Genomic DNA, 144179 nt, shown 5'->3' with positions numbered 1-144179 from the left:
GATGTTTACGTTTTGACATTGGTGCAAACGGGAAGTGGCCGTGTGACATTTATTCCAGTCCATCATAAGACGACCGAGCTTTTTATCGCTATCGGTGTTCTTTTTGGCATTTTCAGCAAACTTCCTCGGGGGCCCTCGCAGCTGTTTATTAATGGCAAAGTGGAAGAGGGGGGCGCCCAAACGGCATTTAATTCAACTGCATATGCGTTTTACGCCGGCGTGGTAAAATATGGAGATTTACACGGGCGGTTGAGTCACTTCAACCGCCGCTTTAAATCTCGACGTGGCGAAAATAGTAGTTCCTCGGAGTGCGCCGTAAAAGTCAGAGTGCGGCTAAAATGCAAGCCCGACGCTACGGGAGGCCATGCTGCGCCGCTATTACTCGAGGGGGTGTCCTGACACACCATTACCACACAGCGCTTGGTGTTTATGATTGGAAATCCTTTGGATAGTACAACTGTAAGCTCATGGAATTGTTCAGTGTTGTGCTACCATTGTGCCACAGGCTGTGTAGTAGTGCGGGTTGCTCAGAAACCGGAAGATGGATCTCTGTCCGAGTTATGTGTTCTTGAGCAAGATACTCTACACCTCTGGTACATCCACGGAAATTTTTATGTACACTGTCAAATAAAATGAAAAAAATATTGGACTTCTGTGTTCCAGCCCAACTGTTCATTTTGGTATAGTTGCTCGATGCTGCAAAAGTCGAGTAGCTGAGACGATAAGAGCTAAATTTCCTTGTGTCTTATGAAGATGATTGTAAATGTACTTTTTTCTTTACGTATTTTCATGTTTGAAGTTTGACCTCAAAAATCATGCACAATTTTCAGTTTAGCATGTATTATTTATTTATTTATTTATTTATTTATTTATTTATTTATTTATTTATTTATTTATTTATTTATTTATTTATTTATTTATTTATTTATTTATTTATTTATTTATTTATTTATTTATTTATTTATTTATTTATTTATTTATTTATTTATTTATGTGTATGATGTTTCAGAAAAAAGTTCCCCCTGCAGCTTAGTTCATAAATATTACTAATTACAAAAAATGTCCTACGTTATGAAAACCTAAAAACATTTTCATAAGCGCATCGAAAAAGAACAGACATGTTGATCTCATGTGACTGATATCAACATGATATCACATGTGACTGATATCAACATGCAACTTTACAACTAGTTAGTCATTGTTGTCTTCAGAGACAGAAAGTATCACTGATATCACCGATATTACTGATATCACTGATATATTATTTGAACTCCAATTAGCTGTCAGCGTAGTTGTTTAATGTTGATGACACAGATAGCCCTTTTTTTATTTAAGTAAGCTCAGTTAAGCTCATTGTGTGGATACTGTAAATGTTCTCGTATGCTGTCAAAATATTAACAATATGAAGAAAATGACAATTTACACATATGACTTGTCGTAAGTGACACGGCCGGAGTTTGCCAAACATTGCAATGTTTGGATGTCTTCTTTCTTCCTTGACGCTGACTTAGAATGACACGCGGTAGCCTTTTTGGCTTCCACGCTAAAGTGACGAATGGTGCCGCCTGTCAGCCAGCATCTGTTATCGTTGTTCGAGCTCAGCGACCCGGGCGGGCGCACGGCGCTGCGTTGGATATCCAACCTTTGTGGCTGAACATATTCATCTTCTTCAAGAATCTTATCATTCCTTTTTCATCCTGACTTTTATCTGATTTGAAAAATGAGAAAAATGACGTAAAAACACATTGATTCTAAGATGGGACATTTTTGACCCACTTATGGAAGAGTGTAGGGTCCAGTCACTAAGGGTCAATTCTCTGCTAGCCTTAGCTTTGCCGAACAGTCTTGACTGACGCTTGCCTAGTGCGTATTGTTTTTTTTCCCTCAGGTGATCAAAGTGATATCATTTTGTTTTGTTTTGCTGCTGCAGGTTTGTTGGCGTGTGACAAGCGCAGCCGAGCAGAAGTAAGCTGCAGCTGTCCGATTGAATCAGTGCGTCCTATATTCGATTTTTTTTTTATAGGGCAGGAAAGACTTCATGGCCGCAAGACTGAAACCTATGCTTAGTCACCGCGTTACCTAGCAAGTTTACACAGAGGACATCATGATAAAAAAAAAAAATCTGTTTTCTGAAATGACTATGATAAAATGTTTGTATTAATAGTGTTCGAAGGGAAAGGTCAGTTTTTTTGCTTTATGAATAGTATTCATCAACACGTTCAGGAAAATGTTTTGCTAGTACTAGCAAAAAATGCTTCCTGTATTTTTCAAGCATTTGCTTTTCTTTACTGTGTCCGTAATGATCTTCCTTGCCATGTTTTACAGGCCTCATTGTAACAACAACAATAACAACATCAACAAAAGTTAAAAGCAACATTTAGCATCGCCGACAAGTGCGGCAGCGCGACAAATGAAGGTCTCATAATTAGGCCAGGCTCATTCAGGGCGAGCGGGCCATCCGTCTGCGTTTCCTTCTTGGACAAATTAGCGACAGAGTCAAAGTGTTTGGAGTAATGAATCCTGGGTGTGAGTTGAAAAGATGCTGAGCTGGAGCGCTCTATTAGTAATAACAAGAAACACTCTTTCTGCCCCGCTGATCATAAGCAAGGAGCATCATTATATGATGCTCACTGAAGCTGCCTTACGACGGCCAAATCGTGACTATTCATTTAATTATGCCAGGAAAAAAATTAAAGAGTGCATACTACTAGCACCCGGGTACTTGTGTTAGCATTATAGGGCTCAGCCTAAATCAAGTTCCACAGGCCAATTAAAAAAAAAAAAGACAAATGACAGCATATTGTTAGGAAGGGTTCATGGGGCACAAGTACAAGTGCCCTACAGTCCAAATAAAACCAGCAGTTTGGTACTTATTTCAAAGCCGAGAGCTAAGAAGCTAAACCCCTAACTGCCCAGCTAGCCATTAAACATAGCTAGCAATTGGCTACATGTTGTGAAGGACGACTCATTTGGACCTGGGCCAGAAGCCAAATAAGAAATCAATGATTTGATTGGTGTTTCCGGGCAGAAAGCGCAATTTGACCATTAGCCAGAAAAAATGCACAGCTGCCCTTTTGATGCTAGGCAGACCTCGTGGGCTTAAGCATAACTGCCCTTTGGATAATTAAGAAGGCAACTGACTGCCTCGCTGAAGGGGAAATATAACTGCCCTATTGACAGATAGAAAACTGATTTGCTTCTTGTTGCTATGCAGAGTTCATCAGACCTATAAGCCAATTAAAATAGAACTATTTAGCATTTGTTGTTGGGCAGGACTCAAAGGGCTAAAGCGTAGAGAATTAAAAACAACCACCTGTCCAAAATTTAGATGGAATATGTCTCGATCTATTTTGAGCAGCGGGTCATGCTCAACCCTTCATGCGAGTCCTCAAAAAAGAAAAGAATCAGAGAGGAGTGACATGAAACAAGGTGTGAACAGCTGCTGCGTGTCTGCTGGGCCACAGGTGATCCGTCATGTTTTTGTATGCTGCTCAGGGACCCTGAGAGCAGCTTCGCCTCGCCAACAAACCAACCTCATTCCAGATCTTCATGAGCTGGAATAAATAATCCTCGGTGTCATTCCCTCTTCAGACGGGACACGAGTCAGGGATTCCATTAGGTTTGAGTCAAACACAGGCGTTAAGGTTTAGGGTTATGTTATAGGGTTAGGGCTAGGGTTCGGGTTATGTTAGGGCGAGGATTAGAGCTAGGACTGGGGTAAGGGTTGAGCGTTGAGGGCAAGGGTTAGGCTTTACCTTCTTGTAAAATGAAACAAAACCTTTTCTTGCCTTTTCTCCTCGTAAAAAAATTAAATATTGGTGGGTTTTTTTCCTCTTACCATTTCATAGTTTTAATGATAATTTTTTTTTCTCAAACCCATGCAGTAAGCCTTGACCTTGAATAAAGTCGAAAAAAAAATTGGAGCAAACACTGAAGTATGTTAGCAGGCTGGAGACTTTGAAAAACACAACAACAGGCCAAATAAAGCTGGACCACTTTTAAATCTGGACACAGCCCTGGCTACTTAAAATTCAGTGTTTCTGGGTAAATAGGCCAAACCTTTGGGGTCTTCATTAGCCATTGTGGGAGGGCACAACCAGGTGCATGTTTGCATGATAAACTTTGCAACTATAACTAAGAAGGATTTCAGGAACTTTACTGGAGACTTTCAGGATTTATGGAAATCTACCGTATTGTATATCATTGAGGAATAGGCGTCAAAAAGACAATTTCCGACAATTGTCTTTTTTCTCGGTCCAGGTATAGGACTGAGTTGTCGCTTTTTTGTGTGTGTTGCCAACATCCTACGCGAGTGTTTCCCCAAAGGATCTTCAGATGTGGAGACTTGAAGAAACTTACTGGATTTGTTTTAAAGTCTTTATCCTCTAGGAAAGTTTTCAAGGCGCAAACTTTTGAGAACATAGTTAAGATTTTAATGTAAATTTCAGCTTGGCCTATATGCAACTTCCCAAATGGAACACCATTTATTTTGACTGATTAACTTCTCAGTTGGTCGATTTTCTTACTTCAACTGTGTCATCACAACACTAGTTATAATGGCCAAGTGAGTTTTGACTTACTGGACCTTTCTTTCAACTACCGTTTATTTCCATGTATAATGCGCCCCCATGTATAATACGCACCCTAAAAATGGCATGTTGATGCTGGAAAAAAGCCTGTACCCATCTATAATACGCACCCAAATTTTGACTCCTACTTAAGTCCGTGAACGTAAAATTATTTCAGAAAAAAAAATAATCTTTGGGAACAACCGGTTGTTATTCTGCCGGTCAGTATCACTGCGCATGCGCTAGCATACTCAATAGCGAAGAAATGTTTCGGATTTGTGTAGGGTACATTGTGACAGACAGCAAACGAGCAGGTGATCTAGCAAGCGTCTGATACGAGAGCATTGTGTTCGTATGGAGCGTGTTTGAAGTGAACAGCAGAGAAGAAAGCGCATCTATAATGGCGGCCTCCGTATCATATCCGGATTTTTTTTTTGCACCCATGTATAATGCGCACCCCAGATTTTAGGACAATAAATTAGTTAAATTTTGCGCATTATACATGGAAAAAAACGGTATTCTCACGGTTCAGCCCATTCAATAAATAAAGCCCTAACCCTAACCCTAACCAACGTTATTACGGGCAAATTTCAACTCTCGTAATCGTGCGACCTGATTCTGGTAGTATTCTTTGTAGAACCAAGACTACTTTGAAGTTCTCTAACCGATCTCCGACTCAATTGGCACTCTTCCTCTCTTTGTGGGTGGTAAGCGTGGCTCGCCAAGTGAAGAGTTTGAAGTGAATAAATGCGACTTTTGAAATCAAAGGCTAACACCAATGTCACCAACATCTGGAAGGAGCAGCTGCTCCTGCCGCTAATTCACTGAGCCCTCTTAATGCTTTTTGCTGGCTGCAAACATCTGGCAGCATTTTGGAACATCTCACCTGTCGTAACCTTGCCAATTAAAACTCTTTCCTCCCTGACTTGCCGTCCAACCGACTTTACGATTGTACTCTTAAAGTTAAACCATTGTATTATTATGACTCCATATAAAATAATTTTAAAAATTATTTAGTGCTCTTAACCAAATTGACTCGGTTAACGTTTCCAAAATGAAAAATGCTGCCTTTGTTTTGACTTTTGCCGGCTCATTTTCTTCTGTGAAGTTGACATATTGTTATCATATTTGATTGGCCCTCGTAACACCCATCAACCTTGTACACGCAATCACCTCAGCCAAGGATGGACATCTTTGGGAATAAATGATACTTGCGGCTTTGGTAAGGGGATTATAACCACAGAGGAGGAGGCTAACGTCGTTAGCGAGTGTGCGGGCCTTTAATGCATCTTGATTACACGTTGAAGACTGATGAGTGTAAACAATACGGTCTTCGATAGTCTTTGTCGGTGTCCAAGGACGCACAAACTAAACGGCGATGTCGAGGGATTCAGGATAGCCCGCCAGGGGAGGGGCTGTTGTCTAAACCAGCGACCCACCAAGCACTTTGATCATTTTAGCAATTAGCGGCCAAAAATGAGAACAACTGCAGCCCACGCTCGGCGGATGTGGGAAATGGAAGTTGTTCTGACTTTGTGCTTGTCGAGTTAAGGCTTTCGTTGTCATGAAATTGAAACATCATGTCGCATATTCCATTTATTATATTTTTTTAATTTGGATTTTTCTCGTAATTTTTTTTTTTTATATATATAATATATTCCTGCAAAATTTTGATTGTTTTTTGTGCGACATTACGGCTTTATTCTTGAGGAACTGCGGTATCAGAGTTTGATTTTAAGAAGACTTTTTAAAGAACGGAATTCAAATTTGTTTGGGGTTGGAGCCATAAAGTGTAAGACAATAAACTACACGCTGTCCTCCATGTAAAAACGTCTAGCACGGCAATCAATCCGTGTTCTGTAGAAATTGTCCGGCGCAATCATTTTAAGCACTGGAGTGCAGGTTATTACGACCTCAGCCATGACTAATCCAACAAAAAGGCCCCCGTTAGCGTCCTTGCACAGATAATAATAGCAGATAGCCGGCGATAAATCTTGATTGTTGGCAATTTGCTTTGGAGAGATTTGGTGGGGGGGTGGTGAACGTAGAGGAGGTGGTGTAATCAATAACGCAAGTGGCCTGATTGCTTGGAAGGGTCCGTGTAATAGCGCTACATTGAACCGCAGAAGTCACACAGCTTCATCCAGTGCACGGCTCTTTGCCAGATACACAGTTTGAACAAACACAAATTATAGGCTGGAGATATTCCACTCAGGTTTAGAAAAAAAAAAAGAACAACCAAGGAGTCTTATTTGGGTTTTTATTCTAGCCAATCTATGTTGGACACATTTCTTAGTCCAGTCTTCATTGACTTACCTTTTTTTTTAACCTTCCACTTTTTGTTTAACGGCAAACTTGGAACACATCAAAATATGTTCCCAAAACTAAGTTGAAAGTCAAAACTCTGACTCAGGCTGGCATGGAGACAAGTCTCAGTAAGCAGGTGCTGACCCAAACAAAACAACACAACAACACCTTGTTTGCTGCCAGCACGGCACGGCGGGAGAGGAGCTCATACGCAGTCAATGAATTGATCCACTGTGCTAAGTGCAGTGCGAAAAAGTCTTTGCCTTCTCGGCGCTGTCAATGTAGAGGTGCTTTAAGCCATTGCTAAAAAAGCTGAATTGTAAAGTGACAATATATTTTGCACCTGTTGTGAGTGTGGGGAAAAAAAATTACATGAATTTTGGAATAGTTACTTTTTTTTTTTCTTTTCAAAGATAACACCAATGTTCTGGTTCAAGTGGGCCACCATCGTCTTATCATCATCCTCTTGTGAGACACTTTGCTGGAAAAGCGAACAACGCTCAAGTTGTCTTTGTTCCCGTCGACATATATATTTGACATCTTCTATTTTTGGACAAGTCTTTCATTTTCTTTGATGAATATTACATGAAACCTTCCTGGAGAGAGACTGACCTTCAACAGGCGCCTCGCATTTGAAGCGTCGTCGTATCAGTCCCGTGGGCGCCATTGAATATGAACACGTGGGGGGAAAAAAAGAAGTACAAAAGATGGTGCTGATTTGAAAAAGACGAGGGCTGTGAGGTTCAACGCGGTGGTATTTCGTACGCGGCTCGGCTTGTTGCCTATTGGGGAGCTGTCCGATTTTTGACCATTGCGCTGGACGCGTGATAAAGGTTAATCTCCGTTCGTCTGTCCGTGTTGTTGCTTACTTGCATTTATAGATGTAGGGATGACCTGATAATTGTTTTCTGAAATGTTCCTGATGGTTTTAGCAGTATAAAGGAGAAACATTTGGGATTCAACAAGAAAAATATATTGTTACCATAATAAACCCATTTTCACGTTAATGTCGCTTTTAACTGAAGTTGACATATTCTCCCTTCGCTCAAAGAGTCAGACTTTAGTATCAGATTACAAGTCAACACCTTTCATGGCACTGTGCGACATTATCTTTTTGTCTTCTTTCTACGGGAAAATGTCAGACGATCGCAGGACAAGACTTTTGAAAGTCTTGAAAAGCTGAACACAGCAAGTATCAAACAATATAGAAAGCACAAATGATCAAAAATATGCTTCATCGTTCCAAAAATTAAATGTTCATTATTCTTTTCTTTCCCCCTAATCAAACAATAAAAAGTTTGCTGCGAGCGGTTACCTTCTGGCATATTGGCATTTTCTCATTTTTGTTCATTGAAAACGTTCAGGTACAACGCTGGCCACGATGTTCGACTGGCGGCTTGTAGAATCCATTTAAAGCTTAACTGTGGCCAATTGTCAAGGGAGCGACTAATTAGCATTGCGGGCAACGTTGTCTTGGACGTTTTGTGATTGCGTCACGTTGGCAGAGCGCGTGACCTGGCCTACAGATGAGAGTCATCAACATCCTCACTGACAAAAGTAATAGAGCTGCTCTTTGGATTCTAATGAAACGAGACAAACACTCTCTTTGCTGCTGGTCTGTGTGCGTGTGCACGAGATGATTGGTCTGTTTGTCTGTCTGGCTACAGCACTTAGTGGTCCCCAACCACTGGGGGTCACTCGGTACCGGGCCGCCAAGCTTTACTTTTAATATTATTATTTTTTAAAAATAAACATTTATGTTCAAACTTGTCTGGTGTTTTATTCCTTTTTTTTATATTCGCCAATTAAAACATAAATATCAGACAATATATCTACTGCAATTTTACATTAGATTGCTGGTTTGAAATTGACTTTTAACATGATTATTATTTTTAAATAAACATTTATGTTAAAACTTGTCTGGTGTTTTATTCCTTGTTTTTATATTCGCCAATTAAAACATAAAAGTCAGACATTTGGTTAACTGCTATATATGACAATGTGTTTTATGTTGTTATATGAGTACACTGAAAATGCCTGTGTACCTAATAGAGTGTCTGAATGACGTCACTGATCAAACAGCCAATCAGAAAGTGGGGGTGAGGGCGGGTGTGGCACTTTTCACTTTCAATTATGAATTTTCCCTAATGAACTGGCCTGTTATTAGGTGCACCTGAAAATGGCGGTGTACCTAATGGAGTGTCCGAGTGACGTCACAAATCAACCAGCCAATCAGAAAGTGGGGGTGAGGGCGGGTGTGGCACTTTTCACTTTCAATTAAGCTTTGACCATGATTTTTCCCTAATGAAGTGGCCTGTGATTAGGTACACCTACAAATGGCGGTGTACCTAATGAAGTGTCCGAGTGACGTCACAGATCAACCAGCCAATCAGAAAGTGGGGGTGAGGGCGGGTGTGGCACTTTTCACTTTCAATTAAGCTTTGACCATGATTTTTCCCTAATGAAGTGGCCTGTGATTAGGAACACCTATGTTACGTAGTGACGGCTTCTTCAATGATGACGGAGGCTCTAAAATCTTTTATGTACGTTTTCTGTTCTTTTTATTGTATAGAACGAAAAGGAAGACACGCTGTTCTCAGATAACAATAGACAAGTTGGAATGCAAACTATTTCCGCAAAAACACCTTCGAAATAAAACACTTCCGGTGTGTCAAAATAAAATCACATAAATTCCAATCCTGCAAATCAATAAATGTATGATGAGCAACTTAAAGTTACAACATCCTCCCGCCCGATGAACAAATGTTCATAAATTTGGGCTAATCTTTAACACACCTCTAAGGGATACAATAACTGAACAGGTCTTCTTAATAAACTGCCTGTTGAAGTGCGAACATTGCATGAACGTACAAGACCATCTCTGCCTGGAAAAACATCAACAATTCTTCCCATTTTCCAAATCTGTCTGGGTATCTTATCCTCTCCAATCAAAACCACATCTCCTACTTTAAGGGTTGTTGGGGTAGGAGTGTCCACCTTGTGAGCTGATCTTAAGTTCATCAAATAGTCTCTGCGCCAGCTGTTCCAAAAGCTGGTCAAAAGTCTCTGCCGATATTTCCACCTTTTACCGAGCTCCTCTCGATTGGCAGTACTCACATGGGCTGGTACAGAAACAGTCTTTGGTGGCAAGGAAGTCAGGCGTTTACCAACCAGGAAGTGTGAAGGAGTAAGTGGCTGGGGTTCGAAAGCATCACTATGTACATAGGACAGAGGCCTAGAATTCAACACTGCTTCAACCTCAGAAAGTACAGTTGTGAGCTCTTCAAAGTTCAGGGATGCTTTCCCTAGTACCCTCTTCAAGCAAGTTTTCGTAGATCTCACCAGCCTTTCCCAAAAGCCCCCCCACCAAGCAGCTCGCTCAGCTATGAACTTCCAAGTGATTCCTTTGTTTGCAAAGAAATCTCTGAGCTCTGACTCCTTCATAGTGTTCCATAACTCTTTCAAATCTTTGTCCGCTCTTTTGAATGTTTTAGCATTATCAGAATAAATGATCCTGCATAGCCCTCGTCTTGCTATGAATCGTTTTAAAGCTAATAGGAAATTTTCTGTGGTCTGATCCGAAACTAACTCTAAATGTACTGCTCTTGTTACTGCACATGTAAATAGTGCAGTGTATGCCTTTGCAGGCTGATGCCCTTTAATTTTTACATACAAAGGTCCTGCAAAATCTACACCAGTGACTTCAAAAGGAGGTGACTCAGTAACTCTGTCTCGCGGCAAAGGAGCAGTGATCTGTTGTGCTGCTGTAACCTTTAGTTTTCGGCAAATGCAACAGCCTGAAATGAGACGTTTAACCAGCTGCCTTCCTCTCAAAATCCAGTAATGTTCTCTTAGTTGAATCAATGTGTCTCGGACACCAGAATGCATCACTCTTTCATGGCATGATAGAACCAACAACTCTGAAAACTTGTGATTTGTTGGGAGTATCCAGGGATGCTGCTCTCTGAAACTAATATCCGAGTTCTGTAGTCTACCTCCAACACTAAGTAGACCGTTTTCATCTAGGAATGGTCTCAAGTCTCGGAGTTTAGATTCTCCCTTCACATTCTGTTTTAACCTTAGCTGGGATATTTCAGAGCTAAAACATCTCTCTTGTGTAACTTTTACCCAGTGGGTTTCAGCTGCAATTAGCTCTTCTGCAGTTAATGCTCCCTGAACCTTCTGACTGGACCTTAGGTTGGTAACAAATCGTTTTACCCATGCAGTGATTCTTAACACAGTTTTGAGCCTGCTGTACTTCTCTAAGTTTAACAAAGTTTCAGTCTGTACAGCACTGGTGAGTTGGACAACAGCTTGATGCTTAGATTTCAGTTCAGTGTTCACCTCATTTACCACGTGGTCATTGTCAATGTCCTGGGCTGTGTCAGCTGCATGCAGTGAAGTGGGTCCACTCCACCACAGCTGGCTCTCAATGAGGCTCTTTGCATGCTGACCTCGTGTTGGCAAGTCAGCTGGATTCATTTTGCCAGCACAGTGGGACCACGACTCCGGGTTAGTGAGCTCTTGTATTTCAGTCACTCTGTTGGCGACAAACGGCTTCCATCGCTGAGCTGGGCTGCGGATCCAGTGAAGAGCGATCATTGAGTCAGTCTTCATGTTGAGCTGGTTCTTCTCCATGTTCAGCGGATTGAGAAGACTGTGTCCCAGTCTTGCTCCAATAAGTGCACCCATCAGCTCCAAACGAGGCAGTGTCATTTTCTTCAGTGGTGCAACTCGTGACTTAGAAGCCACAAAACTGGTAACAGTTTCTCCTTGTTTGTTTCGTCCATGTAGATATGCCACGGCACTGTAAGCCTTTTCACTTGCATCACAATAAACGTACAGCTTTACAGTGTGTGACTCTTGGTGTTTCTCAATATGGTACCACCTGGGAACAGCCAACAGGTGGAGAAGTGGTAGCTCTGAACACCACTGTTCCCATTTCTCAGTAAGATCATCCGGCAATGGTTCATCCCAACTGAGCCCTCTCTCCCACATTTCTTGAAAAAGGCACTTAACTCTGACAGTAAATGGAGTGAGAAACCCGATGGGGTCAAATATACGGGCTGATGTCTGTAGGACGCCTCTCTTTGTGTCTTGCTTGTTTTTCAAAATGTCCATTAGTCCTCTTTGATCAAAAACAAAATCATCCTTCTCAGGTCTCCAAACAAGACCTAGCACTTTGAGCACATTTCCACAGGACTCTGCATCTCCAGTGAACTCTGCTCCAGTCTCCTTCCACATAGCACTCAAATCAGGTGAGTTGGTGACCCATTTGCAAAGATTCATGCCTGCCTGAGAAAGAATGTCCTTTGCTGCAGTTGTCACATATAGAGCTTCCTGTACAGTGGGTGCGCTTGAAATAAAATCATCCACATACAGACAGTCACTGATTGTTTGTACTGCCTTTGATTGCTCTGCTTCAAACGCTTGGAGATGTTTTCTAATGGTGGCAGCAAGCAGGAATGGGCTGGGAGACACGCCAAAAACAACTCTGTTCATTCTCAGGATGCGAACTTCGTCTTTGCAGTCCTTGGTTGGAGGTCCGTGCATCCACAGGAACCTAACAGCATCCTTATCCTTTTCCGCAAGAGAAATCTGAAGAAAAGCCTTGGTTATGTCTGCAGTGAAGGCTATCTCATATAATCTGAACTTGATGAGCACATCCAGCAGGTTTGGGTTTAGGTTAGGCCCAGTGTGCAAACAGTCATTAAGAGAAGGGCTGTCTTTGTCATGTGAGGAAGCATCAAATACCACTCTAAGTTTTGTCGTGGACTTGTCCTCTCGCAAAACAGCGTGATGTGGCATGTAATATTTTACAGTCTCTTTGTTATCTACCTTCTCCTTGTCAACCTCTTCACAGATCCCTTGCTCTAGATAGTCTTGTATTACATTGTTGTACCTAGAATACAAGGTTGCATCCATTTTCAGTTTTCTCTTAAGACTCTCAAAGCGTCTCGTAGCTACCCTGAAGTTATCTGGAAGTCGGTCTTTGTCAGATCGCCACGGTAACTCAACCTGGTAGCGTCCATTGTCAAATGTTGTTGTCTGTTCAAAGTTTTGTCGGACATCTGTGTCCTCTGGGCTTTCTGCAGGTTTGTCTATAATGCCCAAGGACTCCACTTCCCAGAATGCATGCAACTGCTTTGAGATCTGGGTGTCTTCAGACAAACTAATGTGCATGCAAGTGGCATCTGTAACACTGGAGGTAGTCACTGGTCCCTGTAAAGCCCATCCAAAAATGCTTTCAACCGCCACCAGTTTATTTGTGACTCTTTGGACCTTACCAGTAACTGCTTGCCAGTAGTAGTCTGCTCCTATTAACACTTGCAACTCTTGGTCGTTTGCGCCCTCTAAAAGGAAGTCTGCAAGTTGCAATCCTCTTTTCTTTATTTCTTCTTGAATGGGCTCACTCGGAACCTTTATCACCGCAGTACACACCTGAGCAGTCTCTACAGCTTCAATCTCAAGTCTCCGTTCAGTGTTCCACATATTCTCTAGCTCAACCTTTACAACATTACGTTTCTCCGTTACTGGAGTAGTGGAACCGAAGACATGGAGGGTTAGTGTCTCTTGTCTTATAACTGGCAGTCCCAGAGCTCTGACGACACTTCTGTGAATGAAACTACGCTGACTGCCTCCATCTAACAGACAACGAGTTATCTTTCTCTCTTTTGGCCCTACAGTCCATGTTTTAACAGTCTGAAGCAGTACAGTATTTTGAGTATTTGTCTTGACCTTTACAGGACTTGCCACTGAAGACAACACAGCTTCTGTATTTTCATTACCTTTGGTAGTATCAATATCGGTCTTGGATTCAGTCTGCTCACACACTGACAAGTGGTGTTTACGGTTGCATAGGCTACACAAAACTTTCACTCTGCAGTATTTTGCGATGTGTTTTGGGCCTAAACAGACATAACACCGTCCAAGTTTTTTCAGCTTATCCTTACGTGCACTTACAGTATATTCAGGACAGTTCTCTGGCTTGTGTTCGCTACTGTCACAATACATGCAGGTCCGGGGCACGGTGTTGGCTGTATGCAAAGCGGTTGCTGACGGAATGCTCCACTTTCTGGGTTTGTCGGCGTAGGATGACTTGCCCACATGTTTGTGTTGTGGGCTAGAGTCTTTGGAGCTTTGGCCAGGTCTTGTCAGCTGAAGCGCCCGTTCTCTGCTTTGCACCTCATTTTGCAGAAACTGAATCAACTCTTGTACCTTCCAGTCGTTGGTGGAGTTTGGTTGGCGAGTGTAGGCAAGTGCAATGTCCTCTGGTACAAGCTGTAAAAGCACTGGACAAAGCAAGCAGCCGTAGGTGTCACTCTGCACTCCCAGAGACTCCAAGCTGCGTATCTGGATCTCACATTCATCATATAAATGTCTCAGAGCAGCAACATCAGAGGATTTTCTAACAGGTGTCAAGTTCAGTAATTTGGACATGTGGGCACTTATAACAATGTCCTTTCTCCCAAAACGGCTTTGGAGTAGCTCTATTGCAGCATCATAGTTAGCTTCTGTTATTGTGAGCCCTGCAATAGTTCTTGCAGCTGCTCCAGTCAGGTAGGATCTGAGATAGGTAAATTTCTCTGTCTTGCATAGTGCATCATTCTTGTGAATAGCTGTTTCATACTGTGACCAAAATTCCTGCCATTGGCTTATTTCACCATCGTACTTGTCTATCATGAGCTTCGGAAGTTTAACAGTCTGTCTGGAGCGTGACGCAAATGAGCCCGTGCTTACATCGCTAACACGCATCCTCGGGACATCTCTGATGTTCTCCTGCGACCCGATGAAGGAGGTGCCGCGGACTTTCCACGTGAGAACCCGGTCCATGTAATCCATCGTGTTTGCAATCTCAGTGTCCAGATCGTCTGTGGGCGTTTCATTTTCTATGCCCTTGTCCAAGTCCAGTAAACATTCCTCTTTCGATGATAAAACTGCCATTAGCTCACGCAGCTTGTTAGTATCTGGTATTTCCTTTCCCATCTCCTCTTCGAGACGGGTAAACAGCTTCGTTGTAGCGGCGCGGATAGTCGCTCGCTTCCTCTTCAATCGCTCCATTCCCTCCGTCATCACGGCTACTACTCTACAGAGCCGTTAGCTGTTCACTTCGTTCGACGCACAGGTTAATTCCTTACTTCCCGGGTTTCGGCACCAAAATGTTACGTAGTGACGGCTTCTTCAATGATGACGGAGGCTCTAAAATCTTTTATGTACGTTTTCTGTTCTTTTTATTGTATAGAACGAAAAGGAAGACACGCTGTTCTCAGATAACAATAGACAAGTTGGAATGCAAACTATTTCCGCAAAAACACCTTCGAAATAAAACACTTCCGGTGTGTCAAAATAAAATCACATAAATTCCAATCCTGCAAATCAATAAATGTATGATGAGCAACTTAAAGTTACAACAACCTACAAATGGCGGTGTACCTAATGAAGTGTCCGAGTGACGTCACAGATCAACCAGCCAATCAGAAAGTGGGGGTGAGGGCGGGTGTGGCACTTTTCACTTAAACCAGGGGTGTCGACCTCCAGTCCTCGAGGGGCCGCGTTCCAATATGTTTTCCAAGTGACCCTCGTTAAGCGCACCTGCGTGAAAAGTTTTAGCCACTTTCACGTTCTGCAGGAGCTAAAAGTTTTCACGCAGGTGCACTTAACGAGGGCATCACACGGACACTCCATTAGGTACACCGCCATTTTCAAGTGTACCGGATAACAGGCCACTTTATTAGGGAAATATCATGGTCAAAGGTCACAGGTGTCAAGCTCTAGTCCTCGGGGCCGCGTTCCAACATGTTTTCCAAGTGACCCTCGTTAAGCGCACCTGCGTGAAAAGATTTAGCTCCTTTCACGTTCTGCAGGAGCTAAAACTTTTCACGCAGGTGCACTTAACGAGGGAATCACACGGACACTCCATTAGGTACACCGCCATTTTCAAGTGTACCTAATAACAGGCCACTTTATTAGGGAAATATCATGGTCAAAGGTCACAGGTGTCAAGCTCTAGTCTTCGGGGCCGCGTTCCAACATGTTTTCCAAGTGACCCTCGTTAAGTGCACCTGCGTGAAAAGTTTTAGCCACTTTCACGTTCTGCAGGAGCTAAAACTTTTCACGCAGGTGCACTTAACGAGGGAATCACACGGACACTCCATTAGGTACACTGCCATATTTCAAGTGTGCCTAATAACAGGCCACTTTATTAGGGAAATAAGTCATGTGAAGCTCTAGTCCACGTTCCAACATGATTTCCAAGATTCCCTTGTTAAGTGCACCTGCGTGAAAAGTTTTTGTTCATTTTCACGTTGAGCCATTAGTTTGATCTGCCAACTTCAGGGTGGGGCCACCTTATGTATTTACACATAAATACTTGCATTTGTTTGCATGCAAAGCGAGGTTCCAATTCTAAAACCACACTTAGGTTTATGCCCAGACCTGGGATTGAACCAGGTACCTACTGACCAGTAGCCTGAGTCACTAACCAGTCGGCTATTTCGACCTGTCAGCTACTGGGCGTCTGGACTCTTTTGTACTAGTGATGTGCGTTCCATTTCAGTGGACAACCATTAGAATCGGTTCACTCAAAAGATTTGTTCTTATTTATCCATTCTTTTTTTTTACCTATTGAAGTGTCCATGAGGTGTACCAAATCACAGGCCACTACATTAAGGAAAAATCATGGTCCAAGCTTCACGGAAAGTGAAAAGGAATAAAACACCAGACAAGTTTGAACATAAATGTTTATTTAAAAAAAAATAATAATAATCATGTTAAAAGTAAATTTCAAACCAGTAATTTAACGAGAAATTGCAGTAGATATATTGGATAACGACATTTAGGCGTATATATGCATACACGTTATTTAAAAACTACTATAAGTGTTATAAAATCAAGATTACCCAAAGAGAAGCATAAAAGAAGTGGTGTTTCAGTGAGTTGTTCTTCCTTGCCTTAGCAAATCGTAAATCGACATTCTGGTTTACATACTAGTTCACGCCAGGAGATGCCACACCTTCACTGACTGATCCGTTGATGCACGGGAAGGCAGTTCACCCATTGACTCGTTTGCGAACGAGAAAGTCAGGATTCATTCCATCACTGATTTGTTCTCGCGATAAACTGCAAATAACTCACTCACTGACTCGTTCACTCACAAATCTGTTCAGTTGGTTAACGGGAAATGCAATTCACGACTCGTCCGTGGATGGGAAGTGACGTCATTTTCTTCTTCGTTTTGTTTTACGGCGAGGTGGCACCAGCTTCAATACGCATTACCGAAATCTACTGGTTGAAGTCGAATCGTTCACCCACGAGCCAACACTAGTCACGTGATATGATCTCAGTCGATTCCGCGAAGCAAGCAAATATGAGCAAGAAACAGATGTTTGGAAAGCTTATTAGGAAAGGGAACAAAGCCCAATGAGGAGACGGAAGAAAAAGAGGCTACGACTTCTAAGAAAGACCAAGCATCCTGTATTAAAAGACAAACCTTAACCACTTCAGGTGTCATTATCTCCGATTACGCCTAGATGGGACCGGCTCGTTTCTAAGAAACAAGCTCAGTGCTCCCACTAATTTAACGTAATGGGGAGTTTTATTTTTATGTCGTTTCTACTTGTTTTTATGCAAAGGTTAGTGTTAGAGCTAGGGTTGGGGTTATGGTTAGGGTTAGGGCTGGGGTTAGGGTTAGGTTTATGGGTTAGGGGTAAAGCTAGGTTTAGGGGTAGGGTTAGGGCTGGAGTTAGGGCTAGGGTTAGGGTCGGGGCTAGGGTTAGGGCTAGAGTTAGGGCGTTTCCGAGACATTTGTCACGACCCCAATGTTCCTCCATCTTATTGTATGAGAAATGTCAGGACTCGCAAACGTCATACGACAAGAAAAAAAAAGAGACAGGCGAAGAAATAAGCCATGAAATGAAGCAATTAAAACAATCGAAAACACTCGTGAAGGGCGAAGGTGGAGCCGTCCCGCCGTCCCATTAGCGAACGATGGCAAATACATTGTGTAAACATGGCCTCATCATAATGGGCCAGTGCGAGATGAATCAAAGTGAAGCAGAGAGGCATTAAACGGAGACGAGGCAAGGTGGCGGTGAATCAATGTGCTTGTCACATGGTCGGCCTCAGGGGTCCGCTGGCTTTTTTAATCTAATTAGCCGGATGCCGCCGCTTTGGCGTCGCCTGTCGGTCAAGAGCTCCCCAAGGTTACTCTCACCTTCAAAGGTCTGAGTACTGTTTATTGACTGCGCCGTTACTCCTCCATCTTACTCCATGCTTGTCTTTCACCTGCAAATGCGAACATTACAATTCAATTCAGACGCAAACTGTAATTCATCACCGGCATTAAATAGAATAGTAAATCAAAAGATGGATGTTAGTTCAGCAAAACAAAACGGATACAAGACGGAAAATAATTGAGGATTTGCCCAAAAAAATCAAATCAAATGTATAATGGCCAAAATCAAAGCATGCCCTAATCTCAAATATATTTTAACGCTGATATAATTAATCAGTGGTAAGATAAATAAATAAATAAATAAATAAATAAATAAATAAATAAATAAATAAGATTAAAAAAAGTCAACAAATCGTTGCAAAATGAAAAACGGTCCTTTTGCGGGGCCTGAATTGAGCGATTTGTAAATGGATGCTCAAGGACAGAGAGAAGTCAAAGCTGATGTTTGGCATCTCAGCTTGGAGATCAATAGGACCGTGATGTTTGATTTTCCTCAAAGGTGCCTCTTAACGTGTCATCATCACTCACTCGGGGTGAGTGAAAGGTTACCATTTTCAAAGCCGCTCCAAAACTTTATTTGCAAACGACTATGACAACCATTAATGACAATTAATAATTCACACGCGTAACAGTGGCTTGAAGTTCAAAGCCGAAGCCTTTTTCAAAATAACTAGAACCAGATAGAGTCCAAAGGAATGCTATTTGGTATCCTCATAAAATTGTCATGTCACCAAATGGATGTCTCAATGTTCCCATTTTCTGTCCTTTTCCATATGCGGAACACTCCGCTTTTGCCTCCATCTCGCATCAGTGCCATGCCCCCCTCGTAATAGCCGTGTGAAATATATATATTTTATAACGTTTGTGAAATATTTAAAGGCTTTTTAGACTGTCCGCCGGCCTCACCTAGAAGCTTTATTGGCCTTCGTTGATCTTAACAGAACTTTGAAACTGCTTGTTTTTGGTGGGTTACTCTCTTGACATAAACACTAATCACTTAAAAAAAAAACATTTAAAAAAATTGCATTCAACTTAGCTTCACCAAATAATATATACATCATCATAAATAATAATATTTATCTTATTTTAGAAACAATCCCATGACTTTAGCTATTGTAAACATTGATATTTCTTCTCCCTCCTGCCCCTCCCGCTGCCACGGTTGCACCCGGCGCTAAATCTCCGGCGGTCTGTCAAACAGACGTCGGTGGCAGTGTTAACAGGGATATAAACAAACATGACATTTTAATCACATTGTCATATGGCTGATTGCTAATGCGAAACCAGGCCACGGATTTAATACCGTCACGTTCTACTCTAGCAACTGTAGCACAATGGCTCCCGTGTTAATCCCGCTGGGTTAATAATATACATGTGAAGAAAATGTATCTCTCTCTTGAACTTTGCCGTAGATATAAAACACATCTGTAATACTTAAATCGAAGTAAGTTCCCGTGTAAAACTGCAGGGGGGAGCCCAAGAGGTCTGCTTTCATGCATTAAGGCACGAGAGCAAAACGGCTCTTCAAAAATGGCTGCTAATGATAGACAAGCAAAAGACTGCAGGGAAAACAGATAAAAGACGTTTATCTAAGTCCATTCTTTCTTTTTGAGTTCATTTTCCCTCCAATAAACGACGCCCTAATTGATTGCGTGGCCGAACTAGTAATCGTCGTCGCCCCTGAAAAACGTTTGATGCTCTATCAAGATGGAGGGTGGGGACGGGTGTTCCGAAGCTGAAAAGAATTCATTGTGTTCTCATGAAAGGGCGTCTAAATCTAGAGGAACCAAATAAATGGTGAGAACGTCATATAAAGAAAAGAAAACGGCGAGCCTATAATTGAGGGATTTTATAGAAAAGCTCCATTTGACTTTGTGTTGGTATGGGAATATTCCTTTTGTCTCAAACACTCCTTAGAATATATCTTTTTTAAATGACATTTTTACCCCAAATCCAAACCTTCCCACCATTTCAACCCTTATCCCCAAAGATCTAACCCCACCTGACCCCAACCCCAAAATGAAAAGACTAAACCTGCAGGTCCACCCAGTCATTTTCTCCTCTGGGCTCTCTAGACATCAATCTTCTCAATGGTTATCTTTCTTTCATTCCTAATACACTCTTATCTCCACGGCATGGCTTCACTTCCTCGTTGACACCCCCTCCTCCCCCTCCCCACATGATCACTCGGAGGCCAGTGAGTCTGAGCCTTATGCGGCTAAGTATCTTATGATTACACAATTTCTGATGTGGACATGAAGCCTACTCGGGCTCTTTGGCTTAGCCACTTAAGATAAGAGAGACACGTGTAAAGAACATTCACGCCTTACCTTTTCTTTCATTTTCAAAATGAATCACCGCAATTTTTAAACTCTCACGTCTCCCTGGAACGTTTTACATAGATAAAAGAATGTTGGAATAAACGGCAATTAAACTGTGGCTAGTCGGCTAACGCACCAATGACTCTTGAAAAAAAAAAAAGACTTAAATCTCCCAAGTCCTTATGGTGACATAAATAGTAAATCCTAAACCGTGCCGCCAAAAAGCGAAACTATCTAGCACCATCCTTAATTTTCGAACCCTAACTCCTACTAGCCAAAACGGAGCAGGTCAAAAAAATCTTAGCGCAAGAGAGAAGGGCCTTAACCCCTAATCCCCAAATCCTCCTTCAAATCTTTCTTCTCACCTCAACTTCACTCCACTTTCTTATCGTAGCCAGTCTATGTAACAAAGGTGAGGATGCGAGTGTTACAATCAACCAAGTGCTTCTTTTCTTGTGATGGAATCTTCCAAAGGCAAGAAAATTGAGTCAAGCGTTTGAAAGAAATTAAAAAAAAAAAAAAAAAAAAAAGATGCGAGGACAGCGAGGCGTGTCGATGCGATTTCAGCTCTCGGCACGGAAGAGCTGTTTTTTTTTTTCTTTTCCGAAGGGGTCGTTCTGTTCTTCCCCTGCCGGTTTGGGTTTGCCTTTAAGCACTCTGACAGTGAGAAATCCACGGCGAGAGGATTGCCGGCCGTAAAGCCGGCATTAAACAGATCCATCACCTGGGCCGCATCATCATCTGCGAGCGGCACCGCTGTCCAATCATACAGTCTGCTTTCTCCAATTTCACATGACACACAGCCACATGGCGACCATAAACGCCACACACACACCACACAAAAACAATGTCTCAGTCTTGATTGATCGTCTCCTCTTGCGACAAATATTTCCGACTGTTCTTTTCCCGTTTAGCAGAGTGATCGTAATGTTTTCTCTCAGAGGAAAGAGAAGACAAAGAGAGAGAGCTGTTTTGTTTTTGGAGTTTCAACAATTAGGACACGATTTGCCTATCCCCAAAATACCAATCAAATCTCAATCTGTCATACTGCTCAGACTCACAAAAGCTGCAGCAACTGCTGGGAACTAGTTGAAGAAGCTTTTTTTATTTTATTTTATTTTATTTTATTTTATTTCATTTGCTTTCTTGGAATTCTCACCTTCTTTACATCCACCCACTCACACGTGAGAATTAAAGTCAACAAATCTCTTCCATTGACTTTTGTTTCTTCTTTAAAACGTGTCCTGGTTTTTCCCTCATCGCTTGCCTGTTTCTCGTACACCCACTCGCTCAACTCGCAAAGCTTCTCTGAATAAAGAACCGAGCTCGGAAAAGAACTTGCGGGATGGTCTTGTGCTGTTTCATGTCGAACGTTATCGCAGACAGGCAGACCGATGCGGGCCATCGGCGTCGATGCATCAGCATGCCGAGCAAGGTCAAGTGCTAACTCTCTCTCGCTCTCTCTCTCTCTCCTCTGCAGATTTGTCTGCAAAAAGTGAGATGAAATGTCAAGAGCGGAGTGACGGCCCCGGAACGCCACATTCTAATTAACTTCCTCTAGTGGAGATTTTCCCACTTCCTCTCTCTCTCTCCCGCTCGCTCTCTCACATATGAATCTTTCATCTGCACCTCAGAGGAGCGAGTGCGGGTTCGTAGCAAAGGACAGAGGCATGCCTGGCAAGAGAAAGGAAAAGGTCAAAAAATAAACAGTCGGGCTGCAATTGACGGAGCTCCTCATGGGGACCGAGAAAGAGCATAAAAGCAGATAGAAGCACTCAGGACTATTTGAATACTTCATGCACGAAGCCTGTTTTTTTTTCAATGATGGATAAATAAATGACATCCGTGGTACCTATAGTCCGTCCCTTATCTTACATCAGTAGGGTTGCGGGTGAGCTGGAGCCAGGGGAGGCGGGGCATATGCAGGATGACTCACTCACCAACCAGACAGAGATTCATCCTCACATTGACACCTAGACACTTCACTGAAGCCAAATATGCAGCTTTTAAAATATGCGAGGAAGCCAGAAAACCAAAGCAACCCAGGGGGAGAAGATGAAAAGTCCACACAGGAAGACCAGCACCAGAATTCAAACCCTGAACCTCAGAACGTTGTTTGACTTTCTTCTTCATACCTATATGGTTTAAAAAAATACATTTGACCTTTTTTTGCAAAAGCCAGGCAAGACAAGAAATGATTTTTGGGAACTTTTTGAATTGTGGGGGAAAAAAAAAATCTTTAAACTTCCTCGTCAGGAAGTCCTGGAGAGTGAAAGCTGTATGAAATATAACCTGAGAGCTTAATAAAAAGCAAAAGAATGCGAGTGATGTTCAAACATCAATGAAGCGGTTTCATCATCGGTAGCTATGGGAGCCAGGAAGGAACGCCGCTCCCGTCTCGCAGGTGGGGTGCCTTCACATCAAAGCCGACCAATCAGGAGGCTGCTCTGCTGTGGCTACATGAATGAGCAGCTTCGTATGCGAGTAAATGACGTAGTGAGTCATCTATTATGAGCCTGTGAGTGAATTAATTCGAACCCAAACTCTTCAGTATGTGTGTCAGTCCCTGGGTTGACCTCCCGCCGCGCCCTCACATCAAAGGCAAACAATTTCCGTACACGCGGCTGTAGCGTATGGGCTAGCAGGTGGCATTATTAGCACACTTAGCCACGCGGAGGCAATTAAAAGAGGCACATTAGCCTGGTGTGCTAATTAAGCACATGCGGCTTAACATCATTGGCCTGCATTTAGCGCGGGCGTGAATGTTAATCGCATCTTCATTATCCTATTCATCTTATATGAACATGGCATTTCTCCACTTTTTAGCAACATGCTTGCATAAATGCGTTGGGCAACGCTAGGGGCCTCCGACAGAGCCAATCGCGTGTTAAATTGATGGAACCCCTCGTCGCTTTCTATATTGATGGAGCCCTTCATCGCTTGCCGCATTGAAGGGGGAGCGCTATATCGGTAAAGGTCAAATGCATCCGTGAACGGAGCTTGAGTGCTGCATTTTTTTTTCAAAAAAAAAAAAAAAAGTCGTGAGCCGCATGGCTAACGAAGGCGAGACTCCACTCGATGTCTGACACGGACGATTATGTCAGAATATGCTCAGAATACAAGACAAACACACCAGATAGTTCAGATCAAAGTTTTTGAGTAAACTTTGCTTCAAATTTGCCATGCACAAATGTAAATTATAATTACGTAAGCCCCTCTGTGTAATTAAGCGCAAAGTCTGACTGACCTTCTGCCTCAGACGAGATAGTGACGACGTGGATTTATTTTTTTTGCCGCTCGCCTACGTTGAACGCATTTGGGTAGCTGTGGTTGAACGTTAGCTGCAGGTGAGGAAGGTGCTTATGCTTGTTGCCGACAAAAGAGAGAGCTCAGCGTGTCCTTATCAGCCACATAGGAAATGTTCACAGGATTTGAGCTGGGAAGAGGATTGGCTTAATCGCAGAAAAGCCAAAAGCAACTTCATGCCTACAAATTGAATAGAACAGAAGAAGGAGCTGAGCCACAAGCCCGAGATGCTGGCCGGCCAATCGTAGCACGGCGCAGAGGTACAAAGGTCTGTCTAATTAACACCAAGCGGACGCCTGTCACAAATTGGCTTTCGGCAAACCATAACTCGAGTATGACAAAGTGTGAGTTTGCGAGTTTATCTGCGCTGGGTCAACTGATGCTCAGGCGTAGCGAGCCTCGGAGACGTCCACTTGATTAAAAGTCACTCCAATAGCCAGCAGAGCAGAAAGTCTCCATTTCGTAACAGGATCTTCACACACTGTGTCAAATCCAAGCTGGACTCTGCAGGTTCTATTTTCCTGCCCAGCGCCAGAAGTGGCCGAGTCTAAAATCTGACTCGAGGCGGGTTAGACCTTGTATTTTCAAAGATGGGCAACCCTGACTCTAAATACTTTTTACCTACATTTTTTTTATGCTGCCTCCATTCTGTTTTTACATTTACATATAACTGTTTTGTTCTGCAGTCTTTTTGTTATTCAGTGTGACACCATTGTGCAACCTTCCAGAATCATCTGCTTTCCTCGAGTTCCCGCTGACTTCACATAAAAAGAAACTTTGAATGCTAAACTATGGTGGTTTCCTGTCAAAATAAGCATGAACATGACAGAAAAGGCTCTTATTTTGAATGATGTAATGAGGCGTGGAAGACAAAGCCAGGCCACGGTTCTGTGACTTTGCCCTCATTGCTTATTCAATGCAGCTAACGCCTAGCGCTGTTGCAATTAGCATGAGGGAAGAGTCTTCTTTCAGCTCCTCTTCTTCAAACATTGACAAACTAAAGATCACGGGACCACCACCACCAGTATCTTTTTGAAATCTTTACCCTTTTCTTTGAAAGCCAAAGCCCTGTTTTAACTATTTAATATTTTTCTCAAGCCTAGCTTGTAAGTCCAACTTTGTCTTCAAACTCTAAGCTAATTCGAAATTCAAACCTTGAAATCTTTTGGGTCGACCTTACCCAATCTTCAACTCTGAAATCTCTCACCTCATTTGAAACCCTAATTTCAAATGAATCATCATATTGGCTACAAATCCTGATTTGAAATATTAATTTTAAGACATTCAACCTGGAAGTGGACAAACAAGTCAACAAATGTTGAGGAACCTCCGCAATACGTTGGGTCCATCACTTCACACCAGCGGCAACAAAGTGGACACTTGAGACAAAAACCACACAAATTCATGCGCACACACACATGCAGAGCACAGTAAGTAATTGTGAATCGATAAACAATTCCAGGAGTGTATCATAACACACTGCTAAGTGACCTCAAGTCCCTGGCCAGCAAAGCTCGTCTCCATTTCCACGCTAATGGAGACCCCGGTCACACGAACCCCGGACTGATATCCTCGGGAGACTCTACGGCTTCCATGCTGGAATTTATCATCAGCGGCAACATGTGAAGTCATCTGCTTTCATACTTTGAAGTTTAATAGCGCTGAACAGAAAGTAGCGACCCTGTTCGAAGAATAAAAGTCACGTGGGTAAATTGTAACATGCTAGTTTTACAATCATCTGAAAGAAAACTCCTAATTGGCCAGAAAATTCAATATGACAGTCTTTGTACCATAATTGTCATTTATCAAGGCTAATTCGGAAATCCTGATTTGGAACCCGCACTCGAAACCCTCACCGTGACTCAAAATTTGAAACGCTAAACCAGATTTCCAAAGCCTAACATTAGCCTTAGCTTGAAATCATCAATTCAAAACTTTAACCCCTAATTTGAAACCCCAACACCTGCGTGAAACTCTAATTTAAACACAAAAGCTAATCTGAAGAAGTGACAATTTAAAATGTACGTGATAAAATCCACTTTGGAGGTGAGAGAAGGGAAGCGTATTGGAATTTTGGAAGGAGGCTATTTCAAACCAGGAAATGATGAGACCAAAAAAAGCAAAGTCATTCATCAGTCATGCAACACACACAGACACACACACACACGTACACAAATTGGCATGTTAATTTTAGCCGGAAATTAGTCATATATCAACTTGCCTTTATGTTGATTGGACCCAATTAGCTAACTGCCAACATGCTTTCATCCCATTATATTTGTTAAATATGCTTCATACGTTTGCCCGTATGATTTTTTCATGTTTTCCGCCACTTGTTATTTTCAGGCCTATTCATCTTCAAATTCCCTTTTTTGAACTCATCCGCTAATGCGTGTGGAAAACATTAGGATGCAGACATTGTTTTTTTTTTTTGTCAAATTCACACAGCTTTATAAGACAGGACAAATGAGGGGAAATAAAGGAGCTCATCTGATTGTTTTTAAGACATTTTCTTAAAGAGAGTCACATTAATACAAAGAGCTATCATGGAGTACCAGTACCTTAATATACCGCAGCTGTTAAACCACATTTTTATATTCTGTAACATGAGTACATGGTCAGAAGAAGCCAACGTTTGCTTTGCTCAAGAAGGGGAAACCAAAAAAATATATTTATAAAGTGTTGTTAGTTCATCCGTGAAAAGAAAGAACTCACCATGAAAGCCTGCAAATGATCACAACTTGTGTCAGAATGTCTTTGATGGTCACCACAAGAGAAGACATAAAAAGTTTCTAGGGCTTGTCGTCCCGCCTTCACGGCGTACTCGAGAGATCGCACAACAAAAGTCGCTAAAAGTCCACGAGGAAACATCCATGGCAGCACATTTCAACACTCGGGTCACTCAATATGTTTACATGACGTTTTGGGAGGTTAGTCCAACTGAAACCGGATTCAGAGATGTATGTAACGATTTAAAATTGGTATTTATTGGGCCGCGGAAGAAAGAAAATGATCATTTGAGTCCTGGATTTAAAACTTTTACAAGAATCGATCTGAATTTTACAATACTGGTTAAGTCTAAAATGATAAAAGATGCTATTTTTTTTTTCTTACAAAAATATGATGGAAATAAAGTTGTTACACTTGCAGAAATCAAAGTCTTTATGACAAAGTATAAAATTAGAAAAAGAAGAAACTATTTCAAACAGAAAAACAGTAGTACAGTTCCCAAATACTCCTCCGATTATATGCCGGACTAAAGCGAGCATGTAAACGTACTGAGTGGAAAAAAACATCGGAATTTGCTGATCACTGCAAGATCGATAAAGTACCTGCTTGAGGCTGAAGTGGCTATTTTTTTTTTTTATCAGCTTGTCTCCGCTCAAAAGGCCACGGGAGCGACGATGTGTAACTCGCTGACAAAAGAACAAAACGAAGAAATGTGAAGGATAAGCGACATTTTTCTTGATGGTGAGATTCTCGAGATAAAACACTCTGCAGTTGACATTTAGGTGGAGGTGCAGCATGGGGAAAATAAAATACACGGTCAGTTTGCACAGCGTCACGTTTTCCCTCGTCGGAAACAGGCTGAAGCAGTGGCCTTGAAATGAAGAAAAAAAAAGATTTTCCGGTTCATCTGATGTTGGCTAATTAAGCGCTAATCTGGTTTGTTGAGTCCCGGCGGAGCTAGCTGGCTAGCAGTCTCATGGGGGTGACTCAAGTTTGTAACTTCCTCTACAAGTTTGGGCGACAAACTTACACTACTCTCAAAAACCTACATTTTGGACTCTCACACGAATTTCACAATGAACTTAAAATGTAATATACAAGTGAATTTATTTATACTTTCTGTAATCTTTTTGTAATCTCAGGCTAAATCTGTTTTCCAAAACCGCTAGTGTGTGCTAGCATGTTGATTAGCATCTAATTGCCATGGCAGGTCAAAAACATTTCCTGTTTCTTCACCAAATCCGTTCGTTAGTATCAAGCTCCACCAGATTTTTTTGAAAATACAGCCATCAAAACATTGCGAAAAATGAGATTTAGTAGCCATGTCAAATTTCAACTTCACATACTAGACAAATGGGCGACGCTAAATTGTGAATTTTGTTTGTTTGACGATTCACACACAAACATGAAATTCTAATAACAGCACCACAAGGTTAAAAAACAAAACAAAAAAAAAACTGGTTCATTGCGAACATTAGATTTGGTGGACATGTATGACACGAGCAGACCCACAAAATAACGTCCCAAAAGGCACAGGAAGCCAGTCTGGTTCCGGCGGGGTCTGCCCACCAAGCTTGATAACTCGTTATCTCCACATTTTGACAAAAGACCACAACCTTAAGCGCCTCCTACTGGCAGAAATGTGTAACTCTATAGATCTTAATTCCACCTGACACTGCGATCACTTAAATACTCTTATGTTTTTGCTTTAGCCTGTTTCCGAGTTATATTGAGCCTCTCTCTTGACGGCGGTGGCTTTCCTCTTGAACATGAGAGCGAGTGCCTCGACTAACTCCCGGCAAGAAAGCAGATAAGCAAAGAAAGAAAACGTTGAATTATTAAAGTCTAAAGTTTCTTCTGTGAGTTTCTTTGCAAGAGGGGAAAACACCTGCAACCAAAAATAGCTAACTTCTTACTCTGGTTTTCAAAAAAAAGAAAAAAGATTTTCCCCTCAATCTAAAAATGACAGCGCATATGTGTGCGTGAGCGCATGGGCCGCAGGAACGCAATGTCCCGAGCGAGTGTAGCAGTGAGGTGGCGTGACGCCAAAGTCTTTCTTTGTGGCTTTTACCACCGGCGGTCGGTCGGCTCACTGTCAGCCACCCAGATCACAGTCAGAAAAAGGAATGGGAAATAAAAGTTGGCAAAAAATAAGTTAACATAACTTTTGACACGTAGAACTTTACAATATGTACATTCTCTTTTTGTTTTTCCTTTTTAAATTAAAATAGATTTGTCTGTTTGTCGGATTGGTCCTTTCCGTTTCCTCCCGCCGCCGCCGCATCGCATTGCAGCCAATCAGAGTGCAAAGTAAGGCTTCCATCCTTTTTGAAAAGTCTCAACAGTTTTGCTCGGCGGCGTCTCGGGCAGGGCGGGCGGCGCCCTGCCGGGACCTCGACAAAAACGAAAAAAAACAACAAATAAATATAAAATATATGTCACATTTCTATATATTCATAAAACCAAACGCCAAGGTGGGTTCTAACTCTTCCTATCAAACTGTGGCCCTTTTTCGTCGTCAATCTCAATATCTGTTGTTTTTTTTTGTGGGGAGGGGAAAAAGAAACGTCTTCAAACCTGTACAGCAAGTAAACAAAATGTAAAAGTGCGTATTTTTTGTTGTTTTTGTTGTTTGTTGTTTTATCCACTATATCCAAAAGTGTTGCAGGCACTTAAGTCCTTCCCAAACATTGTAGGTGGTTTTCCTCGACAGTGACGCAGGCGGGAGGGGGGGGGGGGGTGATCGGTTTGGCTATTCCCGTACTGGATGAGTCTCTAGCCCAGGATGTCAAGGTAGACGGGCGTGGCCTTCCCCATGGCGAACAGGACCTTCTGGATGTCCTTGATGTTGAGCCGCTGTTGCGGCTCACGCTGCCAGCAGCCTAGCATGATATCGTACACCTCCTTGGGGCAAACGCGGGGTCGGTCCAGCACGCGACCCTGCGTGATGCAGTCGATGACCTGCGGGCGGATTGAAAAACATTACCCGTGTGGATTTGAGTGAATCTTATTTGATTGGAATTGGAGCCTTTTATATGATACGAGCGTGGTCCTAAATCTTGTCTTGACAAAATTGTTTGCCAAAAAAGCGTGATCATTACTCAAGGTTGTGGAAAATCGGTTCATTAGAACAAAGGCATGGTTATTTGTCTCCTGTTTTGATCTACACAAAGTGGATCTTTATTAAGAATTGGAAAAGAGCAGCGCTAACTGAGTGGGCGGCTACGCTAGGACCTCGCTAACGGGATGACTGATTGTTACCTTTGTTGGGCCTGTGTTCTAATTAGCCGCGTGAATAATTGTTGTTTTGACAGACACACTTGGCGATAGTCTCCCTTTTAATCTTTGAGTTTGTCTTCAAGGTAGCCACTTATAATCGACCAATGAGAAAGTAAATGAATCGAGATGGCTTACCTCGTTGTTACCTAGCTGAAACCAAGGCTGCTTGCCGTATGTGAAGATCTCCCACAAAATAACACCAAAGCTCCACACGTCGCTCTCTGTGGAGAACTTCCTGTACATGATGCTCTCGGGAGGCATCCAGCGGATGGGTAGCATGGTGTGTCCTCCGACCTGATTGGAGAAGAAGGAGATTAGGCAATAAACAACACACGAATACACTCAGGAGAATATTCAGTCATCAACGTAACTCCCGGGCGTCGGGGGGATTAAGTGTCCTTGCATGTAAGTGATACCGTGGGCTTAACATCTCATGAATTTTTGCCGCCATCGCCGCTGGATGGCTAAGAATCATCCGCCACCTGTTCCATCACACAGCGGTGAAATCCTTTAGGCTTTTTAAACAACACCTTTGTCGACGGAAGCGGAAACCTTCATAAGCGCTCCGAGGAAGTCACTTTGTAGATAGTAACGTATGGTAGTAACAAATGTCTGTTTACATTCATACGCTATAGGCTACGTATGTATTCATATCGCCGGCAAAGCCACCTGGAATCTCTTTGAATGAATTCAAAGGCAGCCCAATATGAAATGAAGTCAGGTTAAATCCTCCGAGGCACGGTATTAATCCAGGAAACAATCATCCATACATCCATTTGGCCATGAACCCATTCATCCACGAGTCCAATCATCTTTCCACTCATACCCAATGTCAGTTTGTTCATTTACACATCTGTCCGTCAATGCCTTCATCCATTCCTCCGTTCTATTAATCTATATATCCTGATCCTCCGCTCATCTATCCACTCAACCGTCATCGCTCTGATACAGCCAGCTCTTCATCAGTTCATTTATTTATCTGTACGTCCTTTGTCTCCATATCCATTTCTCCATCCGTCCGTCAGTCCAATCATCCATCCAAGCATCTGTCCGTCTGTCCACACTTCCTTTTTATTCATCTTTCAAGTGGTCTGACCATCCACCCTTCTTCTGCCTATCCATCAATAAATCTGTCCATTTGTCACTCCATCTGGGCATCCATGACTTAATCCATTCGTCCAACCAACCGTGGATCTCCCTGGCTGTACAATCACTCATCATTTGACACAACTTTACCTCCATTTTTTCTTCTGTCCTTTCATTCATGAATCAACCCACTGCGCCATGAATGTGTGGTGCGTTTTCCATCCATTCTTCAGACAGTTCTACCACCCATCCATATCTGTTTTTTCATTTTTCTATCCACGTCTTTTAATCATCCATCTTTCTGACCGTCCATCCCCACACCTGTCTGAGTACCTTGTTGTTGCAAGAATCATTCCAAAACCTCCTCCCACCAATTTGTACTTGTGTCGAAATAAACCAGCAAATTGACTTTTGATCTAGAAAGGTTCGCTATGAACACGTCAACCTGAGTACTGGAAGCAGGCAAAGCAAAAGTGGGAAGGCTGAGGAAAAGATACGCACACGCTGTGATCTCTTTAATGGCTTCAAAGGCATCCGAACATGAAATGAAGTCACCGTCGCTGTAAATCCTCCAAGGCTCGGATATTAATCGATCAAACAATCATCCATTCATCATCTCGGCCCTCAGCTTCCATTTGCAGGGACGGCTTTTAAAAATCTATTTCCTTCTTTCTGGTGCCCGCGTGCGGCTGCTTTAATCACAACGGCGATGAGCTGGACAAGACGAATGTGGCGAAGAGCGGCGCGGTACTGCGCGTTTCTGCTCCACGCGTTAAGACAATATTAATCACACAGATCACGGAGATTACGACGGGGTCTCGGACCAGGGGGGTCAAATTACACTATTGACAGATCATATAAATAACACGGTCGCTGCGTCCAAGCCAACGCGGCTTTAGCTCAGTGTTTCGGTTCCACCCTTAAGAGAATCGTACAAAAGATTTCAATCAATGGAGGTCTTGACTTCAGTATTTTGTTGCGTCTGCCGCCTTGCTCATTTTGCAATCCGAGCTGGCGGAATTCACGAGAAATGACCGTAACCCCTTTGCAAAGTTATTTGGCTCTACTACAAAGTGTTTTTGAAAATGATAGCCCGATAGTGTGGAAGCAAAGTCGGGGTAGTCAATCTGTTGTTGTCTGGGAAATGATGCGACACACAATTCTACGGCAACACAAAGCTGCGGTGCGTGAAAATTCCAGACAGAAATCTATCGCTTGATATATTTGCTAAGAATTAGTACCACTACTAACTAAAGAACTGAGCTGGACCTTTAAGAATCATCCCTAACCGTACTTATTGATCGTTAGCTTGTCCTTGCGTCCATCCTATCAAGTATCTCGCCACGCTTGCATTCATTGGTCCATGTGTCCATGTCCATCCAACATCTACTCGTTAAATCAATGACTTTGATTCATCCGTCTGTCCAAACGAGCAGCCATGCAGCTTGTAGCTGTCCTTCCATTCGACCATCTAGCCATTCATCCGTGCATGGTCAGTGGAGTCAAGTCCATTGACTATCTATCCATCACCTTCTGTCCATCCATGCATCTAACCATTCGTTTATCATCATTTCTAGATTCTTCCCATTCAGCTGGTCCTCCATCTGTCCAACAATCTCTCGAACATTTTCCATGCTCCATCCCGTTTGTTCTTTCATGCTTTGACAGTACATAAAGTTGTCCATCTGTCCATCCATTTGTTGGTCAATCATCTATTGTTTCCAATCGTCTGTCAGTCTGTCCTTCCAACCATCACCAAATGTGTCCTTTTGTCTATTCGTCCAACCCTGGCTTCAGGTTGACTCATCTCTTTTTTTTTATTCATCCATTCATCTCTCCATCCATCCATGTCATCGGCCCATCTATTCTTTTTATCAAACCCTTCCTCTGTTCAACTTTTCGATTCTTAATTTGTTTTTCTGTCCGCCCATCCACCCCAATGTAGCTCAGATGCTCTTTCATCAACTCCTCCACTAATCTGTCCGACCATGTCTACGTTCATCCTCACTTCGAATACAATACAAAGGAAAAACATCGTCGTCGGATACGCTGAGTGACATTTTCTGCACAAAGCAATCAACGGAAAATGCTGTCTTCTTTACTAATTGCCTTCTTTGCTTTGAAATGCAAACACGTTCTCGTCGCGTCAGCTTGACACGGCGTCTGGATCTCCGCGATGCTCGTAAAAGAAGCGGCAGATTTGACAAGCTGCCAAACAGGCAGCTTCTTCTCCGGGCGTTTATGCGCAACGTCCTCCGGCTCGAGCACTTTGTCAACTTTAACTTGCTGACTTGACGTCTCTCATTTGCCTTTTCGCTCGTCCTTCACGCTTGCCTTTGAAGCAGCTGTGCGTCAATGGGGAGCACATCTGGAGAAGACGTTCCTAAACAAATCAAGCGATCGTACCGAACCGTCCTCACGTTTTACATAAGAGGGTATTGACACACCTCGCCTAGAGGTCCACTTAAAAAAAAAAATGCTGACTACTGGTCGAAAGCACAGTCCAATGAATTTCAGACTTTTCTGACGTTTCAGCAAAACAAATGAAGTGTATCATTTTCCAATTTTTTTCCTTGCCGGGTGAAATCTAAACACATTTGGTAGCTCTGTCAAGGAGATCAAATGGCTGATAGTTTGTTGAATTTGTAAGCGTCTCACGCGTTTATCTGCAGGTCCAGCCGAGGATTTACTAAGCTTTATTTTTCAGACCCAATTTGTTGACAGTAACACATTTGCACCTGTGCGTCGCCCCGCTAAAAAATGCCTGCCGCTAATCCTGCCAGGGGTTAAGTGTCGCATTTAGCTGCATCCCAGTCAAGCAAATATTTTTCGTCTGCCTGTCTCTCACCGATTCTGCAGTCACGCGAGGATATAGCCAGAGGGTATCTGAGGTATTAGTTGCATGTCAAAGACTGTGTGAGGAGGGGACACATGCTTACTGCTAAGAACTGCCAGCTTACTCTCGAGATAATTCCAAAACCAAAAACCACAATCAGCCCCCGCTGAGACAGTTGAAACTGTTAATTCGTAAGTCGTTCAACGGCAATTAGCCTGACGCCTGCCACAGTTCGATTAGCCACATCTTGTTCAATAACGCGACGCATCAGTTACCAGGAAGGAAATCGTTTGCCCCGCCCCAGTTACAAAATGTGAGGTCTTTGAGTTGTAGTGCACAATATCTTTCAGGACAGGTTTTAAAAATAATTTGGGAGCTCTCTGCCTTGAGGGATTTATTAGCGTTGATCTGAATTAATAGTTTACAGACCAATATTGGGCATTCTTGGTTTTATCTCGGACTCAGACATATTGACTTGTTTTTTTATTGCACTGGTCTTAGTTTTCTTGATTTCATCTCCACTCAAACTTTTGACTTCATCTATAATTTAAGAGGTCCTGGCATGAGAGACACTAGCGTCGGAATTTCTTTTAAGCCTCTGATTGGCTTAAAACGTTCTTATGCTAAGTGGTAACTCATCAGCTCGTGCTTATACCAATAAAAATGACCTTGAGATAACCTTTTAAACAAATATGTACGCACGCTGCGTGCATCTGCTAACTGCTGAACACACACCGGTGTGATAGGAGTAGCACACAGTGCTTTTGATCTTTCCGCCGCCCACAAGTATGCAAGTCGCCCGAGCCAATACTTGCTTTATCTGCACTCAGCAGCACTGCAGTCCAAGAAGCCTAATGGACATCCGAGTGTCCAAAAATGAACTGCTGGAGCTGTGGGAGAAGATATAGCAGCACAGGGAGAGTCGGCAGACGGTACACGTCGAGATGGTTATCAGTAGGGCCCCCTTCAAGACGTCGAAGGCCTTCTCGGGCTCGCTGCGGGGGCACCGCCGAGCGCCCATCGACAAACCCCGACCGGAGCCGGTAATCTATCCTCCCGCCGCGCCGCTGCGCTCTCTATGCCGTTAATCCAATCACTCCCCTGCCACGGTGGGACAGGCAGACCACTAATCCGGTTTACACAGGCCAAAAAAAAAGAATTCCCTCACTCCTCTCGCTAGATTCTCAACGCAATGTTGACGGAGAATGATGAGAATAATTATAATAATTCTTTTATTTTTACTACACGCTCCTTGACTTTCAATGTGACGGCATCTCCAATCCTGTGTTTTACTAAAATTAAGTTTTGGAGAAAATGTATAAATATATATACATATTTATTATATATGTATATATATATATATATATATATGAATATATATATATATATACACACACATAGTCAATTATTTGCATGCCTCCCTGTGATAGCAAAATTCCTGAAATTTTAATTACACGCCGATCTGCACATTTGGAATATCCTGCCACCGGATTCCAATGAGGCGTCAGGTTGGACCTCACATACTCGCACTGAAATGTGGGGGAGAAAAAAAAATCCATAAAGGAGGGGCAATATATGTTGTGAAGGAAGAAATCTTGGGATGGAATGACTGAAATGCATGTCATTCATCAGCCAGGGAACAACTGTCTGGCAGTACCTCCATCAAGTATGTTTTATGTTTTGACATCATAGCAGGTCAAAAACAACAATACTAATAAAGAATCAGATTGTAAAGGGGCAGCGTGAGGATGAAAAAATTTGTGTTTTCCTTTGCATGGTGCAGCGGTAGGTAATAAATATAACCTGCGCACTCATTAGCGCAAACCCGCTGCCGCTCGATAAATAATGCAGAGGAAGAAGAGCATGTTTGATCCTTGAGAGAGGGGGAAAAACCCGGGGACCGTTTGTCTTCAAAGCAAAGCAGGTAGAAGCAACAAGGCTCGGTCTAACTACATAGACGTCCTTGAAAGAGGCACAAAAGCACATTTACCTACTGTAATGACCCCCCCCCCCCCCCTCCCCCCTCCCAGATTCTGGCCTTAAATCTGTTTATAGATTTTACACTATCATTTAATTTTGGGATAGAAAAAGGGAAGTCCAATTACGATTTCCTGTTTAAAAGATTCAACGAAAAATGGAATGACTTTGCGTCACTCCATGTTCTCTTAATGAAAAAGCCATTTAATATTATTGTCTGTGGCTCACGTTCCTCGAGTCCGCTTTTTCTGTTTCGACCAAAACAAACAAAAAGCACTCCTGCTGCAAGTAAGCCCTTAAGGGGGGTGTTGTTTTTATTCCATCCTCCTGTGGGCAACACACAACGTAAGCCCCTACATCTTTTTTTACCTGACAGGCACCCCGGTGTTTAATTTTATTCTAACCAGCAGTTTGTAGTCATTTCTCTTCTACCTGTTAACCTTTGTTTAATTCTAACATGGAGATAATTAATTGTTGCATGAAACAAAAGAGAGGCAAGCCCACCTTGATTCTGTTTTGACAACCCAGCGATAGTAACACCTCACTGCGTGTGAAAAAAGACATGAGGGTGTACATGCTCGACAAATACCAACGATTACATGTGAAAATTGCTTTTTATCCTCTGAGAAAACACTTGATGCGATACTATGAAAACCGCTGTAGCTGGTTAGCTCGGACATGAATAAATATGGAAATTTAGGATGCAAATTAGGTGGTTGAAATCAAACATTAACATGCAAATTTCTTAAAAAAAAAATTGTAGCTCACACAGGCTAGTTAGCTATGAGCTAATGTTAGCTAACTTACTAGCTAGTGTAAGTGACCAATTTCCCCAGAGTCAAAAACTACATTTGTACGACTACTGGGAACAATTTTGTTTTGTATGCGCAACAAGCACCAAATCACATTCTCGCTTTTGTTCGACGTTGTCATGCAACATACATTTTAACGAATGTCCTCATTCAACATACATGATGATCGTCTTTCTCCGGTTCCCGACTGCAGTGTGCACGTACGTGCGCCGAATCAGCAAATGACTCGATAAATTATTCAAGCTTGGTAAAAAGATTTCCTCATAAATTCCCCTATGAGTGAGCTAAAGAAAACTGGAAAAAAATGAAAAACGGTAGCTGGAAGAACTTGAATCCATTTAATTTATGTTTATTTGTCGCCTTTCCTTACGTCATAAAATTGATTGATTCATTCTCTTCACGTCTTCAGAACCGGTTACCGTAGTAACAACTTTAAATGTGTACACACTCTGAGATAGCATGTAGCATGTTAGTTATCAATTAACCTTGACCTTGACTTGACCTGGAAGTTTGAAGATACCTGCAATAAACGCGTAGGCTCTTCCTATTTATTTCTTGAACCTCAAAAACACATTTCTACAGAATTTGGCATATTTTGAATGTGTTCGAATATACATTTTTCCATTGTAGTACTGTTAGCATTAGCCACTCTCCCGGCGGAAATACACCTCCCCTTCTGTTATTGTGAATGAATTAAACTAGGTCAAATCAGTAATAAAGCTCCCTCTAGGTCGTTGTAATGAGCACAAATAAGCCCAAGAGGCTACTAGAGGAATGCTAACCGTGTTGGGCGACACGCTCGGAATTGCAATGACACTAAATTCTCGCGCACGGCACGTCCCTGCAGAGTGGCGGGAGGAGACTGGACGGGGAAATATTTGCACAGTCGACATTGAAGATGCCAAACAAGACGCCTCGGTTACCAGGCTGCGCCTTCATGCTGGCCATGCAGAAAGTGGCTCAGCTTTGATGGCTATTCTGGACACTTCTCTGGTGTTGACATACGCTTCGCTTTCTTTTGGGTCGGAGTGGTGGGAGGAAGACAAACGTGATGCTATTACAGTCTACCGAACTCCCTCGGTGCACAGTCGCAGGTTTAGTATGAGACTCCTTCCTGCTGATTTATTTATACGACAGTTGAACAGAAAAAAAAGAATAGTGGTAAGACGATGAATATGATGGCTGTCCAATTAAAAGTATTTTTCTTATTGACTTATTGAAGTAATTTTCCTGATCAGTTCTAAATTCATTGCCGATCAAAAAAATGACGTAAATAAATAAATGAATTAATAATTATTAAAAAAAAAAAATACTGTCTCTCCCTCTCACCTTTTCTAACACCCAATAATTTCCAGTTACCAGAATCAAAGCAAACAAAGAATACCCTTGGACATCGAACCACATGCTGCTTCACCACTTGTCCCCAATATTCGATTCTAATTTTCCACACGTGAACTCTGTCAACACCTAAATATCCCACAATTACACATCTTGACATGCCATAACCTGAACATACCACACATGGCCTTGACATGGCATATACTATAAAAATGCCACCCATCATTTTAATATACCACATAATAGCATCACCTACATAATCGTAATATGCCACATATAACTTTAATATACCACATAAGGCCTTGACATAGCATGCATAAACCCGTCAACATAACCTGAATATCTCACTCGTAACCTGAATACACCACACAGCTACATGGCACACATAAACTTTAAATGCCAACATAACCTTTATTTAAACCTCAAAAGATCATCATTTTAACATGCGGCACATAACCTTAATATGCCACGCCTAAGTTTAATATGGCCCACATAACCTTAATATAGTCGAGCTCAGTTATCCTAAATATGGTAGACTTACTGAATGTCACATGTCCGTCTTACCCTGTAGTAGTCACTGCTGTAGATGTCCCTCGACATGCCGAAGTCGCCGATCTTGACGAGCAAGCCGTTGCCCACCAGGCAGTTGCGGGTGGCCAGGTCTCGGTGGACAAAGTGCTGCGAGGCCAGGTAGACCATGCCCGCCGCGATTTGGGAGGCGATGTGCAGCATCTGGGAGAGGCCTAGCTCGCCGTTGGACTGTAGCGGCTGGCCGTCCACCAGGATCATGGCGTCGGGGCCGTGAGCTCTGCGTTGAGGACAATGATAAATTACGTACATTTGGATGACTCAAATTTGTTTGACCAAAAGAAGTACTGAGAGGAAAGATGAAGACCGCTAGGTTAGGTTTTAGCTAGCCGGCAACTGGCTAGTAATACTGCGAAAGATTTGGAATACCCATCATGCCTTGAGGTGTTCTTTTTGTAAATCGTGATGGGTTTGTTGTGAATTGTTACGCGTATTCCCTCACCGTGTTATTTATGAATTTCCATTAACAGATTAAATTAGGCAAAATTTGCCTGGTTTGTTGTGCGGTCTGCCATCTAGTGGCAGCTCTGTGGAACAACCAAAGTAAGTGAACGCTTTAGTCCACGGGTGTCAAATTCATTTTTTTCGCGGGTCGCATTGTAGTCATAGCTTCTTTCGGAGGGCCATTATGACTGTCAACCCAAATAAATAATTCTTATTATTTGACGTTTAGTAAACATTGTAAAAGTATCGTCATAGGTCTAATTTTGAGTTTCATCGGCTTTAATTCCGATTCACCATTGTTGTCATTTTGAGGTCGAGAGGTGTTATCTAATCATGCCATTCGCCCCATGAGGAGTTGTTTTGAGGTGCCACGAGCGCAGATTAAGAGCTCATTTCCATAAATATATATATTTTTTGAAATTGATGGGTGACGAAGACGACTCGCACCCCTCAACATCCCGGCGTGAAGATCCCGCTGTCCTCATCACCTTCTCGCCGCTGTGATTACGAGACGGCGGCAGTGCACAGGCGCACACAAACACACACACGGGCTGTCATTCTGTTTCCATCTGTCACATTTAGGCCAATTAAAGGTTTTGTGCTCGGAGAGCGAGGCTAATAATGAATCTCTAATGCGAGAAGACGAGCCGAGGCTTCACCGTCTTGCCATGTGCTTGACGCACGCAGAGTGATTTTCATGTCATTAAATTAAATATAAAACATATTTTTAGACAACCGTCTTGTCTTCTTAAAAGTGTTTTGCCCTCATTTGAAATGACTGACAATTCGACGAACTAAAAAAAGACACGGATCCAGTTTTCTGCCCATCCATCAGCATTATACGTCAGTAAACCTGCATTACTTCTAATTGCCACTAGGAGGCAATGTTAACGATTGGACAAAATCCATGCTTTTATTTTGGTAGGATTGGAGCTGCTTTGGAAATGTTTCCTTTGAGCACACAAATCAAACTGTGTGTGTGTTTGCAGTTTTGCTCACATTTGAAGTTATAGTCAATAGTCGACAAAAAAAGTTACGAGCCGGTGCCTGAATTTGTGATGATTTTCTGCGGGGGGAAATCCTTCAATGCGCTGAATGATGACACTCTTTCACGCTAGGTGCAAGATGTGAATGATTGCCTTAGCCGTTGTCACATTGAATGAACACGCATGATGCGGGACAGAGAATCAATGGGAACATACAGTCCGCAAGATTTAGACTCATTGTGGATCTTTAATGAAGCTAATGACCCTGCGTGCCATATCGTGCTGATGATGTAAACCACCCTCGGTCACTGAATTGGTCACTGCAAAGTTTATAAATGACCAGTCGCCGGCTAGCGTGACAAGCTAATGGTCGTAGCCGACAGCTTCATTCGTTCTTATCAAACAGTACAAACAGAAGGACGACTGCGATCGTGGTAGTCGTTCCTTGGACGTCTTTGACAGTGGATTATTTCTAGTTCTGCTTATTTCTATAGTTTAGGGTCAACATGAATAAGTGGGGGGAGTCGTAGAGCAATTATTGTAGGACGTTCTGAATGGGCTGCAGCTGTTTGATGCTCTTTTGAGGGATTCCAATCAGAAGATCGTTACAATGATTAAGTTAGATAGATAAGCTTCTGTCAGCATCAGCGAAACATGCAAACCAATGTTTGCGTTCTGAAGGATTCGATCCAAGGGTAGCATATACCGGTGGAAGAAAAGGGGTCCAAGAATCAACCCCTGAGGGATCCCATATGTCATGGCCATTCGGTTAAATTCAAAAACTGACCTGAGGAACTTGTTGAGGTCTCCGTGCTTCATGTACTCAAAGACCATGATGAGGGGGTCACCATCCACGCACACGCCATAGAACTTGACGATGTGGTCGTGCTGCAGGTTGGTTAGCAGCTCAGCCTCCCTCTGGAAGTCCTTCCTCGCCGACAGGTTAGGATCCTTCAGCGTCTAGAGGGAGTACGAAAAAAACGTTGAGGGAAGAGAGGCAGGATGAGGACATGCAGGCAGGCAGTCTTTGGGGAAAACATTCGCCTGGCGTTCACCTTGCAAGCCTTTCTGCCGACAGGTAAGAAACAAGATAAGACACTGCCACTTTTGTGAAGTGTTGTTTCAGGGAAGTAATTAGTGACTTGCTGTAGTAAAAGTTTGGCAGGGATATAAGAGCTTAAAAAGGCATAATGAGCTGCAAACACAGGCAAAGACAGTCCAGAAGATTGCATTTTTTATATATTTTATATATGGACAGAATCATTGCATTATTCATATGACACATACTTTGTTTCCTTTGCATGACTGAGTACGCCATGGAATTTTATTTGACTTTATTTAATTCTTTTCGACTCCTTTTTATTTATGTTGTGTAAGGTGGAGGTTATCATTAATAACTTAAAAGATATGTTTTTTTTGGGGGGGGGGGGGATTTGAACCAGCCAACTCGACAAGTGAGAGGAAAAGGAGAGAAGAAAAATAAAAATCAATAAATCAGCCGGCACAAAATTCACCCCATTGTTTCTTGTTTGTTTTGCCTCTGCAAAAAATTCAGTTTTTCCGCAACGACCTGAATAAAAAGCTCTCTCTCCCTCTGTCTCTCTCTCTCTCTGTCTCTCTCTCTGTCTCTGTCTCTCTCTCTGTCTCTCTCTCTCTCTCTCAGATAGATAGATATACATCCATCCATCCATTTTTTTTTTTTAGTGGCTCTTTGCTTTTTAAGACTTTCAGTAATAGAACTGATCGAGAGTAGAGACCCTCATATGGCTTATTATGGCCCCGGCTCACGCAAGTCGAAAGACCTTGGGATGGAAATACGTTGTGAAGACGGTGGGGAAATGTACGGGCCGAGTAGGTAAAATGGCAATAAAATTCTATTACCAAATCAAAGTGCACTCTTAAGGAAATGTGTCTGAACTGGGCAGCCCTCCAAAACAATACCGCCAAGTGCTCAAGTGGCACAATAAATTGAAGCAAAAGCGCCACTGTGATTTCTTCCCTTTCATTGTTGACCTTAAAAATGCTTCCAAAAATAACCTTACATGCACAAACCACATATTACAGACAACGGCGGACGCACTTCATCTTCGGTCGTCAAGGTCAACGTGTTTTTGCCGTCTTTAATCGGATTTGCTGAGTCGGCACGCTTTAATGCGGTGTCACCCTGATTCACATTCGGCCGCGGGGAGGTGCCAAGGACAATTTAGCGACGAGTAGCATGAAGTCATTGAGAAAAGGTAGCCGACCAGGACAAACGGCTCTAAAAGCTTCTCAAATGAGTGATCACTTGTGTCAATGTGTCGTCTTTGTCAGGAGAGGGAAGAGAAGGGAGGAACATGACATAGACAATAAACAGTGACGTGGCAGAAAATGACCAATTCTGCTGACTACGACAGATACCGTAGTTCCTCATATTATTGTTTTGAGGCGAAGTGGATACTGTATTTTCCGAGTATTTTTTTGCTCCCTACATTTATTTGGCGTACAGTGGCTAGCATCTGTTCACAAGGTGTCTTTCTAAGGTGTAAAAAAAAAATGGTTGTTGAAAACTGTATATATATACCGTTTTTTTCCATGTATAATGCGCCCCCATGTATAATACGCACCCTAAAAATGGCATGTTGATGCTGGAAAAAAGCCTGTACCCATGTATAATACGCACCCAAATTTTGACTCCTACTTAAGTCCCTAAACGTAAAATTATTCCAGAAAAAAGATCATCTTTGGGAACAACCGGATGTTACTCTGCCGGTCAGTATCACTGCGGATGCGCTAGCAAACTCGATAGCGAAGAAATGTTTCGGATTTGTGTAGGGTACATTGTGACAGCAAACGAGCAGGTGATCGAGCAAGCGTCTGATACGAGAGCATTGTGTTCGTATGGAGCGTGTTTGAAGTGAACAGCAGAGAGGAAAGTGCATCTGTAATGGCGGCCTCCGTATCATATCCGGATTTAAAAATAAATAAATAAATAAATAATATATATATATATATTTTTTTGTACCCATGTATAATGCGCACCCCAGATTTTAGGACAATCAATTAGTTAAATTTTGCGCATTATACATGGAAAAAACGGTACATAAACTAGCCGCTAAAGCTAGCTCAGTTAATGCTAGTTTATAATTTCTGCTGGCATTATGCGACACACACACAAACAAAGTGTAAGCCATACCTTGACAGCCACCAGCATCTTGTCCTTGGTGGGACTTAGGTTGTAACACTCGGCCAGGAAGACTTTTCCGAAGGCTCCCTCGCCGAGCTCCCGCTTCAGGATGATGTCTCTGCGTTTAATATGCTGCACCACTAGCATGTCGGGATATAGGGGGAGAACACAGAGTGACCTTTTTATACAAATAAACAGCAATGCAACATCCCACTCAATAGAACACACTGTCAAACAAAAGATGTTTGGAAAGACAGGCACCAAGCAAAAAGGCCAGAAATAATGAGAAGCAACAGCAAGAGTAAACAGAACGCAATCAGGAAGCAGTTTTATTTTAATTGCACGTTACGCTGAGAGTAATTTAACTAACTGTTTAGCTGATTGGATCATGATCGCTAAATACTAACGAGGACTAAGAAAAAGAAAATGCAAAAGTACATTCGGTTGTTTTGAATTATGCTCCCTTTATAATCGAAAAGACGGGCTTAGATTCAGGCCCACGTCTGTGAAATTCTTATTGAACAACACTGCCATCTACTGGTATTTGTTTGTAAGTTATGTCATAACTGAGCATGACCTTCTTCCCATTGAAACATGTACTTGACGGTTATTTTCGTTATTGGCAGTTTGGATCAGTTTGAACATCCATGGCAGTGAACGAGTAAAGTGAAAGCATTAAAAAGCACAATGAACGAGCCATCTATTAACATATTTTCAACAATACCTCCAGTTAAAAGCTCACAAAGCCGACATTCAATGAGTATAAACTATGTTGTTGCTGCGAAAGACTCGCTTTAATCCTGCTTTGATTCCCCGACAATTGGAATGTGGAAATAAAGCAGCAAATCTCCTCCTGTCGCTTTTATTGGTGGCATTGGAACGCCACAAGGGGAAATTTTATAATGAGAGCCAGAGTGTAGAAATTAGTTCATTTTTGGAAAAAAGAAAAAGAAAAAAGACTGAGGAGAACAGAAGGAGAAAGACATCTTGTGTTAGGATTCGTAAAAATAGCATTTTCTTCTTTTCAATCTTTTGCTAATTGAAGACTATAGTCAAAATAGTCGAGTCTAGATAATGGATGGTGAATTTTTGACCTAGCATGTCGTTTAATTATGTGTAGCTACGTTAGCAGATGTGTACCGTCACCGATTTTGATCTCGCTACAAAATTTTATTATCCACGAGGAAAGCAATATCTCAGAGGACTACTTTTAATCTCGTAGTGGATTTCTGAGTCAACTTCCACAATCCCTGCTTTCTCCTCCATCTGTGCGTTGTGTTTGTGCCCGCTGACGCTATGACTCATGTTCATGTTTGTTCGTTGAAACGATACCAGCAGTGAGAGACGGATTTGCCCGAGGTGAAATCTTGTCACTTGCCACCGGTGTCAATCCGCATTTATTTACATCTACCTTCTGGTCTCGATGGAGGGCTTTAATGTGCAAGACATAAAACAGGAAGTAGGTAGTGAGTCAAAACTCGACTCAAAAAGAATCTACGAACCGGTGTGTTAAAAATGCGCTGTGAATCTTCCCGACTCGGATTGTCGAGAAGCGAAGGTGTCGGGGTGCTCGGGGGATGAGAATTATTCATGATTATCGAGCGTGGTAACTAGCGAGCCGCTCATGTTTGAGCAGCTAAATGGGCTTTCCGTCAGGCTAGTGTCACTTGGCTTCCTTGCGGCGAAGCCATTTTGGCCACTGGATGTGGCTCCCCTTCTAAGCTAATTGCGACGGCATCCCGAGCAGAGCGGTTTGGACTGACAAATGGAAGAACATTGAGTAACGCGGCGGCGACGACATTGTGTAGCATTGCATCCAACATAAAAATCATTTCCTCCTCAAAAATGGAGTGTTCCAAATCATCACTTGATTTAGCCAATCACGTGCCGGCTGCGAGATTAAAATATTGAAACGTGCTTTGTGAGTGTTACATTGTCTTCTTGGCACACAGTGAAATCACAGAGACAAATGAAGCAGAGCCACAGCGGCCATGTGGGAGGATTGAGGAGAGATTAGAAGACTGTCCGAGGTTGGCCTGCTTTGGTTTTGTGTGAGCAGATGAGGCCAAGAAGAGAAGAGAAAATTGGCTGCTCTTACTTGAGTCCCGAATATGGTGATCTGCTCAGGTCAGGGGCGGAACTACTCTCGTTTGTTATCGGGCCGCAGACCACCCTCAAGTTCAAAATGATTTACCTTCTCTTTAAGAAAAAGCTGTGATGTGGCCGAAAATAATGAATTGCAAAAAAAAGTTGACGAACGTCATTGTGTCCCTTGCATCCTACTGTAGGAAAAAGTTTGGACAGTCATCAATATTTTATAAGGTCCACTAAATCATCTTTGCTGTTTACAAAAACACTTTTGATTTACGAAATACTCCAATTTTTCAAGAGACTCGCATTTGATGTAAATAGCAAACGAAAACTGAACAACTTGTGCTTGTTATTTGTCAAATTTCCGTGCAGCTTCCTTCCATTTGGCCACAAAGTGTCCTCCTGCCCGGGCGGCCGTGACGTACGTTAACCTTCACTTTGCTCTGCTGGCAGAGTGGCACGCTGAAAAGTGGCGAGCAGATTAAATCTCTATCCTAGCGTCGCTATTGGCGCACATGAATCCATTTGTCCCAGCTTGACCTGAGGCCCCCGACGACGGGGTAACATTTTCCTCTCGGGAGATTTACTCAGTTGGGTCAGGCAGCCAGAGCTTTTGTTGTGTCGCTGCGACGGTGCGTGTCTTTGTTCTGGAGCCACCCATCCTTTTTCCCAAGAATGTCTTGTGTTGTACTTCTCTCGGTCACACAAGGTTTTCTCCCGCCTGTCAATCATGAGCTGTCCGTTTTTATGTAGGGAAGTTAGACGGAATAAACGACGACACTTGACCTGATAATGCTGCCCCTTTTTATAGAAGATAAAATTGACACGTAAAACGTCTGACGTCGATAAAAACCCTTTCGTTAAGTTGAGTGAAGATTCCTTAAATTGAGTGAAGATTCTTAAAGGGATTGCGCACTTATTTCACCGATTTCAACATTAAAGTCATTTTTTTTTAAATATTATATTTATATGAATTATATTGCAATTATATTTCATATATAATGTATTTTGCTATTTGCCATGGACTGCAAATGACATCACTTGTGCTAACAGGTCAGGTGACAACCAATCACGGCTCAGCTTGTAAACATCACATGACCAAACCCCAAAACAAGGTAGATTATTATATACATTTTATTCTATACTTCTTTTTTCCTCCTTTAGTGTCTTTTTTTGAAATAATTATATTTAAAAAAAAATGAAATGATAACTACAGGACACAAAAATTAATACAAAACCTTTACTGTCAATCACACAGTTAGTCGGCCATTTTGGTTGGATAGTTGCAATTTTCACCGCTTGTTCCTGAACGAATAGCGACGGTAACGGTGTAATCTATTTCCAACGCCTGGGTCACTACGCCCCCCCAAAGAGCAGGAGTAAATTATTACTGTGGGTACAGGAAGTACAGAGCGAGATTGTCTTCGCTGTGTCGCTAATAACCCCGTGAGGATGCAACAATGCTAGCTAAAGTAACTCACGCTCCTCCTCTCTTCTGAAGCCATTGCTCATCTCGGGCCGGCGGGACGTAACAAATCCGTAATTAAAAAAGCAATCCGAGCGATTAAACAAAGCCACTTGCTGCGAGACAGCGGATCCCAGCGAGATAGCAATCTGTCATTAGGCTAAAGAATTGTCCTTTGCCTTTCCGCCTTTATCTTGCTAATGCTGCCAACAGAATTGGCCTTTTTTTTTGCCTAATGCCCGACGGATTAAAAATAAAACAGAAAAAGCTCTCAACAAAACTCGGAAAAAAACTCAATGAAACATCCTAATCAGTCATATCTCTAGTGTTTACTCTCCTTCGCTCGTACGACCAATCCAATTGTCCCTTTTTTTTGTAACAACTTTGTTCCGCTTGAGTGGCCTTCCACGCGTTCATCTGGAGTTCGAGGACAATCTGACCGCGTTAGCGTCATTTATTTCGCTAGCATGACGGACGGCTGTTTTGGGAGTGAGCCATGATATAAAAAAATACATCACTAGGATGCCTGTTGACGGTGGCTAATTAGCATTAGGAGTTGAAATAGAAAATCAATATCTCTTATAGTACAATATGACTATTTTGGTCTTTTAAAGTGACTAGATAAACATAAGTCTCTATAAGTGACGTCTGTGGCAGAATTTCTGGTAGCTACAAAATGTGCTAGCAATACACTTCATTTTATTGTTTGTTTGGGAAAGGCACAGATAGCTTCTTCCCCCAAACTGTCATATGCACAGAATAGTTGGTGTAAAATACACAAGCCATGTTGGGGGAGGAAATTTTCCGCCCTACATAACTCGTTCCGAATCAGATTTTCAGCCGACAAGTTCAACTGGAGTTCAAACCAGTTTGTGTCCAACTTTTGTGGACTTTTCCCCTGAAGATGTATTGTAGGGATGCCCAGATTCTCCTTAGATCCATCTTTCTCCGTGGCCATATTTAACAAGACTAAAATATAAATACACTTTCCTGGGCGGCGGGTGGAGTGGTGACTGGAAGATAAAATTCTCATGAATAAACCATTTACGGGGGGGTGGGGAACCAAAACACGGGTGTCAGCAATGTTGAAGGCAGGTGCAGATCGTTTTCTGGTTGAGATGGGCCGACTGGACTTGACCATCACATTACTGATGGACATGTGTGTGTGCTTGTGTTAGGGAGGAACTGGCAGCAACATATTCCCTTGAATACGAGGCTTTCAACAAAATGAATGAATACATTACAGATCGATGGCCAGCCATCAATAATGCTGCTCTACTGTATCTGAGCTGAGTAAAGCGATTTGCTGGACAATGGGGGTAAGGGGGGGACCCCTGATACCCACCCCAACACAATGCCCCCCCCCTCCTCCTCAAGGCTACTGCAGTCACACGGCCCTGCGGAGACGATGCAGGAAAACAGTGGCCGCGAGCTGCACTAGCAGTCCGCCCACATCCGCACTCTCATTCACAGGTTGACACTGCCTGGCAAACACCTACACACACACTCGCACACACGAGTAAACACACACTGATAAGCACATGCATTTCCTTTCCCAAGGCGTGCGTCCTCAGGGTAGGGAACGCATTCATATTCAGCGCAGGCAGAAACAGTCGGGAGCCATTTTGTTTTCCGGCCAATGACTGAAAAAGCCGAGGCCATTATGACCTTGTGATTAGGTCTGGGCTTTTAATATATGATGTAATATAATGTGTGTTGGGACAAAAAGGAATATAGTTTCTAGGAAATGGTCATAAAGTAATGCACCTATGATGTCATATTTTTTCCAGGTAAAACAGTTGCATAGTGTAGAGAAAAAATACAGAGAGGTAGAGAGAGAAAAACGGAATCTCATGAGAATATTTTTGAAGGTTTAAAGATAAAAGTGCTGGCTGATTATTTCTACAATTTTCTTTGGTTTTTAGAGAGTTGCAATTTTACAAGAACAAAGAAGTCCAAAGTATAAAGTCGTAATTTTTCCACAGTGTTTTTAAGACGTTTGAGAAAAAGTCATAATGAAAAAACTAGTCATATCTCAGAGTGAGCGTCCCGAGGGTAAAACAATCGAGAGCCAATTTGTTTTCCGAGCCAAGCACTGGGAAATCGGAGAGCATTATGACCTTGCGATGAGAGTTAGATTCATATTATGCTGCACAAAAAGAAGCTACATATTGTTGCTCCTGCTTTATCATAGTTCATTATTAAGAAGTAATTTATTTAAGAGATAAAGTTGCATTACAAAAAATAAACTTGATTTTAAAAATATATTTACAATTTCTAAAATTTTAAGAAAAAAATAAATCAATCTTTTGAGAATAAAGTATGAAACGCTGTTACATAATACAAGATCAAAGTTCCTTTTTTTTCCCCCAAATAAAAAGTTGCAAAAAAATTGTAATGTATTCTTTTTTTTCTCACCCCCCAAAAATCACAGGGAATATCAATCGGGTAAGAAACGCTTTCATGTTCAGTGCAGGTTGGCAGCCATTTTGTTATCCCAACCACCGGCGGAAAAGCAGCGGACACAAAGACCTCGTGACGGCTTTTTTTTTTCCGAGCTCCGCGGTCCTTCCGCGTGTACCTCGCGTCCTGCGAACGACTTCCGCATGCAGGTAGAAGTTTCATCCGAATGTCATTTATTCATTAGCTAGCAATCAGACGCTACGTGCGCGGCATGAGATGTCATAAATCAGCCGACGACCGGCTATTAACAATTCATGCCATTCATAATACATAAGAGCCTTCATTTATTTATCACCCCTAAATGGGATTTCCTTCCTTCGCCTTCCGTCCCCGCTCGAGAACGCGTTTCGCCGCGTGACCCACGGCCATTTTGGGAGCGAGCCAAAAACAAACACAGCAGACAACACGCCCGTGCTTTGTCGGACGGTTTTCTTAGCCATAGCGGCTAATTAGGCCTTAAAGTGATCTCGTGGCTGCCGCATTTGCGTCGGAGTTGATTTTGTATGAAGAACGCTGCCAGATGCTCGCACCGCATGGCTCCGCACAATATATGACAGCGCATTACGGCGAAGGCCTCAGGGGTCTCAGCGTGTCTCGTTGGAAAGATAAACAGCAAATTGCAGCAGAGGTGCACCTTGGGACTTGACGCTAGTCTGTATCGCTACATGGACATTTTTAAAAACAGCTATGAGGTCGAAAAGTGCTGAAGAGATTTCAGGGTCAGCCTGAAAGTTTTTTTTACGATGTTTTTGAGAATAATGCATATCGTGGCTGCCATGTGATGACATCATCGTATGGTGTACTCACGGGTGGCGGGCTTGTTGCAGTTGTGTCCGTGTCGGAAGTACTGCGGGTTTTCTACCACGGGGATACGAGTCATCCCGATGACGACGGCGTCCGGTCCCGCGTCAAGCGTGCACGGCGTTATAATTCCGTGGTTGACGTGATGAAGAGGGCTGGCTGAGTCTTCCTCGCCGCTGATCACAGCCACCGGACCTGGAACAAGATGGCATTCAAAACGATAAAAATATGGATGGGACTACATTTTGGAGTGTTCTTCTGAGTCATGAAGGAAAAAAAGTGACAATAGATATTAAAGATAATTGTTTTTTATTAAAAAAAAAGCAGCAACATTTTATGCATTTTAGTATTTTGATGTTTTTGTAGTCAAGGGCGGCATAATATTAATTAAAAAATATATTTTGCAGAAAGTTGCTTTTTTTTTTTTACTTTTTCAGAAAAAAATATTTTCTTTTGTCAAAAAAGTAAGAATGTTTGTAACATTCCCTTATTTTTTTTACAAAAAAAGTTGCATATTTTCATGAAAACAGTCATAAGACAAAACATTTTGTTGGTCTGACAAAAGTCAAAGAAAAAGACATCTTATGTCTATTGCTCACCCAAAAAGTATTTCATTATGGAAATGGCGCATTAACTCTAAATACGTGTTTTTTCACTTCTTTGACACGTAGCAAACAGGCAGGCATTCAGGAAGTCAACAGCGGCGGAGCGCCGACAGTCGATCTGTTTACCCACAATGCCGACTGCTTCCATCACAAGGCGGCAAATAGCTAATCAAGAGCAAGCGACATCCAATAATAGACCTCAGCCTGGGAATGAGGAGCGGAGGTTGGATGTTACGCCAAAGCCGCAATTTATTCAGGACAGCTGCGCCGCCGTCGCTGTCGTCGGCGCTTTCGTATCGGAGAAATCACTTTATTAGAGACACGAGCGTGGACAAATTGCCACGCACACGAGAGAGGCACGTCGCTGGAATTATTATTATTCTTTTTTGACATCAGTCATCTTACGGCAGCAGCTAAGTTATCTTCTCACGGTAAAAGTAAAACGGCCAGTTTTATATTTCACGCTTTTTACAGTGAAACCGGCTTTTGGTTGTTGATTAACCTTGAGGAAGGTTATAATTAGAAGGGTGAACGTGTCATAAATCAAATTGTTTTGCAATTTTGTGTCACCCATCAATCTAGTAAATGTGATTCAAATTAGGGAACAATACTGGAATGTTAAAATTGCGAAGAATTAATCTCTTCATAGTCACTTTGAGGCCAAATGACTTCCTGTGTCCTTTCAGACATGCTGTTTTGGGATTATTTTCTAATCTACCTATTGTATCTACAGTTATACTGTTTACTTTCTCTTTGACTTGTATTTGTATAAACAGAAGTTGGGACCTAACCTCATTTTATTGGAGTTCAGTGAAAAGAACAGTTATTTGGGGTTTTTCCTCTCCTCCGGGACTCCCAAAACCTCGACTGAGTGAGCGCTTATTGGAAAGCACACAAAAAGACAAAATACAGAATGCACAACAAACAACCACGGCTTTAAATGTCTCTCACACACACACACAACAACGGAAGAAGTCCACAATGTCCTGATGGCAAAAAAGAAAAAAAAAGATTAAACAGAAAAGGTACCCGCAATGAATGTGTCTCTTTAATAGGGAACACGAAATGGAATGAAAAAGCATCTGATCAGACTCCTGAGGCAGATCGATGATGGCTGTGCTCCAAAAGCGCACACACACACACGCGTCAATACGCACACACAAGGTGGTTTTCTGCAGAGTACAAAAGGGAAAATTGGATCTCTCAAATTTGAGATGTAAAAATCGCATTTTTCTTAGATGGCTGATGGACAAAGCCCGACTGGCTAATGTATACGCTGTAAATCCAATGTACTACCACGTCAAGGATAAGATAACAAAAGCTCCCCGTGCACAATTCCAATTATTGAGCCTTTTGTAGCCTCAGGGACCAGAGTAGATTCAACGTGTTTGAAAATTCACAATAAGGCGGTCTCTACTATGAAGATATCACAGGTAGCCGCTACACCATGCGAGAGGGATTTCAAACTGCAGGCTTTCATTTTGGGACAGATTAGAAGTGTATTATCTGCAGAGCTATGCCATTGGTGCACAGGGGGAACTTAAAGGGTCCAAGAACGGACCCTTGTGGGACTCCACGTGACACAGCCATTCGATCAGAATGGTGACAAATACTTTTTCTCCTCCAAGTAGGACTTGAACATGTAACGTTTAGGGATAATACATTTTATTCCTTTCTTGAAATGAGATACCGCCCCTAACCCTAACCCTACCTCACACGTGTAGCAAGCATTGCTTTCAAAACTGCGCTAATGTGGACTCTGATGGTGGCAAAGTGCCAGATTGTCGCATGATGTTTAAAGATGAGCCCCCGGCCTGGCTCGCTAATACATTTCCCTGCGCAGCGTCCTCCCATTTGTCTTCGAGAGTGATGCCACTCTGGCGAAGATCCCTCACCGACTCCTCGGCAGACGGCAGACTCGGGGCGGCATTCGTCAATGTTCCCTGGCCTGTAATGTGCGATGGCGGCGATCGCGGCCAGCGGCATTTTCGCCAAAGTGTTTTATGTTTATGTAAGGCGCCCGCCTCAGGTGCATTAGCTAATTCGCCCAGATCGATTGATCAGGCGTGACATCGGAATCATCTTTTTTCCCCTCCCCGGATGTCGGTGTAATTTACAACCGTTACCCGCCGCCCAGATTCAAAATAGTCTCTTTCATTACGCCGCTGTCAGCGCATCGCTGAGATGGATCGCTAAGCTTAAAGGCAACATTGTGCTGGGAGTCCAAAAAAACCTAACAAACTTTGAGTTTTTGCCAGTGGCGAGCATGGAGCAACAACAGGGAGAACTACTCTCTTGCACCACCTGCTGGATAGGAGGGTAATAAAAAAAAACAAAGCCGCTCAAATAGACGAATCAAAAGAGAATGTCGACGAAAAACATCAGGTCGCATCGATGGCTCGTTATTTCCGATTCGGTTAGGCTCTTATGAACAAAAAAAGGAAAAATGATCACAATCGCATTATTGAGTGAAAAATAAATTGCCCTACTGCCCTAACTTCACACAGCTAGTTGTTCAGACTCTTCATTTGACATTTGGAAATTCAAGAAGGAAACAATTAACTCTGCTTCTCATCCCACTGCGTTATTGATGGCGACCAAAATAAAAGAACACACTGATAGAAACTTCGAATGAAAGTGACTTAAGCATTCCATTGCAATGCTGAAAAAAATGCCTTGCCGCAAATCGATGCATAGCAGCGTGTCAACGCCTCAGAAAACACAGCGCAAATGGCAAATACCTCATGTTGTTAGCACAATGGAAGAATCCATAAAACGATGATACAGCTTTAATAGCAGCGCGTCTTTGCAACATTTCTTAATCTCTCAAGAGAATTTTGCACAAAGCCTTGTGACAAAATAATGATTAAAGCAGGCGGCGGATAGCTATGAAAGCGTTGGATAAAAAAAAGCTCCCTGGAAGTTTCTTGCATGACATTTACTTAATATGAGCAATCAGAATGACCCCCTAGAAAGTTGGAGAGAAAAATCGAATAAGAAGTGAACAACTCTGTATTTAATGTGGCGCAACCGACATTTTTCCTTTTTACGGCACTCTTTAGATTTTTTCCTCCCTCTTTGTTTTATCACTCTCATTTTACTTTTGACTGATTTTTTTATATTCCTTATATTAAAATGACTATATAGTTGCGCAGGCGTATCTCCGCTTCCAAAGTGGACATTGAAGGTGATTCTCAGGACACACACATACGTACACAGACCCACAAAAGAAAGCAAAATCCCTGTGGTGTGGAATAAATTTTGCAGAGTGCGATTGCTTCCGTTCCACCTCCTTGTGGTAATTATCACACAGATTCCTTTTCAAAGGTAGTTAATTGGGACTGGATTTAACTGGAGGACACGAACAAGAGAACACAGGAAGGATAATTCGCAGAGAGGCTTCTCATTAATGACGGACGGGAGCCCAATTAACTTCACATGTGGCGGAGTGTTAGAAAAACATGAGTAGGGTTGGATCATCACAGGGACTTATCAAAGAATTCTCATCGCCCTCGTAATCATCGCAACTCGCCAACATGGTCACGTCTGTTGAAAAAAATAAATAAATACAGTAATCCCTCGTTTATCACGGATAATTAGTTTAAAAAAAACACCCGCGATAAGTGAAATCCGCGAAGTACGGTCACCAACAGAAAGAACAAGCAGGCTAACGAGTTAGCGGAAAGATGCTAATTCACGATCGTACTAAAACGGACTTCTAAAGGAATGTAAACGAACATTTGAAGCAATACTACATTGTCCGCAATTTCGAAGTTTTATTTTGACTTTTAAATGTTTTTTTTAATTTGGAAAAAAGATCCGCCATGTAGTAAAGCTGCGATAAACGAAACGCAAAGTAGCGAGGGATCACTGTATATATTTCCTTTCAATAATTTATTTACTCGAGCACAGAAAGCACGCCGTTAGAATGTTATTGTTACTTTATATATTGTTATTTTGCATAAAAGAGTTTCAGACTAATACGAAGTTTCTCTAAGACCTTCTTATGTGTGTGCTCGGGAGAACCTTTTAATTGTTGGTGTTCCTGCAATTGGTTTAGCGGTCACATTAGTAAGCACAATTAGGACACTTAATTACCAGATGCCACCACTGTGTGAAGACCCCCGCTGATTACGCGTTAGCCTCTACACCTCTCGGATAATGAAAATAACTAAGCTGACACGGAGCGTCACTCAACTGAGCGGTCCCCTGCAATGGAGCACCCCCGCATGTCCTTTCCGGTTCATGCTGCTGACCCAGTACTGCAGGACAGCTGATATTTATCGTCCTGCGCAACGTGGACTGCTGGAGATTTACGCTCTGTTCGCTCCCGCAGCATTACGGCGCCGACAATACAGCGGGAGGGAGGGAAGGAGAGAAGGACAGCGTTTGAAATGTGACCAGCTGCCTTTATATTCGTTGTTGTAAGCCAGGCCGTCGTGCATGTCCTCTACCTGAATCAACATCTGCGGTCATCCATTTTTGGAAAGTCGGTCCTACGTAGGCGAGTTTTGAAGAAAAGAAAAAAAACTATTACAGGATACTTAAAATGCATGTTGGACATACAAATACTACATAATATTTTGGCAAATTGCAATTTTCAATAGTGCGCCGAGTATTGTGTTGTGCTGCGACAAAGGAGACAACATTGAGAGTCTCCTGAGAGAAATGCAACGTAATTAGGAGGAAGACGAGGAGACAGAGAATGTCCTCAATTTGCTCTCGTTGACTATAATCTAATCCTACTAATCGCTTGTTCCCGCAGACCCGAGAGAAAACACGCCTGTGAGAATTCTTACGTGCCCGATTTGTATTCGTTAAAGTGGCCGTTTTTTGTTTAAGTCCATGCTAATTTTTGTTAGCACTCTTTCGTTAGCATTAAGTTCAGCATTTTGTTGAATTAAATGATCCGGTTGAACATTTTACTTTAATAGTTTTCTTTTATGTGCCATGCTAATTTTTATTAGCCCTCTTTCATTAGCATTAAGTTTAGCATTTTGTTGAATTAAATGATTTTGGTCCAACAATTTACTTTGATCATTTTCTTTTACGTGCCAGTTTTAAAGAAAACTACAACTGAGAGCAAGAAACCAAGCGTCTTTTTTCCTCTTATTTCGAGAACTATTTTTCTGTGGGCGCAGTAAACTATCAATCTATACAAAGTATTAAAAAGCAACTTGTTGTGTCACCTCAAATGTAGTGTTAATGGCTATCAAAACTGACGGAAAACGACGACAGTCTCTATTGTCTGGATCTATAACCATCTTTATCGCTAAAAACAAACATACGTAAAACCCCGCCTGCTGTTCTCCAAATTGACAAAGAGCTGAGCCACTCTGCATCCTTCTCCTCGCAGGGAAAAGTTATTATGAAAATTCCATTGTGGCATGGTTACACAAACCCATTTGGATCATAAAGACTCGCACACACACACACACACACACAAGGTTTCATTTATTATCACGACACCGGAATAGACAACAATTCCCTCGACGCCGGCTTGCATGTGAATATCGCCTACATTAGCGTAGCGAGTCGACACTCGCGCGTTAGAATGCTAAACGCCGTCACGGCAGAGAGACGATGTCACTGGTCGGCGATGGCGAGAGGAAGAGGAGATAATGCCCGTAGAACGCGAGGTGGCATTGAAAACGCTCAAAAGAGGCAGCGGCAGAACCTCACTGGTGTGCCGCGTATAAATATTTATGGGCGAGTGACTGACAGCTACTGCATTGTGCTCCCAGGAGACAACATGTTTCCACATTGTGCGCAGACAACACAAACACTCACACTCTCCCTCACGCACACATTGCAGACTAGAACCGAGCGCAAACCGGTGTGCCCAATTACGATTCTGACCAAAAGCCCATCGAATCTCACAAGCGACAGTGCTACATTAGCTTAGATGCTAATGCATAAAATTAGCCACCAGATACTGCTTCATCATTTAGACTCTTGCGAATTGTCGTCCAAGTTAAACAGGACATTTTGATTGTTTTTAGTAATAAAGGTTCAATTGTTTGCGGCCACAGAACACGGCGTCCAAGAACGCATCTGGTTGACTTGCTTCACATCTCTCCGGCGGCGCGTCAGCCACCGATTTGATTGGTTTAGCCTGAGTCAGAGAGCGTAAAGGAAGGAAGCAAGGCGTGCACGCTGAGGTCAATCTAATTGTAATTACACACATCCGAGCGCCACACACCAACATACAGTAAATCACCCTTCACACTCCTCTGCTTCGATTCTTTTATTGGCATTCGTTATGCTCAACCGGAGGAATAAGCCAGCTTCCATGGCGGGAGACGAAGACCTCGCCACCACCTGACTCGAAAACGCAAATGACTTTCTAGTTTGCACGAGTAAGAGAAAAAGAAGTCTTCGGTCCTGGGCAGTGTTTGGCAAAATACGCTCAGCCAATGCTGAACTTTTTACAATCGATAAATCCACAACACAAAAGTCGGAAAAGGTTTAAGCAATACCGTATTTTCCGTAGGCGCACCTAAAAACCTCCAATTTTCTCAGAAGGCGACAGTGCGCCTTATAATCAGGCGCGCCTTATATATGGACCAATATTGAGCCACTACAGCAGGCGTGTCCAAAGTCCGGCCCGCGGGCCAAATGTATATATCTTATATATGGACAAAGTTTTAAAATGGGCCATCCACTGATGGTGCGCCTTATAATCCGGTGCGCCTTATAGTGCGGAAAATACGGTAATTATGGTTATGGTTTTGGGATTACTTCCATATAAGTTTAATGACTACATTACAGGTCACGTTCGTGGCTGATTAAGCCCCGCCCCAAAGGCATTTTGAAGGACACAACAAAATACGGTGGCTGAGCCATGTCGTACTTACAGGCCAACCATGTGGGAGGTACTGCGGCGTAAAGCACCTATCAATCAATACGCCGCTTGGACGTGGCACTTAGCGCTCTCGAAGGAGAACATACGTCAGGAAAAGGTGACTTCAACGTGCTGTATAACACAACAAGGGCACGGCACTGGCGATAACAGGATATATTTATACCTGCGGACACCTGCTGTGATTGACAGGGACGTATTTATATCCCGGGTCGTTTTTTTTGGGGATCTGTCAGGAACGCATTGGGAAGAGACCGCCGAGTGTGACGATGGTGATCTGCGCGTCAATTAAACGCAGACAAATTCCTCCCTCGCGTCGCTATTCGTTATAGCGGCTCTTGACAAGTACTGTAGTGGAGGGCAGCCGGCCGACTTGATGACTTACAGGCACAGCCGCAGCCAAGGTGAGAGAAGACACCAAAACTCCCACAATGAGGAGCTTTAAAAAGACAGCCGGTACTGAAGTTGTCGTTTTATCAGCCACTTGTCTCAAGGACAAATGTCTCCAATTGATCAAGAGGTTTTCCGTCATGATTTGAAGCAGCCATATTGGATGAATTCCAAAGCTCATACTTTGAGCAAGTTAGTCCAAATGGAAGCAGGTGTCCCAAACAGATGGGTGACATCAAATTGGGAAACTTTTTGTGGATGCAATTTAGTGAGTTTGGTCATTATTTGGAGAATTCAGAAGAAAAAAAAAAATGTCTGGCAGCTTTGTGGTTTGAAGTGACATTTTCAGCAATGTGCGGAAATTTTGACATTCATCGCTGCCCTCCGCGAATTAATTCGAATGCTCATTTGGTATCTTGGGTTGTTGTTTTTGTCCTTATTCACGCAAGAGATCACAAAAAACATATATGATTTCAACTAATGGAAGCTTCTCACCCCTTTAACGGATGCCTCGCATGCTTCCGTGAACCGCCCTGACCTCGGATTAACCCGTGCGGTTGGATTTTCCGACCCAGAGCTCTGATTTGAAAGTAAAGCAAAAGCGGCGGGCTGATGCGCTAGGGCTATATATGTAAATAAACATTTGTTAGAAGCAAGATGGCACAAAGTCCACAAAGGGAAATTATGGAACACAATGTACAAGGTCCAATCATCAGTGCGATCCGCTCGAATGCTTCATAAATTCCAAACACTGGCGGAGATGTCAAGTGCATGCAGGAGGCATTTCAAACGCAAACATCGTAACATCTACTGAGGGCGACTCCTGTGGGCGCCGCCTTGTTGCAAAAAACATCGCCACGAGCCGCCGCCGGCTGTCAATCAGTGTCATGTTCGCAGGAGGGGTGGGACGGTGGGGGGGATGCTTGCTAAATTTAACTTCCTCTGTAGTCAAATGTAAACACAGAAGACCACAGAGTTTAGAAATCACAAGTATGACCAAAAAATAAAATAAGAATAAAAAATACAAAAAGAAGTGAGGCTTAAGAAATCACTTTTAAGACAAAAAAAATAAAACAATAAAATAATAAAAATAAGAAAATACTAATAAAAGTGGAGCTTAAGAAATCCCAAGTAAGACAAAAAAATAAATAAAAATACAAATAAAACTGATTTACCGCCCACACATCATCCCCCCCAACACCGACTTCAAAGTGTTGCCGTCAGTGCGTGGCAATAAATTAAACGGGGCCGCCTGTAATTGGGCTCAGAAGCAGAGGACCCTGAGCTAGGGGGGCTGTCAAATGATGCACCTCACATGCTGAGAAAACATCGCAAATGGGTGTCGGACCCCCCCTCTCGATAAAGCAGCCACTTATTGGACTTTTTGGTTTATAGTCATTGAAGTTCGGGAGTGTCATAACAACCTAGCAAGAACAATCGGCCGGTAGGTGTCCAAACATTTTGGGTCTAGGGAGCTCTTATACTTTTCCAAAGACGCTCAGAGCCAGAAAGTTCTGCAAGAAAATAAAGTCACAACAAATCCCTACAACTCCGTAATCATACGACAATGGAGCTGTATTTTTGCGACATTTGTCAACCCTCATACGAGTTGGAACGACTCCACGGAGGGAGATTTGTATTTATTCCCAGCTCCAGGCAGCACGACTTCAAGAGTGCACAAATGGGTCACCTCTCTGCACAAAATCACAAATCCTCTCTTTACATAAAACGCCTCCTAAGTTTGATTGTGCCTCACTGGCTTCCGCCATTTCCTGTCCTCTGCTGGGCATCCATTCACAATAACAACAAGGACATCCGAGGGTGTCACGCGGCGGACCGCTGCTTTTATCTTTCCCGGAAGTCTTGTCAGTCAACAACCCAACATGGAACCTCGCAGAAATTCTCAAGGAGACGTACTTGGAAGACACAGTAAGTTTTGAAGTGGCAATTACTCATCGACTTGTCCGGCAGATAAAAAAAAAAGGTAAATAGATGTATGACCAAGGGCGGAGCTACTTGGTGGCCAGGGGTGGGCACGGCCACCCAAGACAAAGAGCGTCTTCAATTTCAGCTTTAAAATGGCCAAGTCTTTTTAACCATCAAATTGAAGCAGTTATAAGGGATGAATAGACAATGCTACATCTCCAAACTTTTGTTATTGCAAAAAGATGGAAGCACGGCCGTGAAGTTTAACTTTTCAAACTTGACAGACACCACAAGTCGGAAAAAACATTCGAGAAGCTCTGCTCGTAAAAACAGGATTTGGATTCCAAGGAGTCATTTGAGCAGATAAAGAAAAAAAAACACAAAGGACTTGGCAAGTTTGAGAATCAACAGCAAGCTGACCGTACGACTCTTCCCTCACTGCGCGCTTTCACTCCTTTTATTCGCCACTCTAAACGTGGCTTGTCATTTTGCTTTCACAAACGATCGCAATTATCACAGCGTCGGGATCAAAGCGTCACCTAACAGAGCTTTTTTATTTCCACGTTGAGGGGGGAGAAAACACCAAACGCCGTTTCCTGTCTTCTGTTTACACTGATAGAGGCCTCGCAGGCGCAGCGTCGGTGATTGACAGAATGGGAATACACCTCCGTTTTTTTCCCACGGAGGAGATGAAGGGAAGATGGAGAAGAGGGGCAAAGACAGACTTTTTCTTCTCGGCACAAGGCGGCGTGTACTATTAACCAGAGGCTTCCCTCCCGCTTACACTGGATTAGCCACATTACGGATTCTCTTTCAGCTTTTTGTTTTTGGCGGGGGGCGACGGGGAGCTCCGAGCAGTCAGCCAAGCGACAATTATACACAAGGACGCAGCGGGACGCGCACTTCATTTAAATAACGCACTCTTTAAAGACTTTATCTGCTGTTTCACAAACACACCAAATGCCGAGTTCTTGTTGATCTCCGATTAGCCGGAGTAAATCCACTTTGCGAAGATGTTGACTTTTGAATGGAAATGAGTTTGGGACATGGATTTCCGTCATTTCATGGAAACCAAAATTGAAGCAACATCAAACAGTTATTATGAGCTTTTGTTTTTATGCTAGTTTTGTGATATGATCTGCATGACATGACAATTTCGGGACCTTTTTTAGACAGGTGTGGTTTTCCAAATGATGCCGAATCAACTTAATTTAGCTTAGGTGACCTTTAGGAGGAAGAAACATCTCAAGGATAAACAGTAGAAATAGATAAATACCTGAGCTTTGAGTTAACCTGGTGAGTACTTATGTCTGTCATAACTTGGTTTCTAATAGTCCAAAAAAAATGTAATGTTGCCTTTATATTTTCAGAAAAAAAAAAGTTTTTGTCTTTGTGGAACACGGTTGTAAAATTACACAAAACGTTGAAAAAGAGAAATTCTCAGTAGAGTCATTGAAGATTGAACGAGGAAAACAAGATGAATTGAAATCCATTTTTGTGACCAACCCGCAGACATCATCTGCCTCCATTTTTAACATTTCGGCAACGTCTGCTTTCCCATCTTGGAGCAAATTATTGCCAGCGTTTTAATTGTCAGTTATTAATTAGCCAGAGCAGAATTCTAACGTTCAGCTATGATTGGCTTTGCTTTATCTCTAATTTCAATTCACATGCCGCGCGGCCACGTGTGACAGTTTCTGACTTCTGAGCGATAATAACGTCGTAACGACGGAACGACCAGCATCTCAATGAAAATAATTTGTATGACTTGAGCAGTGTGTCGACAAGATTTGTTATTATAGTTGAGCTCCTCGCGAGGGAGAACAGAGACGGACGGTCTAGAGCAGACGATAGACAAGGTCCTCTGACTAACACTAACAATCATGTCGCCTCTTCAAGGATTCCCGGTGTTAATCTGTCATTCCAATAAGGTAGTAGCCTCGCGTTATCAACCCTTTTGTTCATCTTCTGGGCCGTCTCAAAGGCCACGCCTGTTTGCAGCACAAATATCACATCCGGCACGCTAATAAACAAAAGCTCAGGTTAAAAAGATGGCGGCAGCTGCCGCGTCTTATCTGACAATTTGTTCGGCAGCACCCACAATGCATTTTGTCCTACTGGAATATGCAAAAGATAAACAGTCATCTCCACTGAGCATTAATCATTGATTAAAACATGTTTTGCTTCTTCTTGTTTTGCTTTTTTTTTTTTTTTTACCCCGCCGCGTAGAGGAAATTGGAATTACCCCGTGGCACAGGCATCAGGATCAGATTGCCGGGCTACGCTATAGCTAGCTAGCGCCAGTGTCATTGTTATCTTGGCTGCGGAACAGGTCCGTAAACATATTGCGGTGAGCTTTTGGTGGATTTGGGGATGGAAAAAAATCTGGTAGAAAAAATAGGAGTTGACATGCTGTTCTCACAGACACATACGATCACTCGCTCATACACATTTCAAAACGTTCAGTGAGTAAAGAAATCAAACAGAAGCAAACGCTCTCACTTGACCCAGAATGTGCCGATTGCCATGAAGACACTCAAATGAGAACGCAATTCGTCCCCTGGAGGTGGTTGAATCAAGTGTGCCACCTCGTCTCAACTCCTCCACACGCAGATATTCGATGTATACATATGTAACATTGGTCGGTGAGCCATGCGCTGGTGTGCATCATGCATGAAGTGTCACTTTGCATCAACAGGCTGATACATTTATAACATGGATGCCGCTAGCGCGTTGCTCCGGGAGACCGAAGAAGCTACTTCACAGCGCCGGTGACATGTTTAGCCTCGTTTTTGCAAGTCAGATAATGTTTTTTTTCTTATAAGGCAAAGAAAAACTCCCATGAGAAGATAAGCTGTTTTTGTTATTAATGCACCGCTAGCTAACAGTTTTTTTTTTAATGGCCAATAATAACAGACTTGCACGGCTAACGAGGAAAATTATAGACATTAATGTTAAGAGAGTCCTTTAAGGGCTTTTACTGTGTTAGCGGAAGACAGTCACAAGCGAACATTAGCATCTGATTTAATAAGATTGCTTTTATTCATCTCCTTAAAAATGGTTATTTAAAATTCATGATATTCTGGATCTGTTGTTTTGATTCAACTTCACTAATATTGCAATTAGACAGCATTACACTCAATGGGCTTTTTAGTCGGTAAACCAGAACCAAAAGTTAATAGAGAAGATGTAGCGTCAGAATTTATTTGGTAACGGCACTCAAATTTTTTACGTCTAACATGAGTGGACGGATGAAAAGTTTCAAGTCAGCAAAAGTGGAAAGATCCAAGAAGCCAGATGCCATGTTGAAAGAGACACAGGAAGTCGGCCATTTTGTTTTGAAGCAGACATTTTGAGGATCCATTGGCCATTTTATGGAAGCACAAGTTTAGGCAAACAGATTCTAAACATTTTACATTGTAAATAGTTCAATTCCAATCTAATTGCTTCATTGTTGTTGTTTTGATAGATTGCCGCTGAGTAACCAAGTCATGACATCCCGATGGCATCTGTTCGCATCTAATCATCGCCACTTGTCGTCAGGTGGCGGCTGCCTTTTCAGACACGTTTGAACCACCGGCCCCGCACACACACAACACGTATACACATTCATTACCGAGTGTCACCGAGACCAAGGGGATAAAAAATGCGGTGACCCACGAGACTGTGACCTGTAAAATTGACATAATCTGCTGCCTTTGAGGAGCCAGTAATGACCTCTCATCGCCGTGTGACACACTCTCCGTCTTCATTTCACACCCTCTTAGAGCAGCACAGATGGCCTTGGCATTTCGTTAACAGCCTCCCAAATCTTTCGCCAGCTACCAGTCTGCTCCTCTACGCTGCAAATGATTGGAAAATGTACGGAGATTGGGCAATGGCCGTCGTCCCGGCGTGCCACAAGAGCCATTTTGCCGGGAGTGGAAGGGGCTAAGTGGGGCAGTGTCCCATCAAAGCTAGAGTATTCGGTTTAGTTCCCATTTTTTTTTAAAGTAATTAATTAATTTCAAACTGTTCATGAGGAGACTTTTCTCTGTCGGTTTTGTGGTAATGTGCCTATTCATGGGTTACCACTTAGGTTAATGAGGTGGGACAACGCGACCCAAGCGGCCACGCAGGGCGATTCGTCGTGACTACCGAAACTGTCCCTGAACTTTAATTCATTCAAATGAATTTTCTTTTTAATTGTTTTATCCTTGGTGTACTATAACTCCATTAGAGAGCACGACGCCGGAGAGATGAGCTGCAATAATAATAGCAAGACAAAGCGTGGGTTGAAAAGTGCATTGTGGGACCCAGAGGAAGTCGAATTAAAAAAAAAAAAAAAACATGGCGATGATGAATGAAGCAGATTGGAGTTGATAGGACATGGACGTGTCACAGGCTTTTAAGCAGTAATAAGTCTTCGCACACTGCCATCTAACTATTGCATAATTGTTCTTGTGGAGAATAAAAACAAGTCAACTGCCCGGAGAATCGCAAAAGTGGAAAAAAACGGGAGCTAGATTAGATTTAGATGTACCTAGCTACCTTCCTACTTGGAGATCTTGACTCCTTACGCTCAATTCTTACATATCTTCACCACCAACCTCCAGCCGGGAACATTACAAAGCTCCCAAAAGCCTCCCGAGAACGGAGGGTCAAGGCCAGCGAGGTGTTTAACGTGTAACTCGGGAGAAAAGATGAGGTCACGGTGACTCATCACGTTTCTCTCTGCGGGATTTCATGGAGGTGAGGCAAAACTTTTGGAGACTTGTGGAAGCTTTTGCTGCATCACTGCACCACGCTAGACGACCTTGAGGGGGCGGCAGCCTCTTAACAGGAATCGGTTTTAGCTCGTTAGACAGTTGTTACTTTCTGATAGCGCCTTGGAGGCCCGGCTCGCGGTGGACACAGTGGACCGGCTACAACGCTGTCTCAGCATTTTTGAGACTGCATGCCAAGGCGGACATCTACCAGCAACTGTGGTGCATTCGAGTGCACTGCTCTCCTCTAAAGTATTAAAGTTTTTTTGGAGAGCATAGTTCATATACACAAGTAAGTAAAATATAATAATATGAACAAGACAATATAGTGTGTATATATATATATATATATTATAGTGTAATAGCTATTTCCTTTTAACTATAATATTTAATTAAACTATTAAACAATCCATTCATTTCTGTACCGCTTTATCTAATCATATTTAATTAAAATATAACGTACAAAATTAATAATATGAAAATAACTGGATAATGTAAAAAAATACAGTAAGTATATGTGATAACTATAATATTTAATTAAAATATGACAAACATGTTAAATGAATAATAATGTGTATTTAATTAAAATATAACAAACGTACAAAATTAATAATATGAAAATAACTAATCAGTGGTAACTATAATATTTAATTAAAATATGACAGCCATGCTAAATTAATAATAATGTGAAAATAATTGGTGCCAATATGTGGCATCAAAATCAAGATGTGTTGTACCTGTGCTGTCTAAAAAAATAAAGTCATTCCTGCTCCCTGACTGCAGCCAATGTGAACCCTCAGGTGACATTAAACAGTAATTTTGTCCTTCTGTCACACATGCTAAATTGTGAGCCATAAAAAATGGAGGCATGTTCTCCATATAGTAAGCCACTGGCTATGAAGAGGAAACTTTGAGGGATGGTCCGGAGGGGTTATGCAGGGGTCTTGATGCAAAGCGAGGCGAGGTTGATGGGAATGTGAGCCGAGGGAAATACAAGAGAGATGGGTAGCGCTGGAGCATGCTGTTCAGAGTAAACCATCCTGCCGTGTGTGCATATATATACATGCCAGATATGAATATATTTATATATGCCCATTGATTGAGCAGACATTCACTTGAGAGCAAAGGCTGGGATTTGTCTACGTGTGCGTGTGTGCGTGTCGGAATGAAAGAGTCCGGCGTGGGAGTGAACACAAGGCGCTCTCCATTTGCTTCTTATGTAATACGAGCTGTTGGCAGGAAAAATCATACTAAATTGAAAATGGTTGGAAGGTGGATTCAAGCACATACTAAAACAAAAACAAAAAAATTCTCGTTACATCATAAAAACAAAAAAAATCAACGACGGAAGCGTTAAGAGTCGCTTCTTCATCACCGAGTAGATTCTGCTGGTAACGTCACTTAAAACTGGAAGTCATTTTTTAATATTTTTGCAAACAAGAAAGAAAAAAACCCGCAAATGTTGAAAAATGACTACAATGACACGATTTTATTTCTGTTAATTCTTTTAAGAATACTACTTCCAAGCCATCCATCCGTCCGTCCGTCCGTCCGTCCGTCCGTCCGTCCATCCATCCATCCATCCATCCATCCATCCATCCATCCATCCATCCATCCATCCATCCATCCATCCAAATAAAAGTCCTAAACATACAAAAATAGTGTGAATCTAAAATGCACAACATCCCACTTGTGTTGCAGAAGCTACACAAACTCAGTTCTACTTTTTTTTATGATTACCAATCTTGGCTGCTGTTATTATCTCCGCCAGGGAAGTTATGTGGCATTGTCACCTATCTTCACCATCATCATTATCTCGCTGTTATCAGGCTGCTCGCTTACGTTCAACTCGCTTCAGGCAGTTGCGCATCTTTCCTGTGCGACAAGCAGCTGAGATATCAAGCAACTTCGGATATTCTTTTTTTTTTTCTTCATATATACCTCAAAATAAATACAGACTGGCTCTCTACTTGGGTTTAAAATATTACAAACCGCTTGTACACCATGATCAAACTCAATATCGTCTATTCTCGCAATTTTGGGCTCGAGGAGCGAAACATGAACGAACCTGACTTTTGACCGCGTCTGCCTCTGTCGTCTGAGTGGCTTTCGATTCAAAATCCATAAGGTCTTGCCCCGAACCAAGACATACAAATGCCCGAAAAATAGAGAAGACTGTTTACGAGGCTGATGTCATTTCAATCAATGGGGGGCCTTGCCCCGACGCAGACATCTAATCCCCCCACACTGATCATACACTGTAGCTGATATTTCTTTCAATATCAATCGGGTCTTGCACTGACAAGCATATCATCTCTAAAAACTTAGATAAACAACAGATAGCTTTGAAAAGCAATACTAATAAAGACATATCATCCCCCCCCGTGCCCCAAAACCAAAGCAGACAGTTATATGAGTAATATGTTTTCAAAATCAATGCAGTATTGCTATAGCAAAGACTCAACAAATACACTCTCGGTACATAGCTGCTATTCATCAAAATCCAGAAGGTCTTGCCCTTAAGGGGGTATACGATTGGTGAAAATTTGAAGATGACTCATTGTGTGTCTTTATAAAATATTAAGGTGTCCGTGTGCGCCGTTCCAAGCCAATGTCGAATTTTCATGGCGGGTGACATTGAAGGATTCTGTCACTTAATGATGTGCCGAGTGTATTTATAACCTGGTTGTGTTGTTGTTTTTTGGTGCATGTGTCAAAAAGAAACAAAGTGATTTCTTAGCATTGTGTTTGCGTCACCGCCGCTGAGAGCGTCAACGTGCGTAATCATCAAGTCGTCGCCATTGCGGCGGGTCAAAAATAAATGAGCACGAGCTCGATCCGTGCAACACTTATTTATTTGCGCCTATAAAATTAGTACGATTCAAAAAATCTGAACTACACTTTGAAAGAAAGCATTTTGTGTCATAAAAATGAATATAATTCCTCCTCCCATGTGTTGTCTGAGATAATAGACTTCTTGCGCAATAGCAATTAACAGACAACCGCTACTGCGGCAAATAAAAAAAATAAAAAATTCACGGCGCACTCGGTCATGTACGGTCCCGTTTTTATGCGCAAGGTGGACACTAATGTGATTGTTCCACGGCAATTATTCATGATAACGCACTGTAGAAATAAGCGACTGATATAATAACAATAAAAAAAATAAAAGACCATGCCATGCTTAGTCAAGCACAGGCATGTGCGGAACACTATCAAATAATGAATATGATTACAGGTCTTGCTAGTTATTTAAGATAACTGTAACGTTGCGCAATAGTCATAAAAAAAAAGAAAAACACACAAATAATTCAGATGGTCAAATGTCGACAGTGAGCTTGGCAAGCGCGGGCACATTGTCTGGTGTCATCTAATTAACACGAATGCTCCTCTCGCCGGTTATTGTTGAGCAACGTATAAAATAGAAGTAAAGGACAGCTAGAAGGAATCCAGTCGGAATGTTGGAGCGTGTTCATTACGGGACTAAATGTTGTGTCTATGAATAGCGAAGTAAACATGTTTTTCTTTTAAGCAACTCCCTCGAGGACGCCGCCAAATGGCTCTGGAAGACTGAAAAGTAAATGTGCTGCTTCTTTTTCTCAACTTCCATATGTCGCTACGCGCTTTTTTAAAAGCAACTATATTAAGCCATGGCGGCGCTGGCTTGAACTATTGATGGCGATGTTTTAAAAGGGGAGACGCTCGCAAAAGCAGGTAAAGTGCATTTAGTGTCACCACTTTACTCGCCTTTTAACCGGCGACTGCTTCACCCACAGACAAGGTGACCACTTAGCTATTAGCCGACCTGCCGCTGATGTCTTGCTGCGAAGGGTCGACATTCTCCCAATAAAAAAAACAAAAAATAGCAGATGAATTTGAGGGGCAGAAATTAATACGTGTTTGGTGAGTGTATTAGGAATATATATATATATGTATTTTTTTTTACATGATGTGTAAGTCAAGTCTCATCGCCCGGCAACAGAGCTCACGCAGGCCAAGCTAGGTAGTGATGCAATAAATGTGTGTGTGTGTGTGTGTGTTGATCATCCCAAGGCCTGGTTCAGGTATGGAGTGGCGAGAAGGGTAAACCGTCCTGACACGCACGTCTGGATCACAGTGGTTAGCCGCCAGCCGCGGGCTAGCGTCCGTGTAAGTGCGACCACGTAAGGTTATTTGTATCATTTTTTTTTGTTTGTGTGTGTGTGTTTTTGTGTGCGTCAGTGCATCTGAGGATGCTGCAGCTTCTTATTGTATCCAAAGACAGCTTCATTCCATTACAAGGAACAAGATGTAAAAAGTGAAAAGTACGATGTTTGCAGAGAGCAAATACAGGCAATACACACGTACAAACACACGTACACACATTTATATATAGAAGACAACAAAACTGCAGCGGCACCAACCATCAAAGACAAACCTGGATAATGGGCCAAGCCACATGCTGCTTCACCAAGTCTAATGGTGACTTTCGTGCCGTTACGATGAATACGACATGCTAGGGATATTATCTGATGAAAAGCTATAAATGGGCTAATTTGTTTTCTTTATCATCCAAAACTATTCTGGAGTGAATTAATCACCCTAATATAATTCTGTCGCATTATAAACTGCATAGTATTTGAAAGTAGGACAAAAGTGCAACCTGCACATGAAGAAATGTAAGGGGAAAAGAGAACAAAGATTTGGCTTTAGTGGGTTAGCTTGAAAGCGAGCGGACCTCTTCCATCATTGACTTACTCCCGACACGCTGCCTCAGCCTTTTTTCGCCTCCATAATTTAAACTGGGTAGTGAAAACCGGTGCCAAAAATAGAGGCGGTATCATCTGCTCCGTATGTTAACATCCCGCAGCTGCCAGCGGCCATTGTGGAGCTGAGCAGGACCGGCGGAATTACCCAGAATGCAGCACTCAAAGCCTACTGTCAGTTAGCCGTTCAAAACCATTTGAAAATTATCTATTTTTTTTAGTTTCGAAGCTCACGAACTCTAGTTGCGCAACTCTGTGGACCGTGAAGTATTTAAGTCTAAAGCGGGCCTGATATCTCACATCTTCTCTAGCCTAGTTTGCCCAAGCAATTGCTGCAGCTCACCAGCTCTTACGCATATCGATGACAGAGCTTTACAGGCTAGTTTACAAGCTAGCTTGGCACCCTTTTAAGCTGCTACTATTCGCTAGAAGAGACTAGCAGGAAATAAGTTATTGTTATGAAGCGATTAAGACATGCTTTAGCATTCCTCATAACTCTTCCTTAGGATTTTAATTCATTCCCTGTCCACCCAGTAGCACACAGCATACGCCTTAGCATACAAGCTTTTCTGCCGTGACGCCTCATTAGCTGCCAGGACTCATCCTTGATTGGAGCCAGCTCTGGGCCAACGTGATAATTGCCACCTCCTAAATAATTACAGCCCCAGAGTTTCTTAGCGAGGTAAGTAATGAACTAATCCCGCAAAGTAGCTCATTACGACTAGCGTGTGGCTAATGCTACTTTACGCTGCTCGAATGGGTACTGAAACTAAGAAACCATTTTTCTGAGGTGACATTGCACATTAGTAAGAGAGCGTGTCAAGAAGTACAGCTAAGGCTTAGCTACGAATGTTAGCAGATCTCATCAAATAACCTAGCTAGCTAATGTGCCCATTTACACAAGTAATGTGGTTGATGTTCCCAGGCTCGTTGCCACGAAGGCCAGTTGCTCTTTGACTGTGGCAAAAGCTGCCACGCCATCTAGCTTAGCTAGCTAGCAACCCTCAAAGACAGTCATAATAAGGGTGGCGACTGCGGTAGCCAACACATCGAATGATACACTAAAAGTAGCTGGACAGCCCCAGACTATATGTGGCTAACCAGCTCATGCTAAGCTAGCCAGCAAAGCAGCTCGCTGTTAAGCACTATAAAATGGTACTGATAGTTGCTAACTAGCTCAGACATACAACTGCTGATCATTCTTAAGGGGCTCGTTGAGTAGTCCCATCTTTTGTTGTCATAGTAAGAATTTTCACTTTGGCAAATAAGATGGGGCTCATTTGCATGAGACAGGACCACCCCCTAAAAGCATACTAATCTCACATGCATGACTAACCTTTCATGCCGAACTTGGAACGTCGTCCGTATTTGTTGATGAGCACGAAAAGGACGAGGAGGAGGACGCAGGCAAAGCCCGCCAGGCCCACCGCGATAGAGACCTGCACCAAAGGTGACACACGCATGTTAGATTGTTGCCAATTGTGTCATCAAAAGTTATTTTCATCTGCATTAAATTTCAAATGAAAAAAATAAAACTCACCCCAAATGTGTCCTCGTCCGGGCGGCCCGAATCCGAATCTGTGGGCGCCGAGGGGACTGTAAAATACAAACACGAGAAAAAATTAGAATGGAATTTGCAGTGAGATTACATGTCAGCATGCGGGGAGCTACAGGAAAAAAACAACACACATTTAAAATAACAAAAACAAAAATGTACAGGCAGAAAGAAGCGCTGCAAAATGTAATAAAAAAAAAAAATTCATTAATTCCTTTATTTCTTTTCCCTCCTCCCATCATTTCTCTTTCTACAAAAAAACCCAGCAAAATATATGCGGAATCGTAATTATCGTAAAAGTAGTAACGGCGTCTTTTTTTATCCCAAACTTGTTTTCAACAATTGTGCTCAGTTGTTCCCCCGTGGTGTCGTCCCAAAGCGGCAGGATGAGGTCAAACCGCAGCAGTGTGTGACGCCGCGACACAGGTGGAATGAAGTGAAGCGCTACACGGGGGGCAAGTGGAGGGCCCGCAGCCAGCACATCACACACTCATTTGTGCTTAAATGAATGCTGGCACGCTACACCGGCTGCCGGTGGCTGCCGGTGGCTGCCGGTAGCTGCAATACGCCGTATCACCACTAAATTAACATCTTTCTCATCTTCTTCTGCCTCTCTTCTTTCAATGCTTGACTTGACTTATTTTCAAAATAAGAATCAAATAAAATTGGTCTGCACTCAGAAAAAGGGCGAGGGGAGGGAGGGGAATAAAGTAATATGATTAGATTGAAATCGTAATAGAATGGGGAGAATCGTGAATGGATGGAAATTAAATTTAAAAAAATTGGTAGAGCAAAAAAAGAATGATTTCCAACTATGAGGTAAATACAGAAAACAAATTGACAAAAAAAACAGGGGACTAAAATGTATCAATACGGAAAGTTTTTTTTTTAAAACAAGAAAATCATATTTATAGGAGAACAAAATTGCAATTTTACAAAGAAAAAAAACTAAACAATACCCAGAGAATTCAATTTTAATCAAAGTAAACGTCATTGTTTTCTGCTGGAAAAAAAACAACATCCCAGGAGAATTAAATTGCAATACCAAAACAAAGTGCTAGTTCCAAAAACAAATTACCAATGACACTTACTGGACAGCCTGAGCACCAGACGAAAAAAATCTCATCTATTAATAAACACAATCAAGCCTTTGAACTGAAATGAACCGAAGAAGGGTCATCGTAAGCAAACGCCTCATCTGCCACCAACTTTAATGCGGCGTAATAATGTGCATCTGATGAGGAAGAACGACCTGGCACGGAGACGGAGCGGCGCCGCCATGAAGGTGAGAGATCAGGGCGGCCCGCTTTGTTTAAGCTGTCAGCAGATGCAGCCGGTCGGTTCAATAGATTCTTCAACATGCTCGCAAAAGTATGCATTTGCTCTCGAAACCAGCCACCAAAACCAGTGTGACCAAGCCGCACAAAATTGGCTGGGTAAATCTATCATGACAGGACGCACGGGAACTTTCAACCCCCCCCCGCCAAGCCTGGACATATTGAAGCAAGCAATTTGGAAGAATCCCGGGGCTTGTACTCCTACCAGAGAATTGGCCTAAATGAGCTCCACTCGGAAGCTGCTATCCTATAAAGCAGATGAAGCTGGATCCAAATTGTCATCAGTGCTACTGGGGAGAATTGACTCCTTACTCTAGAAACGGCGTAACAAAAACAAAGACGTCACCCCCGAGCCAAGACGATGAACACACACCAGGGCCGCTAACCTTTGACCCGAGACAAACGACATCGACAGATTTCGATGACCGCTCGGAGCAACACAAAGTGACCAAATTTCTCCATGGTAACCATTTGGGTGAATGTGTGTGTTTGTACGGCAAAGCCACAGCAACAAATCAACCAAAATCACTACTTCTACGACAGAAAAAGGCTACTCGAAGCAGGTTGAAATGTGAAAATCCAAATACTCACCCAGTTCCACCACGTCTGCAAAGAAGAAAACAAAGAGAGTCACGCCGTGTGCGACAAGGTGACAAGAGGGTATTAACCTTGGAATATTGACCATGGGGAGAAATTTGCCAGCCTTTGTGGGTGTTGGCGCCGCCCCATTTGTACTACACACACACACTTGGACACACACACATGAACACACACATGCACGCACAACATCTCCAGACCAATCGAAGCTCAAGTGAACTGTGCGTGAACCCCGTTGAAGCTCAGCAGCCGGTGAGAAGATGCTCCTCGAGCAACAACCTTGCGAGGACTGGCTTTCGATAAAACAAATAAGGCCTTGGCCCCGAAAGAACAACGAGGAACCTTGTGAGCAGGTTAGTTTTCGAGCTTTGGGCTGAGATGTGGAGTTTGTAAGGAAATGTTCAACCTGATTTTCACATTTACGTTTGTTTACCTGAGATGTTTATAAACATCCCCAAATTTTTTTGCATGAAGCAGAATCTTTACCCACCTTCGTCATCAATGCCGGGCGCCATGAGGAAATGCCCGTAGACCGTCTTGGTGACCGTCCCGAGCGAGTTGCTAGCCTCCAGGGTGTAGTTGCCGTTGTTGATGTGCGTCGGGTTCTGGAAGGTCAGGCAGCCCTCTAGGTAGTCCTGGTAGAAGTCCATCTCCGTACGGATGTACTGGTTGTGCAGGATCTCCTTGTTCTTGTGGAACCAACGCAGCTTCGGGTGGGGGTAACCTCGCACCGTGAACTCGATGCAGGTGTCGTGGCGCTGCTCGGGCTCGGCCAGGCGGAGGATGACCGGGGGAACTGCGGACAGGCAAAGGATGGTACTTGACTTAGTTCTTCATTCGAGCACGAAAATCGCATACTCAACAAGCTATCGTATTATGAATTATTTTTTCTTAAAGAAAAGGATACCACATGCTGTCAGGCAGATTCTTTTTTTTTTTTTTTTAAAGAATCCATAATTTTTTGTTGATCACATGTGTCAGTGCTGAGTTTTCGACTTTTACGACAAAAATGGGACATCAAGTAATTTAGTGCTCGTGCAGCATTAACGAGCCTGGCTCTAGTGAAATGTAAGAAGAATTGATTGATACTTAAATGAAGAATGAAAAACCCAAACTGTCAGTCACCGCCGCCTGCAATTGTGTGCTGATGGGTCGTCAAAGGCAAACAAAAGGGATGTTTTTTTTTTCTCTCTATAATTTCTATTTCGAAAGCTGTCATTTGGAAAAAGGACTTCAGTGATGAGCGGCCAACAAAAGTGACAATTACGCAAAAAGGCCGCTTCTTCAAGTCAACGGCAAGTCAAGGGTGGCTTCGTGTTGAAGGACCGATCCATTTTTCTCGCAGTGGAGATATTATGGCAGCAATACGAGAAACTCCGGGGCACTGTAGTAAGGAGAAAAAAAACGTGTGATTTTTTTTGATTGGCCAGCCCGAGTCACCACCTCTTGCTCCGCCTGGTTTGTTATCTGACGGCCATGTTTCCATGGGAACCTCTGCAAATCAGAATCAGTTTTATTGACCAAGTTTGGCCATTCCAAACAGGGAATTTGACCCCGGTTGATCTCATCCTCCAAATTCTGTTGTTTCAGATTGTATTACTTTCCAAGTTCCCCCAAAATATTAAAATTTACAATTAAAAATTAACAAAAAAATAATTGAATTAAATATATGTAGTTAATATTTTTAGAAGCCAGGATAAGCATGACGCAAATCTCGTTTATTATTTATATATTTTTTGAAAAATCTAATTAAAATGGCATTCATCATATCTGAATGTATTATTTAATTTGATTACAAACTAAACAATGCACTTGAAAATTAAAATAAAATATTTATTTTTTCTAACATTTAAATTTGAGATTTTTAGAAACTGAGATGAGCATGACACTAATATAAAGTGTTGTTGTTTTTTTTAAACAAAAAACAAAGACACGACTTGTGCAATCGTTTGAACATCACCTCAAAAAGGGAAATATTACCATAAAAATACATTTTGTAATTCAAAATGAAATAAAATAGACAGGCCCAAATTATCTTGACACTTGAATTGAAGCGGGAAAAAGTCCCCTGAGCCAGTGTTGTACAACAAAAGCCCCCATTGTAGTTGCAATACGCTCGCTCTAAAAAGTCATCCTTTTGAACGCCGAGATGTGACGGCCGGTAATTTGTGCCGTCAATCACGCCATTCCCTGATCACGGTGCGGGTTTGAGCTACTTTCTGACATTTCCACAGACAATGGGCCCGCAACGCTGACGAAATGTAATTACCAGCGGAGCGCGCAGTGAAAAATTAATACCTTAGTTAATTTGAGGCACCGACAGAGAGTGTCAACATGGGAGCAGAAGAATACGAAACGCCTGGAGACGACACCATCCAGGGATGGGGAGGGCGCCCCCTTGAGGAAATGTTATTCCGGCGTCGGAGACAAGTCCCGGTCCCCGAACACACGAGTCCCGGACCAGCTGGCGGCCGTTTCCACCGGGTAAACTTATGCAAGAGGCGAGGCGTATCACGAAGGGATGCCGGAGGATATCTCCATGGCAACCGCATGGTTTCACCGCAGCCGGTTGGATTTCTCCATTTTTGCCTGCTTGCGTGCGCGCAGGCTGCGGGCGGCGTCCTTGTTAATCAGATCCATCAGTTACACTTCAACACCTCATTGCATCCCAAATGTACCTGCTGCAGTTTGTCTGGCTGGTTGCTGGAACCGATTCTCCATATTTTAGTGTCATCAAAGCAGCCATTTTAGGCCGAGGAGCGGATGCCAGCCAAATAGCCCTGTAGGTCTTTTGCTGGATGGGATTATAATGAGACAACGCCGGTTTGGGAAGCACGCAGCCATTTACTGGCAGCTACTGGTGTTTATTCACATTTACAGCTGTCCATGAAACCCCGTTCGCAAAAAAAAATAGGACCAGAAACATGGAGGCGGGTGCAACACTGTGGTGAGACCACGGGGTCCAAAAGGATTTTGGAAAACGAGATTAGCTTTTGCATAATTCATTGATTGATTGATTTTTTGAAATCTACTGCAAACTATTTTCAATTCAATTTGACTAAAACAAAAGTGTGTATGTGTGTGTGTGTGTGCGTGTGTGTATACATATATATCTATATATGGCTATAGATTGATAGCTAGAAGTAGAGAGAGAGAGAGAGAGAGAGAGAGAGAGAGCAAGAGAGAGAGCGATCAGTTCTATTACTGAAACTCTTAAAAATCAAAGAGCTACTGAGAGAGAGAGAGAGAGAGAGAGAGAGAGAGAGAGAGAGAGAGAGAGAGAGAGAGAGAGAGAGAGCGAGAGAGCGCGAGAGAGAGAGAGAGAGAGAAAGAGAGAGAGAGCGAGAGCGAGAGCGAGAGCGAGAGGGAGAGAGATAGAGAGAGAGATAAAGAGAGAGAGAGAGATAGAGCGAGAGATAGAGCGAGAGAGAGCGAGAGATAGAGCGAGAGATAGAGCGAGAGATAAAGCGAGAGATAAAGTGAGAGATAGAGTGTGAGATAGAGTGAGAGATAGATGGAGAGAGAGAGCGCGAGAGAGAGAGAGAGAGCGAGAGAGAGAGACAGAGCGAGAGAGAGGTAGGTAGATAGATAGATAGATAGATAGATAGATAGATAGATAGATAGATAGATAGATAGATAGATAGATAGATAGATAGATAGATAGATAGATAGATAGATAGATAGATAGATAGATAGATAGATAGATAGATAGATAGATAGATAGATAGATAGATAGATAGATAGATAGATAGATAGATAGATAGATAGATAGATAGATAGATAGATAGATAGATAGATAGATAGATAGATAGATAGATAGATAGATAGATAGATAGATAGATAGATAGATAGATAGATAGATAGATAGATAGATAGATAGATAGATAGATAGATAGATAGATAGATAGATAGATAGATAGATAGAGCCTTAAAACATCAACAGTTTACAATGCTTCAGCATTTTCCATCCCGCTCTATTGTGCAAATGACAACATGTCAGTTAAAATGAAGCAAGAATAGCTGATTTCACCAGTGGACCGTGCTTTTAAAAAAATCAATACGTTATTTTTTCAAGACTCAACATTGAGTTGAGACACCACCTACGAAAAACAATATATATTGATCAACTGACGGTTAATGTGGCTTTTGGATCACATTAAATATGACATATTGAGCAGCATAGGACATTGATTTAGGCTAATGGATGAACTTGATGCGTGTGTATTTGTAATTTTCAAAGCAAAAAAGTCCACCCTCAGGGGTCCTAAACATCTCTTTCCACACCGATGGGAATCGCATTGGCAGGCTGTCATCAACCTACATGAGCCACTCATTGAAATAGAAAAAAAATACAAAAATTCAAGCCTCCGGTCCTAAAGATACGATAACCCTAATGCGTAGCTAAGAAAATAAGTCAATAAATACAGTTTGAGACGCAGTCAGCCATGTTCGACTTCCAACCAAACACTTGTTAGCGTATTCATTGTCGCCCCGATCGACTCTTAGCCTGTCAAGATTATTTTCCACAATAGGCGTTAAGATGAGGCGTCACTATGAGCACGGTAGTGGCGCTGTGTATTCATTAGTTGCTGCAATGACACACTCCATTGGGACTCACATTGCTTTGGCTATATTTAACCCTCGCTACGCTGCTCTGATTCCAGCTCAGTGGCGTGTCGCACAGCCGCTCAAGAAAAGAATTTCAAGCTTCATGGTTGTTCCTCGAAACATTCATCCAACTTTGATACCGGGCTACGCCTCCATCAGATTAACTAGCTTTACCATTTAGCATTGCTCAAATGAGATGAGCTAGCTTTACCATTTACCATTGCTTGAATAAGATAAGCTAGCTTCACCATTTAGCATTGCTTGAATGTATACCTCATTTTTTGGGATGATGATTTGGGAACATAACAAAAACAAGGAAAAACCTGGACTCACACTGCACGTTGAGCTGAATAGACGAGTTGGTCATGCCCACCACGTTCTCAGCGATGCACGTCAGCTGGAAGTTGTTGTCGTCGCGGCTGATGTTGAACAGCGTCAGGTTGATGGAGTGGATGTCGGGCCAGTAAACATTGGACTGAACGCACCCACACGGAAATTGAAAAACAAACAAACACGGAGTCCTTTTACTACGTGACAAGTACGAGTTGATTTATAATCGAGAGCATGCATGTGGGATGAAACCATTTGGCATGAGCTCAGGGGTGTTAATGTAATTGAGATGTGGGAGACGATCTATCAGTCTACCTATCATCTATCCGCATATCCATCATCTACTTATCAAACATCGGCTCCATCTACTGCTCTATCGTTTGGCGACCTTTAACCGATATAGTCTGGGGTGGGTGGGCATAACGAAATAAAAGTGGTCAGGGGCCCTGGTGGGCTGCAATGTGTGCTAGACGAAAGTCCCTCAGGCTTTAGCTAACCTCACGCTAATTAACTGTAGCGCGCTAATTAATAAGCGTGAGCACGACTTACTTAGCTTACAGACTGTCGGGTGTGAATTTCTACATGACTTTTTATAGAAGGGGCGGGGAACCATTTTTTTTTTTTCTTCAGGCATACCCGCCCTTGAACTAGTGGAATAAATACTGTATGCCGTTTGTGTGTGTGTACCTGGTGTGTGTTGATGGAGTTGAGGCCGTTGACAGTCCAGTCCACTTCAGGCAGGGGTGATCCGGATCCATTACAGCTCACTGTCACATTGTCGCCTTCCATCACTAACACGCTGCTGTGACTCACACTGATCTCTGGCAAGTCTATACACAGACACACACACACATCCCTATTAATAAACGCCCGCCACTGTTGACACGTTTTCACACCGAATCAATCATTTGCCTCTCGTTAAAGAAAAAAAAAATAGCGCAATGGCTGCGCGGCAACGGTGAGTCACTGTGACGCCTTTGAGTCCATCCCAACGACGGTGCGTTACCGCGACCCTTCTGTCCCCCCCGAGTATAGAATTATCTTCATCGTACAATCACGCCATTTTTGCTTGGTTGGAGATTTATTGTGTTCGGGTGATGTCTAAAAGTTACTCACCGCAGTTTTGTATGTACATGTGGTGCAGCTTCATTTTGGAAGCGCCGCTCCTGCAGGAGAGCTGTTGCGTGTGAAGGTTGGCCTCGCCTCGCTCCTGCCACAGCTGGATCCAGCGGATATTGCAGCCGCAGTCGAACACCACGCCGTCCAGTCGCCTACGACCGCCACACACACAGAGCATTTTTGGTTTTATCCAAAGCAATTGTTCTGATCGCATTGGGTTAACCGAGACGACTCGGCTTCTGCCGCTTCTGTAACCTTTAAACGTAATAACTCGGAGAGCGTATTCGAAAGTATAAACACGGCTCACATTTAAGAGGTTGCATCAGCAAGTTCCTTTACTACACACCTCTTAAAATGCTTCCTAAAACTCGAAACATTTATAGAGCATGAATGGGAAGTAACGTTCTGTGACTTAATTAAAGTCCTTTGCTTCATTTATGAACAACTTGATTTTCTTTGAATAGCAAACAGGATACAACCTAAAACCTACACTGCTAAACTATTTTTGATGTACGCCACATGCAATTGTCAAACCGTGTCGGGTGTGTAATATCTTCAGTCATCCTTGCACTTTTTTTCTTTTTTTAAATGTAATGTTACAAGCCGCAATGTTATGACACAGTGGTCCTCGGAGGGCAATTATTACAGCGGTTTGGTGCACCGGCAGCAATAATAATGACAAAGAGCCTTTCACAGGCTCATCTGTTAGGAATTGATGTTTTCCCCCCTGTTATTTCCCGAATGAATGACAATCCAAATTCACTCGAGTGCTCCGGCCAAACTACCTGTCACACAAGCAGACTGTGAGTTTATCTGCTGAATGCTGACTAGATGAAAGGTGCGGTGGAGTGCGACCTTCAGAAGTCTCTGGCTCACGACGGTGGCTAACAACTCACAGAAAATGTGGCTAAGACTAAAACGGGCTCGTGAAGGATGACGCTTTCCGTCATTAAGGACGATGGTGGGAAGAACAGTTACATAAATGCACCGTTTTATGTCTGGACACAGTGCTAGCGGCAAATTCTAAACACCGCACGTGACTGCTCAGACACTTCATGGGAAAAGTTCAAAGTTCTACTCTTCAGACCATCACTCTCGGGGTCCATTAGCAGGCAGGCACGTGTCATTAAGTTCCTCGCTGAATACATTCCTCCTCCGCCACCCTCCCGCGCTTTCCCGCCTGCCATTTCCGAGCAGCGATTGGCCAATTTTGTCAGGATGAATGTCCATCCAAACGTCCTTGGCAGGGGTCAATAAGCAAGTGCGAGAAAAGCATGAATAATGTATGCCATGGTGATGTACAGTCCATAGGAAGTAATGAGGATAGATTCCCGCAGGTGGATCTCACTGGTTCTCAGGGACGAGGACTGAACCGTCTCGCTAACTGATCAATTTGACCTCTTGGGAATTACCTATTCCACAACAAAAATATTGTTTATTACTTGGGAAATTTGTGCCCAAACTACCAATTCTAGTGGAGGGGGCGGGGCTTATATCACAAAAGAATCTGATCATTTAATGAAGATAATTCGGTCTTGGAAGAAGTCTGGGTTTGATTCGCAGTTAATAGCCAAGACATCGAATAAAAAGATACACAAATCTCCTCAAATGTAATGAGCATAGTGGAAAAGTCCAATAAACATTTATTACACCTTCGAAGAAACAATGCAAATCTTTACGATGGCTTGTAATGTTTGCTGTGGAGCTAAAACAGAACCAGCGCACCGTGTTAGTGTTAGAATATAAATTGTGTTAAATAGGATGCTCATTGTTGAGTTCAGGTTTGGGTAGTTGCAATATGAATTTGAAGATGTGCTCAAATAGTAATTGAGGCAATATGCAGGTCGTTCGTATATAAGACGGCGGAAAATGCCACCTTCAGAGTCCAGTAAGGTCTCAAACCAAAACTGATTTTATGTGGGTCAGCTCATGATAGCCATGGCAACAAAATTTCAAATAGTAATGCTAAATTAATGGCAACCAACTTGGTGTCTGATATGTACCAGATAAAGTGAACCACCAGGGATCGGAGCTCGGTAGGGCAGAGCAAACCAACCTCCGCCCACATCCCCCCCTCCGTCTTATATTCCATTCTAATGATGCTAATTGCTAATACGAATTACCAGCCTTATACATTACACGTGGCCCCTCTGGAAACGGTCAATTAGGGCAAACACGCTACAGCAAATAGCGAAATAATACGCTGGAAAGAAGATCCATCACTTGATGTGCAGTTATTTATGCCGCCGTTTTGTGTTGAAGGCTATAGTTGGCAAATCCAGATGTTGCTGCATATTCATGAGGGATGCCAATTGTCAGCTTTATGCGGGCCAGTTTAAAACCACATCAGTCACTAAAGCGGCTGGCGCCGTAAGGAACTCGGGGCTGGGCGGGGGTGAAGTCCATAGCCTCGGTACCAAGACCGAGGAGACATACGGATGCTGAAGGCAGCACGCAATTGAAGCCAGAAAGTAGCTATAGCCCGGGAATCGGGGAATCAGGAAAAAGCTATAGTCCAGGTTATCATCTTGGATTTGCTCCAACTCACCCCGAGTCCCTCACGAGTACAATCTTTATAGGAAATAAATGCATGGATGGATTGGATGGGGATGCACTTTTGTGTACAACCAAAGGCATCGTGATTAAGGAGACTGCAAAAGAGCAACTGGAAAGCCATCCGATTCCTCGCAGCTGCACTGGCATTCAAATAAAGACTTTTTATTTGAGCCTTTCGTCACGTTATGGTGTTGCCAACACGCTGCTCTTTAAACGCATAAAGCTTCTACCCCCACTTGAGGACGAGAAAGAAAGATGGATGTGGAAAATGATACCACAACTTCACGGCAGGAAGGGGAGAGATGATTACAGACTGTTTTGATTAGAACGGGGTTTGTTAGGATTATACATAAACAACATCTTGGCGCAGTACTCTAAAAAAAAAAATCGGAATCTGTATAGCAACATTTCTTTATTTCCAAGAACTTTCAGTAGTAGTAGCCGACTAACAAAAAATATTCAGCAGTGTTCACACCCACAACGGCGCAACCCACCCATTTCTGTGTACATCTGCACAAATTGCAAAACTTGTTCTATGCACAGTTAGAACACACTATGCACAAACATATAAAATATAGAATATAAATTATAACCCACACTCTTGCCTTCTTATCTTGATTTCCCGCAAAAAATAATTAGCCTACTCGCTAATAAATAGACTCTCAAACATCAACCTCATTTTTTTCTTTTTCACAAATGGCATTGGATGGGAGGTGGTCAGTACATGATGGATATCTTAAAATAAAAAAACTTTTGAAGGTCCATTTTGGTCAAAATGGCTTCTTTTTTGTGGTAATTGAGTTTCGCTCCCTCACTATATTGCTGTAAATTTATTCCAGCATGTGTGTGTGGTTTTTAACTAGATCCACACCTAACATGCTTTTGTAATTCTCCCTCTGCCTACTTTGATGTTTTTCCACCGGCGCTCTCCATCCCGCTAATAGTTTACCCCCAGTGCCACGGAGCGCTAATAAAACCTGGGGTTCACGTCTTGTAATTTACCTGTCAGGCGGCCTTTTAGGAGGCACACTTAATTTATTATAATCCTAGTAACGGAGATTACAGTTTGGATTCATTCACATATCGTCAAAGAAAAATCCATTTCACAGCATGAGGCAGAGCAAGAGAGCCAAGTTAGCATCTAAAGAAGTGCTAACAGAATAAAAGCATTCGCCGCCACTGGGTACAGAATATTCCCCCTCTTTCCGAGCACAAAACCGCTTTAAATAATCCTCGATCATCCCCTCCCGACACAAGCCGCTGTGGCACACCTCCGCCATTTTAGAATCTTTTTCTTCTTTTAGCTTAAGAGCATGCACACAAAGAGGCTGAGGCAATGATGTCGAATAGGAACATTTTCAATACATATAGATATGACACTGTGGTTTAAAGAAAATCATATATAGCGGCCTCGTTGTAAGATTTGAGGATGATTGGGTAAAAAAAATAAAATAAAAAAGAGCAAAATATCCCTAACCCTAACCCTTAGCATAGCCTGTTGCCGTGCCGCTGTCCAAGTTGGTCGAAATATCGGAAAGGCACATGTGCTCGCTGAGTCGGAATGAGCGATTTGGTTCTAGGGAGGCTGAGCTTTGCTTCCGATTGTTATTAATCATCCACACCCCAAAAAAACGACTTAAATAATAAACTCTGCGGTCTGAGAGCTTCAGAGCATTCTGGGAAAGCGTAACTCTGTTAACTCTATTGGATTCAATTTATGCTGTTGAGCACTGGTTCAAATGAGAATTCATCAAATGGTAACATGATAGCAGTTGGTTTGCCCGAGTCTGAGGGACGCTTGCCAAATAGTGAGCCATTCATGTCATTATTAAACACGGTCGCTGGCTCTCCCTTGCCAAAAGCTACGCCAACCTCTAAGTTGCAGGATGTCATCTACTAATAATCTAAAAATGTCATTAAAAGTACTGGCGGAAATAACTAAGGTTGTTAAAATATCAGCTACAATGGTCCAAGTGGACAGCTGGTCACATAGCAAACAATGGAGGGGGGGGAAAAAAAAGTTTGTACTTTTCAAAACAGGAACAAAGAGGCACTGAGATGACGATGGAGTAACACCAGCAGGGGGTCCCGCTGGCTATTTGAAGCCCACGCAGAACCCACATAGAAGAAGAACTCAGCTCATGTCTGCAGGCAAATGCTGCAGTTAACTCTTTGTGTAAGGCATCGATTTGAGGGATGTATTCATTTGTCCCAAGTGGTGAGGGCTGCTGTTTTGGTTAGCAACAGACAACTGCATTAACATATTCTTTGATCATGGGGCAGCGTCTATTACCGAGACAGTAATTACTGATAGACGCTAGGTCGTTTTTTTTTTTTAGTGTGGGGAGAAAAAAAAAGCATGTTTATTTATCTTACTTAGGTGCTGCTGTTTTGGTTAGTAAGCTCAACACCTCATTTTAGTGTTGATCAACAGATATAAACTAGGTTGCATACATATACTATTTTTTTTTAAAAAATGGAACCAAAACAGACAATTACTTGTGCTAACTCCCAATTTTCTTTCAATGACTCAAAAAAAAATTGTTTTTTTTGAGAGAGGCATTTATTCATCTTTACTGGACAATGGGAAGAAGAAGGCGCTTGAGGTATGCTGTTAACTAGTGACTGACGGAAGTAATGGAGCGTAAATAACACGTGACAGCATTTCTTAAACATGGCTGGTGGCTCAAACATTCATAACAAGAATGAGAACGGGTTACTGTGTGGGGAGGCACATGCCCCTCCATTTAATTCTTTCCACCGTATGTTAATTGAGTCAGCAAATTGGCTTGTAAAACCAGCACATATTGCCTTCAGGTTGACGCTTTGTACACGCAACACCAGACAAATGAGACGGTCACAACGACAAAGGCGGGAGTTATTCCGGATAGGAAAGAATAAAAAGAACAATGTGTGCAGGGGAGCGGTGATAAATGGCTGCTGATAGAAAAAGACAAAGAAAAAGCGACTCACAGCTCGGTAAGTTGAAGGTGCTTGAAGAGCTGCCAGGACAGAGTGCTGAGAGGATTCTTTGACAGGTTTCTAGAAGGAAGAGAAGACACAGACAAATTTGAGACAACTGGTACAATGACATAAATAGTTAGCATGTCGCTATGTTTAGCGCTGATTTTGATTTTATGTTTCTAATTCCCATTGGACCCGGAATGGACCAACTTTAAGGAGGATATTTACTTCTTATTTCCTGACATTTTGGTTGATTTTAACACCCGTGACAGTTACTGATCTGATTAATCGCTAAGCTAGCTTCAGCCATTGAGTTAGCGTCGCAAAATGGCCGCCGACCGGCTCATGGGATCTCAATGGGAAATAAAAAGAAATAAAAAAGCGGTACCAGAAGTCATTCTTATCAAATCATTTTGGAAGCCATGTTTGTGGTTTTGTTCCCTCTCAATCCAATTGCACATTTGATCTTTAGGGTCATTTTAATCGTTTTGCCTTGCTCTTGAATTACATTTCCACCCTCTTTCTCTCTTTCCATTTGCTGTACGATATCAATCTGCAACAAAATAAGAGCCCTCGGGGGAGTGGGGGGGGGGCATCTGCAGGCTTCCGGATTAGAGAATGGAAATAAACACTATTGATAGAGAAGAAAGCAAACTGAGACAACTCAATAAAAGAAAGTTGAAGGCTTTTTAAGTGGAATAATTCAATCCGCTGGGACGCCTCGGGCTATGGGGAGGGAAAGACGCGGAATTAGGGAAAAAAATAATGGCAGAGAGCGACCAGTCATGAAAGCGCAATGTGTTTAAAAATGAATGTGGGGCATCTGTCCGTGCACTCGTGGAGATTTATGGCATCTGGAGAGAGAGCGTTAGCGTTAGGTCATAACGCGTAGCAACAAATCACATTATTAGCCCAGATGGCAGCACACAATTACGCAAGCACGAAGCAGAAATACAGCGGGGGACACAGATCTCGATTCTACGCGAATGACTTCGGTCGTGTTTCGTATTCATGCTTCGTTATGTTTGATCGATTGCGTCTCTTGGTGGTTCAAGTCGATGATGATTTGAGTCTTCTTTGGTTTGTTTCTGATACAATTTGAGGCTCCTTCGAAGGTTGGGCTTCTGCTTTTTTCATCTTTTATGGATCACCTGTTCTTGGTTTCAAATTTTTGTATGTTTTTTTTGTCTTTTTTTTGTATCAGTGTCATAATTTTTTGTCTTTAATGGCGTGTATAATTTTTGACGGTTCACATTTGGTTCATGTTTTTCAATGGTTTTGAATTTTTCTTTTAATCATACTGATTTTCTTTCACCCAATTTCATCTCCTAGGGTTTATATTTACATTAAACTTTACGTATATCTATATATATCGATTCTGTTGTTAGCATCATCTTTTTCTCCAAGCTCGTATATAAACCTCACGTGAAAATCTACGTTTTGTTAGCTGTTGCTTATTGTTTTTTGTTTTGTTTTAAAAGAAAAAATAAAACTAGTAAACCATATATGGCAGCTGTGAAATGTCAACAAAAATGTCAGTTCCTCAGGGTGGAAGAAATAATTTTTTTTTTTTCAAGACTGACATGCATGATATTTTAAAGTTAGACATAATGTGGAGAGCTGTGGGTCTGTTTGGGATTGTTGAAACCCAACCAATAATAGTTTTTGTTGTATTTTTAACATCACCACAGCAATAAAAGTCTCATATTTTTCCAATAGCACACTGACCATGTTTTTTCCCAATGTTGAATATCAACACACGAGTCAACATACCAGCTAGCTTCATGTTTGGCTAATTAGCCGAGGCTGCGGTCGCCGGCACCACGTCCCGGTGGAATAGTTGCCAAACAGAATTATTAAAAAGGGTTGGTGGAAGCGTGTGTGTGCAAACAGCAGGTTGAGTTTAGCATTCACTTTGTGAGCCCGCAACACTGTCATCAATTTTAACATCTAGCTGCAGCTGCTGGTGTTGCACAAGTTTTTATATTTTAACTGTGACTTTGAGAGATAATATTATGCCTTTCTTAAAAGAGGCTCCTTATTCTACAAATGACCTATTTCTGAAAATCTCTCATATTTGCAGTTTTCTATACTCTTTCTGTAACACCCAAAGAATACAACAAGATGTTGCCAAATCGTTGGCTAATAGCAAAGTAGCAATTGGTGTCCAGGAAATATATTGAAATGATACATACTGACTCCTCAAAGTTTTTTTAAATTATTATTATCATTTTTATTAGCAGTTGGGAAGCAGCCAATTTTAGCCAGCCTGGAAAATCAAATCATCTGAGGTTCAGTTATTTTGAAGAGTAATGTAAGACGAATTTAAAATTATATAGAGTAAATCATATTAATAACATCTATCAGTATATTATATATAATATTACATAATAAGTGTTTTGGGCTCATAGTTTGAGTAATATTTACATTTAGTTTTATCAATATACGAAATGTGAATATCAAAGATTTACTGTACTGTCATTTTATGTCAGCACGTCATTTTTTTTTTGGATGAAAAGATTCATTTTCTGTGCTAATGATCTCAATTCAAGAATCAGTGTCCACCCTCCCCGCTGGGGCACTTGGCCTTCGTCACCTTGCATCTTTTGGCATTCTGGCAACGCTAACGAATCTGCCGCTTATTTGTTTATATATTTACTAATTCACTTAGGCCCTGTGCCTTTATCCCCCTCATCAACTCCCCCAATCCAATTTCAGCTGACATTTCTTTGTGGAGATGCAAGGGATGACCTTTATAGACGACACACTTCCTGACAGAGATGCGAAGAACGGCTAAAAAAACAACAAAAAAAACAACAAACTTGCAGATATGTGCCCAAAGAGGAGTGCTGCTCATCAATTAATTGACAATGTATGCAAACAACTAGTGGAGCGCTTACATGACAACCGTTTCCAATAGCGTCAATTAGCAAATGTCTGGTTAGCGGCGTTGTTAAGACAACGGATAAAAATCCATTTATGGATGAGTACGAGTTGTCGAGATTAAACGGTGCAAATATTTCATATTGAGACTCAAGTGGCTACAGCAATAATGTGAACTGTAGCAGAAGATGTCAAACAAACTGGAGGAGGGGAAAATAGGAAAAGCAAACAGTCGAAATCGGAGGAGAAAAACGAAAACTGTAAAAGAAAATGCACACTATCACCAACTGCGGTGGACCACACAAAAAAGGTTTCAAATTTGGATGAAAATAACCCATTTAATAAAGTAAAAAAAAAAAAGAAAAGGCTCAAACATCAACTGATCGACAAACTTATACAGACTGACCTCCAGATCGAGAACTCAAGGTGGACTAAGCTAAATGAACACAATAGGGAGCTATCATAAATATACTAAAATAACAAACCTTGTTAAATAACCAAACAAATCTAAATAACACCAGACAATAAGTAAATACTAGAGTGCATTTAAACTATAAAGTACATTTAAAAAACAAAACAAAAAAAACCCCAAATAAATGGTCACACAATTTGTGTGATCATAAATGAAGGGGCAGAAAAAGCGGGAAACATATTTTCCCATGCTTTCCCAGGTGAGTTGAGATATGAGGCAGCAAGCAGCGTACGAAAATGATTGCGTACGGCACAAACTTCAAAGAGCAATGCTTCATTATAATCGTCGCAGTCGCGCAGGTAGGCAAAGCCGGTCGGTCGGTCGGTCGGTGAGCTCTGGGGAAAGCGACGATATAAATAGTGGATTCTTTAATCTTGTTGAAAATACGCTAATCTGACGGCAGCAAGCGCTTCTCATCTGCTTTTAGGGCTTTTTCACAACCGAAAGTGGATTACACTCGACTAGAACGCCCTTGAGCATGGGAGATGTGACCTTGCAGCTTTGGTGAAGATGAATGCTTCAAATTAGAAAAAAGATTAAAATATTTTCTTAGCACTTACAAGAATGTAGAATTTTAAAGCAGCGGCCTCCAAATCTTTTCACTGCACTTTTGAGTCAAACCATAAGGGTGGGAATTACAGAAACAAATAAAAACTAACGAGTAAAAATATCACACTGACTTGAACGCTATTTTGAAACCTTGATGCTGTCTTCAATCAACTAGCCCAGACTTAAGACCTTACTTTCAAACACGACCAAAATATTAAATACTGTATTTTCCGGACTATAAGGCGCACCTAAAAACCTCATATTTTCTCAAAAGCCGACAGTGTGACTTATAGTACAGTGCGCCTTATATATGGACCAAATTACGGCCCGCGGGCCAAATGTGTTGTGTGATATTAACATTATTGATATATTGTTATCGTTTTAACTATTTCAAGTTATTATATTGTGATTTTATTAATGGGGCGCCTTATAGTCCGGCGCGCCTTATATATGGACAAAGTTTTAAAATGGGCCATTCATTGAAGGTGCGCCTTATAGTCCGGTGCACCTTATAGTCCGGAAAATACGGTAACCACATTCTAGGCTTGAAACCTGAAGTTGAAGTCAACTTGGAATGTGAAATCTCAAGACCTGTTTGAAACCCTAAAGCATCTTATTTAAAAACCTAGCCCTTATTTGAAACACTATCTTGAAAGCCTTATTTGACACCCTAACCCAGGTTTAAAATCCTAATTTGGAACCGCAGGCCTTCTCTTCGACCCTAATATACGATGGTAGGATGAACGAGAAAACCAAATTGCCTCATCTTGCACGGTCATCCTTCAAAGTCGGCAGGGAACACAAGAGGGCGAGAACCTTAAAGAGCGGATGTTAACAAGCAGCCGGCCGGCCACCTAATGAAAATTGTCTTCAATCTAATGAGAGACACGAGCGGTCGCCGCTAGACTCCCAGCCTTTTTATCCAGCGCTCTGATTGCATTTGCTCGCCGGACCGTCGTTAGATGCCGAGGAGCCGCCACGAGTCGCCCGCCTACCCTTTATGAAATGCCTCTTGGTGGAATCAATAACAATGTTAGACTTGATTAAAACACCAATAAGGACCCTCATAAAGGATTTTACCCATCAGACCGCCGCCGTGCAAAAGCTACTTTGTTATATTTTGTTTTTTTCACAGAGAAGCGAGCGAGTCGGTGGAGCATGGTGATTGTGTTTGCGTGTGGCTTGGGATGTTTGCATCCTTCCTGAAGGGAAACAACACGCTTGTGCACGTTGGAATACAAAGTCTTCATTTTTTGTGGGCATTCAGACACCACCAACTATCGGTTTTATATACCGTATTTTCCGGACTATAAGGCGCACCTAAAAAACAAACATTTTCTCAGAAGCCGCCTTATAGTCCGGTGCGCCTTATATATGGACCAAATTCCTCAATTTAAACTGGCCCGAAGCATTGTGTCATAAAATCAATCGTAAAGGCTGCCTGAGGACTATGAATCATGAATCAAAAAGATTATGGATCATTATTTTGTGATTATAAAGTAATTTGTTGCGTCTGAAGTTGAAATAAAAAAGATAAAATGGAGAATGATTTGATTTGGATTAAAAATCTGACATGATGCATTAATGGTGCGCCTTATAGTCCGGTGCGCCTTATATAAGGACAAAGTTTTAAAATGGGCCATTCATTGAAGGTGCGCCTTATAATCCGGTGCGCCTTATAGTCTGGAAAATACGGTGTATCTATATATAAAATAATGAGAATATTTTGATAGTAATATTGTGGTCACTTTACATCTGTTAAGCATCCAATCGTTCCAAAATCCTCCACATGGGACGACAGCTGGGCCAGAGTGCAACACTGAGTCACTACTGTGCCAGTATGTACCCCCAACACACACAGACGCACTCACGCACACACACACTCGGAGTCCCAAGGAGAGGATTTAACACTGCGACAGTTAATTAAAACAGGACAAGGCAGCCACATGCCCGCGCAGCATTGTTTGCAGCTGCAACGAGAGGTGAGGAAGACAAAAAGAAAAAAAGGAATTTTATGTGATCATCAAGTAAACAGTATTTGGCTTGTACAAAAGATGATGATTTTCAAAAGCACATTTGCGATGTGGTGAAAAATCAAAGTCGGTTTCAACACTGCTCCTTCGAGACTCCAGTACTCAATGCCAAAACTGAAACAAGCTAATTTGCTTTACATATTATTATTTTTTTTTTAGAAAAAGCATCTGGATTACAATTCAAATATTCCCAAACTGGGCTTTCCCATCATAGATAATTATAAAAAAAAAAATGTTTTTTTCCTCTCTCTATAGATTTGTGAATATACATATATATCAAATGAAGCAAACAAGCCGAGCTGTCAAACAGACACAGACCCAAAAAATACATAAATAAACAAATAGACTCTTTGAAAGGCTCAGCGTAAAGAGCCCGCGAGGGTTGATCATTTCATACATTGTTTACAGCAGACGCTGGCTCGCTCGCTGGCTTCCTTGTTGTTTTATTGAGTTACGCTGAGATGAATTCATGCACTGGCTGCTGAGGGGCTGCGGTGAAAATGTAATTCCTGTGTCGCATCAGCGCTGTGCCTTTTATTAATTTTACAAGGCTGCTGCGTCGTTTAGCCTCATCACAGAATGCACGTTGGTAACCGTGGCAACCTTTTTAATGAAAAAGGCGCAAGGCCGACCGTAATCTCGATGATCCTGGTTATCTTTTGGAGAAAATAAAAGCAGTCCTCAGGACTCTTAAATCTTAGTGATTAAAAATAACTGGCATTTTCAACCTTAAACCAGACGAGGAATTGTTTATTTTTGGAGCATTTCAAACAAATGCTTCATAAACTGTTCCATAGAAACAATAATTAAAAAAAAAAAAAAGTAATGTTGAGCCAATATTGCTAATTGACTCGCTCTGCTTCCACTAAAAACGCGGCCGCGAAAAAAAAAAATGACGGGCAGTCTTCGGAGTTGCTTTAGTGGCTATTTTCTGGAAAAGCTTTTTTTAAACTGCTCCAAAATTTCAGTGCTTTTAAAGCACCCATGAAAAACAGTGACCCCATACATGTCAAGTGAAGCTCCTAACAACCTGTCGCTTGGCACGTTGACTATTCCCATTTTGTTAAAGAGGAGGAAAAAAAAATCTAATGTGAAGAGGTTCTCCTTGACAGGCCTCAAGGACATGCAAGCGTTTCAACAGTTTCACTTATAGACTGCGCCGGCATGCAAATTTATGGAAATTCAGGTAAGGTTGGCGGAATGAAGATTTACCATCCAGGCATCTTCACATAATGCCTTGTTATCTTGAAGCGATGGTCCGCCACCCACGTCGTGACAGCATGGGCGGCAGCGTAACAAAGACGTATGAGGGTTGCAGGTTAGCGGTGGAAGTGGGAAGGGGGGGGGGGGGGGGGGGGGCTTGGCAGATAGATGGGTTAAAGGTGATAGACGATTGACAAAATTAAATAAAACGTCAAAACTGCCGTCACAGTCGTAGCGGAGGTGGAAGGGGGTCAAATTGTTTTGTGAAATGCAATTTTTTTTTTCCTGCAAAGTTCAGCTACAAAGTCTGTATTACCAATGGGAAATTCGGAATCGTTAGAAGACCCGCAAAAAAAAGTCTCATGAAATCATGTTTGACGAAAAAATGGATTTTTGACGTTTGGGTTTGACTCGCCTCACGTTGTAATGGAATTTTGCAAAATTTCAGCCCCTAAAGTCAATTTCACTTGGTAGTCTGGACATTTGCTGGGATGTTGGGTATACCCACCAAACAATTTTGATAAACACAAATCATTGCAATGTAAAATTTGATAGGTCAATAATAGTAGATCCAAAATATACGGAAGGTCAGCCATTTAAGTTAAAAAATCCTAAAAATCGACTTTGCCAGCTTGGTTTGCAGTCCTGGGGGGGGAAAAAAGGACCCGATTGCACTAATTTTGCCAACCTCATTTGAAATACCTTCAAAGCACTTTATGATGCCCGACATTCTCTTCTCATTTGTATGACAGATGGTCAAAAAACATTCGTCCGGCATTGTAAAAAGAACAAATGCAGCCTAGAGCAAGAACATAAGGCCAAACATGAGTGGCTGAGGATTTTAAAACACAAAAAAGGTATTTGGCAGATTCGCAGCAAACGTCATGATTTTCTTTCATGGTCATCAGTTGAGTCATTGTTTTTGTTTTATTTTTAAAAAGTTACAAATGTATTTCCAAACACTCTCACACTGGAAATGGTTGTCATTGCGCCATGGGATTCAAGTAAAATAATGTTGTTCATAAAAAGCCAGACTTGGAATGAAGTCAACGTAAAACTAAATAATAGCCAATCTAAAACGCCACATGGAAAAAAGGTTTATGACAAAAATAACATGTAACAGTTAAATCCAGATGCTCCTCACTACAAATAATCACTTTATTCATGAAATGTGTCGTTTCTGGCCTTTCTGTGCAAACACAAGCAAATTGGCGAGACGTCGACGTCGTAATGCGTGGGCACAGCTGGCAGTCTCTCGAGGCGGCGAGCCAGCGGAGTCGCACGTGATTCGAAAGACAAAGACGCGGTCGCGCCAGAAGAACCTCCCGTTTCAGTGAGTCAACGACGTAACGGTTCCGCGCTTGCCGAGACACAAACAAGCGACACTGAATTCATCAGGGATGGGCAATTTAAATTCTGGATGGGGCCACCAATTAAAGTATGGACAAGATACACGCAAAAAAAAAAAAAATCGTAGTATAAGACCCAGTTCGAGCGCAACTATCTGCCATCTAGTGGTGAGTGGTGATATCGCAACTTAAAACTTCAGTCTAACCTGAAATTGACAAATTCATATTGGGATTTTGCACGGCTTTGCGAGATTGTTTTTATCCCTTCCCGGCGTTTTTTGTGGGAAAGTGCAGTGAACGCTTATCCGCCCGCAAACACAAATGAGTGAGTTTCTCGATGAATAGGTTCGACAGAAAAAGATGCAAATAGATGGATTAGTGAACCACAGATAGGCAACTGTATATTATTTAAAAAAAAATTAATACAGGCAATTATAAAGACTCGTCAAGCCCCAATGTGGATTACAAAATTTTCCCAATAATGTTGTTTTTCTCCTTTGACGGATTACTAATTACAGGATGTTCGTCAAGATGCTAAATTATTACAAATTGCTGAATTAAAGCTACGCACGCAGCTCAAAAGTTTTCATTTCCATAACGGCGTCATTGTTTTGTCGTGAAAGTAACCCGTGACCGTTGCGACGCAATTCAATCGAGCACTCCGAGGAACTGGAGGATTATCGTAAATGGCTTGTCAGAACACAAACACACAAAATATCTTCCTTTCGCAGTCGGAAAATAGTTCTGAGTTTAATTAAAATGTCATTAGGACTTGTCAGGTTCATTTGTGCACATTTTCTAGTAAATATGGAAATGTGTCAAAGAAACACAACTCACAAGACCTCAGAGATTTTAAGACTTGTACGAGTTGTTGCTAATGCTAAACTTCATTTTACGATACAAAACTATTCCTAATTTTATCCGAGTGCATTTTTGGTGGGGGGGGGGGGTAAAAAGAATATCCTGAGTTCAAAATGGTTGCTTCAATCCCAAAAAGCCGACTTCTTACTCAACTCATTCACTGCCATTGACGACTATAGACGTCAAACTTACATTTTAACTGGGCTGGCACTGAATGAGTTCATTTCGGGCATTGAGACGTTCTCGTGTGTCCTTTTAAGATAGATTCTTTAAATGTTGTGGTTAAAACGGATTTTCGAGGTAAATTCTCAAAATCCTCAATAAACTTGGTAGGGCCTCGTTTTTTTGGTTTGTTTTGGTCCATTCTGTTCAGTGATTAGTCTCTAACAATCAGTAATTAGTCACACATTTACAAGGAACGATAAGCAAGGTGTCGTGGGAGGTTTTCTAACTGCGAGCAAAGCAACAACGTGTCAGACAAACAACAGCTTGCAAATCAAAGTACCGCGGCTTCCGGAAAATGACGGCAGCCCGCCAGGCCTTTGGAGCCCGTTGGAATCTCTGACAACGGCAACGGGAGCAGGTTGCCACGCAGCAACCGCCGCCTCACAGCCGGCAAGGTGTTTCGACAGAACAACACCTGCTCGGCTCACGCCTGGACGACTGCCATTGCCGCACGCTGCTTTTCCAGTACCTACCGCCGTTCGCCGCTGCTCCGTTTTGATGACGCCGGGCTGAGAATAAACGGGCACATTTAAACTGGCACGGAGCCTGGCAGGACCCGCTGGGGCGGCACCGCGTGAGGCCACCTTGACCCCCGCCGGGCCTGCCAGCTCATCATTGTAAGACGGGAGGGGGGCAATCAGAAGCAGACCTGGCGGCCCAGAAGGTGATATGTGAGCAGAATGCCACTCAATATGTTTCTGCGATTTAACGACTTGCTAGCCCTAATAAAAACTTTCTCGTACAACCATGATACCGTGTTCCGAACTTTGTTGACAGCAAATCTGACACAACTGGAGGGGTGAACAAGGTCCCCGCAACTATTCTCCTAATGTAAAATCGTGTTCATGTCGAAAGAGCAGTAAGATGCTTCAGGCTCTGACCACAAATATTTTATTTCTACAGTTTATTCAAACAAGTTTTCCCCTCAGGCTTATCTATATTCCAAACTTTTCACATATACATCTAACTCTCAAAAATGAAAAGACCCTGGCTAAAGATTTCTACTAAGGTCACTTTGTAATGAGTGAAACCAGAGTTTACCAAGCAAACATTTAAACAGATTTGATTTTAAAATGTCCACCGGCAGGCACGCCATCTGACGCCAATGTTTTGCCCGCCGCTATGACATGACTTAATTAAAGCACAATCGTCTTCCTTTAACTCCGCCAGACTTAATTGGATCATTAGTATGGTGGGAATTTAATTACAAGCAAGAGGGATCTTTTCTGTATTAAATACACACGCTGTCTTAGGAAGAAGTCGGAATTTCGCACTCACACATGTCGGGAGTAATCGTGTTATCGCCATGGGTTACATAATTTGTTACTTTATTTCAGACTTTTGAGGTGCAAACAATTCTTATTCATTTTTTATTCGGCAGATAAAAACACAAATAAATAATTGATAAAAAAAAAGAAAAAAAATACTAAATGAAAAAAGTGAACGAGGTTGGATAAAATAACTTCCAGGAGACAGCCTATCATTATGACGTGCTCGTAAAAAAAAAGTATTTCTTCAGAAGTTGTTTCGACTAGCGCTAATTGTACTATTGTGTTCCTTTTAAAGCCTTGAAGTGATGAGCTGTGTTGAAATACTATATGCTAATGGGGGCTAAGCACACTCAAGGTGACTTTACAGCGGGAATGCTTTTGCTGATTATCACACGATTGCATGAGTCTTAAGATGTGATTGCTAACGTCACTTCAGACGAACCATAGCGTCTCTGAAAATCTCCCGAGCCGCCTTGTCTCAAATGAAAATTGTATTATTTTGAAGATCAACAGCAAAAGCCAGTGTGTGTGTTGTGTAGGTGTGTGCCAATAATCCATTTTGAATGGAGCGGAGGCTTTACAAGATGTTGCCTTTGACTCCAATTAATCTGATCTTGCCATGTAACATGACTGAAAATGGCGGAAACTATTGCGGGGATTACAAAATCACGTCGTCCACAAGTTTTAATACTTCATATTTATTAATCACATCCATTTTCATTAAAACATTTCAAATCCCATCTTAACCAGGAAACTCAAGAACACGCAACAAAGCACAGGCGTGGATTTCCAAGGTGAAAAATTTAAACGGGTATCATTCTAGCGACGAGTTAGCAGTGCTAACCACTCTTCCACCGCGCAGTCTGACAAATTCTCTCAATGACCGCACTCGCCCTTTTCTATCCATCTTTCTGTCACTGAAGAATCAGCCCACCAGCACACTTGCAGTGCCGCGTAGCAAGATTGTGTCACGGGCCAAACGGCTCCATCGGTAAGCGGAAAAAAAAAAATGCTCTCATCCGGATAGCAAACATTTTGACCAAATACGCGCACGGTGTACACAAACGATCTCTGTCATAGTGCGAAGACAAACCAAGGAAGGTACCACAGGCCAAGAAACACAAAGTAGTACAAAGAAGCGAAGCTAATTGTTAGCTTAGCTGGTAATTACTGCACATTGCCGGTTAGATTTACAAGCTTATTTAGCTACTGGTGACTGACTGCCAGGAGAAACACAAACGTTCTCTGTTATAATTTGAAAACAAAGCTGTAAAAAAAAGGGAAGGTACCACAGGCCCAGAAACACAAAGTACCGTATTTTCCGGACAATAAGGCGCAACTAAAAACCTAGAATTTTCTCAAAAGTGCGCCTTATAGTCCGGTGCGCCTTACATATAAACCAAATTCCTAAATTTAAACTGGCCCGAAGCGTTGTGTCATGAAATCAATCCTAAGTGGCCCGCTGAAGACTATGAATCAAAAAGACTATTGATCATTATTTTGTGATTAAAGTAATTTGTTGCGTCTGAAGTTGAAATAAAAAAGATAAAATGGAGAATGATTTCATTTGGATTAAAAATCTGACATGATGCATTAATGGTGCGCCTTATAGTCCGGTGCGCCTTATATAAGGACAAAGTTTTAAAATAGGCCATTAAATGAAGGTGCGGCTTATAGTCCGGAAAATACGTTAATACAAAGAAGTTAGGCTAATCGTTAGCTTTTCTGATACCTATTGCACATTCCCGGTTAGATTTACAAGCTTATTTGGCTGCTGGTGACTGACTGCCAGGAGAAAATCCAACATGACGATTCCTTGAAGGTTTCTTCACACCACGTTTAAAAGTAATCCTGAGTCCAAGCTTTTGCTATTTTTAGCCTTGCCAAAGGTTCAGGTGCGGAAAAGCTAGCATTACCTCAATCATCCCTGCACCTCCCCTCGGATAGCAAACACTTGGGAGGATCAAACGCAACGATGGTGAGAGGACGCAACGGACCGCGAGCGGAAGGATCGGACTTTCATGTTGGAGGAGGCTATTGATCACAGCGCTAAGGCTGACACATGGAGTCTCTCGGGCCCGACGAGACGACACTTTAGATTAACTGGAGCCCCCCGCTCGTCATTGGCGCGGATCGTGTCCACCACCCGCTGTCTGCCGGGATCTGCGCAGCCACCGCTCAAGATTAAGATGTCTGATTATGGATGGAAGGAACAGCAGTGCTACACTGCCTAGCATCGGAAGCCGGATAGATTTCAAACATTTATACGATACGCAATGATAATAACTATATTTTATTCCTTTGCAATGATACTACCTTCGAAAGCGGGAACTAGCCAATGAAAATTTTATTAGATTTTGGAGTTAGACCCCTTTTGTCTTTTTCCTATCGGAACCAAGAGTCCCTGCAGTTTTCCCCGTTGCTATCACTCTTCCATCAAAGTCAGATTGGGTGTCAAGTGGCAATCCATCATCGAAACTTTACACTTCATATCCAAAACACGTTGGTCATGCATCATTCCGAAATCATTCTGTCACGACATTGATGGAGCTAGAGAGCGACTAAAGACCAACACTCGCAACAAAGCTTTTTGCCGTAAGTGACGAAACCACAATATTGACTCGAGGTTTTTTTTGTGGTTCACTCTCTGACCGCAAAGAAGCTGCAAAAACAAAAGGGTACGGTCAACTATGAGTCAGGAGGATTTTATTTGTCCAGAAGGGATTATGGTAATAACAACATGACAAGCTTGCCACTTTAGCTCTAAGTGAAGTGAATTATTGCTATTAAATGGCGGCTAATGTACGCTTGTGCCACCGGTTTTAACCAGTGTGGTGCATCTCAGAAACCCCAAATCATCCATTAGCGTCCCCTTACAAAGCGTGGTTGCTTCTGACATCCCGGAGTGTGGTTTTTGCCTCGTCCCTACATCGATTTGATGGGTCTTTAAAAGAGACTCGAAAAGTTTGTGGCGGGCAAATCGCTTAATGCAGCACGTTGTGGGTTGATGATGTCATGTCAATGTTATATGAAAACTCATTTGCGGCTTGCAAAAGCTGAGTTGAAGGAACAAAATAACCAAACGTTGCAAGTAGAGAGAAGATTCCGGGCGTAGAAAGTACTTTGAGCAAAGACAATACTTTTCAGACGAGTCAAATCTAAGATTGGAATCCTTGAAATGTGCAGATTGACTTCAAACCGCCATTTTGTCACAAAGAACCCCTCCATTTTGTGTAGCGACAATTTAAGAGATTTAAAGGCAAATCGAATAATCCTAAAACAACCTTTAAAATGTACAAGTGAAGGGAGTCACTCTTAACACGTGATAGACATATCTTGGACTGTACCACTCGGTGGTAACATGGCTAAAGCTAATCTCCCATGACAAGGGCTTACTCCGATTCACTCCCTGCGGTGAAGTTTTGCAGCTCGTCGGCCGAGGTTTACCGAAGCGTTTCCCCTTGTACATTGTACACCACCCACCGCCAAAAGATAGCACGCTCCGCGACGGCGCTATCAGAGGCTAGCGAGGCTCCGTGTTTACCCTCAGATTAGCCACACGCGCATCCAAACATTGGCACAATGCAAATTTGAGCTGCATTCATATCTGGGAAATGAGCAAGGCGAGATACGGGACTGTTCTCTACTCATCTTCGGTGGAGTTTGCCGCTTGTGATCAGAGGTCAAACAATGCCTGCGGCGTTTCGACAACGAGCGGGCTGATCACGCATTAGCACCACTTTGTTTTGCCCATTAAGAGCCGTCTGCTCCACCCTAACATCTCCTCCGCACACACACACAAACCTCCGGCATTTCATCACACTTAGGTAATTTTGTGGTGGTTGGTAAAAAGAAAAATGGTTTGGGGGAGATGGAGAAGTACCCTTCACCTTGCCGTCATCTATTTCTGGTCACATGGCGTCAGCCCTGAGAGAGCCGAGTAGTCCGAGGGAGGAAAAGCAACTCCACACAACCTTCACCCCGCCGAGCGAACGGCGGCTTTTTGCAATCGCCCCCACACGGTGGGCAGGAATTGCGTGAGTGGTGTCAGCTGAATCGCTGGCGATTCAAGGATGGGTCAAATACAACTTACAGGCATGTCAGCAAGCCCGCTTTATTTGCTTTTGCCCTAAAGGAGTGCGGGCATTATTTATCACCTGGTAGTCGGATTATCCGAAAAGTATTGCTATATACGTGCTATAAATTATATAAAGAAAATGAAGAATTTTACATATGTTTTGATTTTTGGGGTAAATTTAAATGATATGAATTGTTTATAATACAGAAAATTATGATATTTTTTCAAGTCTTAGTAAAGTTGGTAAATGGATATCAAATAAAAAATAAAAACAAATTACAGCACATATACATTTTTAAAATATAATTGGTTCATGAAGGGTAATGAAATTATCAATTTAATCTATATATTACATTTTGTCATATTTTTTTAAATATAATTGGTTCAATCGTAGTAACTAAATGATCAATTTTACTTCCACTACTTCGGTGGCTGGAGAGCACAATAGTTGCTGCAGCACTCCTTTAAGTGCACGGCCCGTGTGTAGGAGGAACTCCTCCGGATAGAGGCTAAATAGAGCGAGGAGAGGACGAGGGGAGATAAGCAGATGCTCTGCATTTCTTGGAGAAGCGAAAAGTCGCTCAATAACGCCCGCGCAAAGAAAAACATTTAACGAAGCCCACGTTGGCCTATTGGCCCGCCGCGGCTTTGCACTACGCATCCGGAGAAGAGGAGGGCTGTTAATATATGCGGTGTTTGACGCTAACTTTTAGCAATCAACTGATGGATATGGTCGTGTTTGTGTGTGTGCGTGTCACCTGGGAGAGAAGTAGTAGATGTTTGATTTATGTGTCGGATTTAATCCTGAGGCGATGTCTTCGATAGCGTATGTTCATGAGTTGACAATTTTTGGACTTTATATACGAAAGACTAGACTTGACTTTGACTTGAACTTCAAGACTCCACAACTCATCTTGTGTAACATTTAAAATCTGCAGTTTCAACATTGTGCTCTAAGAATGAAAAAGTTTGGATTTTTTTTTTTTCTTTGCTTCATTTGCCACAACCAACCCACGAACACAGTGGGGTCACCGAAAGAAGCGCCAAAGATAATTATTATATATATTTTTATTATAGATTATATTATTAAATTTGAAGGATTATGTTTTTGACGAAATTTGTAAAAGAAAAACAGCGCAACAATGCCAATATTCAATTCCACTAATGATAATGATTAATATTAATAATAATTAAAAAATAATAATAATAATAATATATTATATTTTACGTATACAGTGCTTTTCTTGGTACTAAAAGTCCCTGCAAAACTCACAAAGACACGTAAGCTAATATTAAAGTTTCGCTAGCTGCTAGCTGCTCAAACATTCATTCAGCTTCACGTCGATTATCTGTTTAATTGAGAAGACCGCAAAGTAATAGACCAGTGGTTCTTAACCTTGTTGGAGGTACCGAACCCCACCAGTTTCATATGCACATTCACCGAACCCCTCGTTAGTGAATTATTATTATTTTTTTAATTCAAGACATAGATGTTTTTTACCAGTGTACAAAATGAGCCGTGCATGAATATCACCTTGTTCAAAGAACAAAACCAACACAATGCATGAACTCACAACAAATTACATACTGGCAAATCAGAATTTACACAATAAATCAGGTTTGTTCGGACCTCCTCAGTGGAGTCTCTGTTTTAGTGGTATTGTACTTTTAGTAATAGTAGCATTAGTTGAATCGGTGAAATAATGGCTAATACGAGCTAGCTTGGAGTTTGTAAACATGCAGTGATTGACTGGCTTCTGTATAGACTGCATGACTCATTACCGTGGCATCAAAGTTGCTTTCAAAGTTTGTGCATCTGATCCACAAACATGAGTTTGGAATCCCAACACGCAAACGGTCACGGACGGAGAGAGCTGCGGTAATGACTTGCTCATGAAATGCCCCAAAGCGTGTGGACTCATTTATTTTGGCCCGACACTGATTAGAACCTCTGCTCAACTCAAACCTCGACACGCTTACGTACTCACCCTCAGGCCAGGTTAGCAGGAACATTTAATAACACAAACTTTGCTATTCGTCATTGCAAGTTCGCACCAAGCGATAAAGGAGAGACGCCAATGGCTTCTGCAGACACACATGTTCACTTGGTTTGTGTGAGTGCAGTCTATGTATGAATCATTATATCAAATGGTGGTGTGTCCATCCATCCATCCATCCATCCATCCATCCATCCATCCATCCATCCATCCATCCATCCATCCATCCATCCGAACCACGGTTGTCATTCTTAATACAGACATAGTTTCATTTTTAAGGCCATAGTTAATATAATATAATATAATATAATATAATATAATATAATATAATATAATATAATATAATATAATATAATATAATATAATATAATATAATATAATATAATATAATATAATATAATATAATATAATATAATATAATATAATATAATATAATATAATATAATATAATATAATATAATATAATATAATATAATATAATATAATATAATATAATATAATATAATATAATATAATATAATATAATATAATATAATATATACAAATAAATATAATATAAAATAATATAATAACATAAAAATCATAGTGAAGCCATTAAAAAGAATTAAAAAGCTGATATAACGACACATTAGCCAAACCAAAACATAGTCGCCCATCTTCCTGCAGGGAGATCTGCCACAGTCTTGACAAGGTAAACAGAGTCATTTTATTCCTAATTAAAGGTGTTCTTTGGCTGGCCAGCTGACCCGAGAATGAAAGTGACATTTAGCAATAAGAAAATGTTGCCTGGTGGGTTTTAATGAGAGCCTCTCCCTGCACCCGACCGCCCAACGGAGACTGACCTTTTGCGCTCCCCCGTGACAACACTCCCTTCACATTCATTCTCTCGCTCAGTCACATTAGAATAAAGAGTCGCCCAGCCATCCAGCCATCTGACCTTTAATTTGACACAGGCGGGACAAAGACCAAACCGGAGAAGTGGCGGAGAAGACTCCAAAGCCCGAGACCTCACCGCCGACACCTCTTTTGTTGAAGGCCTTGCATTCGGAGCGACACGGAACATTACCGTAACGTAGCGTGACAGACGACGACGGTGTGTTCGTTATTACGTAGCATGAGTGGTTTGTTGGTCATGTGACTCTTGATGATTGAGTTGTTGATGATCGGTGTCACTCATTTGTCCTATAAACACTAAAAGCAGCAGTGTGACTTTTTAAAGCATTCCAAGCATCCCCATCGGGGCAACTCTCCTCCTCAATGTTGCTAGTCCATTCACCTAGCGTGCTAAATAAACATCTGTTCACACCTACCGTCAGAACCAGCCCCCAAACAAGCGTATACTATTTTTGCCGGAAGAACTGCGCTAAAAATGGGAAAATTAAAATGCCGGGGATAAGTGCACAAGAGTGCATTGTCAAACCGGTGCGTTAATTAGACACTACACTCGGCTAATTAAGCTAACTGCGTTCATTAGGTGCGTCTAAACACTGGCATCTGTGGAAACCATGAGCTGAGGACACCGTTAAGTCCACATTATAGACTTTTACACCGCATTGGTACATATTCAATCCACGTTATGGTGGCTAGATGTACCCGCCAGGGGTTGCTATGCTAACGTGTTTGTCGTCCCTGCTATCAGCGTGTTATGTGGTGAAAGGCTATGGAGAAGGATGGAACAAGTGTGCGAGATCATGGAAAAAAGCTGACTTGAACAAGGGAAACATCTATGTAGGAACATGAATTAATTACGTTTCCGGGTAAATGGAATGGAAACTACTGTTGGAGTATAGAAAAGGCGGCATAGGGCAATGAAAGATAGTAAAAAAAAAAAAAAAAAAGGATTTTTTTAATTTAAACAAATATATAAATATATAATATAATTTTTATTTAAATAATTTCTTAATTACAGTAAATACAGTCTTAGTATACAATTAAAAAGAAAACAACTAAATAAACCAAAGATAATTTTGTTCTAGCCGATTTATGCACGACCCAACGGTGGAAAATTACGGGTTCCGTTACATGGAAATTAACTACAATTGGAAAAGACTGCAGAAAAATAGAAACGGGGCTGCATAGAAGGAGCATAGAATAAAAATGAGAGGTAATTAAAAAGCCAATTAAATCAAGATAAACTTGTGCTAGGATTCTCGGGTGCCGCTCGGCTGCACAGATCTTTCTGTGTACCGACTTTAATCATCTGCGTCAAGAACAAACAATAGCGTATCAATCTGCTCGTGTCATGTTTGCATCTCATTCCTGATCAAATATTCAGGCGGCGGTGTAAAGCGTACGTCGAGCGGCGGCCCCTCATACATTCGACTTTAATGGCGGTCAGCCGGCGAAGGGTTAAGTTCATCTCTTTTACGCGCTGCTGGAAATTAAGTTCGCTTTCACTCGCCCGGTAATCAAGTTGATTTTAGAGCTGTCATTGTAAAGCAAACTCATTTAGCCAACAGCCATTAAGAAGGCAAACACTTTAGAGAAAAGTTGACTTGTAGAAGTAAATATAGCTGAGCTTGTGTCTTTAACGACATCAAGTGGAGTTTATTTGTGTAGCACTAATCACAAAAGAGCCAAAGGGCTTCACGGGGTCACGATTGACAGAGATTAGTAACATCGGATTTTCCGCGGCCAATCCATTATCATACTGTCATTAAATATGACATTTACAATTTGTTTTAATTAAAAAAAAAAAAACAATCGCAGACATCGTCGATGTCAGTCTCACCATTGAGTCTCAGGCGGACAGGCAAGACGTATGATGACGCCAATGATGATCTCAAACGATATTAATCATTATGCGATAAAGGCGACCTGACTGATGTCCGAATCAGAGGCCCAGCTGGTGCTTTTCTCATGGGGACTCTCTTCATCACAAGTTGAGGTCGTGTTGGATGCAATCACAAAGTCAGTATGCTGTTTTGATCCCTCGCGAATGTAAATGATCAACTGGCCTCATTAAATTCTTTTTAATTCTTCTGCTTTGCGCTAGACTGCTTTTGATTTGGCCTGTATTGCACAGGGTGATTTAATTTAATCTTGCTCTGTATTTTATCATAAAATGTTGAATATTTCATGACAATTTCACATTTTCTTTTCTGTTGCAGCATGTCTGAAAACAGCAACTGAGGACAGATTAAATGAGATAAACTTCATAAATCTCACAATGGGGGAACTTGAAAACTTCTGAAACAATACAGGAAATTTTAAAAATTTCCATTCAGGGAAGACACATAAAACTATTATTTTGGCACAAACACATTAACTCCGCTAATTGTCCATTCTAAAAAAAAAAAAAAAAAATCTCAGTATTCTGTTGTAAGGAGACACATTTTATCCAAAAGCAGATTATTTTCATGATTTTATTTTATATTATTATACTTTTTTATGCCTCTACATACTCAAACCACAACAAGTGAGTGGATACAATTGTGAAGAATAATCATTCGCCATCTTTATTGCTCTTACAATTGCCAATAATAAGCGCTGCTGCTAATTAGTTAGCACTGATCGGCGGTAAGAGACGTCAACGCTCTTCCGTAATTACACCACAGAAGCTTCACTTGATTTGCTTTGGCTAAAAATTTAGCAAGAAAATAAAAGTGGATGGAAGATTAATATGTTTCATTAAACACGGACGATTTTGATTAGGCGTTCCCGATAAAGTGGACAAACGCACACATACACAAGATGAGCCGTGAGATCACCTGGTAAATCCGACGGGTCAGTCGAGTCTTGCATTGCTGCATTTACTTTAATGTTGCCATTACAAGTTATTTCCTCCAAAGTTGCCCCTAGTAAACATACTCTTTACACGGGCAGGGATGAGGAAAGCTCAAATGGAGCATGCTGGGAAAGAGGCGAGTTTACACGCCAGACTCAATCATTGGACTGACAATTGGAGATGCACTTTAATCCTAACATTGTTGTTTTCACAAACTTCAAAGCCGATTGAGAATTTGAGAGTTTGTAAACATCCAAGAACTAGCATGCATGTTAGCAATTTCATTCTTTTTAGAAATTGGACCAAACTGGTTTTGTCTAAGGGACCACCATTATAACCAAGAAGCAATTTAAGGACCATTGCTTTGATGGAATATTTTATTTTGCAACGAAGGAGAATAAACTATTATTTGGACAGGCTATTTATTTGTATCGGTATGTCTAGTTTTGGAATCTCAGCTATGTTTGACATAATTTGGATGGAGAAAAGATTCCGAAAATTAGTTGGGAAAATAATCAAGTATAAATAAAAAATCGATTTTATTTTTAAAAATGTTACAATTATTTTCCACTTTCACGAACCACCTGACCACACGGGGGCCGGGGACCGCTGGTTGACAACCCATGCTCTACATGAGTAAGGTCCTTCACTCAGAGAGTCCATATTACATTCAGTTGCCGAAAGCACAAAATGGCAGCTTGCTCAGGTAAAATACTGTGACCGAGTTCCTCGGGTCATGCTTATTCGTGGAAAATAACAGCGCGATAACAGGCTGTCATACGCTAAGACGTCAGTCTTTTGTTAAAGAAATGACTTTGCTCTTCTGCGCCGCGCCGCTCGGCCCTGCCAGACAAATAGTCCATTTAGAGAGTGGACGGTTAAATGGAAGCGCGTCGTCTTCGTCGCTATGTTGAGGCAGCGCTGATAGGAATCCAATTATCCAAGGCAAATAAAGAATGTCTCATTTGCGACAGGTGCCGTTCGGACGCGGTAATGGCGCTGCCTCCATTCAGCCCGGTCCGTTTTATATCGTGGGGCCCTAAAGCCATGTTCGATCAATAACGTTATTTTGTGTACAAGTCACGGAGGAGAAGGGGTGAGCAAACCTTTGGGGTTAAATTGTAGCGGAAAATCGGAAGCCATGATTTGATTTAGCTGTAAAATCACACGGTGGGTCCGATTTGGTCTCTGGGCTTTAGGTTTGACACCCGGGTCGGTTTTCTCGGGCGTATAGGAGGCACTAAGCCCACTCTTTGTATACAGGAAGACACATTAGACAAGAAATTTACTCACATATAGCGTAGGTGTGGATTCTGAGCAAAGGCTCGGGGCTGGATCACCTTCAGGTTGCAATTCATGATGGTGCTGTAATGGAAAAAAAAAAAAGAATGAATGTGTGAGCAAAGGCTGCAGCGTGGGTGAACACAACTATTGTTTCCAATTCTTTTCATTTCCTTTTTTGTGTGCGCTAGTGCGTGTGCAAGTGTTTATTCGGAAATTATGTAACTCCGCCACCCAAAAAAAAAGAAAAAATGGAAGCAGATGCATTCTGGCACAAACTCTCAGTTTACCTTTGAAAAATGTATTTATTTATCAAAGGCAGTTTTTGTTGAGGTAATTAAACTCAGGTTGTGCTTTAGATGTACTTCAATGACATTATCCGAACTTCAAAATAAAACAACAAACATTTTAGTATACATCAAAGACAATTAATAACCGACCAGCCTAATGGACGTATTTTTGTCAACAACCGAGACAATTCTTTCTGTACTCTTTTTTTCTTTATTCCAGTAGTTCAACAAACGACAAATTTTTGCGAACATTATATACCGTATTGGCCCGAATAAAAGACGACCCTGATTATAAGACGACCCCTTGTTTTTCAAGACTCAAGTTTGAAATAAGACTTTTTGAACACCAAATGAAATTTTTAGACAGAAAATAATTACATCTGAAACAAATGTATTCGAGAAAATGTTATTTTGCGTCATTCAAATATATAAATATATATATGAACATTTCTGTTTTCATGAAGACAATCTTCATTTTCGTTCCTTTGTTTCATACGGCTTCCTTTCGTCGAAAATGAAGCCGTGTCTCGTACAGATAAAAATTATGTGGCGGCTACATTGTGACACGCTCTTGCTCACTCGCAGGAGGATCCACTGCGGCGAGTCGGTACAGTTCTGCCTCATCTAAATCCAATTTGAATTCCAAATGTAACTCCGCTCAGCGTAAAGTCACCTCCCAATTGAAGTTCAGCTGTAATCAAAGTTGTCTTACGCTGACATCATCACCTTGTGTTTTACGAACTTTACTTATTGTCTTGGTATTTGTATTGTTTTTTTAATTTAGTCGTTTTTACTCTGCTGTCTTGTAAATATGAAACTGTTAATCACCTTACCTAGATAAATTAAAATAAAAAACGAATTATAATACATAGTCAAGTTAGTATGTGATTAACAACGTGGCTGATTTGAAACGAAAAAAGTTTGGCGACTAAGTGATAGCAAAGTTCAAGAACGACCGTCGTCTTGATCACCATATTGAGGCACTCTAGTGGATCTTTCATTTTAATTTATTCGCAATTAAAGCGTCAACAGGAACATGCGCAGCACCTCTTTCATTAGCGCACCACTCTCCGGCATATTTAACAATCCGACGTTTTTCATGAATGATCGCTTCTCATATTGTCCTTATTGAAATGTGGAATAATGAGTGTCATACCGGGCTACGGGAATGTTACGTGGGCGCGGCCCACCCCCTCGCCCTCGCCCGCCTCCCTCGCCGATCACCCCCCCACCCTCATGGAGTCGGGCGGTAATGAGAAAAATGCTAATTTGCTGCTGGAGATATTACACTTGGCCTCCCTGATGAGGGATCAGCGGGATCAGGGGAGAAAGGCCTGCTCCGAGTTTTGAAAGGGCGGTGGAGAAAAAAGGAAAAGACGGACGGGAGGAAGAGGTGGGCAGGTAGCCATTGAGAAATGGCCGTGGATGTTGCCGGAACACTTACAGTCTCTGCAGCCCAGTGTAGAGTTCCATGTCCACATCCCGTAAAGTCTGCAATCCCGTCCAGTTCTCAATGTGTCTGTGGAGAAAAATAGAACAAAACGGATGATTAAACAAACTACAAAAGAAAAGTAAGCGGTGCTTAAAAATCCATAAACATTTGAATTGCAATTATCGGAAAACCTGGCGACAGGATGCTCTCTGCCGGTCTACGATAAATATAATTGCACAAAAAGCAGTCAGCAAAGTTAATCTGTTGATGCTAGACTGACGGGCTAATGCCAGCCCCCGCCTCCGACAAAAATGTCAAGCCGCTATGAAATTAGATTTCGGGGAGAAACAAAATAAGTGTTTGTTTGTTGCTCATTTTCCATCGATCCAAACACAGACCGGTCGGGGAAAAGTGGCACGCGGCCTAATTGCTTTGTTTCGATGTTAACTGGCGCCACCTGAAAATAACAAAAAATGCTCTTTTCTTACATGTCACCAACCAATGAAAGCCAAAACAAAAAAGGCAACACAAAATGCAACAAAATTCCCCTTTACTCTGTATTAGTATTTTCGTACCTGCGCCGTTGTGGGTGTGAACACAGCAAACTACAATACACTACTTCCACCAAGATTTGTTATTCTGGCAGTACAGTCAACCAATCATGGCCGTGCCAACCAATATTCTATCAACTCACCCTCCACTTATTCTTCTTTACACTTTGTTGTGAAAGATTGTGGTGTATCCTGTCCTGTACTGAATATTTCGAGACTTTTACAACACCATTACATCTGTTTTCCGAAAAAGAAAAAATCATTGTGTCTGTACAATATCTACTTTTTGTCAGGCGACAGTCTAGAGGGGAGAAGATGACCGACAAGTCACATTGAGCCTCTGTGACGCTTTTGTGAACGAGGTCGTGCACTGCATTGTGTGGCACGCCATGCTGTCCTTTGGCAATCCTTCAACTGAATCCAATTCCAGCACGGCTCAGGACCATTACTGCCGGATTGTGTGCAGTTCCATCTCCATCATCATCATCATCATCATGTGAGGGCGACATTGGGACCCATGCCGGACATCTTAAAGCAAGGACACCTCTTTTTTCTTCTAGCAACAGCAATGTGTCAATAACATGTTCCCCACTTGAAATATTAGCTATGCTAAGCTAACTGCAAACACTAATTATAACCACATTGTCGATGAATAACTCTTAAATCGACCTAACGCTGCCGGTGTAAAACTGGACAGACTAATTAGCGTCTTTCCGTCTGCGGCATTTAGCGAGAGCAGGTTAGTCATTTATGTCATTCTTGCAAAAAGCCTCCGCTTAGTCACAGGCTGCGTTTGTTACCATGGCAACATAATAGCGTGCACGGCGATGAGCGACATTGTGTTGCTCAGCAAGATCACACGCTAGAAACATATTTGTATATCTCTGATGTGGTCTTCAAGGGGGTACCTAATACTGACCACGCATTTGGTAGAAATAATCCAAATATTACAATAATCAGATATTTTCGGGACAGATGCTCAAAACAAACACTTTTTTTTCTTTTATTAAACACACAACAAATCGTAATGAAATATTCTTTCAATCTCAAATAATCGTCAATATATCTTTTACATTTCTTTTTTTTCCCTTTTGAAATATCATAAGGTCATGTAACAGACAACGCTGGTTAGGCTATAGAAAAGGTCAAAATAAATACACGACAGGCATTATTCACTTCTGCTGGTCAAGACTCAGGAGAAATTTTATCAGGAGAAGATCAAGGTGGTCAAAATGTAGCAAAATACAGACAACGGCCAATATTACCAAGTGTGTTTGCTACTTCTAGTTGTGTATCCTCAAATGTCACAATGACAATGTAATTAAATTCAAGAGGAGCCCAAGGGCAAGAAAATGTGAGCAAAGATGTGCGCACTACAACGCTAAAGCACAAGTTAGCATGTTTCTTTGTTAGTTTTCACAAAGGCACAAATGGTATCAGTTATTTGGTATCGGTATACTCAATAGTTGACTACTTGTAGCGGTCTGAAGAAAAAGTGTGTTTGTATAATTGACTTTTTTTGCCGCGTATCCTTCTGTACCTCAATGGGCAGCAATTTTGAGACTCGGGCTTTTCATGCCTTGGTACCTTTTCTCTTTTCACATAAAAAGCCGACATTTAAATCTTTTATTTTCTTCTGCCTCCTAATTTGGGAGCTCATTTTTGCTACATTTGCCTGAGAGTGCCTGAACACTGTTGCCAAATAAAATATTGATGTAATAGAGCGATATGAAAAGAATATATAATGTAAATCTATAATTTAGCACAGCCTCCACTGACTCCACTTTTCGTCAACAAAACAACAAATAGATGGAGGCAGGCGACGGCTCCCCGTGAACTGCAATCTGATTCCGCTGATTGTTGGCGTCGCGCTGAATGCGCTTGGTGGATTTGAAGCTTGTGGAAAAAAAAATACAATACAAAATATGCTCATGATTGACAATGATGCTGCGATTCAATCTACTATTCCTTCATAATTCCCTCTATCCCAGCAAGGTTGGAAATTGAATGTGACAAAAGTGACTATTTTTTTTTCTTCTTCAAGATCCTTACATGTTACAATAGCCCTGCAAGCAAATTGTGGAGGAGTACACTGAGCAAAGCAAATTTGTGCTTATTATTTGTGTCATTTTAAGCTGTGTATCCTCAAATGTTGCAATTTTATTCAAAAGGTGACAAATAGTCGTGAGAAAACGGCAGCCAATTGGAGACTTTGGTGCGGTGAACGAAACAGCTAATCTATCGATTTGGATTTGGTATGTAGACACTGTTGCCTGACATATGAGCATATGTATGGTTTTACAGCCTTCTGTTTTATGAGCTCGCCATTGGCTCAAACCTAAACCGGGTGGCAAAATCGCTAGAGGAGAACGCCCCACGAACAAACAGTAACAGATTCCACCCCGGCGAGGGCCATCTGTTGTGTTGTGGCGGCCCCGGGCCCTGCAACGTGATGCCACCACCACGCAAACAATACATATTGGTCAACTGCTAAATTCAACCAGACAAGTATCCCTAAATATATTTTTGGGGCTAAATATATTTATATATTTATATATATTTATAGATAGATAGATAGATAGATAGATAGATAGATAGATAGATAGATAGATAGATAGATAGATAGATAGATAGATAGATAGATAGATAGATAGATAGATAGATAGATAGATAGATAGATAGATAGATAGATAGATAGATAGATAGATAGATAGATAGATAGATAGATAGATAGATAGATAGATAGATAGATAGATAGATAGATAGATAGATAGATAGATAGATAGATAGATAGATAGATAGATAGATAGATAGATAGATAGATAGATAGATAGATAGATAGATAGATAGATAGATAGATAGATAGATAGATAGATAGATAGATAGATAGATAGATAGATAGATAGATAGATAGATAGATAGATAGATAGATAGATAGATAGATAGATAGATAGATAGATAGATAGATAGATAGATAGATAGATAGATAGATAGATATTGATATTATAGAATTAATATTTAATTTATTTATTGTTTTATTAAATTTTTTATTTTATTAATTTATCACTGAGATAGATAGATAGATAGATAGATAGATAGATAGATAGATAGATAGATAGATAGATAGATAGATAGATAGATAGATAGATAGATAGATAGATAGATAGATAGATAGATAGATAGATAGATAGATAGATAGATAGATAGATAGATAGATAGATAGATAGATAGATAGATAGATAGATAGATAGATAGATAGATAGATAGATAGATAGATAGATAGATAGATAGATAGATAGATAGATAGATAGATAGATAGATAGATAGATAGATAGATAGATAGATAGATAGATAGATAGATAGATAGATATTGATATTATAGAATTAATATTTAATTAATTTATTTTTTTATTAAATTTTTTATTTTATTAATTTATCACTGAGATAGATAGATAGATAGATAGATAGATAGATAGATAGATAGATAGATAGATAGATAGATAGATAGATAGATAGATAGATAGATAGATAGATAGATAGATAGATAGATAGATAGATAGATAGATAGATAGATAGATAGATAGATAGATAGATAGATAGATAGATAGATAGATAGATAGATAGATAGATAGATAGATAGATGATAGATAGATGATAGATAGATGATAGATAGATGATAGATAGATGATAGATAGATGATAGATAGATAGATAGATAGATAGATAGATAGATAGATAGATAGATAGATAGATAGATAGATAGATAGATAGATAGATAGATAGATAGATAGATAGATAGATAGATAGATAGATAGATAGATAGATAGATAGATAGATAGATAGATAGATAGATAGATAGATAGATAGATAGATAGATAGATAGATAGATAGATAGATAGATAGATAGATAGATAGATAGATAGATAGATAGATAGATAGATAGATAGATAGATAGATAGATAGATAGATAGATAGATAGATAGATAGATAGATAGATAGATAGATAGATAGATAGATAGATAGATAGATAGATAGATAGATAGATAGATAGATAGATAGATAGATAGATAGATAGATAGATAGATAGATAGATAGATAGATAGATTTTTTTTTCAGAATATATATCCATTCTTCTGAATGGAAAATCATAAAAACCATTCATTCGAACTATTTTAGTGGCATAAATGTATTTAACACACCGGAGGCACAACCTGTGGCTTAAAATAAATACTTATGAGTTTGTTTTTTTCCCCCCCTTGCGATTGCGTACATACTTTTCCCTTCCGCTGTCGGCGTGATTTACGACTGTATCGGAATGATGTACAGCACCGCTGCTGCCACCTTAATGGGAAAATGTTTAATAAAACACAATGTCTCTGGTGTGTTCCCGGGCTATTGATCTCGCCTTGCCTCGCGTCGGGCCAAACACTCCAGACGAGGAACGTGGCGGGTCAGAGTAGCACTCCGTTAGATTAAAGCGCACGCCGACATCAATCAGATAGTCTTGTTTTTTTTTTTGTCTCTCCCGCCACACGTGCTGGTGTTTCTGTGAAGGGTTTTCGCAAAAGTGAAAACGTGGAAAAGGATGCTGATAACCCTCGACTTGGGTGTGCCGATGGAATCGTACAAATTGATTTTACATTACGGTCACTGCGGTGGTAGAGTTGGCCATCTGTTGCTTCAAACCGGAATTGTACTATAAATAGAAAGACGGTAATTTCAGGGTGATAGCTAGAAATATTTTAGTGGGGTGGCCACATACATGTGCTGAAACATAATGGATGCTTATAAGAAATATATCTGAGAAATCATTACAGTACCACACACAAATAAATAGAACCTTGGCTAACACTCCAAACTTACACGGTTGTTTTGTCTTCGTGCTCGATAACAAACAAGCAGATTCATTCTCGCGATGGGAAACATGACACAAATAGTTTTCACTGTTGTTCTGCTACTCCAAGCACCAAACAAACTAAATTTACCCAATCAGTCATTGATAATGTGAAGATGAGCCTTTGCAAGCTGGGGGATTTGATTGCCATCTTAAAGTGACAGGCGACATTCAAACGACTGTTGTATTAAGAGCGATTGTGCGGCACAGCAGCACTGCGGGATAAACAGCGGATGAAGATTAATGAGGACGCCTGAAAAATGAGCCTTGTCTATTCCAGAGGTGGCAAACGTCTGTAGCCAAGTTGAAGCACAGATACTTGGGTAAATAATATTTTGGTGAAAGTCATGAATGCACTCAGAATATTGACAATGATATGATAAGGATTATTTTTGAAAGTCAGTTTGTGATTTTTAGGCTTCATTTGTTGGCCACATCACTGGTATAGTCCCGAAAGGGAAACACTGGTCATATCGGAGCAAAAAATATATATATTTCAATTTTCCTGAGGATGGGTTCGAGTATACTCCAATCGAGAAGGACACCTGACGCCAGACATACAAAAAAAAAAAAAATGCAACAACTTCCTCTTGTTGACATTTCGTCAAGCGCACAAGAGCAAAAGGCGACGGATTAAACGAGCCGTGCGTGGCGCTGCGACGCCACCACGCTTCTATCCTCCACTTGGAAAAGTTCACGCAGGGTTTACGAAAGCACTTCAGAAAGCGCAGCTATGGAGGCCGCATGTTCAGAATTTAATCATGCCCTTTTTAATCAGGCCACAACATTAGCATTAGAAACGCAAGCTAATGAGATCAAATACAAGTCATAAGTAGCGGTTAGCTTAGCCTTCCGTGTAGGGTTAGCGTATTGGATAGCGGTTTAAACATTTATGGAATGGCCGCTGCTGTAAAGCAACCTATTCATCCATGCGACCAAGTCAAATGAAACCCTCGCCCGGTGTGGCAACGTTATTCCGGACGTGTTGGTTCAGAGTGTTTTCACACAGCTGATGATATTCGCGGATGCCCCCACGACGCCACCCCCGCGTGGTTCCGAGTCACCGCCAAAGCACACCCCCGAGTCCCCAATGATTGTAAGGGCAGACGAAATCTGGCAGGGGAAGGGAATGTTCCGACCGCGTGTTGCGGAAAAGGTATCACTTCCTCACACATGAGTGAATCGTGAGCATGTGTGGACAAAGCGAAAATGACTATAATTAGAGAGCCATTTTGCCAAGTGCCACTGCGGCTATGATCCTCTCTGGATTCAAAGAGGCAGCCGTCGGGCCTGGAGCCGCCGAGGCGTGTCGTCGCGGGAGCTTCGCACACATCGCCGATTGTCACTGGCAACGACGTACGCTTCCATCTGCGCCGCGTAATGAGCGGAATATATCAGCGCTGTCGAACCCCCATGACATGTGGCCGGGTCTTATACAACATGAGCTCGGGAGCTTTTGAAATGGCTCATTTGTTTATGCTAACGCTAAAGCTAAGTGAGGAACTGACACGTGACCGCTAGGTGTAGTTAAAAAGGTGGCTCACCCCAAATCAGAGAATAGGCGCCATTATTATTAAGCCTTATTATTTATCTATTTTTTTTAAATTCAAGCTTTTTTTTATTTTTATTTTAAAAGTCTTAAATCACATTAAAGAATGCAGGGAGGGCGTTATTTTTTGTGATGTAATAATTTATATTTTATATTATTATATTTATATTATATTTTTTTGTGATGTAATTCCATTCGTCTTTGTTCAGCATATGTTTTTGGGCAGCCAAGTCAAATGTTAGCTGTCAAATATTCTGCCGTGGCCGCCGGCTCGACATCAAAACCACTTTAGATGCGAAGTCTTTAGAGAATCACAGAACTGGAGGACAAAATACAGTCGAATCACATTAAAAAAATTCACGCAAAAAATCAATCTCACGTGGAACACCTTTTTCTTCGCCGTGCATGCATTTGATTATCATCACAAGTGAGCATTGATATCCGATGTTACCATAGCATGTATCCTAATCGTGCCACTCAAGTCTTTTGTCAGCTCAAATATTCATTTGAACCGCTGAGCCGGAACAAAACACCCAACAGAAGCTTCCACCTCGTAACCGTTGTCATTAATAGTTAGTTAAATTGCCGCCCTGTCAATCATCAGATCAAAGCAAAATGGTGTTTTTTCAAGTGAAAAACAACACCGCAGATGTGATCAAGTGGAATCAATGATGAAAACAAACCCGTGGCTTATTTTCTCCTTCGGATCTCCCCAAACAATCAATAAAAGAACATGGAGCAAAAAAAAAATATATATTTATGGGTTTTCGAAGGAACACGCCCTTCTGACCGCGTACTGCAAGATTCATGAGGCCTTTTTTTCCCCCCTTTGCCATCAGCACTTCTTGTAAGTCGACTCCCTGCTGAGTACGATCGTGTTTAATCAAATAAGTGATCGGCGAGATCTGCTGGATGTTGGCCAGATAAGTCGTAGCGCATGCAAATGCGACGGATGGACTTTCGTTCAGGTTTGAAGTCTTTGTATGTATTCGCTGTAAATCCTCCAGTTGATGTTCCATAAAACATCAAAGGTGTCTCCGTTCAGGTTTTGCAAGGTGCCATTTTGTTTTTTGGCAACTTTTTAGGGTTGCATGAATGTTTCAAGAATGATGTCGGTCCAAAAGCTTCTATCTGATGTCATGTTTTAGTAGCTTGAGGTGAATTTCAAGCATACAGGATTTTCAAAAATTCATGCCGTCTTTCGATTTCCAACTAGAATATGAACGTCAATGTCCAAACCCTCGACTCTTGATCTTGCACAATTTTAAAAGACCATGATGGCTCCAAAAACTTCAGAGATGAAGAAGTCATTTTGGACTCATTTGGTTAATATCGAATTAAGTATTGTGTCCAAAATATGGACAAATCCCAGAATAGATTGAACTCCAATTTTCCCGTTTAATTCTTCCTTGACAGTAAACCTTCCATATCTTCAGGTGGACCACACACTGCAAAGGTGGTGGAAAAAAAAAACTGATTACTTTTTTATGACGCCTGTTGGGGGGGGAGAAAAAAAAAGGATAGCGATGACTACTAGAGCGACTCCCAATCATGCGACTTTGAAAGGCCACCCCGGTCCGGGCACAGATCACTAGGATGAGGATTAAACGTTCGGCGCACGTCCTTTGCTAGAGAGAGCCTCTCGTCCAATTCCAGGATACGATAAATCTGCGGCTGAGGGGCACGTCTGCGCTGGAATTCAATTAGGTAAGAAAAGAGAGGAGAGGATCACGGCGATATTAGACGGCTGATGGCTGAGCTCCTGGCTGACCCCGGTAATGAAGCCCTCCGCAACCAGATTGATTTGACTTGCGAGCTCAAGAGTTCACCACCTTTTTTTTATTAAAGCGGTGGGCTTCAAAAGGCAGGATGTCGCCGCTTTGCGAGGAACAAAGCATTCCATATAATCTGATGTCGAATTCCGATTCATGGGACTTTTTTACAAAGCCGCTCGTGTATGACGGAATTTAACAAGATCACCTCTGAACCTTTACGTGGTAGCGCCGTCGTTATATTAAAGTTCTCTGCGAGGTTCGGATGTGTTCGAGTTGCGTCGAGGAGACGGCGAATATAAGCAGGAGCGTAATTGCACCATTAGGATGCGTCATGCGGATAAACGAGCGGACGACAAAGGAGCAACAAGCGGCGTGATTGAAAAATAAAAACGTTACACCCGCGTTTAACTTGTCTGATTTTTATCAGTCATGGCTTTGACGTCATTTCGGGCTTTAAATAGATTTTAATTCCAAATCAAATCACTAACAATATTGAATGAAACTGTGAGTCAGCTCACATTTTAGTATCTGTACAGTCTGTCGTTCAGATTTGGTAGCAAGTGGAATCTTTGACAAGTTTTTTTTTTTAAATCAATTTCCTCTTCAAATTGGCCACTTGAAATCAAAATAGAAGACTCCATGTTCTTTTTAGGATTTTTTTTTTTTTTTATTCACTCATGGTTGAGAAGCTTACGAAATTTAACATCGCATCCGAACTGGTTGGATTTTTCGGATTAATTTCTAATTGCGGATTTTGTTTAGACTAGTTCTTTAATGGCCAACTATTAATAAATACCGTATATTCCAGACTATAAGGCGCATTTAAAAACCTAAAATTTTCTCAAAAGCCTTATAGTCCGGTGGGACCAAATTCCTAAATTTAAACTAGCCCGAAGCATTGTGTCATGAAATCAATCATAAGTGGCCGTCTGAAATTGAAATAAAAAAGATAAAATAGAGAATGATTTGATTTGGATTAAAAATCTGACATAATGCATTAATGGTGCGCCTTATAGTCCGGTGCGCCTTATACTAGGACAAAGTTTTAAAATGGGCCATTCATTGAAGGTGCGCCTTATAGTCCGGTGCACCTTATAGTCTGGAAAATACGGTACCTCTACAAATATCCTCTTTCTATACATACAGTATAGCGCTGACGTCGCATTATTTTACATCCAGCAGCGTCTCAGTGCAAAACAATGTCAAACTTTATGAGTCGTAATAAATTCATACATCCGCCTGCCAGGAATGTGACAGTAATGCTGAGGACGTACACGTGGGGACACTTTTGGAGGACTAGTAATTAAGTGTAATCATAATAATGCAAACTCTATCCCTTGGTGCTGCAGGGGAATTCAAATAAAAAGCTCAACTATAACCTTGGTGTGTGTGTGCGGAATTATTGCCTGATGGGCCTCAGTGTAATTCACTTTCTGCTCTCTTCTCCTAAAGTGTCAATCAATTGTCTCCCAATCTCCTCCACAAGATGGCTCCTGATACACTCGAGTCAGGAGGTTTACACTTTTTTAATTTAATAAAGCAAATCAGATTTACACGAGCGCCAGGTGACAATAGAAAAGGTCAGGCCATGCGTGTGTGTGTGACGTGTCTCCATCTGCGCGCTAATTAGCATTATTGTGTTGAGGGTGGGTGGAATTAGCACCTGCAGCAGGGGAACGAGGCTCAGAGGGAGGCACGGGTTTAGCCGCGCTAATATTTAGCCAAGCGGCAAAATGACACAGTGTGTTTACACTCACCGGTCACGACATTAGGGACACCATCTAATGAGATCTAATACGAGTGCCGCACACCTGCTTTTATTTGAGGGATTTTTTTTAAAGCAAAATGGCTGACTTCCTGTTCAATTTTAGTGACTTTTTCGTTTATGTTGTGTTAGACGTACAACTAATTTCCTGACTTCTATCACGTTCCAATACTCACAATTAAGTGGATTCAAAACTTTTAGAAAAGCTGCTTTGTTTTTAGTCCTTTATGACACGTCCATTTTGACTCGGGTATAATTTGGATTCAATACATTTGGAGTTTGACAGTGTCTCTCATTGTTGTCAGGAATATTAATATGATTCCGCTCATCTCAGCATGAACGGCGTAAAGAGCTGAATTGATTTTGCCGGATTTCTTAATTGACAAGCTTTCAGCGCTATTTCTTGTTTTACTCACAGCAATAAATGCCCACCTCTTCCTTGAAGACGACTATTAAGTCCTTTAATGGTAATGACTTTTTTTTGGTTCTAATGTGGATCTCAGGAAGTGGGGAACACTTTCTGTGCATAGGTTCTATATTTTTAAAAGCAGATATCATGCTAGCATAAATTCTGGTTGAAGAAATGATAAACATTGAGGTTGGCAAAGCAAATATTTCTGTCGTGTTGGTGTAGATAAGTCAGCCAAACAAACGATGACTCCTTCATGGCGAGATAAGAGCACAGGCAGTTAGCGTATCTGTTCAAACAACTGCAAAAGCGTTTGAGCTAATACACACTCAGATGTTTGGCTGGCAAACAAACTCATGAGCAATTCATAACTGGGGAAAAAAAACTGTTTAGATTTGACAGTCAACACTGCGAGGCGGGGGAGAGGTATCCGCAATTATCCGCTTCTCTTCCGCCAGCCAATCACGTTCGTGCCCTAATAAGTCTCGATAGCGCGACACGCCAAGTGCTGCAAATGGCCTCAGGTAGTAGACGAGTACATCGGTATGAAAAGAAGGCCACCTTGAATGCACCATCGGGGCTGTTCCTAGTGCTCACCGCATGCACTCGACTCCCCAGTGACTAAAAATAATAAATGACATGGCAGAGCCACCTCTTAGATAACAACTGACCGAGTTTCAGAATGTAAATGCACTCATTTTTCCACATGTAAATGAGCTTAACGAAGCGAACCACTCAAGCGTGACATAATTAGACGTGATTTTTTGTTTTTTACCGAAAAGAATGCGGTGAATTTATTCAGTTTTGCTTCGGCAAGTGGCTGCACAAAATAAAATTACGTGAATCTAGATCTATGTATTGATATTTCTAAATTTCATTGTATTTTTTCTATTTATCATAAAGAATATTTGATTAGTATTATATTCCTCCTTAAATGTTTTTTTGCTTTTCATATTTTTTAAATTAATAACTTTTAAATTTAAAGTTTGGTTTACTGATAGTACAGATTTTTTTTCCTTATTTTCTCCTGATTTTTCCCACATTTTTAAAATTGATTCTCTGTTTTTTTTTCCAAGATTTCTTTGTTGTTTTGTCCCCAGATACTTTTTCAATTTTAAGAACATATTTAAGATTTATTTTCCCTTCTCAGGCCCAATTTTTTTCAGTTTTGCACATTTTTCTAAATTGTATTTTATGTTCTATGCACATTATCCATTTTCTGACTTATGTTGTCTTTCTCGCAGTAAGTTTTTCTTCTCCACCAACAACTTGTTAACAAGTTGAGTCATTTGTTCTACTACAGAGACCTTTGAAACAGAGCTCCCTCAGACAAAGCTGAATATTAATTACGGCACGTCGCCTTTTCATTCTTTTCAAATGCTCAACATGTCAAGACTGTGACCTCAAATCATTTCTATGATCTCAGCTCGGCCTCACTACGTACTTTTAATATTCATGTTTGCACTGAGCGTGTGCTACCCTACAAAGGAGGTTAGATTTTATCCTACTATCAGTTTGCCAGCCAACGTTAGGTCCCCAATGTTTTCTTCTTTTTTTTTTTAAAGCGTCTATTGTGAGAAGTGGGAGCTCTATGACGTCGATGGCAGGAGAGTGACTCATGCTACTTGACAGCGCGCTATTGATGTTTGCTAAACACACACCAAAATTCTCCCCATGAATAATAATCAATAGGGAAGTGAGAGTGAGAATGATGATATTAAAAATTGTTTTTATTTAACATTTACATTTTTTGCAGATGTTTTTACTCTGCGTATTCTCCCCAAAAATATTAATTACATTTTCTATTAAATTTGATTTTTTAAATATTTTTATTTAAAATTTCCTATTTCAGAAACACATTCTTTTTTTATTTCATCAAAATGGCTTTTCCATGCATTGCACCGACAAATTACACTGAAGGCATCAACAGCTTTTTTTTCCCTTGCTTTTTTTTTCTGCTGTCGTGGAAGAGACAGAAGCTGAAAATGAACTTGTGATCCCTCCCTCCCCCAGCCGTCCCCTCCCGAGAACTCATTCCTCTATCAAAGTTCACGCGGCGGCAACAATGCCTCGTAAGCCGATGCAGCAAACACAGAAGCTCAAGTAAACGTCAACAGTAAGCTCCTCAAAGTCCTCGCCGAGGCCTTTTTCTGATCCCGCCTCAAACAGCAACAGCCTTCAGTCTTCTCAATGGTGTCTTTTGACAGTGAGAGCGGGGCGGCGGAGAGATGGTGCTTCATTAGTATGCTTCCTTTAGGCGTTGGGGCAGCACGCAGATGCGCCGGTGTTGGAGGCGCTCTTGTTGGGGGTGCGGGAGAAGATGGCCGGGATTCTGGCGGTGCTCGACGCACGGCGAGAATCTCAATGAAGACGTTGGCCCCTCCTAATTCTCAGATGGCTAGCCGTGACCTACTTTTTCAGCAAGGCAGGTTCATGCAAACTTGATGATGTTCTCGCAACGCCTGAGGTGACCCCGGCAATATGGAGGCAGAACGGCAAAAGGGCGAGGGGAGGGGCAAATTACGGCATGACTGCCGACCCGTTACTTAATCCGGTCTACCGACTTTCAGTCTGGTTTGGTGCTGCCACAAAAAGGGCAAAATCCAACTCCCTCTCATGATAACTTGCTGCAAAAACTAAAATCTGGGCAAGCAAAGTTCTCTCGGACCACATTCTGGTCACAACCTCCTTCAGGCTCCTTTTACCCAAACTATTCACTATAAAACTGGCAGACATTTTAACATCTACTTCTTTCTCGACATCAACTCACTAAAGTTCAGACTTCAATGGTGGCATTTTGCACATCTTTCTTCATTTCTGTCATTCTCCTCTTAAACCTTGTTCTGTCAGACTCCCAATATTCCGAACCCAAAAGCTAATTTTCAGGGGTACATGAAGCCGACTCCATTAGCGAGAGACTTCATCTCAGCTCCATGATTATTTGATGAAGCCCAATGTGATATTAATCCAAGATGGCAGCCATCAAAAATCTCACATTCAAGACTCCCGCACACATTTTTCCGAGCTATTTTAGTCGTCCAGACGGTGAGGTTCGAGCCTTTGTTTCATCTTGTGTCCTGCTACTTCTCATCACAATCACTACAACTATGTCTCAAGACCTCAGAAGGCCCCAAAGTAGATGACGTTCTCGTAGATTTGATTGATTTTGTATCGTATTCCGTGCAAGGTGGAATCGTAAGTTAAAATCTCGTCGGAAAAAATGTCTACCGAATCTTAACTGATCATCTTAGTTTCAGTAATTGTTCAAATGTTCAACACGAGGTATAAGAAATAGCGCGTCAATGCGATAATGATCATATCTCGTCGGAGTTACATTGCCGAGCTGAGAAGAGGAAGCCTTGAGAAAGATTCCGTAATTGACTCGGACCCTCTAAATGCATCACGATATTAAATGGCACCTAAAGCTCCAGTTGCGTGCTTTCCGTCGAGCTAATTAAGTATATTGTGATCCTGGACAAATCTATCAGTCTTCAAACTTATTCTGGCACAAACTTTCGTCTTGATTAAGATATTTGGAGAGCTGCCCGAGAGCGCTGAATTTAGATGTGTGGGATATTGTCTGGTCCCGATCCAAGATGGAATAATTAGAGTTAAGTAAGCAGATGCTGCTTTTGTCATTTACTAATGAGAAGGTGGTTTACTCTTTTACTTTTGAATTGTTTTCCCAGGTTGCATTATTAATTGTTATTGATATTATTTTCAGATATTTAGATTTTCTTTCCCATCTTTTGGAGATTTATTTTTCTGAAATGTTTATTTTTTGCCTGGACGAGCATCATTTTTGCGATCAAAGCAAATAATCGTAACAATCACATGACCTTGATCGCCGCGCAACCTTGGTCAGATACTCTTGGCCACTCTTGGATAAATTTCCGTTCTCTTTGGAAAGAAACACGGTCTTATTATTCCCTCTTTGAGATCTTTTATTGATCAGTGTCCATGCAATGTGCACCGACTAATTGCCTTGAAGAAAAACAAGAATAAAGGAATGAACCATTTACCAAACGGCGTTCGTATAAAGTGCAGTTTTGTCTCCGCTGATGCGGTCGAGGCGTTTTAAACACCGCTAAAACCTCGTCGTCGTCTGCAAATAGTCGCTCGTGAGCCCATTGTTAGCTTCAAAAGAATATAAAACAAACCTCGGCTGGACCATTTGGTTTCGCTCGTTTGCAAGTAGCACACGTGATGATGTAATGTTAATGATGTGTGTGACTACGGATAAATCCCAGCGGTGTTATTATGGGATGCTGTGTAATATTTCTGTACTTTTTTTCCTCGCTCTCTCCCTTTTATGGCTGAGTTTCCAACTGGGTATAAAGCAAATTGATGTGGTCTCTTTAAACAAGTTTAGTGCATCAGCAAAGCGGCATGACAACAAAATGGTGGCCATGATGAGGATGATGGATCATAAATCGGTCTACATCAAACACTATCACCAAGATATTATAGCAATGAACAAAGCTTGAAAATGTTGTGTTATGAATATACAAAGGTCAAATTAACACACAATTGCAGACACGACATAAAAATGACAGTTGGCGACTCACACACACTTGAGCTACCGAGATGCTGCGACGGAAAATTCCGAAACTGGACAAGGTTTAGTAATATGCTTCACTATTACTTATTAAACCATAAAATCATAGCGTGATGGTAAAAAAAAAAAAAGAAGGCTGCTCCAAACAATGAAAGAGTTTGTCGCTAGTAGTCCGCTATGTCTTGCTAGCTTAAAAGTCGGAAATAAATGAAATGACCAACTATTATTTGAAAACACTCAACAGCTAACCCTGTCTGTTTTATTTCATGCGTTCTTCAGACTTTTATGTGACTCCATTTATCATGAATGACGGCTAATGAATTTTACTAAGATGTCATACAGGCTAGCCAAGCTAGCACAACACCTAATCAACCGTTGGTATTTGTTTTTTATCAATAAACTATCAAGGAAATGCAGTCACCTACAGGCTTGTACAAAACCTCAAAAGTTTAAAAAAAAAATTCAAACCAATAAATTGATATCATAAAAGAAAATAGCTTCACAAGTACGCCTGAAAATGGCTGCTTTAATGCTAAATGGCTGACGTCCTGTGTTTTGACATGCTTTGTAAGACTCTAATCATAGACATTAAATTACCTGTCACCAAGTGAAATTCGTATCACGAACTTTTATGAGCCAGATTGCTTAACACATATGGAACAATCCAGATAAACCAACATCAGATGTGAAGGTGTTAATTAGAAGGCACAGAAACAACACATGACCACAACCTGTCTGACACTCAGCTTCTGACTGAAAATTGTCTTTCTTTATCTTCAAGTATCTCCTCCTCCACTTGAAAGAAAGCGCCATGCTGCCAAACAAAGAACAAACTATTATCTGGATTCACCATTTTTTTCTTTTTGGTGGCCTTTTGGCGACAACGCCGCCATCAGAGGACCGAGGACGAGTCTTACCGCCGGCGCATACTAATAACAGCCATACCGCTTTTTGGGCTGGTTGCTGGGTTTAAATAAAAGATGGTCCTTGTAAAAAAAAATGTCCTCGGATGAATATATTTTGTATTCATTATGAATTTCAAATGGCAGATATGCTAATAAAGACGGTTATTTTTCAGCGATGTCTTACAATTCGGACAAGTGAGCCTAAAATAATTAGGCAAATGACTCAGAAAATTGCAAAACACCTCAAAGGACATTTTAAGTATTTTTACTTTTTTTTCCAACGCTTATTTCAGACCCTGAATAGAATATAGAAGAGCCCAAGGTTTCGAACAAAACATCTCGGCAAGTTCACTATACAGAAATATTTGCCTTTCAACATCAGTCAGCTTGTCCAACAGACAAACCAGCTGCTCACATGGTTACATCACGACAATAATGCTAATTTCTTCTGCCTGGGGAACCTCATTCTATTTGTTTCTCAGTCTGTATTGCGGGTAAATACACTACTCAGATTTTTTTTTCATCATGTCCATGTAACTCCCACCACCCGTTTACTTCCTGTTCCAATTGCCGCCCGTTTAGTCAGCCCACAAGGCTCGAATCAATTGCCAGCTAATGAAAGCTGTTACACTTCAAAACTAAGGTTAAATCTTTCGTCTTTGTTTGCAACTCCCTCTGTCTTTAACCCTTGCCCACGTTAGATGGAGTCGACGAGAACAACAGAATGTTTAATGTAGCCTAAATGTTTAATGCTGGTCATTTTTTCTAAAGTTAGACATATAAAATATTTTCTTATATATAATTACAGAAAATATAACTATAACAAGGTTTACCATTGCAAGGTAAAATGTTTTCCTCTTTAGTATTCTGAATGAATCGTGTGCTATGCCGGTTACACAATCTTGATTGAGGACTAGAATAATCAAATGACACCATCTTCAACTCCAGAATGCTTTTTAATGTGCATTTTCCATTCATAGGCAGCACTTAAAGCTTAAAGTAAGCCATCAGAAATGATCAGCCATGTTTAAACGACGCCACTGCATTTGTTTGTCAGCCTTTTGCTGCAGGATAGCAGAAAAAAACAACACGGCGGCTGCTGGAGTGGAGCCACTGAAGGCAGGTCAATCTGATTAGTTGAAATAAAAAAAAAAAGGCAAAAGAAATGTTAATGAGACCACGACTTTTTCCCTTTTAACTTCTTGTAGTTTTTAAGGAAAAAAACAATCAAGCCGGCTGCCTGACCGATCGGAACCAAGGTGGACTAGAGTGGGAGATAAATGACGCCAACAGGTTACGGCATGAATAAATCATGACCCGCCACGCGGGGGTCACGGTAATCACTGAGGGTGCCGCCGCCTTCATGTCCTCGCTATTCTCTTCTCTGCCTTTTAATGCAGTTAGGAAAGATGGCGAGGGCGGGAGGGGGGGAGGAAGACGATGCGGGTGCAGGGTACCCTCTAGTGGCGCGTGCCAACTGAGTTGTTGAATAAAAAAGGTCAAACGGGAGCCCAAAAGTGATGTGAGGCGGGGCTCGCTTGTATGGTTGGATTTCCTTCTGGAGAGATTTCAAACGAGGCAGCCTCTAGGACGTTTGTGCACTGCTTTCAGTATTCAAAACGGATCTGGATTGACTTGAAGAACAAAAGCGAGGAAAGGATGGGCTTAGAAGCTGAACAAGAAATTGAGTACTGCAGTTGAGAATGTGCCGCTTTCCAGTAAGACAACAAAGAAAGCACGAGGGTTGAATCATACAAGATACGTTTTCTGCTCTGATGAAGTACTTGAAGGCCAGTGAGGGATGGCGCCGACATAAATCCGGCACGCAACTTCCACTTATGACAACATGACAAGCTTAGAGGGTGTGTCTGGACTCGCATCGAAAAAGAAGCAACACGTGTTGAGCCACACATGCATTTTTATGTTCTGCTTTGGATTTGATTGGAAAGAAAGAAAAATGGCGCATCTTGTAGATTTGTGCAAAGCCGTTAAGATTATTTTTACACTCCCATGGAAGGTGGTGTGGTATGGCCTAAAACACAAAAACCTGCATCCAGCAGGTCCATTAAATCACAGTTATCATTTTGCACTTTAATTCTATATAAGTGTGGAGCCGCCCAAATGTTTGCATCCAACGACTTTTAGCAGCCTATTGTCCTCCATTGATAAAAATGCATTAGCACTAGCATTGTCATTTGTTGTTTGTGTAGCAGAAAATAATCACATCATTTTCCCCCTACAGGTCATGTTAAAAAAACAGAATCAAAAAGTTCTGCAATCGCAAGGTAAGGATCCAAAGCTACGTTATATCGAAGCAACGTCTTTGTTGTTGTAATGCGGGATTCGCGCCCCAGGGAGCGACATAAGCTAGGCACATCTGTCTTGGTTCTTACGGACTCTTCAAGAAAGAAAGCTTTGATTTGGGCCCCTGTGGATTGCGTACGTGGCTTTCATTGAAGCGCCAAAAAGATGCATCCGGCACCAAGTCATTAAGTGTTAAGCCACACAAAATGGATTTGACACAATTTCCCAAGAAGGAAAAGTCAGATTTTCGAAAATGAAAGATATATTTGAAGTCTCATAACGGATGGTTGTTCAACAAAAAAAAAAAGTTGTATCCTGCACACCACCACAAGTTTGAAGCGATGCAAAATTGTTTTTTTTTCAGATTTTTTCCAAACAAAAATCTCTCTCGCTTCGATCTTGAATGCAACCAACAAATTTGTGGCCTGAGAAAATGAAATACGGCTTATGTAGCCATTACAAAAAAATCAGCACAATAACACACAAAATATATATTTTTTTGAAATTGAAGGCTTGAGAGATATCCTCTAGACATCCAACACAAATCTGCATCCAGCACATCTTTGCACCAGCACAGCACTGCATATGTTATGGATCACCTATTTAACAAGTACTGAGCCACACAAAACACTATTGTCTGGACTTTTGAAGAAGGAACGCTCTTGTGACTCACTGGTGAACAAAAAAAAGCCGCATCCGGCACCACAAGTGTTATTTTTACATTTTCGTAACGCAGACGCATCTGTCTCAAGTTCATACATGGGGAAAGGGGTGGGGGGGGTTCCCGAAGGAGGGTGGTGGAGGGTAGTGATATGTAACTGGTTGACCTCACTGCGCCATTTATTTCTGTTCCATTTGGCGCAATCTGTCAGAGCAGTTGGACGCGGACGCAACATCCTCCTCCACCTCCTCCTCCTTGTGATAAAGAGGATGAGGAGGATGCTGATGAAGAGACCTGCGGGGGTGCAACTTTCAGGACGAACCACCCCCCCCCCCCCCTCCACCACGCATTCCCCAGCCACAAAGCACATACTCTTACAAAAAAAAAAAAAAAAAAAAGTGAGGTGGTGCAAGTCACACAGAGCTACTCACATGGACGTGATGTTTTTGAACAAGTCAGCTATGTCCACGGCTCCGCTGCCGTTGGCTCCATCCTGCACCGCCAACAGCGGGAAGAAGCGCCCGCTGTCCGACTTATTGCAATAGATCTCGGTGGGCGAGCAGCTGCACGTCGGCGGGCAGTCCAGCATGGAGCTCAGGTGGTCCCGAAAGAGGAGGGTGAGAAGCAAGAGGACCAAGAAAAGCCGCCAGCCCCGGCAAATCCGCGGCGCCTCCAGGCATAGATCCATGTCTCCGAGGAAAGATGGAAAACAGAAGAAGAAACGGGGGAAGAGGAGGTCCTGGTGTCCTTCCTTAGGAGAACAGAGGATGCTCTGTGCAGTGTGTGTCCTTGCCTCCTCACATATATATACATATATATATTTATATATATTTATATATATACACATGCACACACAGACACATACAGATCCGCACGCGCGCACACACACACGCACAGAAATAGGAGGGAAATGCAATGGAAAAATAAAAAAAAGCCCGGTAATCAAGTGGAAGAAATCTCCAGGCAAACGTGCATGGTAGCTCCCCTCCGATGCTGCGCTCTCCTCCTCAGCGTGATGCTGGAGCAGGACTGACTGGATGGAGGGATGAGAGAGGGAGGAGAGAGAGGGGGGAGAGAGAGGCATCGAATGAGAAGTTGGGGGCGTCAGAATCCCTCCCACCAGCGGCTGTCGTACTGACACCTGCAGAAGCTGCATGCAGTCAAGTGTGATTAGAACGTGCGTGGATACAAGACGCGGAGAATTAGGCACTGGTTTAATGGTTAAATATATTTTCTACTTAATGATATGTTTGGAAAAGCAATTTGCGTAATTTGAAACTGACATCTGTTAGTTAAAACAATACAAAGAAGGAAAATTGCTCTGCCTGAAACTCCAAAGTGGTTTTGTGGCTAACATCAGCATCTTCAAATCGGAATTTGAGGATGACAATGCAAGATTGAGAAGCGTGACGTGAGGCAGATTATGATCAAAGGCTGGCATCAGATTAAACGCCATTACGCCGCGACGCCATTGTCTTCGCACTGTAACGCCAAGCACGGCGGCATCTTTTATTTCCAGTCTTCCACTCGCCGACTAATAAAAGTCCCACCGATAAAAAGCTGAGAAAATATGACAGAATTGGAAGAGAGCGAGCGAGGAGATGATCTGAGCCAAGTATCCACTCTGCATGTTTGACTTTATTGTTGACTTTATTATTTTATGCCTTCCATTACGCGCCGCTTTCACGCATCAGGCAGAAGCAAATAACCCGTGAATAGGTTGAAACTAGCCCCCCTTCACGTCAAGGTTGAATGTGGCAGATGAATAATCCTTTCAAAGCATGAAATGTCACCTAAAAAGGAAATAAACTTGATTTTTCTTTTTTTTTTACGCAGAGATCCTGCGAAGTTCTCACAGAGCCCTAATAGAATGTCGGAATCTCACAGAATTCCCGCCAAATGGAAGCTTCGGAGATCACCTTTGACTTTTACACAGAACACAGTGTAGCGGGGAAAATACAATGTCAATGTCGGGAATTTGACACAGAAATCCCGCCAAATGGAAGCTTCGGAGACCTATCAAAAGATTCAGTCACCTTTGACTTTTACACAGAACACAGTGAAGCGGGGGGAAAAAACAACAATTGTCTATTTCAAACACATATCCTGCAAAATGGACACTCCCGGGTCCTTATGGGGAAAATTCGGCATCGATTCAGATTGAGACTGGAGAATTTAGTAGCAAATCAGTGAGATTTCACACAAATTACAGATTGCAATTACCGTTTTTTCCATGTATAATGCGCAAAATTTAACTAATTTATTGTCCTAAAATCTGGGGTGGGTTTCTTCGCTATCGAGTTTGCTAGCGCGTGCGCTGTGATACTGACCGGCAGAATAACATCCGGTTGTTCCCAAAGATGATCTTTTTTCTGAAATAATTTTACGTTTACGGACTTAAGTAAGAGTCAAAATTTGGGTGCGTATTATACATGGGTACAGGCTTTTTTCCAGCATCAATATGCCATTTTTAGGGTGCGTATTATACATGGGGGCGCATTATACATGGAAAAAAACGGTATATTATTGCTATTTGACGTTTAATGTCAACGAGTTTCTGCTCAATGAGTTGAATTATGTGCACATTCAGAAGTCCGCCGGTGAGACTTTCTTTGAAGGTTTGCAGTCTTTAACCGTTTGACCGTTCTCCCACCGTGTTGAAAGTCCTCATCCGAGAAGAAGCAGCACAGAGTTGCCGGGTACTAATTAACCAGACGCGACATGGCGACTTGCCTTCAAACAGAATTGAAAAGCGAACATGGTCTCAGATGCGCCACACTGGAGAAAACATTTGATTTGCTGATAAGAACAAAGTGCAGTAAGCATGCGTCGAAGCACAACACGGGGTCCGGTTTGCTTAAAGGGGACATAAAAGTCAGGCCCTTTTTTCTTTTTTTTAAAAAAAAAGTCTCCTTATGTTAAAATATGGACCTGCTTTTAATTAATTCAATGGCAATGGACACAAAAATTATTAAAGAAAGAATATGGAAATATTTAAAACAGCCAACATTTTTGTAAATTCCGCCTGTTTTGAATATTTGCAAATGGACGAACATAAATAATAATTATTAAAAATCAAATCAAGCAAAAAATGTGGGATCAAAATACGGACATATGGGCAAAAAAAACAAAATTATTACATAAAGAATATTGATATATAAAATAAGGTAATATTCAAGCAAAACAGCCAAACTATACAAAAATGGCCAAGAAAAATGATTTAAAAACTATTGAAGCAAAAAATGTCAAAATGATGCAGTCCTTTTTTCAATCTATATATTTTTTTGTGTCTATGGAAACAATGCACGAGAATAAAGTGCTGTCCCAAGTCTCACAAGTGATGTGCAGTCTGATTTGAGACCAAGCCGTCTTGCATAACATCACTTGAACAACAACAACGATGTTTACAAAGTGTTTCTAAGGCAAAACTGAAAATAGTGCCAGGGCGGGAAACGACTTGCTGGAAAATACTTCTTGCCAACCAACCCCCATCGGGTAGCGAAGGCCTTTTCAAATAAACCGAGATGCCGCTCGTCCAGCAGGACCTAATCCAAGAGCACGTGTCAAAGCGGCCGGCTGAGCACTCCGAGTGCTAACGTGGCGATTTATTTCAATTTGGGCAGCGACGCGGGTACCCCGCCGGGATCCGAGCATCCCCTCGCCGGCTCGCTTTGTCAGAAATTCAAAGCTAAAGCGGCTCCGAGGCTCCCCGTGTAATAAACGAGCGGTCCCGCCGGTGCTCTAAACATCATACTCCGAGTGCCGCGCTCTCTCTGCAGTCTCGCCGTCGCCGTTTTCCGGCTACACGTTTATCCCGCCGTCTACTGATCAGCACTCACAGCAATGGAGAAACAACCCATGCTAACGTCAATACTTAATTCAATCTCATCACTCTCGGGAAAACCAGAATGGACGGACACCAAGTGATGTGTCCGTTGCATGCGCCACATGGGCAGATCAGCGGTCGCCATGGCGATGCGACAGAGCCGTAAAACCGGCACCGAGTGAATTTAAAGTATGAAAAATGGATATTAGGCGTCGTGTAATTCTTCATCCTTTGTGTATTTTTGACAGAACGTCAGAGGTGTTTTAGTAAGACGCCTGGGAAGTGTTTTACAATTTGACGCAGGAAATCTTTCCATTTGTGTGTCATAAATTGGATTCCAATCCAAAGCGATTGGCAAGGATAGGGGAAATGATTAGTCTTGATGTTAAGGGTTTTTTTGAGCTGGGATGAAAACAACTAGCGCTTGAAGGTGCAGATATGTGGAAAAGCATCAAAGCAATCCAGTGAAATGGCCTCTCACTCGCAAATCATGTCGGACAGGAAGATACCTTCAAGAGCTCTTTGCCGGCCATTCACGAGGCGCGCTGCACTTATTGTGCGAGCGGCAAACCAGCGGCGACCAGACGGCGAATTATCCAACCTCAAAATGTCCAAATTAGCCCTAACGTGATTAAAGGAGACCATTAATATTGAACTAGAACGGCGCCTGCAGGCTTTAAACATCGCCCCCCCTCCTCTCCACTTCCCATTTGACCGGACTAAGGTTGTTTTTTTTTTCCCCTTCCCCAACTGAGCAAATGGCTCCGCGGTTAGCTTGAACATGCTGAACTGCAGTTTTGGGCTGAGCATTAGCGGTTTGGAGAAGGAGGCGCATTTGTTCTATTCAATTATCAGATAGAAAACCTGATAGAGGATGACTTCAAAACATCTAAGTGCTTAATGTAGCGCAGACCCCCCCCCCCTAGCACCCCCTCCATTGGCCTCGGGTAAACAGAATGCTTTAAAGCCTGAGGTGCCAATAGTACACAAACTCTGTACTTAAGTAGAAGTCCAGCTAGTTGTGCAAACAATATTTGGATGCATGAACACGAAGTAAAAAAAAAAAAAAAAAAAAGTAATCATTTTAATCAGATAGTTTTATGTGTTCCTAAAATGTATTTTTCATGCTTATTTAAAAGATGTTTACTTTTTTGGGCACATCATGTGGTCTTGTTTTTTTAAACACATTGGGTTTTGAGTTTGACCTCGGAATTCTTGCACAATTTGCGGTTTAGCATTATTTATTTATTTAATTATAAATTAGATTATTTTTTAGGGGAAAAAAAGTCCCACCTGCAGCTTTGTTCATAGATATTACTAATTCCTAAAAAAGTCGACATAATGAAAACCTAAAACATACTCATAAGCGCATCTAAGAAAAAATAATCTGATTATACAATTTACAACACCTCAATCTGGTGTTTTTAATGGTGCCTTAAGACAATGCATTCAACAAATAACAAACAAAATTTTTTTATTAATATCAGTGTCGTGAATTTTTTTTTCGCTTGAACGAGTTGCGTGCTCTCAGCCATGGTTGACTTTACATCTGTCATGTTTTTAAATCGCCCCGTCATCCGGGGAGGCTGAAAAAGTCACCAGCTCATTTTGACAAAGGAGAAAGTACAGATTTCTCTCTTCAAACATAGTCCACAGAGACACCCGCTGCCTTCTTTCTATCTTTTTGAATCAGAATGACAAAATTGATTTTTGAGGGGGGAGGTGGGAGGGGGGGGTCGAGGCAGGAAAAGGCAGATGGGAGGGGTCACTGACGGATAGATGAAGAGCGAGATAGAAACAAGGGCTGGAGATGAATATGCGGGCTGAGGGAAGAAGAAGAAGGGTGAGCGAGGGTCCGCCGGCAGAAAATAGAATGACTCCCCAATCAATTGTGCATTGGACGACCCCCCGTGGAACCGCGGCGTGGGGGGACCTCCCTCTGCGGGGCCCGCCAAAGGAGGGGTCATACTAGGCCAATACATTAGGCAGTAAATGCCATTTACTGCTATGGAAACCTGGCTGGAGGTAGTCAACTTTGTATTTATAGGCCACTTTTGCACCTCCCGCAGTTCCAGCCTTGTTTTTTCCGTCCGATGATTCTGGCGCCAGCCGCCCAGAAGATGTGCAAACCGATCAAAACGAGTCAAGGTTGCGTGTTCGCAGCTGTCAATGCAATGACGTCAGGCTTGATTGATTTTTGATCGCTTACAATTCACGCTAAAACAAAGGGGGAGGGGACAGGTATTGATAAAGGCTTGAAGGAAACTGATTAGATCATTTCAATTAGCTGTCAGCGTAGTCGTTTAATGTTGATGACACGGACAGACCTTTTTTTTTTTTAAGTAGACTAAAGGTTATTTATTAGGCGTCGGAATAATAGAACAAGAAATGAAGCTGTCTCAATCAATTCTATTTGTATACTTCAGAGCAAAGATGGCCAGAAAAAAAAAAGGAAAGGTGGCCCTTTGAGTTGTAAATGAAATGTATTCCAAAACTCATTATGTCAGCTTTTGGTGTGTTCAAATAATAATTTGGTTTGTAGTGTCAGAGTGCAAAGACATTTTCATTCCACATAGCCTGCGTCTGTTTCAAATTCTCACAATCCATCCTGACGCCTTCATGAGTTTTTTTGTTGACACCTAACGAGATTTGGGGATCTATTGTGAGGAAGGAAGCTCATCTTCTCCTCCCGCACGCTCTTTATCTCCAATCGGATGATGAATAATTAATTCCTTCAGCGGAGGGAGGTGTGGGGGGGTGCAGACTCGCCATATTGTCTCGGAGAGAGAGACCGCTGTAGTGTCGCGCGCCGCCATCCCACGGGAACGATCGGCGCACAAAAGCGGCGGAAGCGGGGCCCGGACTCGCCACGGCGACAACAAACGGCGAGCGACTAATGCGCAGGGGAGGAGAAGACATGAGGGAAGGTTGCAGGTAATGGCTCTTTGCGAGCTCTATTCATTAAACAGAGTGTCTGAACAATAGCGTACGTAATGCATCTGCTTTAAACATGCTGCATTATGTATGAGTCGAAAAAAAAAAAGCTTTATATGCCGAGCGGGTTAAAGACTTAGACTGGTTGCCCAGGGACTTTGGAGGAGGAAGTGTGGGGGGTGTCATGTTGGGATGCTGATTAAAAGCCTCAATAAGAACAATAAAATATTCTCGCTGAGCAAATCTCAAGGTATTATTTCAAAATAAACTTTTGAAAGAAATGTATTTTTCATGCCGGCTGGAGGTAAAACATCAATAAATACACATGAGATGTGACCGAGGCCACGGCAAAATGTGAGTGAGGCTTACGGGTCTGGAATTCAAACAAAATGGATGATTCGAAACAAAATGGCCGACTTGCAGATCAATTTCAGATGCTTTGGGGCATTTTGGTACAATATGATGTTATTTTCAAAACTTAAGACTCTCTTAATTCTCTGGTTCTTCTATATCAAACAATTTGTTTTAGGTTTATTTATCAGAGAAGGCTCTGATGAAGGCGGAAGAATCCACCGAAACATGTCAGGTAAATAAACCTAAAACAAATTGTTTGATATAGAAGAACCAGAGAATTAATTGAAAAAGAAAAAACGACTCTTTTTTTAATCTAGCTTTTAACTATTTATCAATGTAGGTTTCTTAACTTGTTTATCTAGTTGATAACTAATATTTATTTGACTAATTTACAGTATTTTAAGTCTTTTATCACTATTTACTTCAACATGTATAGTCACTGTTGATTACATTTTAGCAATAGTTAGTTATTCACCTGTATTTTCTCTGCTCTGTTGCCTGCAGTCTCGATGGGGTTTCCCCGGGTCATAAGCCGCCCACCCACAAATGTCTTTTTAAGAAATCCCAAGATGACAACGCAACAGCAGCGGTCGCGTCAGTCACAAGACGGCTCCCCCGGCTGCCGAGTTTATTCCCAAGTGGCTCGACTAAGCGCCACACCATTGTTGACCCGGATGAGTCACGACAGCGTCGCTGTTACAAGTGTGTGCACTTGTGAACAATTCCCTCCTCAGAGGCGTACATACATGCATGGACACACGCAAGTGCTGCGCTTGTTTTCTTGTTGTCAAGAGACGGCAAAGTGGCTGACGGAGGACAAAATAACTTGATTACCATGATAAAGAGTGAGAAAAAGTGACAGCAACAGTTGGAGTGAATACTTTTGAACGGTAACACGTTTTGAAAGGATTTACTTGGACTTAATGAGCTCACACTAGTTTTTAAATCTTATTTATTTGCCATATTATTGTGCTGCGAGTGTGTACAGTATAAAAGGGCTCAACAATGCCATACTATGATTATGATTAATGTAATTAGTCTTCCAATTAACGCCATTAATTATTATTATTATTATTTTATTCTCCTCACTTTTTTCAATTATTATTATTATTATTATTGTGGTTGGGGCAGCATGGAATCTGGGTCTTGTAAATATTTTTTTATATTTATGATTAATGTAATTAGTCTTCCAATTAACGCCATTAATTATTATTATTATAATTTTATTCTCCTCACTTTTTTCAATTATTATTATTATTATTGTGGTGGGGGCAGCATGGAATCTGGGTCTTGTAAATATATTTTATATTTATGATTAATGTAATTAGTCTTCCAATTAACGCCATTAATTATTATTATTAAAATTTTATTCTCCTCACTTTTTTCAATTATTATTATTATTATTATTATTATTATTATTATTATTATTGTGGTTGGGGCAGCATGGAATCTGGGTCTTGTAAATATATTTTATAATTATTTATTGGGTATTTGTGTATCTTCTACTTAAATTATTTGCACTTTTAAACATGATTTTCCTATAACTACGATCACACGGCCCATGTTTGATTAATGAATAATTAGGAAGAGAATCCATAGGCAACGTGCGAGCATGCATAAGTGAGTTCTGCATGTAATTGTCACCTCTAACTTTCACTTCTCAGTTTCCAGCTAAGTGAGCACATGTGCTTTACCGTGTTAATAAAATATCACACAAGTCACATATTGTGCATGTGGTGTGATAAAAGGAGTCTAAAAAAATCAACAACTTTCCATCCAGCAGCAACACCATAGCAACACGTAGCAGGATTAATTAAAATATGGTAAATCGTCGTCGCAGCAGCAATCGGCGGTGTGAGTTTCCGCAAAAAGTCAAAGCCTCAAGCAAACACGGCAAGACGGCATAAAAGAAAGGATGTCATTTGTCACCGATTATTCAGGTTGGTGGCGTCATTAACTGCTTTTTACAGATGACGAGAGTGAAGCGGTTGGGGTAAGAAGCAGCACCTCTCAATCTGAGACCAAAATTCTACGGGCATAATTATCTTGGGATGTTGTTTAGGAGTGAGGGAAGAATGGAGCAGGAGCTCTATATTGACAGAAGTCAAATGAGGTGGCTCGGGCATCTGTTTGGAATGCCTGCTGGATGCTGGCGAGGTGTTAAGGAAGCTGGAGAGAAAACTCCCAAATGGATGGATGGATGGATGGATGGATGGATGGATGGATGGATGGATGGATGGATGGATGGATGGATGGATGGAGTCATGAAGTTAGTCAGAGACCTCATATGCCCTCCTGCCATTCTCTATCTCATTAGCATAATTCTGCTTTAATCAGCACCTCCTCTTTCACTTCCACTGCAGCAAAGATCTGAAAATGACCCAAAACTTTGACGGTGCGTCCCCGTGCTCCCAAAGAAGGAGAGAGGTGCGGAGATATCCTAAGGATTTTGATCCCACTCCTCCTGCTTTTTGAAAAAGGAAAGACTTTGATGTGCTGATGGCGCCATGCTCTAATGAGGCGACGTGTGCGTGTGCCCCCGCCCGCCCGCCATCACAGAGTGAAGAAAACACACGCACGCACACACACACACACACATAACTTTCCTGATGTTCCTACTTGGTTGGAGCCAGGCACCATCACAGAACTTGCTTTGCGGCGATGCATCGTTGCTTTCCATTATTTAAAGCTCCTCCTGTGGGTTATTTCAAAGCCTTCTGTTTATTTCCATTTGGCAAGGTGGCGTTTTCTTGGGTAACTGGCGAGAGGGAGAAAAAAAAATGGAAAGTTTGTTCAGTCATTGGAAAAAGAAAGCAAGACATTTTAATATTAAAGAAATATTAAATGCACCAAAATGTGATTTATGATGCTTTGGCCCAATGCCAGCAATATGTAGTATATTTATGATACATTTTTAAATTATTTATTTTATAAATTATATTTTTCATGGAAACAAATTTGTGAAATATTTAAGAAAATATTTTTTTTATTTTTAAAACTGCATTTGTAAAATATACGTTTGTTTTAATTGCTTACAATAAAAATAGCTAATCATTCAATTATGTAAATGAAAAGACAAAAATAATCGTATTTCAATGAACCAATTTTAGAGATAAAAATGAATGCAACAAAAAAAAAACCTCAACGGACCAACTGTGCCTGCTCTTCATCTCGACTGTACATCTTCTGTAAATATATAGCAGCACATTTAAAGTGTGTGTGAGTGTGTGTGTGTGTGTGGTGGTTTGAAAACATTATCAGGCTGTGGACTACTTCAAGGACAAAACCCAAGGCCGGGACAAGAGGTCGGAAAGCCAGAAGAGCATTCATCTCACATCACAATGTGAACCTTCAAACCAGTTAAGGCTTGCCCTCCTGCAGCAAATACAAACACACTGAAAAAACTTCCTTGCAGTCTTTTTAACACCGAACTTTTCACTATTGCCTTGAACGTGGAGAAGGTCTCATACCAACCGCATGCTGAGATGCCGTGCAACTGTGGCCTTGATACATAAATTGGAGAGAAGAAATCATGCGTGCTCAGCTGTTCCCCTGCAGCTCTCACACAGCGTTAGTAAAACATGTCCACTGAGTTGGACTGTGGTTAAGTGACTTCTAATTGTCCCTAAAAGTGTTCCGCTACTTAATGAGCATGGCCTATTATTGTAAAAGCGTGCCATGACGCTTAATATGCTCGTGTTACAGCGTGGAGAATTAAACGAGTCCAAAAAGTAAGTGGATTCCAATTTACACATGATGCATAATTCATTCGGACCAATGGAGCGCATACAAAAGTTTTTCATGAATGTGCTTAATTAAGAATTCGTTGCTAAGCTTTCACGCCATTGGAAAGAAATTCAATAATTATATGATATTGGTCGTAGCGAATTAAGTCTCGCCATTCATCGGGATATTTATTAATAAAAGAGCATTTCTGTACTTTCAATTTTGGTGCCTTTTAGAAATAGGCGAAGTGGTTAAAGGTGTCTGGATGATCGGGGATGACAAGTAAAGGCCACACATAAATTCTAAGAGGGAAGAAAATGTCCCACAATTGCTCCTAAGTCGCACAGCAGGGAAATGAAGTGTACTGAAAAGGAAAGTGAGTGGAAGTCTCCATTTCCCTGTCAAGATGAAAAGCACTTAAAGTGTGTGTGCGTCTATTTTCTCATTCCCCTTCCATCATTCCAAAGCAAACTTTTATCATCGCCAGGCAGCTCATGCGGCTTCATTCTCCGCTGGACGAGGAGCGCAATGGCCTCTTTACAATTCACCCGACCATCATACCTGCGGCCAATTCATAGTTTGGGGTCTTTTGCAAATCAGTGAAGCCAAAAAGGCAAAGTGAAATAATATCTATATTTTTAGACATCTTCAGGAATTACAAGATCAGATATTACCAAATAATACAATTACCACCCAGAAAAAGCCAGAAATAACAAAACTATGACAAAACTAAGAGTGTGGAGTGCCCCAAGGCTCAACCTTGGGTCCCTTTTATTTATACTAGCGCTCTCGCTAGGATCAATTTTTTGGTGTCTTCTTCCACTGTTATAGGATCCCCCATAGCGTGACAGCAAAATTAAATTTCCCAGCCCAAGCCAAATCATTGACAAAATTAAAAAGCTTAGGTGACATGAAGATGTCATGCTACAGCGTCACGCCCACTTGTTTTGAATTTTTATTATTCAGCTGCCATGCCCATCAAAATCAAGAAAATGTGTCAAGAAGTTGACGCTGCTAACGTTGAGTTTTCTTTCCCCTGACGACGGCAGCCATTTGTGTTCCGCCTCAGCCCGCCGTGACTCTGACGGGATAAGCTAATCAGCGCTCGCCTCGGGGATTAAATTCCTTATCGTATCTGTACCACCCGCCAGGTTAAGTACGCCACCACAATTGTAACTTTTATTTTTTTTTTCTAAGAAAGCTTCATTTCTAATCAAGATTTGAGGAAGGACATAGTTACTTAATTGCTTTCTATTTTGGAGAAGGACTCAACCCTGATGGCTTGCACGCACATACTTCAACAAGATATGATTCACAAGAAGATTTGTAATCGTGTCTCAGCGATCAGAACGCTTAACCCGAATTAAATGACATTCAAACAAGTCAAAAGGAAACCATGCGCCAAAAAAAGTAAGCAACTTTTATGCTCGGATCAAACAACGCGCTAGCTGTTGGCATATTTACGCATTGTCATTTCAAAAACAAACAAAAAAAAGACCCTAAATAATTCAAGGCAAGACAGAAATTACAAGGTGGGATATTACCAAACAAACACAAATGAAAAATTATTAAAGACGAGCAATAAAAAAAGAACGACGAGACAAAACCGTGAATTATAGGATAGACATTGCGGTATAAAACACTAAATATCCCAAGACATAAAGAAAAATTACAAAGGCAGACAAATCCAGAATTTTTTCTCCATCCATCCATCCATCCCTCCATCCATCCCTCCATCCATCCATCCCTCCATCCCTCCATCCATCCATCCATCCATCCATCCATCCATCCTTCTGGCTATCTACGTTATGTTATGTAGATGTGTGTTTTGTTGCTATGAAACCTGTTCTTGCCTCTGGCTGTCAATCAAGTAGTGATGCTGGATGTCATGGTAACAACATCCATCTGGCTGCCGGGACTCGGCCCAGCGGGCTTCTTGTCTTCCTTGTCCATGTTAATGTCCGGATTACGCCGAAACCCACGAGAGATGGCTTTTGTTACCTACGAAAATTCAAGTAATTTATTTCGTCAATGATCACCGAACGACTAAAGAAAATTGTTTTGTTTCCGATGTTCCCCGCACGTGTTGCCTGAGCGTTCCTCCCAGATGAAATTGCAGTAGAACTGAACGAGCTGGGATGAAAATGCCCCCTTCAGTGACTGCAAATGACTTTAGTGAGGCCCCTGACTTTGACTGCAATATCAGAGTCTGAGCCGTAAGCTCCTGTGTTCTTTTAAACATGAACTACAGAAGACGCCCAGCTTGGCTCAACATGACTTACGAGGCTTTACTCTAGCCATGGTGGCCAAACACCTCACAGTGTTGTGAAACATTATTCAAAACCCTAACCCGGTTCGTTTGAAACCCTATCCTGTCATTGAAACCCAAACCCAGTATTTCTGGACATCAAACTCTGAACAAAACTGGCGAGACAATCAAAGCCAGTCAATACCTTTTCCCATTTCCGTGTTCTGATAGTCCTGAGTTCTGCTGGACCACTTTGCCCGTGGTCACGACTGAACAAAGCTGTCGCACGACTCCTCTAAGTGACTTGAAGTCAGTCAAGCTTGGAAACATCCCCCTTTACTTTGATTCGCCCGCGACGGGACACAAATGGGGTTGTACTCGGTTATTTTCTCAAGGTCGTTAGAGTGACTCCCCTCGCCTCTGTCGCGTCGATGCCAAACGCCCGGCTGTTGAACTGTCCGGTTGGCTGTCAGCGCCACACAATGGAAAGTGTCTCTTTTATTACCTGCACCCCTTTTCTTCCTCCTTGTCCTCCAAAGACTGCCGTACGACACTTCCTGACAACTCTGCACCCCGGCGACCTGCCGGGTAATTGGTGGACACATGGTCATTGGGACTATCTGTGTGTGTGTGTGTGTGTGTGTGTGTCTGTGTGTGGCGTGACTGTACAAATCTATCCGTTCATTCTTGAGAGCATTTTTTTTGTTGTCCTATGTTTACTTTGTTTTTGCTTGTCAATTATTTTACTGGTTCTTTTATATATATTTATATTTTAGAGAGAGAGAGAGAGAGAGAGAGAGAGAGAGAGAGAGAGAGAGAGAGAGAGAGAGAGAGAGAGAGAGAGAGAGAGAGAGAGAGAGAGAGAGATTTATAAGATATTTAGGTTGCATTGCATTTTAATTTTTTTGTTTGAAAATGGATATGAATATTCCTAAAGACTGTTTACACTCTAATTACATAAAAATACAATGTGGTTTGGCAGTTTACTAGTTAACGGTTTTGATTTGGACCTGTGAGCTCTAATTTTGATGCCTGTTTGGTGATTAATGTACGTAAAAATGATTGCGTCCAAATAAAGACGGCACTACATTAAATAGTTTTTCTCTGACCGATTTTGAACAAATATGCCGCTGAATAATTGATGAACGACACAAACCATTTATCCGGGGACATGTAGATGATAAGAATAATCTGCCAAAAGTGTTCAGCTACTTTTTGCCAACACAAAAAGTTGGGCGAGCTGTCGTAGCAGCTGGACGAATGGATGATAGCGCAAACGCACTATCAGGGCGTCCATTTTAAGGCGCTAATGATAAAATGGCCGCCACAACATTGTGGTGTGGTACGTGCGCAGTTTATGAGCGAGTTCCATTTATACGGTCGCAATCCAATTTGTACTTAACGGGCACTTTATTCGGACCAGGTGGTGCTGCTTTTAACGCTAACAATTCTTTTAAACGGTATTTGGTGGATAAAACGTTTTAAAGCGCTGCTGGAGACACTCAATGGATGGAAGCTTTGAATTGTGCTGCGGATATCTAATGAGAGGGGTTTTTTTGCCGTTTAAGTGGAGTTGACAGCTATGACAAGTGCGACTCTCTCAAGTGTTAGTCACCACCGAACCTTTCATTTTGGCTCTCGCGTAAACGGGTTGACGTGCCAAGGAGGCGGTCAGAAAAATGGCATCGGGTTTGCTCGACTGTACTCGATGTTTATTATATCCCGCTTGTCTTCAGCCTTTTTCCCCGATCTCAAATTTGCAGCTATCATGCACCCGAGTTCCCCTCGTAGCATCTCCAAATTGAATTTAGAACTTCATACTGCCACGTTTCCCGGATTGCTCCATTTGTTCTGTCTCAGGGGCGGGCAAACTTTTCTTTTGCACTTGGTGGAGAGGCCAGAGTGACTCTATTCACTTCAATTTTTTTTCTTATCTGCATTTTGATGTTACCATGAATAAATTTGTTTGGACCAAATATTTTTACTGAGCTGTAGGCACAGATGAGGGATATTTTATGAGAAAGTCGGGCGCCACCAAGCAAAGTGTGACCTCTAACCACTCACACGAGTGTACATTACTGATATGAAGACAGTCCGAGGAAGTGCCATGATTCATGGCTTGTTTATTCTCCATTAAATGCTCCTTTGCCTTTTATTTAACATTTTGCTGCCGAGGGATATTTGCCGCAATAAAAAATGATTCAGTTGGACGTTCTTAGTGATTAGAGGCCCATAAAATACTGCTAAATTCAACACTTTAATTATTTGCTTAAAAGCTGTGGAATTAGTTTTTTTTTAATGCCCTCATCGGAAATCTAACAAGGTGGAAGTTGGTGTACCTTCCAGTGTTTTTTTTTTTTTTGCAACATCTTGCGTAAAGAAAACCATACGACTCGATACAGCAGATTTAAAATTTTAACGGGAATTGAGAGGCATGTTTTTCCAGTAAACGAGGGATGTTCCATTATAGGTGACCGGAGAACGCTCCACTGTACACCAGTGAAATTTTCAATCACTATGAAATTTCCCCCATGCACCGAAATGCAAATGGGCAAATTCATCAATCCAGCTTTTATAGTGTTTGTTCCGATGAGAGAGGCAGGTGAGTTGGACTCAATCCCAGATGACAGAGGCGGGATACAATTCCGACTGGTCGCCAGTCAATGTCATCGCATCTTTTTTTAACTAAACATTATTACAGAGTACCGTTCAAAAAATAGAAGACGATTTATGCTATAGGCGCAGGGATGTCAAACATATTTTTTCTTGGGCCGTATTGTAGTCATAGTTTATTTAGAGGGCCATTATGACTGTCAACTCAAATAAATGTATCAACGCCTCATATTAGATCCAGTATAAGCTTCAAAACAAATAACTCGTTTTCAAATCAGACTAGTACAAAATATTTTGAAAAAAAAGTTTTTTAAAAGTAAACACAATTTGCAATTTAAGTAATGACATGAAATTAACGCGTAATTTGTCTTGACGGGACACATATGATGTGGTGGGCCGTATCTGGCCCCCAGGCCTTATGTTTGACACCTATGCTATAATGTCAACAACAACTATAGTCGCCAGAGTCACTGTAAGACACAAAATTACACTGCGGCATGTGTTTATGCTTCATCCGACTGTTGCTGTTGTGTGACCGACCAATCCCGAGCGAATTGGATCAACACACACAAATACACACACATCACTTTAGAGTCATCCTCATTTTTGCTGAGATTTGATTGACTCAGTCCCCCTTTTCAACAACTTGCTAATGTAGCAAGGTAGCAAAGTGAGAATGTCGTAAAACGGTAAATAAACGGTAAACGGAGTGTAATTAAATTGTGCTTTATCTACACCGTATGGTGCCTAAAGCGCTTCACGAATCCTCGCAGTCTGCTTCACCAATGGGTGAAGATGGCAGGTATGAAAATTAGTGGTGCACAAAAAAAAAAAAAAAAAAAATCAAACAAGGCAAGGCAGACAAATGTGCAAAGCTGACAGATTTCTCCAGTGGAGGAAGGGCGATCAAAGATGCTGCCGAGGCAAGATCCTGCAGCATGGCGGCAATCTGGCACGCTGCTAAAATGGTCAAACGTAACAGCCCGTGCATTTACTTACGCAAATGATTTGGTAACACGTTAAAATTAATGGATTCGATTCCGAAATACTTCAGTCTTCATCGAATCGCATGATCGATTCTTATTTTGCCCCAGCATCAAAAAAAAAAAAAAAGATCAAGCGTCTGCGACCCGACTGATCAGACACTCAAAGCAATAAAGAGATAATGACATACTATTTGCGGAAGAAAAAAAAAAATTCTAAATGTCACAGCTATAAATTACAACGCATGATGAAATCCGTGACATACGCTTTTTGACGTCAAACTTTAAAATATAGTACTTGAATAGTGTGCGGCAGTCTTATTTGGGTGAAAAGGAAA

At 41.6% G+C, this 144179-nt stretch overlaps 1 protein-coding gene across 1 annotated transcript; it reads right to left on the bottom strand.

The window, feature by feature from the left end:
- Nucleotides 1-29176: 29176 nt before the first annotated feature.
- ntrk3b (neurotrophic tyrosine kinase, receptor, type 3b) lies at nt 29177-127845 on the bottom strand. Its single transcript, XM_061276700.1, has 16 exons — nt 127589-127845; nt 107800-107874; nt 106078-106149; nt 84146-84214; nt 78614-78768; nt 78185-78327; nt 77501-77642; nt 73050-73355; nt 70611-70666; nt 70407-70509; nt 49804-49992; nt 42987-43117; nt 40599-40771; nt 38358-38601; nt 29880-30038; nt 29177-29426 (listed from the first exon to the last, which is right to left on the bottom strand). The coding sequence occupies exons 1-16, from the start codon at nt 127843-127845 to the stop codon at nt 29241-29243; spliced, it is 2460 nt and encodes an 819-aa protein (XP_061132684.1). The 3' UTR covers nt 29177-29240.
- Nucleotides 127846-144179: the final 16334 nt, after the last annotated feature.

The sequence above is a fragment of the Syngnathus typhle genome, linkage group LG4, assembly GCF_033458585.1.
Source record: "Syngnathus typhle isolate RoL2023-S1 ecotype Sweden linkage group LG4, RoL_Styp_1.0, whole genome shotgun sequence".
Taxonomy (NCBI): Eukaryota; Metazoa; Chordata; class Actinopteri; order Syngnathiformes; family Syngnathidae; genus Syngnathus; species Syngnathus typhle.
This window is presented reverse-complemented; position numbering and strand designations above follow the sequence as displayed.

What these genes read in the sequence shown, in the direction of transcription:
- ntrk3b (XM_061276700.1), bottom strand. Translation starts at nt 127,845, where the DNA reads ATGGATCTATGCCTGGAGGCGCCGCGGATTTGCCGGGGCTGGCGGCTT. An exon ending in TACACTGGGCTGCAGAGACT is followed by an intron (nt 106,150 to 107,799) that starts GTAAGTGTTCCG and finishes TTTCCATTACAG; the next exon opens with CACCATCATGAATTGCAACC. An exon ending in CATGTACATACAAAACTGCG is followed by an intron (nt 78,328 to 78,613) that starts GTGAGTAACTTT and finishes GTCTGTGTATAG; the next exon opens with ACTTGCCAGAGATCAGTGTG.